At 41.2% G+C, this 103,823-nt stretch overlaps 2 protein-coding genes across 19 annotated transcripts; one reads left to right on the top strand and one right to left on the bottom strand.

The window, feature by feature from the left end:
• Positions 1 to 1,348: 1,348 nt before the first annotated feature.
• MCMBP (minichromosome maintenance complex binding protein) lies at positions 1,349 to 36,721 on the bottom strand. 6 transcript variants are annotated; one of them, XM_084846069.1, is made up of 17 exons: positions 36,255 to 36,721; positions 32,764 to 33,143; positions 25,087 to 25,172; positions 23,333 to 23,473; positions 21,217 to 21,258; positions 19,425 to 19,526; positions 18,416 to 18,545; positions 16,686 to 16,837; positions 15,804 to 15,904; positions 12,647 to 12,822; positions 8,658 to 8,781; positions 6,922 to 7,039; positions 5,886 to 6,051; positions 4,837 to 4,970; positions 4,187 to 4,351; positions 3,295 to 3,383; positions 1,725 to 2,120 (listed from the first exon to the last, which is right to left on the bottom strand). In XM_084846069.1, the coding sequence occupies exons 3-17, from the start codon at positions 25,132 to 25,134 to the stop codon at positions 1,994 to 1,996; spliced, it is 1,815 nt and encodes a 604-aa protein (XP_084702195.1). In that variant the 5' UTR covers positions 25,135 to 25,172; positions 32,764 to 33,143; positions 36,255 to 36,721; the 3' UTR covers positions 1,725 to 1,993. The 6 variants fall into 6 exon arrangements, with proteins under 6 accessions (XP_084702193.1, XP_084702195.1, XP_084702196.1 ...); XM_084846070.1 differs by having other exon boundaries at positions 32,764 to 33,118; XM_084846067.1 differs by lacking the exon at positions 32,764 to 33,143 and having other exon boundaries at positions 1,349 to 2,120; positions 36,482 to 36,721.
• Positions 36,722 to 36,809: 88 nt separating this feature from the next.
• SEC23IP (SEC23 interacting protein) lies at positions 36,810 to 77,949 on the top strand. Of its 13 annotated transcripts, XM_084846064.1 has the most exons (21): positions 36,810 to 37,024; positions 39,769 to 39,879; positions 39,953 to 40,491; positions 41,326 to 41,512; positions 43,973 to 44,166; positions 46,252 to 46,341; positions 46,977 to 47,097; positions 48,864 to 48,953; positions 49,735 to 49,876; positions 51,320 to 51,528; positions 51,845 to 51,963; positions 52,985 to 53,146; positions 55,186 to 55,281; positions 58,316 to 58,531; positions 62,583 to 62,738; positions 64,427 to 64,529; positions 64,738 to 64,881; positions 68,002 to 68,187; positions 69,260 to 69,422; positions 71,858 to 71,966; positions 74,891 to 77,949. In XM_084846064.1, the coding sequence occupies exons 3-20, from the start codon at positions 40,453 to 40,455 to the stop codon at positions 71,937 to 71,939; spliced, it is 2,499 nt and encodes an 832-aa protein (XP_084702190.1). In that variant the 5' UTR covers positions 36,810 to 37,024; positions 39,769 to 39,879; positions 39,953 to 40,452; the 3' UTR covers positions 71,940 to 71,966; positions 74,891 to 77,949. The 13 variants fall into 13 exon arrangements, 12 of the variants coding, with proteins under 12 accessions (XP_084702190.1, XP_084702180.1, XP_084702179.1 ...); XR_014789459.1 differs by lacking the exons at positions 39,769 to 39,879; positions 64,738 to 64,881 and having other exon boundaries at positions 74,891 to 75,137; positions 76,192 to 76,319; XM_084846054.1 differs by lacking the exon at positions 39,769 to 39,879 and having other exon boundaries at positions 69,263 to 69,422.
• Positions 77,950 to 103,823: the final 25,874 nt, after the last annotated feature.

Raw genomic sequence — 103,823 nt, 5'->3', positions numbered from 1 at the left:
CGCTGCAGACCTCCTGCCCGAGCAGTGGCGCTGCTTCACCCATTGACAAGGTACAGGGGCTTAGTTCAGCACTTCCAGCATCACCCCAACAAGGGGGTGGTGGTTCTAAAGCGCTGGGAGTTTGCAGGATTGGGACCAAACTTCATACATAGCCTCTCCTGGTCAGGAGGTACCCACTTCATCAAAAACCCTGCACAATTACACAAAAAGGGGCAACCCCCACCCTTAAAACCCCACATTTTCCCCCATAGACATTGCTAAGATAGACAGCTTTAAGTGCTCTTAATACTGCTATTGCACATTCATCCCCCCCCCGCCCCCGGACATTGCTGGGATAGATGTCTTTAAGTGCTCTCAACTGCACATTTAATCCCACAGAATGCCTGCAAATAGAGCCACAGCAGCTATCTGAAGTGCTCTTGCTGTGTGCCAAACTCTTTAGGTGAGCCAATTAACCCACAGTGCCTGACAGATGACATGAAAACCCACCATGGGTTAAATATACCACTGTGCCTTATTTAACCCATTGTGGGTTATCGTGTCATCCAAACCCAGTATCTAGCCCATGTTAGTGAAGTGCTTGTGTTAAGGGTAACTTTTTGAAAAACTGCCTTTAAAAGTTAAACTGACTAAACAATGAAGTCCTACAGATTACTCAAGATCATTTGCTACCTTGTAGAGAGCCCCAAGACTGAAGAATTCTTCCTTTGGTAAGGATACCAAATACACCTGTTCTTATTTTGGCAGGGAAACATTTGCTCTGGAGTACCTACTCAATGGATGGAGGACTTAATCCATTACATGACAGGACTTAATTGCTCTCTCAACCTCTCTGAAAATCTGTTCTCTGAAGCAGATTTAGGGCATGCAGAGGGGAGGGAGAATTGTACGCTCCCAGTTCTGCTGATGGAAGCAGTCCCATCATGGAAAAACTTCACTAGATTCCACTCAATATTCTTAACGGAGTGATACATTTTGAAAATGTCAATACACAGCTAGTCTAGGACAGTTGTTTTCAAACAGGATTTTCCTTAGAAGCTTGCGCGGGGGGGGGGGGGGTGTTCCTCGGTTAAATCAGCCATAGTATACAGAGTTCCCTGAAAGAAAGCTTATTCACCATACCAGTTTTCCCTGCAATGTACAGCTGCAGGTACATGTTAGGAATGTTCATTCTAAGGCCCATCAGGTCTGGCCAGTATCCTGGCTGTACTCCAGGAATGCCCCACCAGGTCCTGTGCACCACACAGCAGATAAAGTCTGTGCAAAGTACTTCTCTGAAGGTAGAAAGCCTGAGCCATTCTGCTTTAGAAAGACTTGACATTTTCAAAAATCTTTGGTTGTGTTTTCAATAACAAAATCCATCTATTCATTTTAAGACATTTGCACTGGGTCCAGGTCTTGTATAAGGTGTAAGATGGTCCAGCATATTGCCACTTAAACTCAGGTTCATGGGAACTGTGAATCTTGCCTCACCAATTTACGCTATTGATTGGAAACATTTCTCAAAATGTGGCTGCAGTATGTACCTTTGACATTGGTGAACAGCACTAAAGCTTCTACCACTCAAGCTGCTGCCAAATGCATACCAAACATTTGCTCCAAAATACCGCAATGAACTACGGTTTCCCCCGTTGACTCAAGTACATCCCCAGCCCAATGAAGTTAGTGGTCTTAGGCCCACTTACTGTGTTACTGAAGCCACAAAGTATATATTTGTTAAACAATCCCAGCTCTTCAGTAAAGTGAGATAGTATTATATAGTAAATCTTTAATATCAAACAGTTTTCCCATAGTTGCTAGTTCAGTTACAAAACAAGCTCCAAAATTTTCAGTGTATCTATTGAACACCATAAATTGTGTTCAAGTTTGAGAACAGCTATAACTTTGATATAAATTATCTACAAAACCCAATATAAACATATGCTTCCTCATACTAGCTCCACATATATTTGGCAAAGTTTGCAGTTATGTAAGCAAGACAGGCGCTGTAGCTTTAGAGTTCATTTCCATTTACACACTGCTGCTGTTGTAGTCTGGCTTTACGCAATGCCTCCAGTTGCTTTGCTCTTAGCCACCTCTCTCTTGACAGTGTTGTCTGCCCAGCGCTGAGAGAAAGGAACCTGTAGGCAAGAAGCACAGGTGAGTTGTAAAAGCACAGGCTTTAACTCCACTAGCCTGAGTGATAGAAAAGCACTATAGTATAGATGGTACCTTATAGAAATTTCTGCCGTATTCAAATGCAGTTGCTCTAAAGGCAAAATGATAAATGGCCTAAACTGTATATTTTAACATAGCTTATCTAATGCATCCATTTGACTCCTGAGAACCCCAAATTTCAGTTAGCCTGGCTTTGGAAGGTTCTACTTTCACTGATAACAGAAATTATATAAGCTGTCAGATATCTCTATCCCACATTTGCTAGTTGTGCATACCAACATTTAAATATCCCAAAGTACCTTCTCCCTAACTTTAAGGACAATCTACAACTAATGTCACTAAGGAAAAATCCAGTTCTAAACTAAACTGCCACAGAACAAGGCTCCCTGAAATCAAGGACTCAAACAGGTTGAGGGGAGAGGCATTCCCTGAGGTATGATGGGCCCATTTAGGGCTAATTCAGTACCCCAACTTGAATGGGGCAACCATTGCAGCTATGAAAGCTACATGCTCTCTTATATCTGGATAAGCAATTACATCTTCCAGTCAGACTTCAAGGGCAGAAAGTAAATTGAAAGTTAACAGAGCATATAGCACAAGTGGGGAACCAGCAGCCCTCCGGTTATGTACTACAATTCCCATCAGCCCCAGCCACCATGACCAATAGTCAAAGATGATGGGAGCTGTAGCCCAACATCTGGAAGTCCACAGGTTGCCACCCCTGACACAGAAGATTTCTATCTTCCAAGAAGGGAGCAATGGCAGCTAACCAGAAGTAATTTGAAAAGGGGACTCCTCGCTGACTCATTTTTATTTAACAGCTTCTAGGAAAATGGGATTGCGATAATTACAAGATGTGCCTTAAATTTAGCTATGTGTCACAACCTGCTCACCATCTAGCTTACAGAGTACAGCTGCTTGCCAGAGAAAAAACCCTCATACTCAAAAGGTGGAAAAAAGATGAGTGACTACCTAGAAGGAAATGGAGGGTGGTAAATGAGCCATATAAGGAAGAAAGTCCAGGAAGAGACAAACACTTAAAGAGCTGAGCCTAAGTATATTGTCTCTTGGGTAAGTGATACTTCAAGAAACTAAGAAGTGTTTGTCCTGATGCTAAATTGCATTTGGACCTCTTACCTGGCTACAAGCAGAGTTCTATGAAGATCATCAGCTGTGATACTCTCAGGGTCATTTTTACGCATTTCCACAAAATCATCCTCTACTGCCTGTGAAAAAAAATGGATTAAATGCAGGTATCAAGTCTTTATACTATGTAAATATAGGTTTTTAATATACAAGTTTTAAACTAAAGTAACTTCAACTGTATTATTGCACTTTTTTGGAGGCACATCAAATTCTAGGCAGGAATTGCTTACTCGCTACCCAAAGTAGATGTTTCCCGCACTCCATTCTATTTTTAGCCACTTGGGTAGGAATGCAGTGCAGTATTAATGAAATTTTCTACTGAAAAAGGGAATATAGCTCACAGACTATATGATGGCAAAACATTTTCCTTTCCAAATTTCCAAATAAAGAACTTCAGCTATTGGGCGGTATAGAAATGAAATGAATAAATATCCAAAGTTATAACAGCTCTCATAATGGGAGCCTACAATCAGCTTTGCACCGTTAAGGATAATATGTGAACCATGTTCTATCCCCCATATGAGAAGATCAGACCAATGTTAGCTACTTCATTGCTCAAATCACACTACCTGTTCATGTCAAATGAACTTGCTTCCTAATAATGAACTTAACTGGTTCTAGACAAGTACTTCATTTTTTGAGGTTGAACTAGAGGCCCTTTCAAGTTCAATACAAGAGTAAGTGTTTCCAAAGTCTAAACAGAAGTCAATGAGATCCTATTTCATAGTTAGCTGGAGGAGTACTTGTTCAGGCTGATAGAGGTGATGTGCAAGATAACACTGCTTCAGAGAGATACAGCAATCCAGAGAGAATTTTTTAGTCCCAAATTAAATACTCAGTCCCACCATAGATAGATACTGGTAACGCAGAAAGTTCTCTGTACCTTGGTCACTTCATCAGATATGCTGTAGTCCAGCAGTCTCAACAAGCTTAGGTAAATGCGGAACTTGTTGAGAATGGATGGCAGCACTGCTGTGAGAAGGCTGTTCATATACTCCTCCATGTTGGGTGGCAGGAGCTGTGGCTGCAGGTGAACCTGGCAGTCTGACTGTGGAAAGAAGTTGCATACCACCAATTACCAGTCCCATGCACAAGAGATGTATGGCCTTTTTTTGTACCAAAGCAAAAAAATGGTTAAGACTAAACTATTTTCATTTTTTAGCAGCCCTGAAAACTGCATTGGCTACACAGCTCTGTCTGAAACCTCAAATCTCTGTGCAGGAGTAGGGGGAACAGGAATCAAATATTTGGAGCTTAAATCGTCTCTGTTCTCATCTACCTACAAAGCTTAAATGGTATCTGTTCTCATCTACTTCCTATCCCTACATTACTCCAGACTTTTCCCTTCAGTTTAAAGTAAAATGTTAGATCTTAAAAACAAACCAGTTTATTACTGAAGTACAGCATTGAAAGTAGCAACTGATAACAGCCTGTGCATGGTATAAAGGTAGCTGGCCTAGAATAATATGTTCTCTCCATTAAGGGGCTATCACACACACATGGGGCCTTGCTTCTAGTGCAGCATTGCCATACCGGTAGGAGTGATCTGCCCTCTGAAGTGATAAGGACATTAATGTTGCAAGGGAATTCCATCTGGTGGTAACTGAAGTCATAATCCACCTTCTGCCAAGTTATCAGGTGGCCCAGTGCTGTCACATTGTGTACACCTAGGGACACAACAGAAGAAATCCTCTGATGACCAAATGCAAAGTCTTCAGGTTTAAAATAAAACACAATCTTGTGATTTTCAGCTGGCAGGAATAGTTATTCTGCACAGTGTACTAGAATCTAGGCAAAAATCCTCTACAGAGAAAAGAAAAACGTTTAAAAATCTTCTTTAGGCTACTTAATCTAATTAAGAACTTATCCCAATATCACTGTAAATTGAAAAAGGCATTGTACATATTTTTGTAGAGAGACAAAGTATGGAGAGTTACATTATGTACAAGTATATAACAAATGCCAAATATTAATTGGGTACATCCCAGCTGTTCATCAAAACTAAGCCTTTGTTTAAAACACACACCAGTGTTTCAACAACGAAACATCTGTGGAACCTACCAACTAGAAAAATATGCTAGTAGTTTCAACATTCCAACTCCATGAACTGGTCATTTCATTAGGATGAGTGCTAAAATGGAATAAGAACTGAAATATACTGTGGGTTGTGGGTTTAGTTTAATTACAGGATGCTTTTCAACACTGGATTGTGCCCAAACCAGCTCACAACATTAACTTACCAAAATACATCACATTTGAAAACTGCATTACAAATATATCAATAAATGCAAATAAGGCAAACAAATGAATAAACATAGGCTATATTGAGTGTTACAATGAAATAATCCAGACTATACAAAACAAGTACAGAATCTAAAAATTAACAGGCACCCCCCCCAATAAACTGACAGTCTCAGAGATGAGAAAAACATGCCAACCGTGAGATAGCTGTCCATGCACTGTTTAATTATTTTACAGTTATCATCATACTTTCTAAAGGCAATGATCTAATTTCTTATTAACATATTTTAATGCAAATACTTCGTTTTGGCTTTATGCATGATTGATGCTCAAATACCAACCTCTTGTGTCAAGCTGTCCTTGCTCAAGCAGAGTCTCATCTATGACAAGAGAGGTATTGCTTGCCAGCTGTAGGACTCCACTAACCAAGCGATTAGCTGTGTAGTCCTTGTGTGGGTTAAACTGTAAGCAGTTCATGTTCTCTATGGTCATTTGCAGGCGATAGGACTGCCAAGAAAAATGAACATTCTGAGTTGTCAGTTAGAAAGTGTCTCTAATAGACAACTGGGGTCGCTATATTTCACTAAAAAAATAAACAGAAATATAACATGTAGGTGAAGTTAAAAAAAAATCCAAACGAGAGGATTAAAGAGCTCCAACCAGCAATCAAAACACATCACACAGTTGTATAGGGAATACAACTCTTTATGCTCAACACTTAATATTACTAGGAATTGTAATGTATTAAGGTTGTTGCGTACTAGCTTTAAAAGATCGAATCCTATAAATACTTCTGTTATCCCTACTACTTTGTTACAAACAAAGTGACAAAGTGTATTCCAAACTATATAGGATAGAGTAATTCATACATCTGCTTTTTGTCTCTGCACAGAGGTGTAGCCCATTACCTTGACCTACCAGTTCAGTGTACTGGCAAATAAGTTGGGCCACAGGTCAGATTAGTGGAGTGGTGGCAGGTAACTCAAACTGTCTCCTTGAGGCATATGGGAATTAAGATACTCATCTTTATATTCTAGAGTACCAGCAGAAGCTGGCCAGCTGTTACTAATGATTCACACACACACCATTCTGGAAATTCCATACAAATGGTGGGTCGTCAGGCACATATGCCCATGCCATAATGAGTAAAGGAGATGTACACGTATACATCCAGCCATCACGGAGCCACTGCCCAGCCAGTTTTCAGCTACTGGTACAGACATAGTGGGAAGGTATGTACCTGCCTTTTCAAGCATCTTCAGCTGTGCACAAAAGCTGTGCACAAAACCAGAAGCACGCATGGCTACCATATCAACATACCCATACAGTTGAACTACTGCACAGTTATTCCACAAAGCATATAAATGTAATTCTTACTGCAGGAACAAGCTGCTGAATAATACGATATATGTGTTCTGTGAAGACACTATTTCTTGGACAGCCGCTTAAATTGACTGCAAATTTTCCCAGAGGAAGGACATCTCTTCTTGCATAGCTAGATAACACATAAAAGAGAAGTTGAGCATTGGTAGAGTGCTTATTCTATGTTACTGGAAAGTATGTGATGCTCCCATATTTTTGGCCCCTGACCAGAATGTGTGAAAGGTGTTTCCTCTTTTCACAAGCCTGAAACATGGACTTCAGTTTTACACATCTCTGTACCAATAGTGGCCTCAGCTTCATGTACAGATAACCAAGGATTATTGGGGCCAATTATCTCTAGCAATGGTAGAACACTGTAGCTATGGAAACATGTTTCATGAGCTGTTACCACATAGTGAACTATACTTCAAGAGCCTTGCTAGATGATACAGCTGATTCCTGAAGGCCTCCCATCTACAGCTATTTAAACTAGCAGAGAAGGCTGGAGAGGCTTTAACGCAGATGTTTTGGCATATGTGGAGAACCTCCATGAATACAGGAGGATCTCCAGACATCATCCTCCACAAGTAGAGGGCAACAAATGCGATGGAGGGGGCACAGCTGGAGCATTCCCTCTCCTCACATGTTTGTTCTGTCCAGGTACAGAACACCTGAATAGGGATAAAGTTTCATCTCTATACAAGGTAAATTTGAACCAAGTGAGAACAAGAGTGTGCAACATGTAAGACATTCAGCTCCTGATATTAGAGCAGCTTAGATCATGCAATGGACAGACGGGTCCATTTTGGATGATATATGTAGGGCAGAAAATTAAGGGAAGTAAATCTGGACAATTTCTGTCTACAATGCGCTACTCTCGAGCACTTGCTCACTCAATGGTCTTGTTCAGATATTAATGAGAAACCATGATTCAGCATAATGGGAATGAGATGCAGCAAGCCTCAGGTTCACATAACCCTCCCCTCTCCTGTGGTGCAGCTGGGTGGAGTCTGGAAGCTTTTGCTTCCATTTTAGACTAACTGCAGTCAAGTATTATGACAAAAACCAGACAAACTTCATCTAGCCTTAATTACCTTTAGTTGAAACAAGCCAACTTCAAATCATAGTTTATGAAGCTGGCTTGTTTCAACTAACCATGGTTAAGCGTAACCATACAGAAACAAAACCTTCCAATTCCCTTGCAAAGTGGTTGCTTTAGGGCAGAACCATCTTGGGCTTTTGGGACAATGAAATGCCCAAGATTATCCCTGCATATTTTGGTTCAAAACATTAAAACATCTGCCTCACTTATTTGTTCATTTCATTGTTTGGGGATCAAAGAAGAATTCTAAGAACCATTCTGCTGAATGTGAAGGGTTTGTATTAAAAACTTTGGTTAAAAAACAAAAGATTGGATTCAAAGTTTGCTCTGCCAGAAGAAGCACTTCCTGAGCAGAGTTCTGCTTGGGGAAGGGGTGATTTTTCCCAGTCCCCCCTTCTCCCAGTAGCTCCCAGAATCACCTGCCACGCTGTTCCCAAGCCCTACCCTACCCTCTGGAACCTATTTTGGAGGACATGGGGGCTGCAAGGGAAGAGGGGAAATTGGCAAAAATCACATTTTCCCCTGTTCTGCCAGTGGAAATATTCCACTGAATTAAAGGCCTTCCACAGCAGAAGGAGTCTTTCTATTAGCAGAAGGCAAGGTCTTGATCCAAGCCAAAATATTCTCAGTAGGTGACTTTGTTACTTACACTGTGGAGATGAGATGCAATATAAGGTACTCGGCAGCCAGGCTATCTCCTAAGAAAGCATGAGTGAGGAATCCAAGAAGCTCTGCTCTGACTGGTGACAGTTCCATCATAAAACTAGAAATAACTAGCAAAAACAGCAGTAGGTAGTAGTCAGAAATATCATAGCATTCATATCAAATAGGTTCTTTTTATACTAGGTGTAGGCAACTTGTACAGCCCCAAGGGCCATGTTAGGTGTGTGATTAGTGTGTGCGTGCATGCATACACCCCCAGCCACAACAGATGAAGGTGCTTAGAAGATTCCTCATTAATGTATCAAACTTACAGGAACAATCTGTTTATAAATTGAAAAGATTACCACTTATTCAGAATCGCTGACAAAGGGAATTGGGGGAAGAGGTAAAACCCCCCACTACATTGTAACAACCGAAAAAGCCTCCCCTGCCCCCCTCAACGATATTACTCATGATTGCAGGAGCAGCAGCACCATGGCCAGAACACAGACAGCTTTATGGTACAGGATGGTGACAGAGTGTCCTTCTGCACTATTGAGCCCTGAGAGAGCACAGACCAGAATGTCTCACAGGTTTACAGGGAAGGGAGAAGGAGGTAAGCCAGCAGCTTTTCCCCCCTGTGGAAAAGCAGCAGCGATTTCAGCATTTCTGTGGGATAGGTGTGGAGGGTGAGGAAGGGAAGGGAAGGAGAGGTGGGGAAGAGGATGGATGCAGCAATGTTGTTTCTGCTGGAGGTGGTGAGGAAGAGGAAGAGAAGCAAGGAGGAGGGAAAGCATTATAAAACCTTTGCTGCAGTCAGAAAACTAATACCCTTCTGGTGCAGTTCCATATGCAAATCACTGTCCAAACTATGCTAAATATTAGCTGTGCAAAATGAACTTTCACATATGGAACAGATTCTCTAGATGTAGCTTATTTCCTGGCACAGTTTTTACACATGGAAGATAGCTGTCTTGCATGTGAAAGTGCCTCTCTGGATTATAGACCTCATTTCTAAAATGTGGATAAAATTGACTAAGATCCAGCACTGATGACTAATCTTAAGGCTCTAATTAGAGGTGAATATAATCACTTGAACTAAATATCTATTAATCTAAAGTTCAGGACTGTACCCAAAAGAAGGAATGATAGTAAATATCTATGGAACCATTCTTTATTAAATTGGAGTGTTTTTTTTCATACCGAAGAAGAAAATGTTTCTTTTCAAGCAATTACTTTTACAGTTCTCAGAAAAGTTCCAGAAATTACTTCATATGCAATCTAGGCTTCAAAAACAATACATAATTTGAAAGCCAAAATGAGTGCCGATTATTTATGTATATGTGTTTTGACAATTTACAGGTTACACAGAAACACATTATACACACTAGGGAGGAGTTTAACAGCATGAAGGGACTAGAGCTCCACACCATTACCACCATAATGCACAGAAGAATAAGGCTAGACATAGATCTTATGAGATGTGTTCCAGACTTGTTTCCTTCATTGTGCTGTAGCATCCAATGCCATTGCAGAGCAAGCAGGGCACTTTTCTTTGCTCTATAGTCTATGTGTACAGAGGTGTGTCAACAGACAGTGCCATGAGGTGATGGCAGCAACCTCCTCCTTCTGAAAAACCCTGGCCTGCTGTTTTTTCATTGTTTTGCCTCCGATAAGGTAAGCTAAACACAAAAGGAGATGGAAGCTACACCTGGAGAAAAAGGACGCTGCTGCATTGCAGAATAGCCTCCATCATCCAATCCTGCTTCAAGTTTCTGTGAGGTATGCTCTTAGCTTCTGGTGTGCCGGTGACCTCTGCAGGACAGGTCCAATGAACACACTGGCATACATGCAGTAGTAACATGTATATTTTAGGGATGTCACTTAATAAAGCAGGATGTTTTATATGGATTTTATGTTGTTTTAATAATGTCTATTTTTGAATTTTGATTTGTAGGCCATTTGGTGAATTTTACCAATTGGAAGGTAGGATATATGTTCTCTTAAGTAGAAAAAATTAGTATTGATTACCTTTACTCATTACCACCTACTTTCAAACATTGGAAGGATCAATAACTTTTATCAAGCCACAGAACGTGGATAGAATTGAAGCCAATAATGCAATCATTTACCCCCCTCCAGTCTGTTACACAAACAGTTCCCTAAAACAAATCAATTCAATTGCCTAAATTATAGCTAGCATAATCCTCACTTTTAATACTTGTGCTTAAAATTTTTTTAAAGAGAAAATCAATGTTATGAAAAAAAAAAACATTCTATACAGAAAAAGCAGCATCTACTTTTCCGGAAATATAACTGGGGAACGTGCAATAATTAATACAAGATGTAATAAGAACATAAAAAGAGCTGTGCTGGATCAGACCAAGCTCCATCTAGTTCAGCATTCTGTTCATACAGTGGCCAACCAGCTGCCCATGGGAAACCACAAGCAGGACACAAGTGCAATGGCACCCCCTGCCCATCTTTCCCAGCAACTAGTGTACATAGGCATATTGCCTGATACTAGAAGTAGCATATCGCCATCAGGATTAGTAGCCATTGTTAGCCTTATCCTCTATGAATTTGTCCAATCCCCTTTTAAAGCCAACCAAATTGGTGACCATCACTACATGTTGTGGAAGTGAATTCCATAGTTTAACTATGTGCTGTGTGAAGAAGTACTTACTTTTATCTGTCCTGAATCTCTCCCCAGTCAGCCTCATAAGATGACCCTGAGTTCTAGTATTATGAGAGGGAGAAAAATGTCTCCCAATCCACTTTCTCCACAGCATACATAATTTTGAACACCTCTGTCTTGTCTCCTTTTGCCTCTTTTCTAAATTAAACAATCCCACTTGTTGTAACCTTTCCTCATACGGAAGTTGCTCTAGCCCCTTGATCATTTTAGGGTTTTTTTCTGCACTTTGTCCAACTCTACAAAATCCTTTCTTAGGTGTGGTGACCAGAATTGGGCACAGTATTCTAAGTGTTGTCACACCATATATTTGTATAACAGGAGTATGATCTTGGCAGTTTTATTTTCAATTCCTTTCAGTTCCAAAACTTGATGTTTTGGGTGCTGGGAAAGCTACTGTGGCAGAAAAGGAGCTTTTATTTTAATTAAACAATATTTCAATTAAGAGCTATTTCCCCTTCTTTCAATCCTTTGCTGAAACGCAGCTGATTAGATTAGGGATTGTGAATCCTGTCCACAATTAATCTTCATTAAGAAAACTGGATTTGAATGTATACCTTTGGCCCCCAAACCCTTTCCTCTAGTGAGCCATAGCTATGTTTACAAAAGACTTGATAAGCTCTGCTAAGGATTTAACATTAAAATCCTAGCCAAAACGAAACTTATATGACAAGGAACTAGTGAAAGACACAACTACTGACTTGGATTCCTGCACTGAGCAGGGGGTTAGACTCGATGGTGTTATAGGCCCCTTCCAGCCCTACTATTCTATGATTCTACAAGTGCCATGACATCAGATCAAGCTTAAAGTATAAAATCAAAGAGATCAATGTTGATAGCAGCCTACCTTTATAACTCCTTGCAGTATGGTTCTTTGGCACATGTTACTAACACAAATACAAACACGCACACACAAAATATCCTATTTCATGTGCATTTATTCATTTTGACAAAATTATAAAATACAGACCAGAGCCCCAACTGTTGCTACATGGAATCGGCAATGGCTGTTGTCCTAAGGCCAGGGCTTTTTAAGAATAAGCACTTACTTGCAGCTTATTTAAAGGCAGGTTTCTCAAACCATCAAGCTATCACAATATAAATGTGTTTGTGGAAGAAACTGAAAGTCTTCTTCATAAAATAAAAGACTTAATGTTTAAAGGTGTACCTTTGTACTTTAAATATGATGGTCCCTGGGAACAAACTGACTTTTTGTGTATGAGGAAATGGGAACAATAAAGTCCGGTGTAGACATTCAATAGTAATGACGTAATCTTCCTCTTAGTAGCTTAAATACTTACAGCTCTTGCTTTCCTCTTCATTAAGGCAGGCAGGCAACAATGGATTTATGTGTTGAAGTTTCTGTGCTAAAATCACATGGATTCTGGGAACTAACGAGGCTGGAGGACTATGGACTCTCTGTTCTTCCACTGTGTCCATACAATCCATAGACTCCACTGGAGATGAAGAATTCTCCCTAGAAAATAAAAGTAGCTGAACTTAGACATGTGTGCAATTATGCAGCTGCTGTTAATGAATACAGTTACCTGTAGAATCCACAAAGCTGGATTAAACCAAAACACACCATGAAAATCAGGAGGGGGCAGTTAGACTGGGTTTCAACCATACATGGTAAGTCTGGCTGCTTAGAATCAAACCTGTCATCATGTACTTCTGTGGGAGGAAACAAGGGAAAATAGTGTCCCTAATATTATCCCCAACAGCACACCATGCTATAGTACTCGGGGCCAGAATGGAGCAGCCTGTGCTGGAAAGAAAAATGGCAACCTGGCTGGAAATTCTTTCCAGCATGCAGACAAACAACACAGCCAGAAATGTAAGTGAAGATGCAGTCGCTCTTCACTACATCCTATTGGTAAACTGTTGGTATCTTAATGGCATGATTTATGAGATCCAGAATCCACTTCAAGAAATTGGAACAGAAGAAAGCCAGCTTATATTCTCTGATAGCTTATCAAAATGTTACATTCCAAACCCAGAGCATAGGTCTTTAATCATTAAAATAATTTATCTTTTAAAGGGCACTATAAAAATATTCACAACAGAATACATAACTACATATCAGATGGCCAGATTTTTAATGTCCAGTTTCATAGGAGAAACACCAGTTTATACCTGAAGTCTATTCAGCACTGTATCCCCTTATGAATATTTTAAAGAAAAAGACAAAACAAAAAATGAATGTTTTACTTTAAACATAAGTTGTAGATACCAGAATCAAAATAAACCAGACACACCAGGTGACGATAATTTTAATTTAATTCACAACTATGCTGTGTCATAGTAGCCCCATCAGTTATCTTTTTAACAAGTGCTCCTGAACTGGCACTTTTGACTCTGAAAAATAGTGTGCATTACAATCTCAAAATACATATTGTTTACTTGGTAGCATAGTTATCAAGAGTTAAATCCATCTGGGATACAACACATTTTTCCTCTGCTTTAATTGCACCCCTCCCATCAAGATGGTGATAAGCAGAAGCAGATGGGATGGTGCAGGGATACTTTTAGATGTGCGGCTCATATGATGGGATCAGATTGAAATATCAGTGTTGTAAACAAGGGAAAACAAAGACTGTAAAGAAGTGTGTTTGAAGAAGAGAAAGTACAATGAACATGGCTCCTGATGTGGCTTGTACCAGTTATTTCTCCTTAAAGTAGCCAGTAGCCATATGCCAGATAATAGTTTGAGAGGCTGCCATCAAAAAAGCCTCCAAACAACAAAAAACAAAGTGGGGCTAAGATATCGCAGTGGTTCATTTTTCTTCTGGGATTGGTCAGCCATGAAAAGGAGTGCTGGGAATAGGTTCTACAACAGCAAGCACACAGCCACATGCACACAAAGGGCTCCTCTCACTGAGTGGTAAGGCCCAACCTTCTTTGAGAAACAGGGAGGCCTTCATTTTTTCCACTACAGCTTCTGTGCCAGCTAACCTTTTGATGCTGTGGTCAGTATCCAATGAAGTGCTTAAGCCCCACTGATTCCCCTATGCCCTGCCGATTCTGTTGCACAAGCGACCCCATCACTTGCACAACTGCAATTTGGTGCTTCTAGGGGCATTTCCACTCATTTTGGGTCTTCCTCTAGGAAGTGCTAAATAGCCCTTGCGTAAGCAGTGGGTCCCACTTATGCAACAGAATTGGTGGGGCAGAAGGGAATCAGCAGGGGTTTAAGAGCCTTGTTGGATAGTGCCCAAAATGTGTAGGAGACAGAAGGACATATGCAACTGTCCCAAATGTCCTGCCTATATAATAGCAAAAGCTAAGCTTGGTGTGCTGTTGGGAAGCTAAACCATACTTCTGCTTAACTGTATTATATCTTTAGTTTACAAAAAGCTTAATGATCTTTATGGTATCCACTTTTGCCATAATCCTATGAAATAGGTCACCATAATTTCATAAATGGGAAAATGAGGCTGAGAGATACTGATACGCAATACCATATGCAATGGGGTTGTTCGCATGACAGTCCACTGTGGGTTATTTAACCCACGGTGAGGCTGCACCATGTGCGGCTGCCATTCTGAATATGTAACCACCTACTTGGGGTTAGTCATGTTATATGAACCTGGTGAGAGTGGGTTATGAAAGGTTAAACAACCCCTACATACTCCATGGTCTGTTTTAGGGTTATGTGAGAGTTGTTTAACGCTCTCCAGGTTCACATGACATGACAAATCTGGGGCAAAGGTTGCATATTCAACCTGGTGCCCACAGATGGTGCGACTTGTCATGGGTTAAATAACCCACAATGAGCCGCAGCATGTTGTCCAAACCCAGTCAATGAGTCCACGGAAGCACTGGGACTCAAAGCCAGATTCCTCTCATCTACATCCAACTCTACATTCATTAAATCACAGTGGAAACACAGCAGGATCAGTTCACTTGCTGGCTAACACCAGTAGTTTGTGAGCTGGCACCAATCTTCAAAAGTAAGCCATTGACATAAACTTCTCCATTTCAGTTCTGAAGCACATTGACCAAGAGACTAAATACATGAACCCACCCTTGAGAGGGTTCTACCCTTAAAGATGGCCTAAACATAATTTTAAATAAATAAATGCAAAAATATTACAAATAAAACACTTAAAATATTGTTTGTAGATCAAATGTCTATGCCTTTCAGTGTTCAATATAAGAAAAAGATTGCAAATTTGGATCCTATAAGCAGCGCCAGTGCAATGCATTTTGCTGCCTGAGCTAGAGCAGTGAGTAGTGCTCCAAAGTCAAGAAGCATAGTACCCAAGGCTGGTCATGTTATTTTGGCATCTGAGGCAGAAAATCCCATGCTTCTCCCCATCCCTGGCAGTAAAAATACAACAATAACTCACATATCAATTTGATGTATTTTCATTATACCTAAAATCAGTTCCCTGAGGTGGCCGCTTCACTCCACCTAATGCTAGGTCAGCTCTGTCTATAACACCAAAATGTTACCTTTCTTCGTTGTTCGCTATGTTCAGGACAGGATCAACAGACAAAATCCCATACACCTCAAGAACATCATTCACCTTGAAACTATCCCCGTTTTCATATATCTGCCACAAAGAGAGTATTTTTAAGAAAACAGACGGATTGTCGTAATATAATGCAAAACGCAAAAGGCAGCAACTATGTTTGGACACAATTATGAATTATGATTACAGGAATGAGTCACAGCAAGCCACTACATTTTCTATTCACTTTCTTGAATTTCTCAGGAATCACATACAGTATGTCTAATGAACCACAATGTGGCTTCATATTCCATAGTGTGACATGTAAATATCATGCTCCTTCTTCTATGGTAATTCCCAGAAAGTACATGATTCAATGAAGAAGTGTATACATAAGCTAATACCTTAAAATAAGTTTAAATAAATACCTTAACATTAGTTAAAATAAGTTAAAATACTTAGAGAAATAGGATTAAGGAAACATGGCTTTCATTGTCAAGTGTTTTTTTAAACGTGAACACAGTTGCATCCGCACAGAATGATTACTTCTCAGCGTCTAGAATCATAATTATATACCTGGGTCAACATTGCCTTGAATGATTTTAACGATCACATAAAACTGTCAATGTACGATTGTATCTACCAACACTGATGCTAGCATTATATATCATTTAACAGATTCATGCAATGAGCAGGGGGCTGGACTCAATAGTCTTATAGGCCCCTTCCAGCCCTACTGTTCTATAATTTAAGGGATGTAAGATTAGGTTTGATTATGGTGCCTTAGTGTAACTGTCCTAAACGTAGGTTTCTGTTTTCATTCACAGATATAACACTTTCACAAAGCAACCCCACTTTAGATATCACATGGTAGGATTATTACCTTCACAAGACATGCAGGGCCTTTCTCTCCTGGGAGTGGAAAGTTTAAATCTAGTGGAGGTGAGCAGTTTAAAGAGAGCATCTGGTGTCTTGCAGAAGCTTCTGTTTCTAATCGTTTTGGCTCTCCACTACCATGGATATCAGGAACACTTCCTGCAAGTTGAAAGAAACAGGTTCCAACATCTCCAAGCTAAAATATGACACTAAAACTTTGTCTTTCTTTTAAAAGAAGTTCTAAAACATGCTTAACTGCAAGAATTGGAACAACACAAGATGCTGTAGTAAGTGAGCCTTTGGTTTTCTTTTCCTTTTAGAGGGCCAGAAAATAGCTTTACCTCCAAAAACATGTTTCAGTTGTAATATTTAAATAATTTAATACAACAACACACAGCCAATTAATTCTGGGATAGCACTGTAACATACAGAGCAAAGCATCTGTGGTATTTATATCACAACAAAAGACTGAAGGATGACATTTTGACATATATACAAATTCTTGGCAGTCTAATCTTATGGTTTTGCTTCAGCTGCATGTGCACAAACAGGACCATATGCCAGCACTGTTGCACTACCACCCAGTTGATCAGCTCAAGAATTATGCAGTTTACCCCAATGACATACTTCACTAAAATGCAATTTCAACAAATATCTCAAAGCAGCAATGTAATACAGAGAACGGGGTGAGTAGAAGGTGACTTTCTCATCCCCTCCTCTACCCAGCATCCCTGTGAAAAGCCTCTCCTATGGGTTGGGTGGTGGCCCAATTTTTGGGAATCCCCCCCTTCCCCCTCAGCTCCCTGCACCACAGTCCAACCCATTCAGGGGAAGGTCCCCAACCCATCGGAGAGGCTTCTCAGGGTCTGCTGGGAAGAGGAGGGAGTGGGAAAGTCACCTTCTACCACACCCCTTCTGCCAGTGCTTCTCTGGATCCAAGCCTAAATGTACTGTCACAATAAAATACATTTGTCAACTAACCCTCCATTTAGTAAATACACTGATCTTATACTAGTTGTGGAACAAAAGACAGAACTAATTAAACAGTGGACATATACACTATTGCTGCAAACATAAAGAGCTTTGCTGGATCAGACCAAGCATCCACCTCATTCAACACTGCATTTTTACAATGGCCAGCATCCAAGCAGGGTGTGAAGGTGACAGCCCCACTTCATTATTTTTCTGCAACATTTGGCATTCAGTGGTATACTGCATCTATTCAGCTTTCATAGCTAAGAAGTTAATAGATCTACCCTCGATGAATTTAATTCTATTTCCTTCCAATACCCAGAATCTTGCTTGCTTTTACAAAATATCTGTATGCATGCATTTTGTAGGAAAACCAGCCAAATGCTGGCTTTGCAGGAGAAATAAAGCTGTCCAATTATAAATGTGGTGCTGCAGCACATTCCACCAAAGATGGGTGGGTGAATCTTGTGGTTGCTGCTTCAACTTCATTCAAGTACATCACACTCAAGATCTTCAAGCCAATGACACACCCAAATGACTGGGGTCATACTCCTTATATGACACAATATCCCTGGACTGACTCCAATCTGGTTATTCCAACTATCAGGAAAAGGAAATTAACACAGCACATAGATCATAGACTAAAAATACAATTTTCTAAGCTGTCAAAGCATACCGCTTTAGAGCATTTGGGTGTACCATGAAGTACTAATCCTGAAAAATAAGTGACTTTTAAAAGAAAATCATCAGTGTCTCAGCTGATACCCAGATGTTGCTCTCTCAGTTTAGATGGATGCAACTCCATATCTTCATCTTCCTCATAACTCCTCTTATGGCGACTTGGTGTGTAGGATGTTGAAGGGCAAACCCGAGCTTGACTTGCACTGGTGTAGGCGTAAATGTTAGGTTAAGGACAACATCATTCACTAATCTGATAGTTAACCAACACAATGTGATCTGGTATTTTGATTGTATCTAAATATTTAAAACAAAAGTAGGTAGGGCAACACTATCCCTACATGATATGTCTTCTGTGAGGGAAGACATACAAGGTAATAGTACTCTGTCACACACCCTGCAACACAAGTATTCCACACCCTGAATAGTGGATCTGGTTCTGCAGAGATGAGACTCAACTGAAGAAAGAGCGTGGACAAATCAAAGCGGATCCTAAGCAAGTGGCAGCAGGCTGTATTTGAATGGTGTGCCTGATTTGGCTGAGCATCTGAGGTTCTCCACCCTTGAATTAAATCTTCATTGGCTTATGCACATTGTATCATCATCAAAAGTCTAGATCCAAAATGTCAAGTTATCGAACACCCTTCCTAACAGTTACCTCTTTTCCAGAATTCCTTCAGAATTCTCTGATACCCTAAAGCAGGGTATCTAGTTGCATGAGAAACATATTGGGAACAGACACTTTCTATCCCATGTAATGGACTCTAGGAAAAAGTGACAAATATCACCTAATGTCTGAAAATTAAATCTTCACTGTAGGATTCATCCCCCACAAGGCTAATTACTCAACATATGTCCACTGGCATATCTTGCTGAGTAATTTCCCTGGTCTTGCACTCTGTTAAAAATAATCTTCACTTTCTCCCTCAGGAACTTTAATCTACTACAGAATTAAGAAATAATCTCAAATTTTGTTTCTACACCAGTACAGCACATTTTTTCCTTTCAAGCATTCAAGGACTTGCTTCATCACCATCTTCTCCTCCCACATTGTATATGTCTGTATATGACATAATAAAAAAATTACAAAGGATATTTCTTTCACCCATGCCGATTCTCCAGGCACTGGTACACAGTAAAAAGTCTGTCTGTCTGCGGTGACTATTTGTTTAGGGTTTAAGTCTATTTCTTGGTGAGGCTGGAATAGAGTAAGTGATATTACACAATGTTAGAATATTTGCAAAATACATGAAGAGTTATTGTAAAAATGAAATAATCTATGTAAAGTACTTTAAGAACTTAGTAAAAAGTTCTTATAATAAAAGTGCAACTAAATATTTAAGAACACTCGGCCATATTTACCCAAAGCAGTTCTAAGGAAATAATCTCGATCCTATTGAAATATTTTACTCAATTCCCATAGACGTTAATGCATTAAGCTATATTTCAAAGTACCAGAGTATTTTTTGGTTCAGCAAGTGGGGGAAGATGCATTTTTTTTTTTTTGCAATTAAGATACAGTATATTATGTTCTGCCACTAACAGTCTTCATGATAGAGCTGATATCTGTTATCATTTTAAATGCAAGAACAAAAGATGTGCTGCTGGCTTCCCTGTTATAGAGCATGAAATATATAATACTTGATTCTTGGCAATTGGAACAGCTACTTCATTCCAAGCATGGGATTTGCTAGTTACACTGGTATGACACAAACAGCTACAATAATTGGTTTTGTATTAAAATTAGGAGGAGGTGTAGCTCAGTGGTAGAGCACATAGTTTGCATGCAGAAGGTCCCAGGTTCAATCCCCGCTGTCTCCAGGTAGGGCTAGGAAAGAATCCTGCCGGAAGCTCTGGAGAGCTGAGCTAGATGGATCAGTGGTCTGATTCAGTACAAGGCAGCTTCCTATGTTTTATTTCACAACTCCCATTTCAAATTGTATCATTCATTCCATAATGACTGTACTAACACAGAGTGTCTGTTTGAAGGGGGAGGGTGACACAAAAAGGAATTGAGAATCCTGGAAAGGGGCATGGCTGGTGGGCCACCTGCATCCTGTGCAGGAGCAAAATTTTGTTGCAGATCACACTTGTTTATTATTTAACCTCAAATAGCTTCAAAGGACTGAAAATGGCCAAATGACAACCCTAATAAGTAAAACAAAGGTTCTTATGACACCTTATAGAATAACAGAGTCATCGTAGCATGAGCTTTTATAGGCAAAAACTCCGCACAACAGATGAAATAAGCTCTTGTCCATGAAACCTCATGCCACAGGAGTTTATTAGTCTTGAAGATGCCACAATACATTTTATTGTTTTTGTCGCAATGGAGTAACACAGCTATTCTTCTAGAACTTAGGCCTAAATAAGACTATAGCAGCAGTGGATTCAGTATTAGGTGTACCAAGAGGGTATTGCAGTCAAAACCTTTTACAACTTGATAGTGTGTTCTCTCCCTCACATCATTGTCTTGTCCATCTAGTATAGGACAGAGGTAGGGTCAAGTATACTGCTAAATAATGCTTAGCAGTAGTACATTTGACTAAAGGAGATAACCTTGCATATTCTTGTTCAAATGAATGCCTTTCTAATGGTACTGTTTTTTTAGGTAGAAGAGCAGATAAGTGTGGAGAAGGCACACACATGGACTGAACTTGTTCCAGTAGAATTTGAACACTACTAGTTTCAAGTCTATCCCTTTTTGTTGTTGTTGTTCAGTCATTCAGCTAGATAAAAAATTAAAATATAGATCAACAAGTAGCTATATTTTGATTTCCTGCTACACATTTACTCAGAGATCACTGCACAAAAGAATAAAACAATTAATGTTCAATTTGTTTAAATTTATAGCCAATGTGTTTCATATCTACAGTATTTCCACTTACCCCACATTCTGCTACATCTCTGTATTTTCCAAAATGTAAAACCTATTAAAGAAGAAAATGTGAGATAACTGTTGTATCCTGTATCAATTCATACCTATTTCTGTGCTTAACAGGATAGCCTCCTGGACAAAACAGTAACTCTTCGATTGTACACGATGGAGTTTGTATCAGCACTCTGCTAGATCTCTCAAAATCCAAATCAAAATACATTTGTCAAAATATGGGGAAAATGTGCCCTATGCTCCCCTTCTTAAGGCAGTCACAAAATACTCTTTAAGTGCAAAGACCCAGGAGAGCTGCAACTGCCCCGTGTGCAGGTAGTCACATAACTCTGTAATGATGGTTTCTGGCTGTGCTAGCCAAAATCCCAGAGCCTTCAAAATGTGATTAACACAAAAAAGAAAACACTGTTTCAATTACACCAGCTTCATTAGAAGCAAGAGCTTTATGTTATGACCTTGATTCCCAAGAGGCACAGATGAATCTTCTTGCATGGTAATATATAAAGCAGTTCAGTGAGAGCTGGTCCCAGCTAGCCCATCTATGGTCCGGACAGCTCAATTTCTTAAGAAATCAAGAGCTGAAGGATGTGCAGGATCTTCTCAGTCTCAGTATGAAGGACTGTAGGGCTCACCCCTCAAGTGAGCTGTGTCATCACCACAAATGTTAAGAATAAGCAATGCCACCGAACAGGCATTAGAAGGTCTTGATCACTTAGCAGCAAGGAGATGGTTTGACCTGTTTCTGAGTGGCAGTATGGGCAGTAGCAGGGTTCCAATACTTCCCTCACCAATGAAGAGCACCTCTCCTTTGAGTACTCTATTAATAGGAGAAAATGCTGGGGAGTAGAGGGATCCATCTTCCTTAATGTGACTGGAGAAAGAGGAATCTCCATTCACTTTGGACTCTGGGGAGGTGAGTCATCATCATGCCCCAAACACTCTACTAATCCACCAGCCTCACTGGAACAGCAGAAAGGACCTTAGAGCTGTGTGTAAGGAGATTGGGATAGTTCAGATCAAATCCTCCTCTCTATTTGCCCCTGGTGAGACAGAGGAAGCAGTCATGTCACACCCACAGCCCGCTCAGGGATCTGCAACTATGGCAGCACAAGGTCAGTGAAATTTAGCTAGCTTCCCCCACCTCCACTGTAATTTCCTCCATCAGTCCTCATGATACAAATCTTTGCTTCAGTTTCTCTTCCCTTGTGCTAAGTCCTCACACTCCTCTCTTTTTCACCCGAGAGCACAGTGATCATCTTTTGGGCTCAGCATTTTCCCTCTGTCTTTTTAATGTTTTGTTTTAGAAGGGCAGTATATAAATCACTTGAATGTTCTCCTTGTTCCAGACATGGCACTGCATTTCCCTCCCCAGCTCCACTGTGTACTGCCAGGGATTAGTAATATGTAGGGGTAAGCATGGATTGTGTTGATACTGACGGGGTTCAGACAACACACCACTGCTTGTCATAGGTTATTTAACCCATTATGAGCTATGGTGTCCACAAATGCCCAGCTGCATATCCAGCCCCCACTCAGGGGGTTGTCATGTGAATTTGGTGAGCGTGGGTTATGCAAGGGTTCAAGAACGCTTATATAACCCTAAAACAGACCACGACTTATGCGAGGGTTGTTTAACCTTCGTATAACCACACTTGCTGGGTTTGCATGATACAACCCCTGAGCGGGGGTTGCACATTCAAAAAGGAAGCTGCACGCACCTCACATATGCTGCAGCCAAACTGTGGGTTAAATAAATAACCCACAGTGGGCTGTCGTATTGTGCAAACAGCCCTGCTCTGTGCATGCAAGAGGAAGGGGTGGCAGCGGGGGCGGGGGGAGAGAAAGACTGGGTCCTGTTTCATTTCACATGTGGCTTTTGCAGAAGCAGAGCAACTTATGCTGCTTCTGCAAAAGCCCCATATAAAATAGAACAAGCAAGAGACGTAGGAGAGGATGTGGATACTGGCAATCACATATAATGGCTGGCTACTGAAGCAAACAAAAATGTGTGGACACCTGCAGGATGGGGACAGTACGGAACATCATATGTGTGAGTGAATGAGTGAGTGGAGAGAGAAGATAAGTAATGACCACAATAAAAAAGGACCACTTACACGTGATTTTGTATGTGTGTCAATTGTTTCATAGGCATTCATATAAAATTCAGGATCAAACATATCTTGAACCATACAGCGGAACTTCACTAAACTATTGGGCTTCAGATAATGTAGAGGGACATCATTCAATGATGGTACCTGTACAAAAAAAATAAATGAAGGATTATCAATTTCATGTGAGGCAAACAGAATTTCACTCCCTACTTCCCAATCATTAATCTAATGAAAACGTAACATACAGTATTTTTTAAAAAAACAGAGGAAATCTGTAAAAAGGTTTGATAGCTAATTTGCATTAGGTTGGATCCATACTTAGTCATACTTACCATAGTCCAATTGAAATCCATGGGAGTTAACTTAGTTATGACAAATGTATCCTATTGATTTCAATGGGTCTACTCAAGTATGACTAAGTTTAGATCTAACCCATTCTACAGAAATCCAGCAACCTTTTTGTTCATTTACTTAACTCAGAGTAACTATGTTTTTAGGGTTGCAAAACTGTTACTAGATAATACTGAAGTGTTTTATCAAATAGATCCAGTTTTTTAGAAGTAGTTTGCTGCTACCTGTGAAATGCAGTGCTCTGGCAATTTGGGCATGTCACTTCTACTCACTAAGATCCACTTTTCAATCTGTAAAACTGACGTAATCTGAATTACAAAGCGTTGTTATAAAGAATTTGAATTATCATGCTAAACAGTAAAGCTGTATTAATACAATTCCCTCATCACTCAAACCTCCATTTTTTGAATTCAGTGTACGCCCTCCATTATAAGGCCTAATTACCCATTAGGCAAATAGTCTCCCAGCATATCAGGACAAGTGAGGCTGTGTCCTAATCACATTTCAAGTTACTCTTTTGTACTTATAGGATAGGGATTTCCTTATAAGAGAACTTGGATGTTCAAATATGTCATGCCAAGTAAGCCAATATCAAGCGACGTTCAAAAAAGTTGACACACAGAAATATAGTTCTCTGTGGAATATTTCTCTTTCTACTCCTATATGCTCCTGTGGTTTCTCCTCTTTGTTCATGCCTACTTATACCATGCTTTCATCCTGAACATATAATATATTCTCCATAGGAAAAAAATATTCTCCATTCAACTTGGGAAAGATGACGAGATCCACTTGTAATGGATTTCTTACAATACAGTCATAGACGATTGTGTGTACTACCTACACTCCACAGAGCAAGATATCCAATGCCCAAGTCAGGACCTGGCTCAGGAGACATTGCACATATGCAGCTGGCCTCTAGCTCCACTGCAAATGGCTGCAACCAGTTGTCATGGAGGATTAAAAAACACTGCTGCCAGTGCAATTCAAACTACCATTTGACCATTCCTGCCCAAAATTTCTCAAGTGGAATTAACAAAAATGCTGGACATTCAATTTACGTTCAATTCCACTAGCAGTTTCCTGTTTGTATTTCTATACCTATCATTTAGCTAACAAGATCTGCAAGTCCCATTCCTGGTTGACTCCAACTAGAAGCTCATTCAACTTATTCTGGTTTCAGTGAAGTTAAGATACAACTGTTTAGTTCACCGTCTCCTAAGAAATACTTTCAATTCATATTGCAGTCAATCTACCTAGAATCTTACAACCATTTTAGTGGTCTCTTTCAGACCAATTAGCACATTCCTTAAATAAAACGCTACAAGATCTTGCATAAAAATCTACAGTAATGTCCCCAAAGAAAAAGGAAAGGAGTTTAAGGTCTACATAAGCAAGCACACTCTTACCCAGTTAGTTGCATTATTTTCTTTTAGTTTCTCCCTGAAGTATTCCATTACTTTCCTCTCCCATTCAGGATTTGGACTATTTTGAGCTGGAGGAAACACAAACCAAACTGAATTTCAGTACATTCAATACTCCAGTATGTTTTGGCAGCACAATAGAATCCTGTCCAACAATCTGCACATTTCCTTTTTGTCTACTATAAAAAGTGAAAAGCCTGTCCTTCATTCAGCTGTGATATTATAAGACTAGAGCTTGTGAGGGCTCTCTGGGCTAGAATCTGGATTCCTGCAAGATTGGCTTGCATCTTGACAATTATTTTCAGTTTTCAGACAGGTAGATTAGGGGTTATATGGCACACTGTCATCTAGGCCATACTGCGCCCAAAACTGGGAGTACATTTTAAGCAGTTGTTTGCCAACTGGAAATTGTTCAATGATTAGCCTCCTCCACATTTAAAACAATTATCCATGGTCTTTAGTTCAAACCGCCGTATTCTTCATAGTGATCTTTGAATTGTTAGTAGTGGTAAAAACTTTAACAATCTTCCTGCTAAATTGTCTGCTATGTAGCATCCTCTGGTTGACTCACAGCAGTTCTGACATTCTCTATCCTTGTACATCCCCTCTTTCAGTAACAGTTGCTTCCCAGTCAAGGATGCTTTTGCCAAGACAAAACTTTTCTTTTTCAGACCATCAGTGTGCCACAGATGACAAATAGAGGCATCTTTTTGGCCAGCTAGTACACATTTTGTGGTAGTAACTTTTGCAAACTTCCAAGGCTGCAGGACCAAAAATGCCCTAGACACCCCAAAACCCAATCCATGGACATGACCTAAAGAAAAATAAAGAATTTCTAACTCAGGGTAATGGGGCCTGCTTTATTAAACATTTTAGGGAACAAGCTATAGTAGAGAGAGAGATGCAGTAAAATTATCTTTGTCTTTGTTCAGATATTAGAAATCTTTTTGGCTTTTAATATAATCATGTACTCAGTAAAAATCCTTTAAAAAATAAAAATATTCATCGTGTGTGGTCTCTAATCTCTGCTAACCTGAATACACTTGTTGAAGCTATGCTTGACCCCTCAATTCAAAATTTTCTGGAAAACCTATGTCACTAAATATAAGTTGGAGGAAACAGTCTAGAAAGAGTGATGGTTAAGAGACCAGGAACACTCAACCAAAAGTTTTTTTTATAGAATTCCTAGTGGAATTCCTAGAATTATAGAATAATTCTATAATTATATTATATTATAATTATAATATAATATAATAATATTATAATTATAATATAATAATATTATAATTATTAATTATAATTCTAAATCTATAATGGAATTATAGAATTCCTGGTGGGCAATGGGAATTGTAAGCAGCAGTTTCATTTTTGTGTGAGGGATAAGAAAGAAAAAAGAAAATTCTCCTTGTTGAGATCTAGGAATTGTATTCTCCTCATCGGGTAGAACTGGATACACATGACCTGCTTTATAAGGCGCTCTATTGTGTAGTTCCTATGGTACTCCTCTAAAGCTCCTGACAGAGAGATTCCATTTATCAATGCTAAATCTATGGTTCCCTTTCCCATTCCAACTTGCAGCAAGGCAAGGCAAAATTAAAGCCCTGCCAATGTATTATACTTCTGAAAATGGTGTTTTTTTAAACACAGTAGTTTACAAGTCAGGAATGGAAGATTAAGGCTGCAATCTTATATCTACTTCCCTGATAATAAGCCCTCTGAACTCCATGGGATTTACTTCTGAGTAGACATGTCTAGGTTTGCACTGTTAATGTCGTATTGACAGGTCTCTGGGTGACTGCCAGTTACACAGAATGTTAGAATGCACTGTATTTATTGATTCTTAATAGATAAATACTTCATTTTATATAATAAGAATAGATAAATGCCTTAGTTTATGTAATACCAATGTCAGGTTTTATAAAGAGCTGAAGAACAATGCTCTAAACAGGTTCTAGTATAGATGGCAAAGCATGTGTGATTAAAATTTAAAATGCTAATTTAATTTGACATGTTTCATACTGTTTGAAATGTATTAGCTAGAACATATATTCTTTAATTTACTGTGTAGTACTCTGGATATATTCGTTTGGGGTAATTCATGCGGTTAGATTCTTTCCACTCAGTTCCTGCTTGGAAATAAGTTTTCTGTGTAAAAATTTGCTTAGTTATTTTATTACCTAAACCATTTCAGATCCCATTCATGATGCATGTCAATACTGATTTTCCACTGTTCCCTTTAGGGTCCCAGCCCTGATATAAGACACATGAATGAACATTCTGCCCACATGAATGGGCAATCTTCAGGTTTCTTACTTCTTGGTGGCTATCACTTAACAGACATTCAAAATGAATACAGAATGGAGATAGTAGGCCAGTAAAAAATGAATGTGTGAGCATCCTGTATTAATTTTCAGTGACTATTACTCTAATATCATTTGTTAACTTTATCACTTGTCCCACTGTACTACATTATACTGGAGCAGGGGTGGGCAACAGTGGGAGGTCTAGGGGCCATTTTGGCCCACCAGACACAGAACATACTGGGAGGGATTTTTTTAAAAAAATCACTGCTGCTGCACAGCACTAGGTAGCACTAAAAAGGCTAAATTTAGCTTCCTATCAAGCTAAATTTGATTCTTTTAGTACTCTGTAGCAGCAGGTGTGTGACGGGTGCAGCATGCAAGTGTGTGTTACCCATCCCTATACTACAGTATTCCTTTCCTTTATCAAGTGTACTGCCTTGAACTGTGAATTAAAGACTACAAATGTGAACAAGGAACAAGAGTGAATGAGGAACAAGAGAAGTACAAGAATATTTTCAGATAGCACCAGTTCTTGTAAAAATAAGCTTGTTTCAGTTATCTCAAAGTTTAGTTTCTCAATATACACAAAATAAACTTTCTTCACATTTTTGAAGGGCTCAACGTAGACACCAAGCAGCTGAGTTTACAGATTGCAAGTAAGTCTATTTATTCCACGCTTACGATATCTGAAAGATCCTAAGTGAAATCAGTCATTACCCCCAGGGTACGTGACCATGTCAACAAAGTTTGGTGACCAGTAGATTTGTAGATTATCCATCAATAACATCTAGAAGCCTATATGTGACCGTTTTTCTTCATTATATAATAGAGCATGGGTGGGCAACATGGACCTCTCCAGATGTTTTAGTCTACAATTCCCATTCACCCTAACCCACATAGCCAATAGTGAGGGATGATGGAAGTTGTAGGCCAAAACATCTGGAGGGCCACAAGTCCCCACTCCTGTACTCAGAGGATGCACGGTAAACATTGTAAAACCTTGTTTTTTATTCAGAAAGATAAGAATTCTATGACTTCCTGTACATGCAAGGCTCCATTCTTTTGTTCAAACAGAAATGTTAATATAAATGTGAAAAAAACAACTGAAAATACTGCTGCTGCACTATTATGTAACCTACCTTATTCCAAAAAGATAATTACATTGAACAAGGAATACTGGCAATTGTTCCACTTTTTTCCTATAACACTGTTTTTCCATCATCACAGTTCAATCATATATTTTCAGAAATACTATTGTGCCCACAAGTTGTTGATGTAACAGTCATCTTTCCCCTTCTACATTACTCAGATTCCTCTGTGTACTGCAATATTTTATGCATTAAAATATCCAACCAAGCAAAAGAAAGGACAGCTTGACTTGGGACAGGAGTGGGAAACTTGTGCTCTCCAGATGTTTTGACCTACAGCTCCCATCAGCATAGGCAATAGTAAGGATTCATGGTAGTTGTAGGCCAAAGTATCTGGAGGGCCACAAGTTGCCCACCCGTGGCTTAGGAAAAGTTTAGTTATTTCAGTTGTCAAATTCCATGCTCGTGCTCTTAAATTCATAGGAGGAATGTCAGTGATGGATACCCCTTACCCACAATTCTACGCAGAACATACATTCACAAACTTATTAATTTAATTTACATCTGGCCTTTCTTCCAAGGAGTTCAAGGCAGCTTGTTCTCCACCCATTTTGTCCTCACAACCCTGTGAAGTAGGTTATACCAAGAGATAGTGACTTTCCCAAGATCACCCAGGGAGTGTTATGGCTAAATGGGAATTTAAGCGTGGGTCTCCCCAGTCCTAGCCAGACACTGTAAACACTATACCAAACTGGCTCTCACTCTTGGGTCCAAAATCCCAGGACTCAACCTGTTCTTATAATTTCATTTGATACCTTAATAGATACCTTAGCTTTATCTAATTCCAACATTCACATTACATATTTTCAAGTATTCAAACATTTGTTTTACATTATACAAGACAGTAAACTATGTACTTCTATGGGATCTGGTGGCTGCAGCACCTCACTGATGACACTTTAGCCCATTGTGGGTGACAAGCTTCACAATGTGGTTTGTTCTGCGAACAAGCTATAGTGTGTGGTTTGTGCACCCAACAGATGACTGTGCTCACTGAAGCTTCTCCCCCATCCCCCGCCATCCATCTTGGTCCTCCGCCCAGTGTGTCATGGTCCTGCATGGCAGAACTCATCTTGTCTGCCCACTCCCTCCCCACTCTGATAGCTACCCCTTTTCAGTCACTGGCTTTTTCTCTCTATTTTTTCCAGTCTTTCACAATAGTGCTATGTAGGGATGTCAGAGAATTCCGCGATGGATCTCTGTGAGGCCGAATGCAAGTGCATTCGGCCCCCGGAAATCCATCGCGGAACGAAGCCCCCACCCCCCAACCCACGAAAGTCGCGCGAAACGGAGCACTTACCTACTCCCATCGGCGCCGACTTGCGAATGGTGGCTGCCTTTTGCGTCCCTGCGGAGGCCGTGATAGGCTATGTAAGTATTTACGCAGCCTATCATGGCAGGCTTAAAAAAAAAACACGTACGCAAATGGCGGCAGCTACGGCAGCCGCCATTTGCGTTCTGTATTTTTTGCCGTTTTAGCCTACATAAATATTTACGTAGGCTATTACGGCCAAAAAAAGGGGAACACAAATGGTGCCCACTACATCATTTGCATTCTCCTTTATTTCGCCGTAATAAATATTTACGTAGGCTAAAACGGAGAAAAATACAGAACGTAAATGGCAGCCGCCGCCATTTGCGTACGTGGAGTTTTTTTTTAAGCCTGCCGTGATAGGCTACGTAAATACTTACATAGCCTATCACGGCTCACTACAGGGACGCAAGTGGCCGCGGCTATGGCCGCCGCAATTTGCATCCCTGCTGCCCAGCGGCTGGATGTCCGGCCGCGGGCGGAGCCGGCAGCGGAGCGTAGCCAGCCGGGCAGGATTCCGGGGGGGGGCCCACCGGAGCGCCTCCCCCCCGTCGAGGATTCTGGGGGGAGGGACGGAGCGCCCCCCCCCGCAGCGAATGAATCTGCGAAACAGTAAGTGACTTTCGTACATCCCTACTGCTATGGTGTAATAGCACCATAGCACCATGAAGAAATTTAAAAAGGGCAGGGGAAAGTAGGAGGTGAGAGTGGGGATGAAACTGACCAAGGCATTGACAGAATGGGGAAAATAGTGAAAACATCAGATTTGGGAGGTTAAAGTGGGGTGGCGTGCACTTTTCTATGAAGAAGAGGATGCCAACTTGGGAAGCAGTGCACTACAAGGAAGACACCCCCAAGGATCTGATCCACCCTTAAAATCCTGGGATCCCCTTGCGAAGTCAGTAATGTGAAGTGCTTTTCCCTTTTTTCAAAAAAATGTAATTTTGTATTTCTTCATGATGCTATAGCGCTATTCCGATGGAGCGACTGACAGCTGCTAGGGATATCGCTTCCTCCCACATTGTACTGCTCCTAGGTGATATTTTCACTACTTTCCCCATTCTGTCAATGTCTTGGTCAGTTTCATCTCCTCCACCCCTTTTTAATTTTTTCATGGTGCTATAGCATGATTACACTATAGAGAAAGACCGACAAAAGAAAAAAAAAAGTCCATTTGCACAAATGGCCAGAACAAGAAATTTTTTTTAAAGGTGGGGAACCAGTGACAGAGCCTCCAAACTACTGTTTGGGCACCACTGGTGAGGGAGGCTTGAGGAGGCTTGCCGGCGATTGGGAAGAGTGGCATAGGCTTTTACTGCTCTTGCTGAGAGACTCGCTCACCACTTCCCTCAACCCACGATGGATTGGGTGTCCAGGTTCAGATGACACGCCAGCCCATCGTGGGTAAAACAACCCCTAGAACAAGCTATTGTTTGTTGTTGTGGCTTGTTTCAAAAAATCAACCCATCCCGCAGGAAGCTGTCTGGGTTCGGATGAAATGCCAACCCATCATGGGTGGCATGTCATGCAAACCCAGTCAATGTCTGGCACTAGAATTTTGAACAAATCTTTTTACATTTAGATATTAGAAGTCTGTATATTTTTAGTGTATCATACAAATCATACTCCCAAATATCATTTTTAGAGTTACAGAAGTCAGTATTTACTTCCAGTTGTATGTATTCAATGCTAAAGAGTAAAAAAAAACCCAAATCAAATGGTCCAATATACCAGGGTTGTTGAAAATAAATAAATAGATTTAGAAACTAAAAACAGTATATTTTAAAAATTTTATATTAAACGTCCCTTAAAAGTAACATAGCTTTATCTATGTATCTTAAAACTGAATCCATGACCTTCTATTAAACACAATGAATTAAATCCTGATTGTCTATGTAAAAAAAATCCAAACCAGGGTCTCTCTTGAAGCTAACGTTGGGCCACCCCACAGATCACACTTTAACCTCCACCAGTACAGTGGAAAGTCTGAAAGGGGCTTCTATGCATCGGGAATCACAACTGTGCAGGAGGCACTGGATCATGTACCGAGTGTATGGCAGTAAAGCTGTACACATAGAGAGGCCCTTTTCAAGGATCTTCCACTGGATCCTCTGAGTGATATAACATGACACAATGTATCATGACCTGTATTTGTTATTATGCAAACTCAATATTTAGAATGTCAGCTAGAGAGCACTGACATTTACTTTTCAGTTCATGAAGAACCACTGTTTTGCCCAGTAACCAACCAGCCCTCACTCCTGAAAACTGTGGGCACCTGGCCTTCAAATTAGTTTTAGTACCACTACATGTGAAAGCCAAGCAGAAATAGTTAATTTCACAATTCATCCACTGAGTAGATACAGATTCTGTGTCTGATCCAGATATAGTCATACTTTGAGTACACCTATTGGAATTAATGGGTAGAATCCAACTAAAGTCCTACTTAGAGTAGATCCACTGAAATGAATGGGACTTAAGTTAGTCATGACTAATTGAAGTCCAATTCATTTCAATTGGTCTACTCCAAGCAGAACTTTTGTTGGATTCTATCCACAGGGACATAAACTAGTCATGACTAACTTTAAGTCCCATTGGTTTCAATTGGTCTACTTAGAGTATGACCAAACAAGGATCCAACTCTTTGTTGTGGAAAAGGCATGGGGGCTGTATGATCAGAGGATGGGGATTATATTCCTGGTCATATAAAGCCTCTATTTTGTTGCAATCAGATGTGTTTTAATTGTTATAGTAACAAATTAGCATGAACACTTGATAAGAAAATTGGAAAGCAAACTTAGCTCTTTTTCTTGGGGATTTAAGTCAATGGTTTAAAATCGATCCACCCTGTGAGATACAAATACCCTAGCCTAGCAACTTCAGCAAAAGAGATCGTTACCTTGTCGTGGTGCTGGAGCTTGAGCACCTCAGTGACGTCATGAGCTAAACCGTGAAGGGACACCCAAGACGGGAAGGTCATGGCAGAGAGGTCAGACTAAATACGATCCCTGGGGAAGGAAATGGCAACCCACCCCAGTATTCTTGCCATGAAAACTAAATGGATCAGTACAACCAGAGATATGTCGGTATACCATCGGAAGATGGGACTCCCAGGTCGGAAGATGGTCAAAATGTTACTGAGGAGGAACAGAGGATAAGTTCAACTAGCCCCAGATGTGATGACGCAGCTAGCTCAAAGCCGAAAGGACGACTAGCAGCCGATGGTGCTGGTGGTGAACGACGAATCCGATGTTCTAAAGATCAACACACCATAGGAACCTGGAATGTAAGATCTATGAGCCAGGGCAAATTGGGTGTGGTTATTGGGGAGATGTCAAGATTAAATATAGACATTTTGGGTGTCAGTGAACTGAAATGGACTGGAATGGGCCACTTCACATCAAATGACCACCAAATCTACTACTGTGGACAAGAGGACCACAGAAGAAATGGAGTAGCCTTCATAATTAATAATAAAGTGGCTAAAGCAGTGCTTGGATACAATCCAAAAAATGACAGAATGATCTCAATTCAAATTCAGGGTAAGCCATTTAACATCACAGTGATCCAAATATACGCCCCAACCACAGATGCTGAAGAAGCAGAAGTAGATCAGTTCTATGAGGATCTGCAGCACCTACTGGATAGTACGCCAAAAAAAGATGTTATTTTCATTACAGGAGACTGGAATGCTAAGGTGGGTGGTTAAACGACACCTGGAATTACAGGCAAGCATGGTCTGGGAGAACAAAATGAAGCAGGACATAGGCTGATAGAACTTTGCCAAGACAACTCACTGTGCATAACAAACACACTCTTCCAACAACCTAAGAGACGACTTTATACATGGACTTCATCAGACGGTCGACTCCGAAATCAGATTGACTACATCCTTTGTAGCCAAAGGTGGCGGACATCTATGCAGTTGGCAAAAACAAGACCTGGAGCTGACTGTAGTTCAGATCACGAACTTCTTATTGCACAATTTAGAATTTAGAATCTAAAGAGAATAGGGAAGACCCACAGATCAGGTAGATATGAGCTCACTAATATTCCTAATGAATATGCAGTGGAGGTGAAGAATAGATTTAAGGGACTAGATTTAGTAGATAGGGTCCCGGAAGAACTATGGACAGAAGTTCGCAACGTTGTTCAGGAGGCGGCAACAAAAAACGTCCCAAAGAAAAAGAAAACCAAGAAGGCAAGATGGCTGTCTGCTGAGACACTGGAAGCAGCCCAAGAAAGAAGGAAAGCAAAAGGCAACAGTGATAGGGGGAGATATGCCCAATTAAATGCAAAATTCCAGAGGTTAGCCAGAAGAGATAAGGAATTATTTTTAAACAAGCAATGCGCAGATGCGGAAGAAGATAATAGAATAGGAAGGACAAGAGACCTCTGCCAGAAAATTAGAAACGTTGGAGGTAAATTCCAGGCAAAAATGGCTACAATCAAAAACAAAGATGGCAAGGACCTAACAGAAGCAGAAGAGATCAAGAAAAGGTGGCAAGAATATATGGAAGATCTGTATAGGAAGGATAATAATATCGAGGATAGATTTGACGGTGTGGTCAGTGAGCTAGAGCCAGACATCCTGAAGAGTGAGGTTGAATGGGCCTTAAGAAGCACTGCTAATAATAAGGCAGCAGGAGATGACGGTATCCCAGCTGAACTGTTTAAAATCTTGCAAGATGATGCTGTCAAGGTAATGCATGCCATATGCCAGCAAATTTGGAAAACACAAGAATGGCCACCAGATTGGAAAAAATCAACCTATATCCCCATACCAAAAAAGGGAAGCACCAAAGAATGTTCAAACTATCGAACAGTGGCACTTATTTCACATGCCCAAGTAAGGTAAGGTAATGCTCAAGATCTTGCAAGGTAGATTCCAGCAATTCATGGAACGAGAACTGCCAGATGTACAAGCTGGGTTTTGAAAAGGCAGAGAAACTAGAGACCAAATTGTCAATATCCGCTGGATAATGGAGAAAGCCAGGGAGTTTCAGAAAAACATCTATTTCTGTTTTATTGACTATTCTAAATCCTTTGACTGTGTGGATCATAACAAATTGTGGCAAGTTCTTGGTGGGATGGGGATACCAAGCCATCTTGTCTGCCTCCTGAGGAATCTGTATAACACTTTGATGACTGAAAGTGAGGAGGAGCTGAGGAACCTCATGATGAAGGTGAAAGAAGAAAGTGCAAAAGCTGGGTTACAGTTAAACCTAAAAACCCCCAAGATTATGGCAACCAGCTTGATTGATAACTTGCAAACAGAGGGAGAAAACGTGGAGGCAGTGACAGACTTTGTCTTTCTAGGCGCAAAGGTTACTGCAGACGCTGACTGCAGCCAGGAAATCAGAAGACATTTACTTCTTGGGAGGAGAGCAATGACAAATCTTGATAAAATATTTAAGAGCAGATACATCACACTGACAACAAAGGTCCGCATAGTTGAAGCAATGGTATTCCCCGTAGTAACCTATGGCTGCGAGAGCTGGACCATAAGGAAGGCTGAGCAAAGGAAGATAGATGCTTTTGAACGGTGGTGCTGGAGGAAAATTCTGAGAGTGCCTTGGACTGCAAGATCAAACCAGTCCATACTCCAGGAAATGAAGCCAGACTGCTCACTTGAGGCAAAACTGAAGTATTTTGGCCACATCATGAGAAGACAGGATACCCTGGAGAAGATGGTGATGCCAGGGAAAGTGGAAGGCAAAAGGAAGAGGGGCCAACCAAGGGCAAGGTGGATGGATGATATTCTGGAGGTGACGGACTCGACCTTGGGGGAGCTGGGGGTGGCGATGGCTGACAGGAAGCTCTGGTGTGGGCTGGTCCGTGAAGTCACGAAGAGTCGGAAGCGACTGACCGAATAAACAACAGCAACTGATATCCATGGTGAAGAAAAACAGATAAAAGCCCGAATACATCACACTGCCTGACTAGTAAGCACCTAGCTTTGACACACACCACCCTAATACTATGTCCTCACCCTACTTCGACATCTTCAAGTACGCTGATCTAGAGATTCTGCTCTCAAAAGAAGGATGCCGGGGACAGAAGTCTCCTTGGTAGCCACAACCTGGCTCGGAAGATCTATCCTCTCCCCCCACCCCCCGCATCGCAAAGACGGTGGGAGGGAAAGGCACACCGCACACTCTCGGAGACACTCTCTTTTCACCGTCACTCAACTTTCAGGGCTGAGCCCTGGCACTCAAAGCGGGTTCCACAGCCGAGCTCCGCCACGCGGCGAACTCCGGCGTGCAGTTCCGCTCTGCCCACCCCACAGCCTGGCGTTTGGTGCGCTCCTTCCCGACAAGGCCAAACTCCACACAAGCGCCTGGCATCGGCGGCCAGCTCTGCCCGGCTAGGCCCGCTTCTTCTCACCACCTCAAAATCTCTCCGTGACCACAGCCGCCGCCTTCTTCCTGGTCGTCGTCGTCCCCGGCCCAGCGCTACTCTCAGCCGCCGCTATAAGCTCCTTGTCTCTCTTCTCTTCCCCTCACACACTTTCGGTTCTGCTGGGTTCCCCCCTTGCCTGCCTGCGGGCCTCATTCCTACCGGCATAGCTCAGCCCGCCGCCCGCCCTGCCAAGGTGTTTCTTTCTGCCCCCTCACCGAAGATGCCCTGCACGATACTGAGAGGGCAGTTCAGCCAGTCCGCCACACAAGGCATCTCTTCGGTTCTTCAGAGACTCTTTTAAGCCAGGAGGCACGCCGAGGTTTTCAGAGCCGCGTTTACTCGCCGCGCAATGGCGCCAGCGAAAAGCGGGAGCAATGGTGGCGGCGGCGGCGGCGGCGGCGGCGGCGCGACCAGGCCGAGCTGACTCTTCTCCTCACTTCACTTCTCTCTTCTCCGCAGCGCGGGCTCAGGTTGGCGGGAGAAGAGCAGCGACTCCGGCGGCGCCATCTTAGCGCCGGGCGGAAGGGGCAGGGCCAAATCGGAGGGGCACAGAGGTTGCCGGAGACGTGGAAGCACCGCAGTCATGGCTGCCCCTAAAGCCCCTGCGGCCGGTGGCATCTCCTCGGGCAGTAGCGGCACTAACTTGCTCTTCTCGTCGTCAGCCACCGAATTCAATTTCCCCGTCCCTTTCATCCCAGTAAGCCAAGCGCCGGCTGCGCCTCCTCCTGCCGCCTCGGGGCCTGGCCTTCTGCCCGCAGGTAAGTAGCCAGGGGGCTTGGCGGGGTGTGTGTGTTTGATTCTCCCCCCCCCCACCCCAGTTGTTTGATTCTCTCACCCGCCCACCCCGCCTTGTTTATATGTGTAGCCTGCTGTATCCACAGGACTCGAGGCAAGTAATGGCGCTTGCCCATTTGTAGATGGGCAAGCCCCTTCCTCCCCTCCCTCTTGTGGGCTCGCAAATTGCAGAGATACACGATAAGCTGAGGGAGAAGAGGAGGGGTTTGAAATGCTGCTTTGTGAGGGAGGCTTAAGGAAGGTGCTGCCCTTGGTAGACGTGGAGGGAAGTGAGTTGATTAGAAGGGGAACTTTGCGTTGAGGAGCTGTTGGAGCTCGATTTGTGCCGGGGCAACAACTCCAGCAACTATTTCCAGTGCCAGTTGTCAACCCTGTAGTATTTGGCATAAGAATAGATGGAAGCACCATTGAACAAGGGTGGATTATATTTCTCTTATCAGTACTGTTGTTGTGATCACTTCGCGTAACTTAACCTTTACATAGAATTGTTGCGGGCTTTTTTCATTTCGTTGCTATTTCGTCCCATTCCCTCCCCCCTCCCCAACAGCCGTATGTGTATTTATCAGCTGATGACTCTAGTCGACAAAAGTTTATGCTACAATTAATCTGCTTGTATTTAAGGTGCCACAAGAGTTAACACTGAGTATGGATTGGGGGGGGGGGGAAGCCTTCCTAATCAGTGGGTATTTTTTCCAGGCTGACTTGGATCTTGGCATTTCTTTTTCTTGAGATTAAGCATTGGAAGGGGTGTGTGGAGGGAGGTGGCTGTCTGACAGGAGAACTTATCTTTGACGGGGCTCTTCAGATGGGGGCAGGTCATGAAGAGTTGGGAGAGGTAACTAACATTGAGAAATAGGGTATAGGGGAATAGCACTGGGATGTTGATGGGAAACTAGTAGAAGGTAATGATGGCAGTGGGTGTCAGGTGTATAAGACAAAACAGAAAATGTAGCTTCCTCAGGGAAACCAGCTGGGTTGGTGGCTGGTTTATGGTGACCAGGCATTCTCTAGGGACAGTATTTTGAGGTAACGTGCTCTCATCTGTGCTATTGGACTGAACGACTGAACAACAACAACAACAATGGTAAACGAATCCATATGTGATGAAATGAGTGTAGTTTTAGTGCTAATAAAAGACCCACAATGTTCTTGCTCTGTGACATTTTTAATAAATGTGCAGCAGCATAGAGGTTAGGTTTGGAGTTTATTTTCATTTGGCAACACTTGTTGCTTTAAGCAATAGACTGCTCTGTAGGATTCCATGCACAGTGTTCCCGTATGTTTCAGCAAGTGTAGAGGTTGGGCCTGATGACAGTCTCTGTTATTAGGACTGGACTGAGGAGTATCTTCCAAGCTCTCCTGTAATATTAACGACTGGACTATGATTTTTCCTGATAGTAAGTCTTCATCAGTGCAGATACTGAACATGTGTGATAACAGGCAAGTTTGAGCTGAGGCGAGTTCAAGTTTCTGCTTATTTCGTTAAAGAATATATGACTTCCCATGCTGGATTTTGGGACTTCTGTGTTATTAAGTTTATGTATTTCAGACCTTGTAGGAAGCTGCACTTCTCTATGAAAACAATGACAAGCTCTCCACTTGTCATTAAAGCCTAAAACTGGGTTCTTGATTATCTTGGCATTGTGAGAGCCCCAGCAGTAGCACTCCCCCACTATGCTACTGGTTAAAGGGAGGAGCCAGCACTGGCTGCCTTATGCTCCAGCAGCATCAGTACAACTTTCTAGGGTAAATACTTGTGTGCAGTGGAGCCATAATAGCATGGTCTCTTCCTCTATAGTCCTTGGCTTCTCATCTTACCTGGGGTTGCAGGAAGGGGCGATGCTGATGCAATTGCCACACTGCTGAAGTAACATAAGAGTCCAGTCCAATAAAGGTATTATAACATAAGTGGATAACTAATGTTATATAACTTACAACATAAGTTCACACATGGATGTGTGAACTGATTGTAGGTTAAGATCCAGTAGTTCATGCCAGAAGCAGATCTTCACTTTATAAACAACAATAAGCAACTTCATGTGGAGTGGGTGTTGCTGATCTGTATGTCCTGTTCTTTTCTTTACATCCTGCGCGTATTAAAAATGACATGATTTCCTTCTACCAAAACCGTTGATAAAACATTTCCTAATGTGAACTAGATTGTAGTCTTTCCTATTCTGCTCTTCTAGAAGGATAAAAACATAAGTTGTGATTTTTCAAACCTTTTAGGAAAAGCAAAATATTTCATCTTATAAATTAGTATGTGCATTCCTGAGGCTTTTGGAAACTTGGCTTTTGGGAGGTGGGAGAGATTGCAAATGAAGATTACATTACAGTTTGGGAATAATTTATATTTTCATCCAGAATATATTGAGTCAATACCATTGTGTGTTCTCAATATCGTAAAGTATGACTCTCCTACCTGCTGTGGTGCTCCCTGAATCCAGGCCCTGTTGGAATTGTTGCACCGTTGTTGTTTTTATTAAGAGATAAGGACTAAGGACAGTCCAAAATAGCTGCATCGGGAAAATACATCTATGACTGTTCCACACTGAAATGTCTTGTATGGAGGTACAGAGAGAGAGAGCTGTGAGGAGGGGAATTGGGATGGAGCCTAGGGCATCTTTGGGCTATAGGGGAGACACTCCCCCAAGGGTCGTGGGTTGCCCACATGTGCTTTAATCTGTGCTTTTGGAATTGATACCAGAATACCTGTAAACAAGGAAAAGCCTTGATCTCCAAGACAATATGATATAGTGAACAAGAAAGCAACAGGCCTGAATAAGCTGTCTTACTCAAGGAAAAAATGTTTAAAATGGTGAGTACTACTAATGATTTCTCTGTATAGGCTTACCTTTATTTTAATAAACATGCTATATCCTTGGTTGCAGATGATACTACTGATGTTGGTGAAGAAGACAGCTTCCTAGGCCAGAGTTCTGCAAATCCTAATCCTCCACCAACTTTCAGTTATTTCTCCCAAGTTCCCAGCAGCAGTGATCCCTTTGGAAACATTGGGCAGCCACCGTTAGGAGTGACATCCCCACCACAAGCTGGAACATCTGTTTTCTCTAAGCCACCAATTTCTCTTCCAGTTTTGCCTGGATCACAAGATGGGACAAATGCTTTCTCACCACCTCTTTCCAAATCACAGTCTTTTAATACACCACCAACTTCACTACAAGGAATTAGTACTTATCAAACACCCCAGCAGAGTGGTCCTCCAACAACTGGGTTTTCAGCTCCACCTCATGGCACATCACAGCAAGGCTACAACCCATATCGTCATACTACTTTAAGCAGTAGAGCTAATCCTTACATCACTCCACCTCAGCTCCAACAGACACAGACACCTACCCAGAGTGTCCATCCTCCACCCTCTGTACCACCTATGCAGATGTATCCAACTCCTCCAGGGCCACTGCCACTGGTATGAAAATTGTCTTTTCACTTCTTGCAATGACTGTAAAAACTTCAAAGGCTGTGCAGTGTATTGCTTCTCTATTGACACTGGTTGTATTTATTTTTTTCATCTTCCAGCATCTCCATTGGTTCAAAACAGCAATTTCCTATTTTCAGAACATGGCCAATAGGAGAAGCTGGGCCATGTGACTTAATTGGCAATTCAAAGAGTAGAATAAATGGTCTGGAGAAAGTTACTGGGGCAAATATGTCTGCTCCTAAATTAAGGAAATATGCATTTGTGACCTTGATTCCTGCATGGCTCTCATTCCTGCCAGAAATTGTTGGACTGCAATGGTGAAGGATTATGGGGGTTGCAGTCCAACAACATCAGGAGGGCCACAAGTTGCCCAGGCTTGTTCTTGATGTTATGGAATATTTTGTAAGCGAATCAAATAACAGACAATTGACAATATTTGACTAGTTAATTGATTACTGTCCCAATCCAAAGATGCTTACAAAATGTCGAGACTCGTTCTTGCATTTATCTTGATAAACTTGAAAGGTACATTGAATGGCGTCTTGATGCTAGCAGCTCCCAACTTGAATCAAGCTTGGATGTAATTAGTGAACAAGCATACCGAATTAAGTTAACTCAGAACTATATTGCTGAATCTGACCAGAGGCCACTCCCAGAAGTTACTTGAAGAAATGAATGAGAATAATGATCAAGATTACAGTAATCCAGAGGGCAATGGATTTTGTGTGTGTGATAGTCTGGAATTAAAAATAGAGTCATATTTTGAGCAAGGAACTATATATATATTTAAACTGGTTTTATTTTCACTTTTCATCACCACAGTCAGCACTGTCACCTCAGGCTTCTACGTCAGCAGGTGCACTGGTGAAGGCACCTCCCATCTTGTTACATAACCAGTATGAGCCAGTTCAGCCCCACTGGTTTTACTGCAAGGAGGTGGAAAGCAAGGAGCTTTGGATGCCATTCAGTGTCCTAGATTCCACAACTCTAGAGGAAGTTTATAATTCTGGTAAGATTGCAGAATACTTCTGTATCTTTCCTTAGTGTGATGGCCTTTTGGCTTTGCATGTAGAGAGAGAAAACATCTTGAGATTCACAACAAGAGGGCACATCCTGCTTAAAGTTGGACATATTTGCATATTCTTGTTCAGATATTTATTCAGTGGGAATGTGGCACTGGCAGATCCCACATTCAGAGATGAACAAGACTTCTGCTTACAAATTCCATGCTGTGCTTTCGTTTTTACAGCCATTCTTTATCTCATTCTTCCTGACACCTCTCTGTGGGGAGGCAGCAAGGCACAGCTTGTGAGCCAGGGGACTATAGAAAGGACGGAGCATTTTCCCCACACCCCATATACTTCTAAGAAAGTTGGTTTGGCTGTATAGGAAGATCCATTAGAAATTAATGCATAATATATTATATAGTACGTTTCTGGTTGTCATAATATAGAACACTTGTATTAACTTTTTAGCACAATAATTAATGAAGGAATAGATAGTGAGTGAGGAGAGTTAGATGAAATGGGTAGAGATGTGAAGGCCTGGAAAAAAACCATAAAAAGTCAGGAAAAAACAGGGTTTTTCCTCTTTTTTTTTCCTGAGGACCGTTTTTGTTTTTTTCAAAAAGTGGAAAAATTAAACAGCTTTGGATTATGAAATACTTTCTTTTAGAATTTAAGACAAAGTATTTATATATTGTTACCCATCCTTTACTCCCTCCAAAATGATTTCTAAAAACTGTGTAATATGAACAGTTTTATAGAAAGACTGGAGATGTAAAATGTCTGGAAATAAAGAAGCTATGGGGGAAAATATTTCTAACATCCTCTCTAAGATTCCCAGCATAGTTAGTTCTTTCATTCCTTATTAAAATTATTGATCTAAAGTATATTTTACTGATAGACATTTATGCTCAGTTTCTAAACACGTGAGTAGAGTCACCATTGTGCTTTCTTGACAGTAAATGTGTATTCTTGGCAGCTTGAGTTTTGTTCTATAGAGTCCTGTGTTTCTGGTGCTGTAGCAATCATTTAATGTAGTTCTAATCTATTCAGACAATCCCAAATTTACTGAGTTTACTTTTTGGAGGGAGCAATCCTATCAAGATCGATGGTTGCCTCTGACCCCAGGGGTGACCGCCTATCCAGTGCAGGGCGGGAGGAGTGGCGAGGAGCTGATCTTGCTCCCCCAGCCCTACTTCCCGGCTAGACAGCAGAATTTGGCTGTCTAGCTGCGGGACGTCAGAGCATGGGAAGTGGCGGCCAGATGACATAGGATGTGCTGTACCGGATTTCCAACTTCCCTGCCCCAGCCCGCCCCTGGGAATGCGCTGTTTTCATCATTCTGCGCTGGTCTTATGAGCGTGGGGCTGATCCACGCTGCCTATGAGGTGGTGTGGGAGGGGTGGGGATCGGTTCCTGGGAGCCGACCTATCCTATGGCTGTCTAGCTGCTGACTAGCGGCCATAGGATTGTGCCCTAAAAGTTTTAAAATATGATAATTTTATGAGCAAATGAAGCCATATATAAAATAACTTTAGGAACGGGAAGGCTGCTTTATGTTCCTAAAGCAGCCCTCCCTAACCTTGTGCCTTCCAGATGTTTTGGACTACAGTGCCCAGCATTCCTGACCATGTTGCCTGAGGCTGATGGGAACTGAAGTCCAAAATCTGGAGAGCATGAGGTTGGGGAATGGTATCTTAAAGCAACGAAGTGACTTTAGATCTGCAAAGAACGCTACAAAAACAAAGTATTGCTTATTTTTCAGTTTTTCCAAAATTTCCAATTTTTCTGGGGGAAAAAATGGAAAAAACCTGGTTTTTTTCAATGGTCTCATAATTTCTGGAAATTTTACATCTCTAGAAATGGGTGGTGGTTATTGAGCAGGGTACATTTTAGTTAGAATGTAGTGTTACAACATAAGCACTGAATATTGATCTGATTTTTTATATAATCCTTTTGTGTTTTGAATACTTTCCTATGCAATGTTGCAAAGAGCAAATAAGCCCACGAACCACTTGCTTTTCCTAGTTTTCATGTTATTTCTCCTGTTTCTTCTTCCTTCTGTTTGGTATCTATTACACTTTCCTGTCCTGTTCATTTCCCAGTCCTTGTGGTGCTTTCCTACAGACTGCACTCTTTAGAGTAGCCAATTGAAATTGATTGGAATTCGTGTCTTAAAATGCTAATATATTTCATGTATTGTCTGCATTCTGACCACCACCAGTGAACAAAGTGGAACAATTGGGGAAAGAAACATGCAATAGTAAGTCCAGAAATCTTTCCAAAATGCCCCATTTACCAGTAGCATCTTTGGCTGAACTTCAAAATTTCACTGTTCTATATAAAACTTAAAGAGAAGAAAAAGAGAAAACATCCCACTTACTTCTAATATGCCTAGGTTAATCAACTGGAAGAGGAAGAGACATGTTGTAAAGGTAATCAAACAACTATATTTATACTTCTAGTGCAACCCGATCCAGAGAATGTGGTGTTGAGTACTGATGGAGGACGTTATGATATTTACCTGTATGACCGAATAAGGAAAGCTGTATATTGGGAAGAAGAGCAATCTGAAGTGAGACGATGTACTTGGTTTTATAAGGGAGATAAAGATAGCAGGTTTATTCCTTACACAGAGGATTTCAGTGAAAAGCTAGAGGTGAGTGTTCTTAAATTGGCAGAATAATAAATAACTTGTTGTGATAGCTCATTGAAAATTTGGACTTTAATGGTGCAACCCTCTTGGGTTGCTACCTGCTAGACAAAAGCCTCCGATCTCAGAGCCTTCTGAGCAGCCCTGGCCCAAACCATGTTGCCGCCTCAAGCGAGGTGGCACCGCTGCCCCGGTGCTGGCGGTGGCAGTGCTACCGCAGCCCCGCCCTGCTTTTTCTGGGCGGCTGGCAGTGGCTCCCTCCCTCCCTGCTTGCTGGCTGGCTGGTTACTCCCACCTCCTGCCCCAGCTGGGAGTTGGCCGAAATACTGCGAGAGATCCCGACTGCTCCTGCAGCAGTTCAGACCTTCTTGCGATGTCCCTGCTGCTCTTGCCAGAGTTTAGGACGGCTCATGATATTTCACCTGACTCTCCCAGGAGCCCCATGGCTGGGGCAGAAGGTTGGAGTGGCTGGCTGGTGGGCCAGCAAGCAGGGAGGGAGGAGAAAGAGCTGCCACCACCACCTCTGCTGTTGCCGGGCAGGCAGGCGCAAACTGTTGGTTGGTCAGCCTGGCCAGCAAAGCAGGGAGGGAGGCGGCAGTGGTGGTGGTGCAGCCGGGCAGGTGGTGGACCCTTTTTTGGGGGGAGCAGTGCAGTTTGCCACTCTTCCCATTCCATGGTGCCTGATGTGCCTGCATCAGGTTGCCTTATTATAGGGCTGGCCCTGCTTCTGATTATCCTGTGCCCTGTTGGGCTGCTGCCAGCAGGGCAGGGAAGAACGACAGAGGCGGCTTTGCATCTCGGTCCTCTATGTAATTTTTTCCCACTAAGGCCTCTGAGCCGATCTACTGGAGTCATGCTGGCAGGGGCGGGCCAAGTTGGAGAGGCCACAGGATACAGCGTATCCTGGCCTCTCCTCCTCCCTCACTGCCCACCAGCATGCCTCTTTTTTCCTCTCCGTTTTCATCTATTGTGAACTGCCCAGAGAGCTTCGGCTATTGAGCGGTATAGAAATGAAATCAATCAATCTAAGGTCGTGACACTGACCTCAGAAGAGGAGCTGCCTCAGAGTTTTCTGAGGTGGCTGGGAGAGGGGGCGGGGGTTAAGATCCATAGCTCTGCTACGGTCTCAGAGGTGAAAATCCCTAATATCCTATGGTACCTCAGACAATGTCTAGGGGCCATAGGATTGTGACCTAAAAGAGCCAGCGTGGTGTAGTGGTGAGAGTGTTGCTCTGGGTGTCGGGAGATACGGGTTCTAGTCCCCACTCTGCCATAGAAGCTCACTGGGTGAGTTTGGGCCAGTCACAGACTCTCAGCCCAACCTAACTCACAGGGTTGTTGTGAGGATAAAATGGAGGGGAGGAGGAGGATAATGTAAGCCGCCTTGGGTTCCTTGCAAGAGGAAAAAAGGCAGAATATAAATGCAATAAATAAATAAATAAATAAATAAATTTATGAGAAAATAAAGATGCAAGATACTCCACCATGGGCTGAATATTGTGACACAACCTGGTAACAAACCACCATATGTAAGGGTGACAAACGTTACTGCTTTCAGCATTGCACAGTGACCAAAATGAATTCTTTCTGTTTCTGAAATGCTCGTTCTGTGAAGATCAGTGATGTGTGCTTCATATATACAGCCCTGATTATTGTTCATATTTACAATAAACATATAAGAGGCTAGGGTATTCTGCACTACCCCATTTGCCATTAGTCCTAAATAGAACTTCATTTTGTTGATGCCTGCTGTGGCCCAGAGATCCAGCAGCTGAGTGGTAATTAAAACATCTGAGATCTCGGGGTAAACTCTTATATACCTTTGCCCCTCCCTGGTAATTCTTGTCATTTTAAAAATTGTATTTTAAATAGTAAGCCACCTCTAGAAATTTGTTCGGTAGTCAAATTTCACTGGAGTCAGAAAATAATCCAAATACATAGAAACACATATGGTACATAAAATACCTAAGGTTTGATACTGTGGAATTATCAATAAATGAAACTTGTATAAGATTCTTAAAACATTGTCCTTTAACATGCCATCTTGATGCTTAAGAAAGTTTGATTTCCATCACTGGTCTTCCTTTGCAGGGAGAATATAAGAAAGCTGTTACCACAAATCAGTGGCATCGACGACTGGAATTTCCAGGTGGAGAAACGATTGTCATGCATAATCCTAAGGTAATGAGAATTCCCATTGCAAAATATTATATGTTTGGATACAGACATATTTAAAAGTCAGCTTTGTTCATAAACATACCTTTCCTTGATTAGATCCTAAAAATGGCTTTACTAATGGTCCTTCTACATAGGAAGTAAGAGAGGTTAATCCAATGATTTATACATCCTCTGTACTCCACATGCAATTCTTCATTTTAAAGACTAGCTGCTTCACTGGAGTTTGTTTTTAGTGAAAAGGAAAGTTTTGTTAAATACAGTGCTTTTCATTTAAAAGTCCATCAGTTACTTTCAGATTTTAGTACTGATGTTAACTCCAGTGAATGACTGCATTTTGCCAATAGTGCCGTTTCAGATTTAAGCTGCATAATTGAATGTTGCTGTCACAATTCATTAGCTCAAGCTTTGAAGGGTCTTCTGGATCAGTTACATTACAGTTGTCAAAATTGTATTTTCCAAGTCAGTGCAGGGCAGTCCTATTGATGCTGACTTCCATCTAAGCACGATTGTGTTTTGTGGTGCTTGGTCCAGGTAAATGTGCGTAGGATTGCAACCTTAATTGCATTCCCCTAAATCCATCTTGGATTATAACATTAAATGTGTATAAATGTGGTGTGTTGTCTGTGTTGATTTTTCAGGTTATAGTTCAGTTCCATGCTTCTGCAATACCAGATGAATGGGGTACCACACAAGATGGTCAGACCAGACCAAGAGTGGTGAAACGTGGGATTGATGATGATCATGAAGAAATTCCAGATGGTAAGTGAACCAGGATTTGGGACAATGGACTTACATCCCAGCCCCTTTCTTTTGTTAATATGCCTTCATAGGCCATGAGATAGAGTACAGCCGTACCTCTTTCATTCCCTAACATATATGTTTCTTTTCTTGTTGGGTTGAAAAATGGTTCTGGGGAGGAGGGGCCTAATGCAATAGTTCTTCTTTGTGGTGTCTGCCCATCACACATATAGGCTCTGTGCCTGTGCGGAGCTTTGTTCAGGAACTTTCTGTGGCTGAGGCATTTTCGGCGGGAACCCTCCCCCACTCTCTGCTTTTCACACTGGTGGATGGTGTTTCTGTGTTTTCACACCCAACAGCCAAATAATTTCTTTGTGGAGTGTGTAATCTTGCTCCTCCAGTTCATCATGTAGTACTGGGTTGGAGCTTATCTTTTGTTCTCCAGGCCTTCACTGCCAAACCATTTAAGCTGCTCACTGCAGTGGACTTATGCTGGCTGTCCTGGAAAGCAACATTCCTAGCAGTGATAACATCTGCTAGACAGTCTAGTGAATTGTGTGCCGTGAGGGCAGACCCACCCTACATGACCTTCCAGCATGACAAAAAAGTACTCTGTCCTGATGTAGCCGCTTTGCCCAAGGTGGTCTCTGAATTCCATCTTAATTGGGACATAGTGCTGCCTGCCTTCTTCTCTGCCTCTTCTACAGTATTCAAATCTACTCTTCGTCTGTTGGATGTTAGGCATGTATTCGCCTTTTACAGGCGAGGACCGAAGCTTTTTGTCAATAACTGTGCTTGTTTTTATGCTTTGGGGGCAAGCGGTGATGATTGCTGGTGTCAGGACAGAGACTCTTATTGTGGGTGGTCCATGCCATGAAGGATCTTACACTTCCAGAGCTGATCAGAGCAGATTCCACCCAATCTCCCAGGCCATTTCGGTGGCATTCAGTAGAGGTGTCTCCATCCTGGAACTGTGTAAAGTGACTACATGGCCAAAACCCTCTATGTTCGTTACCCATTTCCCATCAGGCCCGAGCTGAATGTGCTTTTGGGCAAGCAGTGCTTTTGGATGTTTTGCAATAGGACACCAACCCTACCTCTGGTAAATCAGCTTGTTACTTGCCCGTATGTGTGATGCACAGAGGCTATGAAGAAGAAAGGCAAGTTGTTTACCTGTAACTGAAGTTCTTCAAGTTGTCATCTGTGCATTCACACAACCACACAACCCACCCTCTGCCTCCACTTTGGTGTCATTGTCAATTTTGATGTTGGTACCTTCATTTCTCTCAGTTCTGAGGTTGCATTTGCAGTCTCAAGGAACTGAGGGGATAGGCAGGAACCTTCTAGGGACATGCACACTGGGACGGGGGGGTGGGGGGAATTCTGCTGAAAATTCCTCAGCTACAGAAGGTTCCTGAATGAGGCTCCATGCAGGCAGAGAGACCATATTTGTGAATGCACAGATGACCACACAAAGAACTTCAGTTACAGGTAAGCAGCCTGTCTTTCCCCCCTCTTTCCAGGGGCACCCTACCAGGGGCACCCTACCATGTATTTTATGTCTGTCAGTCTATCTCAAATGTATAAGCTGCTTTTCTGACACAGGGCCCTCAAAGCAGCATACAAAAAAACAATAAACTTTCAGAAAAATAAAAAAGACACACATGCCTTTAGACGTATGATATAATCTGATGGCAATAAATATTTTTGAAAAGGTGTGTCACTTTCCTAAACCATTTCTGTTCTGAATTTATTTGATATTGCTATTTTTTCTCTCAAATTTATAGGTGAGGTATCTCAAATTGATCATTTGGTATTCATGGTCCATGGGATTGGCCCAGTCTGTGATCTACGATTCAGGAGCATTGTTGAATGCGGTATGTTTTTAAACCTGTGTGTGCGTGTTGAGAGACAGAGAGAGAGAGAGAGAGAGAACTTTATTATTAACTTCTACAATTGATATTTATTGCTTGTGTCCTTACTTACTACTCTCAAAGCTTTATATATAGCTAAGACACATAATTGCTGATAGTTCTGTTCCCTAGTGGCATATTGTCATGTGTACATAAGCCTTTAGGTAAGCCTGCACATTAGATGTCATGTGGAGACAGCTTTAAATCACTCCAGCAGGTGGTGCATTCAAAATGATCATTTTTAAACTGAATTAAAAATCTACGTAGGTGAGAGAGGAAAGGAATGGGTGAACTGTTCTTGGAAAATAATGAATCCTATATTGATTGAAAAGCTGTCAGTGAGGGAAAGTGGAATTAATACTGTTGATGAAATTACTTTGTACATAGAAGCCATGCTGACTGCCCCAATAGTCAGGAAGAGAGGAGAGAAGGATGGTCAAGGTGAACTACTGTTGAAGCCTTTTCCCAGTGAACGACTAATGTTTTGGATGGGAAGTCATCAAAATATGATTGAATAAATGCAAAACATCAATCCTGTCTAGTTAATGGCTTAAAGGTTTTTGTGGTATTTTTGCAAATCCATATTTTTGGGTACATTTTATGGATTGGAAAATACTGGTTAAATTGATCTGACTTTGGAAATGTGAAATACTGTTGGAAAATGTACTTGAATGCACATAATGGCTATAAACTTGTTTGGTTAATATTAACCTCTGCTACTCCTGCTTTTCTCCTCTTTTAAAAGTTGATGATTTTCGGACCGTTTCTCTGAAGCTGTTGCAGACACATTTCAGGAAGTCAGTAGAAGAGCTTAAAGTGAGCAGGGTTGAGTTCCTGCCAGTTCATTGGCATACTGCTTTGCACGGAGATGCAACAGGGGTGGATAGGTAGGTTTATTATACAAAACTTACATACCAAAACGCTATTCTCATCTAAGCCAGTTCTGATATGTTTTAGCAGGGCCGATTTGTTAGTTGATAACTGGTGACTGTCCCAGAGATGAGCAGCTGAAAGTGTAAATGTGCTGCGATGCCAGTAATTAGCCTTTTTTTGGTTAATTATGTTGCTAACTTTTCTTGTTTCATTAAAGTAAAAGAAAGCATTGAATCTGCTTTAGCCAATGCTGTTAAAAGTAAATCAATTGCTTTAAGAGTTATTGGCTATGTTCAGATGTCATGCTAAACCATGGTCCATCATGATGGGAATAGGCTTCAGCAGCTCATGTGATCCTGCAAATACTTGTATTTGCCTCCCTAAAGAAGACAGGTTTTACATTGCTGCTAGACCAGCTGGGTACTTCTGAGCAATTCACTGTCTTTTGGCCTCAGTTCTTCATTGGTAAAATGCAGATAATAATTACCTACCTAAAGCTGTGTTGAGGCTGAATTTGATAAAATTGGTAAAGCAGCCTTCTTTAGCGCTTGTTTACTATATTCATACATAACTGAAATTGTGGATAGTTCATGTACAGTGAGGAAGCGATACTGATGTTGGGAATGCTTCATAACATGAAATCTACATGAACTGTTACATCTCTAACCTTTGATTTTGTGGGGCAAGGATTGAGTGGAACAGATCTGTGTATGTATGATTCTATGCAAGTAGACCCTATTTATGTACATATTCAGCTGGTTCATGCATAATGGCAAATTGTGGGTTGATTAACACATGATTTGCCATGCTTGGCAAAGAGAGAGTGGGTGTGCTGCTGCAGTGCATCAGCCACTTCCGCTTTAATCAACCTTCTGCGATCGACTGGGTTGCAGGTTGTTGAGTGTGACATGCAGACCCAGAGTGCTGGGCTGTTTAGGGGCTAAATAACGCAGTGGTTAACCCATGGTTTGTTGGGTTAACCACTGAGTTGTTTAGCCCATAAACAACCCAGAACTCTGGGTCTGCATGTCACACTCAGCTATCTACAATCTGGCCAATCGTAGGTTGTTGATTAAAAGGGAAGGTGAGAAGTGCATGGGAGGCAGTGCGCTCACTCACTCTCACTTGTACATGGCAAATTGTGGATTAATTAATCCACGATTTGACATTGCGTGCAAACCGGGTTATAATGGCTAATGAACAGACATGAGATGGGCTTCTCGAAGTGAGTCTTGGAGTCAGTTGGTATCATCCGGCAGTTATTTAAACAAATAGGCAGTTGCAGAGGGTGTGAGGAAAACAATGAAATATTGCACTTGGTTGAGGTTGCTTTGAAATCTTGAAAGGTGGTCTGTGAAAACATCCTTGCAATCCCTAATTGCTATTGGGATCCTCCTGTTCTATCAAAGGTTATTAAAAAGTACTCTGCTTCTAATCTATTGATTTTCTGTTCCTAGGAATATTAAAAAAATAACTTTACCAACCATAGGACGTCTGCGTCACTTCACCAATGAGACTCTACTTGATATTCTGTTTTACAATAGCCCCACCTACTGCCAAACAATTGTGGATAAAGTAGGATTGGAGATGAATCGTCTGTATACACTTTTCATGAGCAGAAACCCTGACTTTAAAGGAGGAATCTCTGTTGCAGGTCATAGTTTAGGTAATTCTATAATTTTAAAACAAAAGAAAAAAATTAGTTCTTTCAACTGAAATTTAATTTTTAATTACACAACTGTTGACAGATGTAGTCTAAATGACTTGATTTCTGAGTCATTGGGCACACCACTGCTGTAACTTGATTTTAATGCAGGGAACATCTCTGGGCATTCAGAAATTGTAAATATGTTTCCTTTTTGTCAGGCAAATGGGAGGTTGAGAAAGCCTATCCAAGAGGTCAGCATATAAATCCCTGTTTAAAGCTGGATAATCAGAGGTCCTGGAAGGTCATCTTGTAACAATTTCTTTTGTCTCTCCAGGTTCTTTAGTATTATTTGACATATTGTCCAACCAAAAAGATTGGACTTCCACAGCCAATTCTGTGACTCCAGTGGCTGCCAATGGTATTGTGAAGGATGTGGCTGAATATGACCAGCAGGTATTTGTGCTAATAAGCATTTAAAAAACCCACAACTTGTGTGATTGTTCAAACACGTTAAATAGTTATTATAGTCTTCAAAAGCCTTGTCAGACTGCATTGTCCTCGTACTTTACAGAAAGAGTGACAAAGCATTTGACATTGGGAAGCTGAATTGCCCCTCCCAAGGCCCTTCATGGGCTGGCTGACATCAGTGGGCATGGCCACAGCCAGTGATGTCCTCATTCTGCTGATTTTGCTTTTTTCCATGCTGAGAGGAGTTCTGTGCCTCTCTCAGCAAGGAGAGAGGGACACCTGGTGCTGGGAGAGGCAGCATTGGGTCAAGGCCTGGGCTTTGTGCGGCACATTCCTTGTCCCTATGGGGGTGGTGTTCGTAAGAACATAAAAGCCATGCTGGCTCAGACCAAGGGCCAATCTAGTCCAGTGTTCTGTTCACACAGTGGCCAATCAGCTGTCGACCAAGAAACCACAAGCAGGACACAAGTGCAACATATAAACCTAATGTACCAGATTGCTGGAAGTTCCTCCCCACCTCAACATTTTCATTTATCTCCTTAACTTTTGAAAAACAGAATCCTCTCATGAGCATCAGAACTTCCATCAAAGGCTAATGAGGTGGACATTCTCTGCATCCTATAGTGTTCTGTATCACTGTAGGGCTCCCTGCAATGCCATCTCTCAGGTGCAAGGGCTATCTTCTATCTTCTCTCATGGCCCAAGAGGTATTCCCATTTCTTTCAGGTCATTAGCTGTACACCAGCTTTAAAAAACAAAACCTGGGGGCTTCTGCATGCTTCTGCACGCAAAGCATGTGCTGTTTGGCATCTCTTTGATGCATGGTGTATTGATGTTAGTGCCAAAGTTCATACTCGCACTACTACATTTGACTTTTGAGCTATCCGCAAAATAGGATGATTTATAGTCCACTGATAGTTCAGTTAAGTTGACCTGGATATACTTTGACTTCCATATATTGTTAGGAATTAGCTTACATCCTAATGTGTATTTTCTTTCTTTCAAGGTGACAGTGGATTCTAATTCAGCTAGTTCCTTGCTTTCTCTTTCAAGTGATGATCGTGATGTGGAGGATGATATTCCAACCTTGGAAAGAACTCTGGAAATGCTTAGCTTATCTGAATACACCAGCACATTTGAGAAGGAGAAGATTGACACAGAATCTCTGGTACAGCAAACACATTAAATTAGCATGGAGAGATAGCAAGTTAATATGGTTGATTGATTTGGGGCATCTAGGGTTGAGATGGAAGTACCTAATGGTTTAGGTGTACCTCCCCTCAGCCCCAATATATGAACATAAGACTATATTGTGATAGGAGAAGTTCAGATCACACACATGTTCATTCTGAAAGTACAGATGAGAGGATTATTTATTTATTGTTAACATTTATGTAATACCTTATCTGCCAAAAAGCCACCAAGGCAGTGCACAACAATTTAAAACAATAAAAACTTTCAACAATAAAACAAGAACATTAAAAACAGTAAAAACGTGAAATCATTAACAACTACACATTTTAAAAGACTAAATTGAAAAGTTGCATCTCTACACCCTTTCTAAAGGCCAAGAGAGTAGGAGCCAATTGTAGCTCTTCAGGGAGTGCGTTCCATAATTTGGGGGCAACACAGGCTCGCACCTAGAACTCCATGTGAGGGAGATCCTGATTGGGCCAGGACCCCCCCCCCTTTTGTGTTGAGAAGCTCTATATGCATTCAGTGATGTGTTACTGCTGAGCTTGGCGGGGGGCGGGGGCTAGCCTACATGGCCCCCAAACCCCTTCTTTCAATGAATGGAGGGAGGGTGAGCCCCCTAGGGCCTTCAGCCAATGCCTGAAATTGTGTTGATCCTTGAGCAGGATGTGTACAAATGCAGTGCCCTGCACTGGGGTTATCAAACTGTCATAATTCTTAGTTTTTTTACCCCGAGTGCTGCTGGAGCTTTGCAAATAACTTGCTTTAGTATAACAAGATAAAAAATTACTTTCAACGCAGTGTGAAACAAACAATCTGAATGATCTATATGAACACACAGGTGATTGTATCCAAGCCTGTGGGTCATAAATTAATAGTTCCGTCAGCATTGCACTTGATACTGAAAGATCTCTGCTGAGTATTTCCAATGACATTCCTATACTTTCATAAGGGTTTCATTTGTTCTTTCCTGAAGTTTTTTTCACCTTGTATCTTTCTTCTGCTCTCTTTCTGCCTTCATTCTCTACCTCTGCTTACACTTCTCCCAACCATTGTCCAATACCTCGATAGAGAAGACTGCTTTACATGAGGAACATGGTGTCAGGAAATGCATCCCTTCTCATAGAGTCTTATTTCTAGGAACTGGATGGAAGTCATTATATTTTATATAGTGCCATCCATGTATATCAGGGGGAGGGCAACCTCTGGCTCATGCTGGGGCCCAGTCCACCACCCAATCCAGCTCCCTTCCTGCGCAACGTACATACTGATTAGAGATCAGAGATAAGCTGGGGATTTCCCTGCACCACTTCCTGTGCTTCCCGTGCCATGATCAGAGCATGAGCAGTGCAGGAAGGATCAGCATGACTCAGCCAGGGCTTGCAGGATCTGGCTCCCTTCCCACACCACTTGTGCCCTGATTGGGGAGGGAGTGGCATGGGAAGGAGCAGCTTTACTTGACTAGCACATGCAGTCCCATTCTCCATGCAGAGAGAGGCACGGAGCTCCATGCCTCTCTCAGCATGGGGAAAGGTTTTTTTTTTTTTAAATAAGTGAGCAGAGGAGGATGACATCATGGGAGAGGATGGGTTCAGGGGTGAGGTCGTACCATCTTGATGGCATCTGGCCCACCGGCTTGGCAGGGTGTGTGTGTAATTCAGCTCCTGGATCAAAAGTGGTTGCCCTCCCCTGATATATATGGTGCTTTACAAAGAATGAGAGGATAAATCTCTTCCCCCAAGCAGCTTTTAATTTAGAAATTGACTCAAGGGAGTGAAACGGAGAAAGGATAAATGGAATAATTTTCTATCATTTTTGTTACATATACTAGGTTTAATTATACCGGATTCTCACATGTTTTGTATGTCTTGAGACTGACATTGTCACAGTTGTGATTCCATAATACTGTTGAAATATGTCTGTACATCTCTTTGTAACTAAAATGAGTAACGGGAAATTGTCTCATGTACTCCTTTAAAGAGAATAAAGTATTATTTTTGCTTTTGTTTAAAGCTGATGTGTACAATTGATGACCTGAAGGAAATGGGAATACCTCTTGGGCCACGAAAGAAGATAGCAAACTTTGTAAAAGACAGAGCAGCCAAACAGGTAAGGAATAATTGCTTTGCAATTCCAAAGCCTCTGTTTTCTAATAATAATATTTTATTGCCACAAAAAGGCTCAAAGAAATACAAATTAGGCATGGTAATACATATTAGTCTTTCCTATCTTTGGGAGGAGCAACTTTCTATCAAATTGTTTTGGACCATATCTAGGTTTCAGCTCCTGATATAAACTTATTTGTATCCCAGCCATCTGAAATAAAAATACATCTGTTCAATGTTCTAAATGTCAGACTTTACCTTTAATCAATCATGTCCCCAGGAGTTCAGTTAGGGTGTTGGAAAGAGCAAGCACTGTTGAAATTGTGCATGACTGACAATGAAGCCTCTGTTACAGCATGCAGCTAACAAAAAACCGTTGTGTCAGGAATGAATTATAGCTAGCAGCTCAGATTCAGAATGGGAGCACCCAGAATAGGGGGAGGCTCCCTCTCTAGTGAGCTCAGATACAGCAAGGCCTTCTTCTCAAGACCTTGGCACACAGATGGCTCGGCCTGAAGGGCCCCCCTCTTTCTTCCTCCATGAGAACTCAGGTCTCAGGGGAGGAGGAGAGTGAGGGGCATGACCTGAGGGATGCTAGGGTCTGTTGCAGAGCGAAGCGGGAAATGTTAGAGGCGGAGTTCAGATGCTCCACCAGGTTGGCTATGTGTGATAGCCTACATAGGAGGAAGCAACTGTAAGGGAGGCGCATCTCCCCTAAGCTAGTCTGGCCGGGAAGTTCTTGTTCAAACTGCCAGCAACTTCTCTAACTTTCACTTGGTTCCTTTATTGGTATTCGTAATTGTGTGGAGTAGCTTTCCTTTGTAGCCTGAGAGTTTCCTAGAATTTGCATTTGTAAAGAACCTAGTTGTTAACTAATAAAGTAATGAGCCTGAAGCCTGGTATCTTAAGAGTCTGTTGATTGAGAAGGGGGAGAACAAAGGAGTGTGACATGTTGCTCAGAGTAGACTAGAAACTAGAATGAACAATATATTATATTTCGGAGAAATCTTAAAAGCTAATGTGTGCAAGGTAAAACAAACTAGATGACAATTGAAAATGAAGAAAAGCAGTCTTCTGTGAAGGAAGTGTACAACTAGAACTATTATTTTTAGAAATTACAGTGATATGTTTAAATTGTAGTGGCCATGTTTGCACGACATGACAACCCACCCTGAGAATAAGCCATGTGGTGTGGTTTATTTTTGGAACAACCAACAGTATGCCTAACAGACAATCAGGCTCCTGTGGGTTGTTTTCCCCCTCCTTCCCCCTCTGTCCTCCACCTTGTATCCCATGGTCCTGCATGGCAGAACCCATCAAGTCAGCCCAGCCCCCTCTCCGCTCTGATCATGGCCACTTTTCATTCCCTGATTTAAAAAAAACAAATTTGGCCCGTGAGATTTGTGCAGGTGGGACTGCAATATTTTTATTTTTTCAGCCCTAGGAATTTGTGCAAATGTTTTCATAATTTATTTTTCTTTTTGTCGGTTTTTCACAGTTGCACAAGTGCTGTCAATGCCCTTGTTTGTTTCAACTGTCAAAGGGAACAAAGCCTACTAGGAAACATACAAAATAATTGACAAGCCGAGACTGCATGTAAGCTAATTTAACAGCCATGGACAGTGACAGGTCAGGAAAAGGGGACCACATTGCAAACTTAGCAAGGTGCTCCCTGGGGTTTTAAGTGTTAGGCTGACACATATGGGTAGGGCTTCCATTCCACACTTTCCTGCATCTTTTATTTATTATTTATTGCTTTTATGTCCCACTTTTTTTCCTCTTGCAAAGAATCCAAGGTGGCTTACATTCTCCTCCTCCTCCTCCTCTCCATTTTATCCTCACAACAACAACCCTGTGAGGTGGGTTGGGCTGAGAGTCTGTGACTGGCCCAAAGTCACTCAGTGAGCTTCCATGGCCGAGTGGGGACTAGAACCCAGATCTCCCGGCTCCCAGTCCAACACTCTCACCACTACACCACACTGGCATCTCCAGCAAGACCGTTAAAGAGAGATCTAGGGTCCACCCCCTTTTTGCAGCTCCTATTCAGATCAGTTACTGCTACAGTGACTGTGAATTGAACAACCCCTACAACAAGCCATGGGTTGTCAGGGTGGCTTGTTGCCCCCAAACAAGCCACCCTGCAGGAAGGGTCTAGGCTTGGATGACACAACAACCCATCATGACTTGTTTCAAACGACAACCCACGATGGGTTGTTGTGCCATGCGAACCCACATGTCTCTTCAAAATACCCCTTGAAATAAGTACCTGGTTCACAAGTGAAACATTTTCACTGAAATGTTTTAATATTATAGTTACAAATTAGATACAATTTTAAATGATTACTTTCAGCTGAATACAGACTTAAACAGATGTCCTACAGTTTACCTAAGAACTTGGAAGGAGTGAAGCATCTGGGAAGTCCTTGAGATGTGTACCAGTGAAGAATGGCTCAGATATAGGGCATGAATCACAGTCTCACTACTTGTCCTTCCTGCTATCAATTTATGAATATATATATAGAGTGTGTGTGTGTGAGAGAGAGAGCGCAAGAGAGCGCGCGCGATGGGTAGCTGTGAAGGACAGGGCCTTCTTGGTGGCAGTACCAAGATTGTGGTGCTCCTCATGCAGGGATATTCATTAGGCATCTTCTTTGGTTTCCTTTAGGCACCTATAGAAAACTATGATGTTTGCTGAAGTTTTTAGTGCAGGTGTGAGGAACTTGTTGCCCTCCAGATGCTGTTGGCTACAACTTCCTTCATCCCTGACAATTGGACATGCTGGCTGGGGTTGGTAGAAGTTGGGAGTCCAACAACATCAGAAGGGACACAGGTTCCCCATCTTTGTTAAATGATCGTAAGATGCCTTGGGAACTAGTTTCATTGAAAGATGGGCGCACAAGCACACACGCATGCTTGAAATAAATAATAAAAGCTGATTTGAATTAAGTACTGGTTGAGGCTAATACTTTAAATAGGATAGAGTAAGGGTTGGCAGTTTTGCCTTCTTTCCTGAGCTTTTAAAATCTTTGTTTCAACAGGAAAAAAGAAAAGCAGCACTGGAGAAAAAGGCAGCAATGGATGCCTTGATACGGAGCCAGGAGGAAGCTGCTGAGACAGTAAAGAAGGTGGCTAATTTGGCTAAATCTTCAGAATCTGGTATACCTCAGGATACGGCCAAGCGAAGACTTCCAGTTGGAGCCTCCGTTTCATCTGCACGCATAGACTATGAATATTTTGAAGTTGGTACTGGTCAGGTATGTTTTATGCAAATTAAAATGATCTACTTCATTCCTAACTCATGGAACTGCCTCTTCTTGGTACATGGCCCTGTCCGCAATAGCTGATGCCATGGCAATGGGGGCTGCACGTTGCGTAAGGGATGGGATATTGGCCCAGAGAATAGTGTAAAAGCACATGCTGCACTTCAGTGGTAGAAGTACAAGTGGGTATGCCATTATGAACCCACCCACTGATTAGCACCCATTCCAGAATAACACTGTTTTAATGAAAGATGTTGTTGTTAGACTTGTCTCATTGTGCTCAGAGGAGCCCTGCAATATCCATTTTGTGGAACACACCTATAGATTTAAAATGGATTGGCTGACATATGTGGGAGGGAGGTATTTTTTTATTTACAGTAGTTATATACTGCCCCACATCAAAGATTTCAGAGCGGTGAACAGCAAGATAAAAGAATAAAACCCCATAATTAAAACAATTAAAACATTTTAAAAGGACAGATTCTGAACGTAATAAACTGTTGCTGGTCACTCAGGGAAGGCCTCTCGAAATAACTTGTTCAGGAGGAAGGGGGCCACTATGGTGAAGGCTGTCTTCCTGGTGAACTCCAACCGGGCCATAGGTCCATGTGGAACCACCAGGAGCAAGCCCTTCAATGATCTCAGTGACCGGGCAGGTTGATAAGGGAGAAGGCGCTCTTTCAGGTCCCAAGTTGTTCAGGGCTTTGTGCGCTAGTACTAATACCTTAAACCTGGCCTGGTAGCGAATAGGCAGCCAGTGCCCTTCCCTCAGCAAAGGAGTTACATGCTGAACAGGGGCAGCTCCTGACAGCAGCTGAGCTGCTGCATTCTGCTCTAGCTCCAGCTTCCAGACCAGCCTCAAGGGCAGCCCCACATAGAGCGCGTTGCAGTGATCCAGTCTTGAGGTTACTAGTGCCTGTACCACTGTGGCCAAGCTATCCCTGTCAGGAGAGGCCGTATGATGAACCAGCCGAAGCTGGTAAAAGGTACTCAGAGCTGCAGTGGCCACTTGGGCCTCCATCGACAATGGTAGATCTAGCAGTACCCCCAGACTACAAATCTGATGTTTCAGAGGAGTGCAACCCCATCCAGAACAGGCAATGTGCCTACCTCCTGGACTCGGGAACCACTCACCCACAGGGCTTCCGTCTTGCCAGGATTCAGCTTCAGTTTATTGGCCCTCATCCAGCCCATTACTGATTTTAGACACTGATCAGATGTCACAGGGAGACAGAGCTGCATGTCATCAGCATACTGATGGCATTTAGCTCCAAATCCCCTAATGACCACTCCCAGCAGCTTCATATAAATGTTAAACAACACTGGGGACAAGATGGTGCTCTGCGGCACTCAGTAGCTCAATTGCCAAGGGGCCGAGGAGTAGTCACCCAGGGTTACTCTCTGAAATCAGCCCCGTAGGTAACACAGTGCCTCCAATGCCCATCCCACAGAGTGAATCCAGGAGGATACCATGGTCAATGGTATTGAAAGCCAATGAGAGATCGAGCAGAATTAACAGGGTTGCACTTCCCCTGTCTCTCTCTCAATAAAGGTCATCCATCCATCCATCCATCAAGGCTGATTCATTCCCGTAACTAGATCGAAACCCAGACTGGAGTGGGTCTAGATAATCAGTATCCTCCAAGAGTGCCTGCAGTTGCTCTGTCACAACCCTCTCAAGTACCTTCCTTAGGGATATTTGCGACTGGGCGGTAATTGTCTAATACTGTTGGATCCAGAGTGGCCTTCTTCAGGAGTGGCCACATTACTGCCTCCTTAAGGACAGCAGGGGCCACCCCTTCCTGCAGGGAAGCATTTATCACTCCCTGAACCCACCCAGTCTTACCTAGCTAGCTTTTATTAGCCAAGCGGGATAGGGATCAAGAGGGTATGTGGTTGGTTGCATTACTGCAAGCACCTTGTCCACATCATCAGGCCACAGGAACTGGAACTGATCCCACAAAACCAGGCAAATGGTGGCATCAGACGTCTCGACTGGAACTGTGATAACAACTGCCTCAAGTTCGATGTGGAGACAAGCGATTTTGTCCTCAAAGTGTGATGCAAAAAGGTCACAGCGGGTCCTCAATGAGGCCAGGGCCCATTTGCTGGGGAGGTATTAACAACCCCTGGACCACCTGGAAGTGTTCCGCTGGAAGGCTACTCAAGGATGCAATGGAGGCAGCAAAATAAGCCTCCTTTGCTGCCTGCATCTCCACACAATTATGTGCTCTAGACCGTGTTCAGTCATCTTTGTTTTGGCTCTTACACCATTTGCACTCCAGCTGATGTCCAGCCTGTTTTATTGACTGCAGCTCCCCAGTATACCAAGGAGCTGAGTGGGCTCTACAGTGCTGGAGAGGGCACTCAGGTGCAATCAAGTCGATGGCCCTCCGCATCTCACCGTTCCACAGTGAGACTAGGACCTCGGCTGGATTACCAGCTCTCTCCACTGGAAAATCCCTAAGAGCATTCAGAAATCCATTGGATTCCATCAGTCTCCTGGGGCAGACCATCCGAATGGGTCCCCCACCCCTGCAGGAAGGAAGCAACACCGTGAGTTCAAACATCACCAGGACATAGTCTGACCATGACAATGTGGTTACATGCCCCCCTCCCCCCAGTCTTCAGACCACCCAACTCACAACTTGGAGCAAAAGCCAAATCAAGGGTATGCCTCGCTTCATGTGTTGAGCTGATGACAAACTGAGACAGCCCCTTGGTTGTCGTGGAGGCCATGAAGTCCTGAGCTGGACCTCCAGAGACAGGCTCAATATGGAAGTTGAAGTCACCCAGAACCACCGTCCTGGGTTCCTCCAGCACCACACTCAGGACTGCCTCTGCCAGCTCAGTCAGGGAGGATACTGGGCAACAGGATGGGCGGTACACCAGCAGCATCCCAATCTGTCTCTATGGCCCAACAGCAGGTGCAGCCCCTCAAGGCCTGCTCCAAGGAGGAGTGGTTTCCTGGTGATGGAGATGGAGGTTCTATGAACCACAGCGACTCCCCCCGCCTCGGCCCTCCAGCCTATGTTGGTGCTTCACTGAGTACCCAGGTGGGCAGAGCTGAATCAGGTCAACCCCTGCCCCCCCAGCTCACCCACCCAAGTCTCAATAATACATGCCAGGTTGGCCTTCTCATCCATGATTCAGTCATGAATGAGTGCGGTCTTATTGCGGACTGACCTGACATTAAATAGCACCACAGGATGGGAGGGCTCAGTGGATGAGCTACCAGGCACATGAGAGCTAGAGGAAGGAAGTAGAAGGGGAACAGTGTGTAGACATCTGTGGCTCATCCTACTTTGATGAGAACAACCCCCTTCTCCTGCCATATTTCCTTCTGCCCCAAGTCACTGGAATAGTGGTACCCCCTCCTTGGGTCTCTGTATCAGAGTTTCCCAAGCACATCCTTCCCACACCAGAACTGTCCACACGCTCTCAGCACCCACCCACCATTCAAACGTACACTCAACCATTCAACACATACACTCTGCTCATCCAACAGTCACTCCCAACCAAACAACACAATCACAGTTTGTAGCTTGTGGTTATAACCAGCCACTGGTCACATCTAGCCATCAGGCTTGCCAATCAACCAAGCAATATAAAGAACAAGAAGGTGCTTACTTCCTAGCCATTCAACCTACTTCCACTAGTTCATGCTCATTCCATCTGTCTCCTGGAGTGTGGCAAACAGTTCTTCCCCTTGGCTCTCACCCAGGGGAGGCCCTGCTTCTAACTACCACAGGCTCACCCTGGGCAGAAGAAGCAACTCTTGTACATGAAGCTCCGATCCCCAGTCTCTCACCCAGGGTGGGCAAACAATGAAATGTAAATACAACTGTTGTCAGGGGATCCCTGCTCTCATTCAGGGACACCCCACTCACACAAAACAGGTAGTCAATGGACAAGCAGAGAGTAAAAAGAAAATTAAGGAAGAAGAAGAAAGTAAGAGGCACCCTTGCCCTTGTGGCATCCCGAAGGGGCAAACCAATATAAGTCATAGGTATAAATAATCTTCTGATTATTCTTTTCCTTCTAGGTGTCTGTCGTGTACAGTACGCTTGACTTTGAGCCAGAGATTTTCTTTGCTTTGGGTTCTCCAGTTGGTGCATTTCTCACTGTAAGAGGAGTGGACAAAATTGATGAAAACTACAGGCTCCCTACGTGCAAGGGATTTTTCAACATTTATCATCCGGTTAGTGAAAGCACAGGGTTTCCATCACCAATGAAAGGACCATAGACTGTCTACCTATTTAACTCCTAATTGCACCTTTTTAAAAGCTCAGGAGAATAATTTGTTAGACTGAAACTGATTTCTGGTACTTTTTCAAGTGCTGCTGCAAGAATGTATATCTGTTTAGGAGAATTCTAAGATGGCTATTAGATACCCTCACATACAATGGCTGTGATGCAAATCACTGGGACTTGGATGTGTTGCATCACTGCACTGGATTACAGTCACTCTTTTTATTTTGGTAGTTGTTAGATATTATATAAGTATTTGTTTTAGGTGTAGGTTTCCGGTCATCTTGGGCCTTCTCTATTGTCCTTTCGCTCGCAGGCAAAAACATTTCTTATCTAGTTAGTCTTTTGGCACATATGCTGGTCCTCCACTGAAGGTTTTTTTAAAAAAAAATTGGTCAGTGCTGCTTATCTTTTATTATTATGTCTTTAATTGTCTTTTTAATTTACGTTTTAATTAAGATTTTGTTTTTAATCTGGATTTTACTGTAGCCACCCTGAGCTAACAGTAAAATCCTGTCAGTAAAATTCTGTCTTTGGCAGAAATGTGGGCTATAAATTAAACAAAAAATTAACATCTCTGCATATTTTATGTTTGCTTCCTACTTGTTGCTAGGCAGTGGCAGTGATTTCTCCCTGGTTTTCAGTTTTTAAATCTATCCAATCATATTAACATTATCTTCCTGTTCACACCTAAACTGTGTGCTAGTTGTATGTTTTAACATAAGTATCCTGTTCCCATACTCCATGATGCCCCATGTGCGTGCAGAACTTTTGTCAACTGTTGGATGAAATTTGAAGACATTCCTTACATATTGAAGAGAGCGAAGCCTCCTCCTGCTTGTGCCATGCTCAGTTTGCACATTGGAGCCGTTGTATGTATAGCGGACCCAGTGAATCCACAGCCTGAGTAATGAATGTTTAATAGGGATGGATGGATTTTGTAAAATCCTTTCCGTCAGGGTTTCATGGATTGTCAGGTGCCTTTTGTTTTGTTGGCTGCTCATTGGTGGAATTGGATTTTTTTTCCAATTTCCTGAATTTGCACAAATCTGCATTTGTGCAAGTCCTCCCCCAAATGTGCTTTTCATGCTTTAGCCTATGGGGGAAATGTGCATTTTAAGCCGGTGTTGTTGGGTTTTTTTACATATTTTTCTATGACTAAATTTTCATAAAATTCTGGAAAGTAAAAAAAAAAATCTGGTCTGCAGGTCAGATTTATAGAAATCTGAACTCATTTGATTCTGTTGCGGATTTCTCCGACATCCCTAGTGTTTAATATTTGATTTGTATCTTTCTTGGTTACTACTATGGTAATTGCTGGATGTCTGGGCGTACTGCAGTATGTTTGCAGAGCTATAGACACATCTGTCAGTTAAAATATAATTTGGGCAAATAGAAGAACTTGGGAATGCTTTAGCTTTAGTAGAGTGTTTGATTTTGAATAGCAGACCCATTTCCCTCCTCCAGTATTACAGTTTTCTGAAGTTCTTTCCATTACAAAACTGTTTGACATATGACACTGGTTACTTATGTTGGAAAAATGGAAGCCCTAAAGAGTTGTGCAGTTTTTTTAGATAACAACTATGAGTATTTTACATTTAGAGTTTACAGTTACTGTTTTTTCTTTTTTGTTTCCAGCTTGATCCAGTGGCTTATAGACTAGAACCTATGATTATTCATGACTTGAACATAAAGCCAGTTCTCATTCCACATCACAAAGGCAGAAAAAGACTTCACCTTGGTAAACAAAGTGCATTCAAATATTTTCAGATATATTGCTTGAGCACAGCACTAGCATGTAGACTGTACATGTACAAACAGAAGAAGTTGATTGAGAGAGGGTCAAGCGGACAGCGTGTGTGCTCAAAAAAGAAAGGATTAAAGAGAGAAAGGATTGAAACTGGTTTTCGTTCATCATAACTCTTGCACGTTATTCTGAAATTTTGCAGGTTACTTATCTAGAGGCACCTCTGCAATGTATGCCAAGTGGGGGAGGGGGGAAGCAACCCCCCCCAACATTAAAAACTGCCATTGCACACAAAACTGTGCACCTATATGTCTGAAGTTTGACAGGCTTCACCTGCAGAGGAAGGGTAATTATATCTGCAGATTTCATCCAGTTGTGCTAAGAAATTAGAAAAATTATAGGCCTCCCCTTTAAAGGTGCCTAGCACAAATACCCCGGTACTGATTTGGCAGGTGTCATTCATTCAGAAGGGGCTACCATGGCTGTGAATTTCATTCAGTTCAGTCAAAATAAACAAGTTATGGCCATTTCTTCACTTCCCCATGATAGCCAGTGGGGAAGCATAAGAACCTTTGGACACAACGTGAAGCAAGTTGTGCTCGAAGCAGTTCGAGGCAAAGTGAACTGCTATCTGACGTTCTGCAGCAGGGTGTTAATCAGGGTGTGAATCAAGTAATGACCTAGTTTGCATGATCACCCTGGGTTAAACAATGGCTTAATTACATTATGAACCTGGCAGAGAATAAGACATTTGCATATTTTCAGACTCGGAAAATGCTTATTGCACAAAAGATGGGAATTCTTACTTTTTTATGGGCTAAAGTGGTTTGTTGCCGAATGATTCTTTGCATTCCTTTCTTGGACAAAATTAAGATAAGAGCCAATGCTAAGGAAGCAAGGTGAAGCCTCATGGTAACAGGAGACAGGGTGTGGTATCCTATTTGTGAATGCTTTTTGCATAGTTGTATGTGCTGGCAACCATATAATCCCTGTTGTTGGTAGTGAAATATTCTTTGTTACTACTTACAGGTAGGGATGTGTGATGCTGGGAAATCTGCTCCGTTTAAGCCCGAAGGATTTCTGGATTCCAGGAAAAATTCTATTTTTTTAATTGCTGCAATTTACACTTAAAAAAACAACAACAGGTTTTGCCATTTGCGCAAATTGTAATTTGTGCATTTTTGTAAAAAAGTTAGGATCTTTAAATGTGCGCAGATGTTGCTGTAATTTTGTTTAAATTTTTATTGCTGCTTTTACACTACTGGACACAATCGCAGGTCTGCCTGCCCACTATGTAGCCCCACAGAGGTGTATTCCCCTCTTGTCAGTGCCTTTTTCACTTTCATCGACTCCACACATTAATTCATTAGTCCAGAAGAGCAATATTCCATACTTGTCAAAGAACTTGTCAATTCCACCCACCCCCACCCCTGCCATTCGCTTGGGAAGTGCTGCCATGGTTACGGCAAATGGGAGCCAGGAAAAGGGAGAGGAAGCTACATCTCTGTTAAAAGCACTTTCTTGAGATGCAGGCAAGTGTGCAATGGAAGCGGGGTATGCCCAAGAGTCAGCTCAACACTTCATACCCTAAGGATCAGGTTTCTAATTGGGCAATCTGGTCCCCTTTTCTCGACCTGTCAGTGGGTGATTTGTGTACGCTTTGACACTAAACAAAGTAATGTATGGGAAAGATGAAACTGAGAAGGATATTGACAAGAGAGGAATATGTCTCTGTGGCGCTACATAGTGGACAGGCAGACCTGTGATAGTGCATAGTTGTGCAAGAGCAGTAATTAAAAAAAATGGCAACATTTGTGCACATTTCAAGATCCCCCAAACTAAAAAAAAAAGTGAAAATTGCAGCCGTTAAGAAAACCCACGTATTGATCCAACTCGCTACAGAGTGAGTCAACGCCAGGAGAGGGAAACAGAACAGAATCCGCAGGGCCAAATCGGGAAAAAATCTGTCAAGCTTCACCTCCAAATGGAATCTTCCAACATCCCTACCTACAGGAAGGTTCTCCTTACAGTTATATGTGTGGACATTGCAAAGACAAGCAACTGATAGCTGAATTACATTGAATGTATTGCATCTATTGTGATAACATGAGATGCAAAATCAATGTCATTGCCTCTTTGAACATACTTTCATTTGTAGGTATCATTTGCCAAAGTATTAGCTGCCATTGTATATCCCAACAGTTATGTTCTATAAATCCAGTACTGACTGAAGTTTGTCAAGCTGCTTCTATATGTGTGGGAAAATATTTTAAACTCTTCATCTGATAGCCTAAAGTGGATTTTAGATATAGCTGTGCACAAATGACCTCTCTAAATCATCCATCCTATTTGCGGGCAGAGAAAATGGGATTGTTTCAATGAATTTTGCCAGGGGGACGAGAAATTCTCCAACAGTTGCTCAGAGGTGGGGCTCACTATTAGCAGCAGTTGTAGCACAGCTTCTTTCTTTTCTTCCTGAGGGTTTTGGGTTTTTTTTCCCCACTGCCACTATAAGTGGCAACAGCTGCAACTGTGTTGGCAGCCTGGCCACTATTCTGCATTCTCCACAATGCCCCATGCCTAGTGTTGTTCCAGGGCATGGGGTTGGGGAAGGCAGGCACCACCAACAATTGAGAAAATTGGGAGAAAATTCTGCAAAGCAACTTTCTATTTCTAGGGGGAATAAGAAAAATCTCAGAACGTCTCTCTCTCTCTCTCTCTCTCTCTGTCTCTCTCTGTTTTTTTTTACCCAGAAAACATTTTTCTGAGAAAAGAACATCTTCTGAGAAATTCTGGCTCAGCATTACTTGTCAGTCTTCAGGGTTCAGCACCTTCACTAGGGTTTTCCAAATGTTAAAGTTTTGATTGTGGATACATCTTGTCTCTAATGGATATGCTTATAATGCCACTACCACTCCTTCTTAGCAAACTCTGGGAAGGGTGCTGTAATGCATCTTACCATCATTCTGCAGTCTTCCTGGCTGCCCACACTTCCTGATCTGAAAAAGCCCTGTAGAGGAAGAATTGCCTTATGATGTCTTCCCCTGGGCTTTACTTGAAGTGTGGGAAGCTGGGGAGGCTACCAGCTGCCGAAAAGATGATTGTGCAAGACAGGATGCTCACATACACTCCTTGGCCACCTCATAAGCAAGGCAAGCACCAGAACCCTGAACCCCACCCATGAGAATTTATCTGAAATTTTCTATTCCTTTGAACATTTTTGAAAAGAAATTTTCTTTCAAACTGAATTAGAATGGTCAAAAAATGTGGAAGAAATTCTCAACACAGCACTAATGTTAGAACTTAGAAAATAGTGTTGCAGTCTTTCCTGAAGGTGGCAGAATAGCTCATTTCTTAGTACAAGTTATGCTTTGTAAATGCTGTCTAAAGCTCATCACTCAACAAATTGGTGCCTCTTGAATAACTTTTATTTCTTACAATGGTTTGGGCATGTTTCTCTTTTTAGAATTGAAAGATTCTCTGTCTCGTATGGGATCAGATCTGAAGCAGGGTTTTATCAGCTCATTGAAAAGTGCTTGGCAAACTCTTAATGAATTTGCACGTGCTCACACCTCCTCTACTCAGCTTCAAGCAGAATTGGAGAAAGTGGCTCATCAGATCAAAGAGGAAGAAGAAAAAGATGAGGCAGAAGGTTAGTTGGTGCATGGCTGTTGTCCTTTTCAGTACTGTGGTCAGTGTTAAAACTGGAAGTTTGCCTTCAGAATGTAAGCCTGACCACTTTTAGACTGGCTATAGATACTCACCTGTCTGTCCTGATTCTGCTAATCTAATCCTAAAGCCTCTAGATAACTCCCCAACACATAGCATCATATCACTTTTAAATGTTTCTATTTAGAGCATTTTGCCAGAAGGAGAATTATATGTATTAGTTATCACTTCATACAGTTTGAACTTTTGTTAGTCAAATCAGATGTATCACTTTGCTAGCTCTCTAAGTTTCATGTAATGATAGGGTATCTCCATTGAAATGAATTACCTTGTCACAGGCTGGACTGTAATACCTTCTGCAGATATTAGTCTCTTAGGCAGCAAGGAATTTGCCTGCTTCATCCTGTCTATGGTAGATATTGTTTACCACTGTTTTCCTTGCTTTTGGGAAATTACCAAAATCTTTCAATCTCTCAGTTTTAAAATTCTCTCAAAATCTGTGTTACAGTAATCAAATGGAAATAACGTACTTGTATTGGCAAGGTCCGAAGACCTATATTGCGCATGCCTGATGAGAGCTTTACCTTCTTTCTTTGAATAGCAGCCCCCTCCGTGCCTCATCATAAATTGCTTTTGAGTCTCGCTTCAGTTTTTAAAAGTGGCTTGCCATATAGTATGAGAGGCTGCAGTTTGAGAAACACAGGTCCAGAGCCCCTTGGGTACTTGGAGCAAGTTCTGCAGTTTAATTTGGATTTGTGTGTGAGATACTGACCATTACTTTATTTGTGGCATAATAAAATGTAATCCAACTCAAATATTTGTTTTGGTTTCTGTTCCTAAATACCTCCAAACTTTGAACTCTATAACCTACACTTCAGTTTTACTATTGCATGCAATTAGAAGAAGAGAAACCCACAGCTGTAATAAAACAGACCATATTCCATCAATCTTAGTACAGAGAAGTTGTAATAAAAAGATCAGAAAGGTAGAACCAAGTATTGATCAAGGATTCAACTTGTAATGAACTTATCATGCTTGCTTGCTTTCTACTGTAGCAGAAAAGATTGTTGAAAGTCCAGATCTTTCAAAAGATGAAGACTTGAGTATAAAAGTTGGCTTGCTAAATGGAGGCCGCCGTATTGATTATGTTCTGCAAGAAAAGCCCATCGAAAGTTTTAATGAATACCTGTTTGCTCTACAGAGTCACTTGTGCTATTGGTAAGATTTTTCCCCTTGATACAACACACAGTAGCGCAACTTTGGGTTTCCTTCCTTGTATTATTTCAGTTTTTCTTTGCTGGCCTTTTTGGACTTGTACATTTTTTCAGCTTCATTTTGCCTTTCGCAGAATGTTACAGCAAAATATATACCACCGCACTACACAGTTTGCTAAATATGCAACCACTGACCTTTTAAAACCCATATATCAATAGTGCCTTCTTTTGTTCATAACAAAATCAGGTTTTGTCACTTTCTAAAAAATCATATAACGTTGTTAATTGTAACTTTTTAGTCTGGCTTGGGTTTTTCTTCTGAATGGCAGAAAGTAGATAGGTTTAGATTAAGAGCCCTTGTACCAATGTGGTTTTATGAGTAGTGATATAAACCACTCAGGATGCTATGTTGCTGCACTGATTAAAGACCAAGGAAGTATCTTCTTACACCAGTTTAGTCTCGGCAACCACAAAACCTAAATGCGAAGTGCCAAGTGCTGCAGTCCAGACAGACCACTAGACAGTGCAAACTCAAGTGCAGTGCAGCCTTTTGCAGTCATTCACAGGATTGACCTGTCTATAGGAGTGTGGTTTAGTGATAAAATTGGGACTTGGAGTTAGGTCTGTGACTGTGCTAATCTTTTGCTGAAAGCCTTAGGGGGGAGGGTGAGCTGTATCTGATGTATACTAGTAAAAAGTTATTTCTTCTGTGTGACTTGCTCAAGAGCAAACAAACTTGGTTGTTGCTTGGGTGTTATATAGCGTGTATATGTGCGTGTTTATGTGTGCCTTTATTTTTCTTGAGAAACAGCAAATGAGAATAATTCTTATTGACCAGGTATGTCTTCAAAACACTGGAAACAGTGTTTCAGAGAACACTTTTAATTTGAAAGTTTGCTTCCAGTATTTTTAAATAACTAATTGGTATAATAGAAGGTATTGTTAAACTCTCACTCTCTCTCTCTCTCTCTCTCTCGATGTGCGTGTGTGCGTTTCCTGTGGGTCTAATGTTCCAGTCTGTTTTGCTTATCTGTGTTTAAAGGTATCTGTATATTTTTCACCCTAAGGTGGCACTGTTGAGGGGTTTTTTGGAGAAAAAAAATCTATTGGGCAATAAGACTGACAGGCTTCTTAAAAGTACTTTCTAATCTTATTAGCAGGCTGAACCCAAATGACTGACTGCTTAAGTTTTTGCTGATAATATTTACAGTTGTTTTTTGTGCTTGGCAGTATAAGCTTGAACACATGCAAGGATTCATCTAGCAGATATTCAGTTTTCCTGTTTGCCTCTATTACTTTTCGTACAGTGGCTGCTATTAGATTGTAAGCCTGTGGGCAGGGAGTGCATTGTTTTCTTAGGTGGCATGCAGGCAACCCCTCCTGCTGAAGGGACTAGGGACCCACCAGAACAGATTTTGAGGGGCTTTAGGGGGGAGGAAGGGAAAGCTGACTTTTGCTCATGCAGTGTTAGATTTCACAATTTCTGTACAGTTCTAGAAAACCTTAAGCACATTACAAATAAATAGCAGTAGATGATGATGTTGATGATGATTAAATGAGCCAAACTTTTATGAAGAGAGAATCCGGCATTAAATGCATTGCCTAAAGTTTACTGTTGAGTATGTTGGGGGATGGTGTTGATTTAAATGAACAAATTTTATTTGAACATTTTTAGTAACTTGTAAAAACAATATAGAGTTTACATTTTGTAATATAGCTGTCAGATACTGAAATCAAAGATGGTATATATAAATACAAACTAGATTGTGTATATTGATTTATGGTGCCAGGATAGGGGGGATGTGGATGGTTCTGCCTTGCAGGATAAGGTTAAAGTATTTGGATCCTTGATATCAATGCAGATTTGTAGCATTATTGTGGAAATCCACATATTGAAGATGGAATAAAGAGATAGCAATGAAGATCAGTGGCAGAGTCTGGCCCCCTTTAAACCAGAACCGCTGGGCTGCCTGGGGAATGCTGGGAGTTGTAGGACTTATTTCTGTCTAAACATGCATAGGATTGTGCCCACAGAGTCTTAAAAGGAATGAGCAGAGTATGCAGTAGAATGAGATACAGGAACCTGAGGGAAATACAGGTGGAAAACACAGGGAGTAGAAGAAAGGAGAGGTTAATGAAAGTTACGTTGATGGGATTGGAGTGCTGAATTTCACACACTAATGTTAACGTTTTGGCTATAAGTTTTCAGTTTAAGTATACTAGCTTAAGTAACCTGATGAGACTGAAGGAGAAATAAACACTTAAGGTGCATAGGAAGAATGGATTGAAAAGTAATAAAAGAAGCATCAAGGTGGCAACCTTTCAATTAGCAATATTGCATAGTTAAGTATTTGTCTCAGCTGCACTTGGAAAAAGGAATGCAGAATAGGTTGCTCAAAGTAGACAATTCCTTGGCAAATTAAGTATTTTTATCTGCAGGGAATCTGAAGACACTGCTTTGCTTCTCCTGAAAGAAATATATAGAACTATGAATGTTTATCCTGAACAGCCGCAACATTGATGTACGGATACCTATCATTCTGAATGTGTAAGTAGTCCTCAATGTAAATGCAGCACAAAGTCGTGTCGACTTGAGAGTACAGAATTCCTTGTAGGACAGGGAAGTCATGAAACGTTTTTAAAATCAGTGTTTCTCTTGGTGAAGAGTTGCCAGCATGCTTGAAATGTATTGGGACCCATTATATGCCTTTCCATTTAAAAAACTGTTTCCTACACATGCTTGAGCTGCTTTCTGACCTCAGTGTAAGTAAACTCTACGTGGAGTTTAACATTTATCCCTTCCTAGGTGAGTTCATTGGGCATGATAGCATAAGCCATTTTTTTCCCTTTCTCCATGACTGTGGCTTGAAATATAAAGCAAACAGACTCCCGCTTACCTTGAAAATTCTGAGTGGCTTTGGACATTTAGATACAGAGGGAAGCAAGAAGCAGAAATTACTCCTGCTTCCATTTCTCTGTGCTTCTTTGTAATATCCAAATCAGACCTTTCACATCTCCTTGTGGTTAGCTACATAAGCTGGTCCTGCATTGAAGGAACAACTGAAGCCATTGTTAAAGTAAGCTTTATGCAAACTTCATAAAATCCCTCTTCCAGTTACATGTAAGCTTGGCATTGTTAAAATCTCTCCAGTTTGATATAGAAGCACGGGGATTTTTTTAAGTGACTGTAAGAGCAGGAGCAAATCTATTCACTAACATAAATTATAACTTATTACAGTGCAGTGGTAAAAGTAAATTTGTGTTCATCATCTTTAGAGACTTGGAAGTGCATTTGTGTTAGCATGTGTGCATATATACTAGGAATGGAGTAGATTAGCTTCCCTTCTCTTTTTTTAAATGGTTCTTCTACCTGGTATCTGCGGAGGGAGGGAAATGCAACAGAAAACAAATCGTAAATGCGTACATATCCTTGCAGCATTACATTCCAAAATACTGAACTTGTTTTTAATTTTTATTCAGTGGATTACCAAGTATTTCAGTTCATCTACCTCCAGTCTACTATGCTCAGTTGTCATAGTAACGTTATTTAGCTAGAGAACTGTGTACTACAACGAGTTGAACTGAAGCGTGTGTATGTGTAGGCTTAAAGGATTTGAACTTGTACCAGGTATTTGTTTTGTAGTTCTTAATTAGGTGCCCTTGCCAGTTTCCCTAAACTCACTGTTTTCTTACTTGAATCACCTGTTGCAGTTATAGTACACAAATAAAACACAGCTCTAGAAATTAGTGTAATTACTCCCAAGGCTCAGTGAAATATACAGTTAGGCTTCTACCATGCTGCTTCATGACATATTCATGCTTTGATTGTTAAGCAAGGCTTCATTTAATAATATGCCAATAAATGTCTGTAATCTTATGCACTACATGGTTTCTAACTTAAATGTAGACTCCCCAAATGAGCTCACAGATTACAATGTGGGAGGGAGTCCTGCACCCACAGCTTGCATTGATATCAGGACTGCTCATAGGTAACAATATAGATGCCAAGATGTGAGGAAACATTTCATCCCCCAAATTATTGCACTATTTCTATCATAGTAGCACTTTTTGCTTAAATGTTTTATGATTGAGTAGCTTCTGTAAATGTACTGTGCTCTAAGCTACTTTTGCTGAAATACCCTTTCTGATTGACTGTATTCTTTAAACAGTGCCCCAGAATGAAATATACAGCGAGGGCATGTTCCAGTCCATCTGATGGACACAGTTAAGAATTCTCAGAGTCAGCTAATTATACCCTGTTTTCACATGCAGTGCAATTGGCCATTAGAAGGACCAAGAGACTTGTGTACCCTTCCATTCTCCCAACCAGCCTTCCTTTCTTGCCTCAATAAATATTACTTATACAATCCAGAAACCCAAGTGTGTTTAGTTAGTGAATGCTTAACTAAAAGCACTTACTATGTTCACTGGTGTTTTATTGAGGAAATGTTCCTGCTTACATTTTGCATAAAAAGGCCCAGCAATCTGAGACAAATCCACAGATTTCCTAGGCAAGTAGTCTTCAGTGGATTGCTAATTGACACACCATGTGTTTTTTCACACACAATAAACTTGTAGCTACAGAAGGAAAATAAAGTGCAAGACTTGTATTGGTTCCTGTACTGGGGTTGGTGGGAAGGCACAGTTGCCTCTAGATCTCTTTAAATATTCCCGGTAGAGGACCTAATCCAGCTTTAGGTTTCTGGGCTCATTTTTAAGGGGAGCAAGGAATAGCCACTAGATCCCCTTTGATGTGAGCTGACCCACAGTGCCAAGTGGTTGCAAAACTTGTCTGTGGGATGTATGTGCAGACTTCATCAGGAAAGTATATTTTATAGTATTTCAGTTACCAGTATATATTTTCTTTGGGAAGCTTTAGCTGTCTGTCTTTGTCTGTTTTATGCACCCGTGTGTTTAACTTTTACTTATTTATTTTGGATTATGAACTTTTATAGTATATTTATTTGGCTGAAAATTCTTTTTTATGTGGGCCACCTCGTCAATTTTAACTTGTCCAGTGGAGTGCATGCAAACTCCCACATTTTATCAATTTATATACCACCTTGTAGAAAATCTTCTGGTAAGGCAACTTACAAAGATATAAACAACAAAAATATCAATAACAAAACAATATCATAACAATAAAATACAAATAATTTTAAAAACCACAGATAAGCAATTATAAAAGCAAGTCAGCATGCACAGGTAAAAATCATGCATATGATCTTACTTACATGCACTAGTATTCTATCTTGGCCTTGTCTGTCAACACTGGCTTGGGCAGAGAAAGTCATAGTGGGAATGGAAAGGATGCAGGCATTCCTATTCATCATCTGGCTGATGGGCTTTGTAAACTGGGGCCAAATGTAGTGGGGGCATTAGAGGAACCACAGGGGGAAGAGGTTTAGTTTTGTAGTTGCAGCCTCTGGCACAGATTGTGAAAGTTGTATTTTTCTTCTTTTTCTTTTGCAGCATTTCCAATCTTCCTTCAGACTTGCCAGCAGTCTTTTGAGAAGGCAGCACCAATTCCCACAGATGACAGAAGTGTTCTCGGTCTACAGCCATCAGATTCTATACTGCTTTTTTGTTTCATTTTGAAAAACATGGGTAGGGAAAAAGAAAATCAGGTCTGCTCTTCAGTGTGCACACAACTTTTTCCCAGCTTTGAATCATTTGTGGAATAGTTGCCAAACATAAATGACCTTTCAAGAAATACATGGTATGCAAATTACTCTGTTTTGGTCATTAGATTATCAGACCTATGCTTTTAATCAGGGCTGTATGTTTTGTTTTATTTTTTAAAGGACATATTGTTGGTAAACAGCAATAATCTTCTGATTTAAGAAAAATACAACTTTGCCCCATTTCTTTAAAAATGTGAACTTAATTTGTATTAAAGTACTTTAAAGTTTACATTGAACCATTTATACTTGCTGAAATGAACAACTGAAGTCAATGTCTTACAGTTAGTAAGTATACTATTAAGATTTTATAAAAGCTTGAAACTCTGAGAGAGTTTTTTTTGGGGGGGCAGGTTATTCTTGTGACGTGAACTTTTACTCTAGGTAGTGTAGATTGCTGGTACAAATTGATTCAGCACTTGCTCATCTTGCTGTGTGTCATTCAGCATAAGGAGTGGGAGGATGAGCCAAATAAAATCTTGGCTTGACAGTGGAAATCAGGTGGAGATGCATGAGTCTACATATGATTTGAGTTACAGAAATGTATGGTTTTGCAACAGAAGAAGAGTCTTTTGAGGATGAGATTCATGGAGAGCCTTGGCTTTGCCAAGAACACTTCCTACTTTCTCCTCGTGAAATATGTGATTGTTTAACAGATACATTTCTAAACACTGGACTTATATAGCTTCTTTGTTTCTGATTTTCTCAACTGCATTTTTTTCAAAAATAATATTGTGATAGCTTTTATTTGCTTTTGCTATACAAATAGTGGATTCTCCTGTATCAGTAGCTTTCTTTAAAGTATATGATTTTTGAGGGGTGTATCTATGTTATTTTTTGATATAGGCACCATTGCAGTGTTGTCTTGGAGGAGGAGATGCAAAATATGATGTGATGGAGTAACTAGATCCACTTCTATCTCTGTAGGATCTATGCAATTTAAAATCTTGCATATTCTTAGATTACAAAAAATGGTTCATTGCAGTATATTACCTTTAGTTATTTTATAACTCTCTATAAATATTGCAACTAATATTAAAAGATACTGTCATACCAGTGGGCCTTTCTAGCAAACATTTATTCTCCTTTCAGCAACAATTCTCACTTCATCACTGAAAGCCACAGGATGTTATCTGTGTTCCGTTTTTTCATTCTGAATATTTGGTGCACCATTCATCACAATGATATTTCCCTTCAGTCATTTGTTAAACTAGAACAAATTCTGTCAGAAAAATGGTGGATGAAGCAGCTTCTTGTCAGATGGAATAACAAGTGGGAAAGCCCTTCAATAAATCCTGGATTAAAGTTGTCTCCAAAAGGTTTCAGAATTGTATGATTGGTATTCAGATCACATTCCCAGTCATCCTGCGTAAAATACCAAAGAATGAAAGATGTGCAAAGATTTTCAAGAATCAACAACAGTATTGAGAGTGTGGAATTTGCTGAAGTGAATGTGTAAAGGCAGACCAAATAAATATAATGTTTGCAACAATGAAAAATACAAAGGTGTTATAACTTACCACTTTTAATTTAAAGAAATTTGCTTTGTGTTTCATTTGTTCAATATTGTTTAGTGCTCAGAAAGGAAATAGCTATGGAAAACTGCTTAAGGGTGCAATCCTGTTGAGATAGATGGTCACCTATCCAATACAGGGTAGCTGAAGCACGGAGGAGAGGATTCCTTTCATGCTTTGGCTGTCTTGCAGTTTGTCTTATACACCCAATTTTCGGTGTCTAAGTGCGGCTTTGGGGAGAGGGCGAAAACGGGGCTGGAGACCGCATAGGAGGCCGTCTAAAACAGGTTCTGCCATCTCCTCCCGTCCCCGGAACGCCACCTTTTCGCCCTGTCCATGCTCCACATTACGAGCATGGACAGGAATGGAGGGGCAGCCACCATGGTTCTCTCCTTCCTGGTTGCAAGGGGGAGGGGGCGGGGAGTATGGTTTCCCAGCTACAAGCTTGGAGCTGGAAAACTAAAAAATCCTATCTCCCCCAGACACTGTCTAGGGCATATAGGATTGCTCTCTAAACTGCTTTAATGGGTTGCATAGTACTTAGAAGTTGTGTTTGGTTTTGAATATTTTAAGTTTATGAAGTAATTCTAATTTCAGCAAACATGTACTATTCTTTACTCCTCTGAACAGATGGAGAAATAATTTTAAACTTCCGATTTATGATTTTGGTCTGGGTGCTGACAGTGCAGTTACTGAAAACGTAGTAGAAACATTGACATCTGTCCTCTGTGTACATTATCAGCTTATTTCTTTTCCTGCCTTTTAATCCTGTGGGCTCTGTGCAGCAGCTGGATTCTATTCCATTGTAGAACTATTCAAGGCTCCAGTGATGGGAGCATACAGACATATACTGGATTTCCATAAAAATAGTATGGAAGTATAACCTCAGTCCCACATTGGGGTAGCAATTTGGAATAAGATTCCTCTTCCACTAGGGGAGGGAAAGCACATGCATACAAGAGGACCCATTGCTCTGCTATGTTTCACCAGCCAGGGAAACGTAGTGGCACTGTTGCAGTTATAAGCACTCTTCTTTTCCTCCTCTTCACTTGGTGAGAGACAAGACTGAAAACAGCAGTAAGGCTGCTGTGTTTGCGCTGTTGTGTGTTAGATTCTCTGTACATGCCCCTCTATTAGCAGAAAAAGAGAAGGAGTAGACACTGGGTAAGAACAATAAACCCAGATCCATCATCAGTACTTGGTACCCGTAGGCAGCTAGCTGTCGGTGCTCCAGGGCCCACTGGAGTGCAGCCTTACCTGGCAAGAGCAGCAACGGATGGCCATTTGAATATACCACATGGCACTGTGGTACACCACAGAGCAATACTATATTGGGGCATTGTGGGAAAATGAAATGATTGCTTGCTGCTGTTAGACAAGCCTATGGCTGTGGGTCTACCACATGGGCTTTGCTACAGGCCCTCTCAAATCTGGAACTAGCCCTAACAATCTCTGAAACCTTATTTGCAATTATGATTTCTTTAATTTTTTCTTGTTTTATATTGAGCTTCATCAAGTCAACAGTAGGAGGAATACTGAGCTATTTTGATGGTCCTCTCCTTTGTCAGCCCTAATGTCAACAATCCTTGCTTTTGTTGGTTAGCATCTAAAAGCATAATCCATATTGCCTTCTCTGATCAATTCTACTTAATGTAGTGATAATGGAACCATGTCAAGTTCTTTATAGGCCTGTTTCTATGACTTGACTTTGTTCTCTGCTGCCTACCATGTTTATGCCTTTTTTGTTGCTCCTGGCAACAGCTAAATTATTTGCATTTCAGTAAAGTTTCCTGTCACTGAAGCAACTGAATGTTTTATTGAGTACTTCACTAGTTTGTAATAAGAGTGTCTCTTGTTAAGACGGTGAAACTTTAATATCGAGATTAACAATTTCCCATGTTCTTTAGTTTTTGCTGTCTTTCCTGTGACTCTGTGATGTGTATCAATATGATTATGAAGAGGCTGTAGATAGCAATTCTATGGAGCCCAGTAACAAGACTCTTATTAAATGGATGTGGAAGACATTTATTTATTTTTATTTATTTAAAAACATTCTTGGCCGCCTTTCAAGGCAGAAGCCCTCCCAACGAGGCTCACAGCAATAACATACATAAAAACAGTTAAAATATTAACAGTGATAAAAACAAACACAATAAAATAGCAATAAAAGCAACAGTAAAAGCTGATGATAAAACCAACAACAGTAGCAACAACAGCAATCGTATTAAGAGAAGGTCACGGTAAAATAATGCATTTTCAAGGCCTTCTTAAAAGCAATGACGGAGTATGGGAGACCTCCAATGGCAACTTGTTCCAAAGGTGGGCTACTGCAGAGAAGGCCCTCTCACATGTGGTCACCCACCTAACTGCTCTCATGGGTGGGCAGATGAGAAGAGCTTCTCTTTCTGGTCGTAAGGTGCAGGCAGGCTGATAAGGGTGAAGGCGATCCTTCAAGTAACTTGGTCTCAAACTGTTTAAGGCTTTAAAGGTCAAAACCAGCACTTCAAATTGGGCTCAGAAACACACTGCTAACTAGTACAGCTGGTGCAGTATAGGCATTATGTGATCAAATCGCCTTGCCCTCACCAATACTTGGGTGGCCACATTCTGCACCAGCTGAAGTTTCCAAACAGTCTTCAAAGGCAGCCCCATGTACAGTGCATTACAGTACTCCAGCCTGGATATGACTAGTGTGTGGATAACTGAGGCAAGGTCTGTCCCGTCCAGGTAGGGCCACGGTTGGCATACCAGCCTAAGCTGGTAAAGTGTACTCCTGGACACTGCAGCCACCTGGACTTCCCCAGTTAGCTCAGAGTCCAGAACTCCCCCCAGACCGTGCACTTGGCCTTTTAGGGGGAGTACAACCCCATCCATCTAAGACCAGTTGTAAACCTCCATCCAAAGTAGTTGGTTTCCCTACCCACAATACCTCTGTGTTGTCTGGATTAAGTTTCAGTTTATTCACCCTCATCCATCCCAAAACCGTCTCCAGACACTGGTTCAGTAGTTCCATAGCCTCCCTGGGATGTGCAGATAGAAATGAGAGATAGAGCTGAATATCATACACATACTCAACCTCTTGATGACGTCCCCCAGTAGTTTCATGTAGATGTTAAAAAGCATGGGGCACAAGATAGAACCTTGTGGCACCCCACAGGATAATGGCCATAGGGTGGAACAGAAGTCCCCTAGCACCACCTTCTGAGAGCGCTCCTCCAGAAAGGACCGGAACCACTTTAAAGCTATGCCTCCCAAGTCCAATCCAGATAAATGATCCAGAAGGATACCATGGCCGATAGTATCAAAAGATGCTGAGAGGTACAGAAGAACCAACAGGGTTGCACTCCATCTATTCCCCAGAGTAAGTCAACCAGGGTAACCAAGGCTGTTTCTATAACCAGGCCTGAAACCTGATTGGAATTGATCTAAGTAATCAGTTTAATCCAAAATAGCTTGGGAGTTGTGAGGCCACCACATGCTCCAACATCTTACCCAAGAATGGCAAATTTGACACAGGGCGATAGTTATCCAAAACCATAGGATCTAAATTTGGTTTCTTCAACAAGGATCTCGCCACAGCTTCTTTCAAAGCTGTAGGGACCTCACCATCCCTCAAGGAGGCATTTACTCCCTTGGAGGTCCAGACATCCACCCCAGCTCGGGCAGATTTCATAAGCCAGGATGGGCATGGATCTAAAGGGCAAGTAGTAAGCCTCGGTCCTCCAAGCAGTTTGTCCACATCCTCAGGTTGCAGAAGCTGAAAGGTAACTAACATGACTAGATGGTGCACCAGCGCCATCCATATCAGACTGTCAAAGCAATGGCATCCAAGTCAGCACAAATACGAGCGATTTCATCTGTAAAGTATCTGGCAAGTTGTTCACAGTGGGCCTTTGGGGGTTCAAGTTGTTGTGTTCCAGGGCCCTTAACTACATTAAAGAGTGCCGCTGGACGACACTGAGCAGATGCAATGGTGGTGGAGAAGTAGGATTTCTTCGCCGCCATCACTGCCACAGAATAAGATCGCAGGTGGATTCTTACCTGTGTTCGATCATACTCACTCCAAGTCTTCCACCATTTGTGCTCTTGAGACTTAGTGGTACTTTCTTGTAGCCATTCTTGGAGCTATATATTACATTCCAATCGAGAAATGTGGCTTTTACCAAAAAGGATACGTTGTGAGATTGTTTATGCTATCTGCTATCATGTTGAGGAATGTTTTTTAGACATATTGCAAATGCAAACCTGTTTTTCCAGTATCTTTAGGATAGCTTACATATGCAGCAGTACGGTTTGAAATACATGTATGCACTTGTGCACGCGCAAGCACACACCACGGATGTTGATGACCAAATGTGATACTGCATTTTTTTTTCCAATTTTATCCTCAATAGATTTGGGCTGTCAAAATGTGTTGGTGAATAGACCAGTCAAGTAATGGTCAGGTATTTTAAAAACATTAATTTTATTAGAACAAAAAAGATACAAATCTTTTAGAACAAAAAAGGTAAGATTTCTGTATATGTGAATAGTTCACTAAACTGGTCTATTCTTTGGCTTTTCCCCTGAAACACCAGGATCACTGCACTTGAAATATTAAAAAACCAGAAATTAAAACAGAAATTAGTAACGAAGTACTAAAAACAAAAGTAACTGTTTAAAAACCTTCAATTGATTTTCCCCCCCATATCCATCTGAAAAATCAAATATGTCATCAGTATGACACTGACTCCTGTAGGCTAGGGGGTAAGCAGCCTTCCTTCCTGCTCTTTTCAACAAACAGCACCATAATGAAATTAAAATGGTAAACTGTTACCTACACAGTGGCAGCCTTGGCTCAATAGAATATTTGATTATAGTCAACTAGGCAGTCAATTGAGGGTGGCCAACCCTCAACTTCTTGGACTGGTCTTGTCCTATGCCTACCTAACTATTTAGTCCAAATATCTATCTTCTGTGTTAGTAATTCCAATCTCTTGTGTTAGATGTGTGATTATGCAGAAGCCGTAGGGCGCAATTCTATGCCTGTTTAGATAGAAAAAAATCCTACAACTCCCAGCATGCCCCAGCCAGCATGGTAGGCTGAGGAATGCTGGAACTTGTAGGACTTTTTCTGTCTAAACATGCATAGGATTGTGCCCTTAGTGTGCCTTTCCATGCTTCTTTTGGTCAGCTGTAGCAAAAGTATCCACTGGGCCTGAAAGTGCGTATACTTACTAGTCCAAGGGTACTATAGATGTAGATGGAGGAGCTAATCAATGCTATTCTGCATGTTTGCTGGGAAGTAGCAGGTTGTGATATCAAGTAGAGGACTATTTGCTATTGTTAATGTCCTGTCACTTGAAAAATTGCTGACCTATGAACTGAGTCTCAATTGCACATGTTCTGTCATCTGCCTGGATTATATTGATATTCTTTGTGTCTGTTCATTGCAACCTATATTTTCAACCTATTGATGCTATTCGTACTATAATATCTTAGATCCTAGTATGGTGCTCTTTAGGGATATGATACCTCTGATTGGACCATCTGACCTATTTGGGGGAGGGTAGTATTATGTGACCTAATTTAAGACTTTTACAAACTATAAACTGGGTCTTTTTCATCATCCCCCCCCCCTTATTTTGTTTAACAGGTAGTACTAAGAAGTGTTCAGATGAACTCTAAGGTTGCTCACTACTTTGATGTTTAAGTTGATCATAATAAAGGTATTTTGTTATTACTTTTTGGATTTTTTTCTCTCTAACGAACCAATATGGTGAATTGCAAATTTTTGTATGTCTCATAGCATTTTAAGTTCTCCCTGACGTGTCAACATATCTTTCAATTATCTGGAAAAGGTACCTTTTAAATCCAGCAGCAATCTTTCCTGTGTGTTGACGAGTTTTGATAGCTTATTGACTTCTAACTTTCTTTTATTCCCACTGCACAGTACTAATAAATCTCTCCTATTTACACTTTGAAACAGAAGCAGATATTCTTAGCCGTATATGCACACTCTTGTTTTTTTTTAAATTGACCATGAGATTGCTTTTCTGAATGAACACATGTGGGCTTAGAGAAAAATGTTTCTTAAAATGCTCCGGCCTGTGTGAGTTTTGCAATTACGAGAGAATATTCTCATGCACACAACAGTCCAGAACTTTGAACTCTGAGTTTCACTTCAAAGTTTTGGAAAAATACATTCTTAAATGATTTAATTTTGCATCATATAATTAACTTGTTTCTTCTCGTATACTCCCTTGTGAGGCAGAAGTTCCAAAAACAAGTTAATTTCCGTAGACATTGTTGGTGCTAGATAAATGAATTATAACACAAATGCTTATGTCCCATGGGCTATAGTGAGAATTCAACATGAGTAACTTTATCTAGTACATTCATTGGTAATCTTATACAACTAAGCAAAACACCAGCCACTATTTCTTTTGCACCATATTTCCAAATATAATTTTAATGGCCCATTTTTTTTAAATGATAACATTAACATTTTGAACAAAATGACTTTATCTTGATTAGATTGCTGATGCAAACAATTCTGAAATATGATGTCAAATATTTCTGAAACTGAAGTCAAATAGCTGGAAATAAGAATTTGTAATATTTGAAAAAGGAACCCAAATATTAGATACTTTAGGGTGCAATCCTATGCATGTTTAGACAGAGAAAAGGCCTATAACTTCCAGCATGCCCTAGCCAGCAATGCTGGCTGGAGCATGCTGGGAGTTGTAGGCCTTTTCTCTGTCTAAACATGCATAGGACTGTGCCCTTAGCATCCAATTCACAATTTCTATTGTAGATATAGAGGGGGACTTTTGAATGAATAATATTTTAGCCTTACTAGTGAGATTTAGGTGTACGTTCAAGTCTCTATCCACCTGCTTTATTCTTACAATGAAGACCATATTTTGTATACCTCCCCACATCCACCCATTTGTCTCCTTCAACTTTGCATTATAGATCTAGTGCTATTAAGCCATCCCTTCTGTGGCATTTCTCTTCTTTCCCTGCTTCTTCCACCTAACTTTTATCTTGTTATTAAAGAGTAGGAGGATTCAAGTTCACAAATATTTAGGAAAACAATATTTGCTGATAGACCTACTTTTTACAAGATACTTAAGTTTCCAGTGAGTTTGACCAATTTGTAAATAAATTGGCCCTTGATAAATTGAATTTAGCAGCCAAAGGGAACACAGGGTATGAAGAACCATTGCTACCTGCTGAGTGCTCTCTAATTATCATTGCCTGAAGTGCTGAATCTCAGCGTTTCAAGATGAGCACCTTCTTAAAGGATGGTACTTTTAACAAGTTTAAAAGTATAAACCATGTAGGAAAAGTATATTTAAATGCACTATGAATGTAGACACTACTATGAACCACAGGGAAGATGATCCTTGGGTGGCATGACTGGACATGGTCCTATCATAGCAGCTCAGCTAATCAGTCTATACCAGCAGAGTGCCTAGAATCACAAAATAGTAGGGTTGGAAGACCATCGAGTCCAACCCCCTGCTCAATACAGGAATCCAAGTCTGAGGATCCCTGACAGATGGCTGTCCAGCCTACTGGCCCTTTAAAGAAACTTTGATAGGCATCAAATAAAACTTGGGAAGATAAAAGTTGAAAAATAATTTTCAATCAATGAGAATCCTCCTGGGCTGAGAAGATCGGTGGTGTCATGGGGTTTTAACTACAAACATCCTAAGATGAGGGAAGTGTAAGGAGAAGAAATTGGAAAGGGGGCAGATGGGGAAGTTGGTAGCTTAATGTAGCAGGATCTGCCTGACAGAGCTGAAAAGCTCTGCATGTTAAAAAGCCAATTAGTGTTTCCACTGTGGAATGCCAAGAGCTAGAATAAAAAGGTGGTAATCTGAGACAATTGAGATATGGGTGGCACTGGTGTGCAGAAATAACAAAAGCATTAAGGTGTGGGCAAGCAAGATCAGTTTTGTTTATGGGAAGTGAAGTGTAGAAGATGAGCAAGCCCAGTAAGACCATGCATACAGCTGTAAGGTAGAATGTGCGGAATCCAGTAGCAACGTATGGTTGTGAGAGCTGGACTATAAGGAAGGCTGAGCGCCGAAGAATTGATGCTTTCGAACTGTGGTGCTGGAGAAGACTCTTACGAGTCCCCTGGACTGCAAGGAGGTCAAATCAGTCAATCCCAAAGGAAATCAATCCTGACTGCTCATTGGAAGGACAGATAGTGAAGCTGAAGCTCAAATATTTTGGCCACCTAATGCGAAGAGAAAACTCCCTGGAAAAGACCCTGATGCTGGGAAAGATCAAAGGCAATAGGAGAAGGGGATGGCAGAGGATGAGATGGCTAGATAGCATCACCGATACAATGAATATGAACTTGAGCACACTCCGGGAGAGAGCGGAGGACAGGAAGGCCTGGCGTGCTATGGTCCATGGGGTCACGAAGAGTTGGACACGACTTAACGACTGAACAACAAGAAGAATGTGTGGAAAGCAGTCACCTCCACTGTATCTTACTATGTTTCTTGTGATGGGTGCTTAAGTTGTAGGAAGCTGTGCTGCAACCAAAAGAATAAAGAGCAAATGGTTATGCCAAAAGTGAAGGAGTTGGGAGAGGGACAGAATGTGATGGATCTGGAGCAGTTAGTGGCTTACATAGTCTTAAAGGTTGTATGCTACTATACAGAGAGTTTTTTCAGTTCAAATGTTCACACGAAAGCACATTCTAAATCGTTTGGGAACAGGAACGCTGCCTTTAGGGTTAGGAATTTTTAAATCTCATTTTATTATTCAGTTATTACATGTGTTTAGTTGTGTTGGATCCAGCCTCATGGGGTGTGACTGTTAGACTGGATGACTCTTTTGAGGTTATGTTGTCAGAACGTAAGAGCCTCCCTGGATCAGACCGAAAGCCTATCTAGTCCAGCATCCTGTTTCCAACCAGATGCCCATGGGAAGTCCACAAGCAGGACATAAGGTCAATAGCCTTCTCCCTTGTTGTTCCTCTACAATTGGTAGTCAGAGAAATACTGCCTCAATTGCTAAAGGCAGGGCTCCTGCTGAGATGGTAGAAACTGCTCCTGCTCAAATCCTCCTGTTTGTACCACTGAAAGGCATACAAGCCTGTTGTTTAATCAGTTTGGTGACCCTACATCAAACCTACACAACATTTCCAAGATCAAACAAACTGGGCTAAAGTTACGTTCAGAAAAGTGCAGTCATGGGAATACTATCAACATTGTACCTATCTGATATGCAATTTCTCTATTACAATAGTAATGTTAGAGACCCATTTTAAAACTGACAATATTGAGCCATCAATTTGAAACTTATGGTTTTTAATGTACTATACCTCTGACCCTATTGTTTTACAAGGGAATGAAATCAGACTATTCAGAGAGAAAGAAAATCTACTGGAAATAGCAGTGATGGTTTCTTAATTGGCACAAAAGCATTTTTCTCAAGCCATCTTGGGAGGCTTTGATAATCCCCTTTGCATTTTTGTCTATCATATTTTTCCTTCCTATATCAGCAAAACATTGTTAGAAATCAACATACTTTAGTAATCAGGAAGGATAAGCAGCTAAAAATTGGAAATTGCCTTGGGAAAGTCAAAATATTGTTTATGCCAGTGATTTCTGCCTTATACTGTTCTGTATTCCAACAACTTCCATCAGTGTGAACATCTTATCAGTGCCACAAGTCAGTATTGTTAGAATAAGCATCCATGGGTATCTGAGTACAATATAAAGTTTAAGGTTGTCTGTAAGCTTTCTTTTTTTCTTTTACTGTAGAGAATGTTAGGAGAATCCCATCTAATCCCCCACCCTTCTGGATTACAATTGTCATTTCTCTTAGCAGAGACCAGATGTGTAAATATTTGATCACATTTGGGAGCCTTCTATAGTGAACTTTTGGTGCACAGAAATACAGGCCTCACATGAACTATGATTTATCATGAAATTGGAGTCTCTTGGAGGGTATCAGTTCAGGTATAATGGCCTCTCTTTCTGGTGGCGTTTAAGAGAAGGCTAGTTTAATGTCATTTACCAGTGAATGTGGCGAGTAAAGGGGATTCCATATTAGATTTGCTTCAGTTGCAATACTATGTTTTGCATTTAAAGACATTGGATAGTATCAAGTGTTAGTCCTACATACAGTAGACCCATTGAAATGACTGGGACTTAAGTTGGTTATGACTCTGCATAGGACTAACACTGGATACTACCCTTGGATCCTAACATAAATTCATGGGATTAAAGTTTCCCATCCACTTCTCCCCACCTGCAACCCATGAAAAGGCTAGGAGGGCTGGGAGGGACAATCATAAACAATGTGGGATGGAGTGCCTGGGAAGGGACAGAAAACTTGCCTTCAGTGAACTTCCTTAGTGTAACCTACCTTAGTTTCCAAGCCCATGAATGTATAGCTTAATTCTGAAAAAAAAACTTATGTTAAAACCTTAAATGTTTGACACAATATTTCCTTGCCCTTAAAATCAAATCCTAAAAAGTAATGTATGAATCTGCCATTTCAGCACACATGTACACCTGAATACGTTTATCATGGAGATGGTTACTAGCATGTAGCTACCACTGGGGCATGCAAGATATGTGTTCAGCTGCAAGCACAATGTGAACTTGCTATTTATGTAGTGTAGTCTTTCAGGACATTCATGATTTTCCCTTTTAGGAAGACTGTTTCTGCCTAGACTTCCAGATAGCATAATTTTTGCTCTCACTGGTATTAAAGTTTCTATAATTTATAGAACAAATAAAATGCTTAACAGAGGGCTTCTCAGAAGCGGTTGTATATGATTTTTAGCTTATATTAGAATTTTTTCCTCCCAGAAAGCTTGGTGTAACCCATATATTTTTCTTGTATTCATATTTTCAGAAAGCAGATGATACCTAGTTACTTTTCATCAGTCTGTCAGAGTTGTATCCATAATATGCTGACATCCAATTGTCCCTGCACTCGACAATCTGAAAAGGCCATTTATAATCAAGTAAAATATGTGCACTTGATATTTCAAACTTGTACCAAAACTGCAGGTCACAGAATAAATAGAATTAAACACAGTTTTATTCAGCTTTCAAATGTATTTAATGTTCCTCAGACATATCAGGTTCTTAGTGTCTTACTTGGCTTTCTCTATGACCTAGATGGCTTTGCCTCTTAAGCAGAGAGCAGGAGTGACTGTTGATAGAGCTCCTAATTGCTTTTATCCAGTCGTTCACAAAAGAAAATCACACAACTTGCTATGCATCTCCTTTCCTTAAAAAGGGACTTGCAGAATGTCTAAGCCCTGGCTGAAACAAATTCAATGTATTTTTAAAAAAACCTCAACATGTTGTTGGAAGTGTAGTGACATACTTCTGGATGGTTTCATTATTCCAGGTATCTGGTGAGCTGTGTACAACATTTCGCTTTCTATCTGTTTGGTAGATAAAAGTGGTTGGAAGGCCAGCATAATAAATGGACTCAAGGACATGTCAGTATCTTTTTTAAGGGCTGGGAAATATTGTGTCAAACATTCAGGGTTCTAACATAGTTTTTCAAAATTAAGCTATAAATACAGAAAAATTAAAATACATCCACAATTGCCATTGTGCATTATGTACATCCATCACTATGATTTGTCTTTAGAGCAAATATTGCAGCTTTAGCTTTCAGTGATAGGCTATACATTCTCTCATGATTTTTTCCTCAGCATTAAATAGCACAGTCTTTGTCCTATAATGGCCTTCAGCCACATGGCAATTGAAATTAAAGTTACACTATATAAAGAACACAGTTTGTTCATTTCTGTCTAATGATTTTGCAAAGCCCCTTGCTCTGAAGAAGTGACTTCTGCTAATGTACCAAGTGAGCTTCAAGGTACCTAGAAATCCTTATGGCTCTATGATGCAAAACAGTTTTGTTGAGTGGAATGTTACAGCTGCTCCATGTGTTACGTGAGGCTGGTATGAATCGCTCTGGATGGCAGCTGTCTTCATGAAGTAGATATTTCCAAATGGTAAGACATTTGTATCAAACAACTTTCCCCTGTAGAGCAGGCAACCTTCTTCATACCACCATTTAAAATGTTATTTTATTTATTTTAGATGGCTTTTATATTGTGCTTCATCATAGATTCCAGGGTAGTTTACAACATTTTTTTAAAAATATATCGTACAGTGAGTTTTGTATATGAAAAGCCTAGAAGAGTGATTCTTAAAAAAAAGAAAAAAAGAAATATGTAAAACAGCTGGCAGCTGTAACTGTCACTAGTCCTTACTTGCTTAGAATGTTCATAGTCTGGTTGTGTGCAAGAGATGTGAGCAGTCCACAGCGGCCACCAACTCCTTTTGAGTGTACACAGTGGGGAGGACAGGAGAGGCAGAGAAGGGAGCAATTGCATATGTGATGCAGCCATTCTGGTAGAAAGGCTAAAAGTGAGTGGGTTTCCTCTACCCTTAGGAACCTAGGTCTTTTCATGTGGATTGATAATCTGCCAAGAGGGCTTCCTTTTCTGCAGTGGTTTTTTTGTGTACTGTTGTCTTGATACATCTGCACTTTCAGTTATAGATTAATCATCCCCTGTATCTCTCTTCATAGAAGAGGGAGAGATTGGTTTTGCTGCAGAACACTGAAGCATTTAATTTAAAAATAATGGCAACTTAATTATGATCACGTGGTATTTTAGTTTCTCTTTTCCCCTCTAGTTGGGGCCTTGATACAGTGTATTTGTTGTACACTTCTCCCTCTCCTGCCAATACCAGCGCTGCAAAATACTTTCCTTGATATTAGCTTTATAAATAAATAAATGGCTTTATCTTCCACTCCCCATACAGTCAACAACAATGCTTCCAACCATGATGGAGTGCTGGCACACATCAGCCACACTGGAGATGGAGTTTCTGTCCACAGAGAAAAGCCTGCACTATCATGTTGGCTTTCTGAATACTCATAGTTGCAAAGAGAGGCTTGAAAAAGTGAAAAGGAAGACTTGCTGGTTGGGTAGCAAAACATCAGTACCATACTCATGTTACCAATGTAGGGTAGGGAGAGCTATTGTAGCAGCCATATCAGGGGTCAGACTAAGTAGCCTCATGCAGTCTCATGCTTCATGTTCTTGCTGAGCTCTTTCTCCCTTGAATATATTGTTGTAAGCTGACGAGACACAGGAATTCCTTATCTTGTCAAAGGTCATACAATTGTATATCTTGTTCTCTGCTGTTCTCTTCTGTTCTCTCCTTATCATGGCTACCTTATAACCCAGTTCTTGTATTATAAACAATAGTGCTAGGAAAAGAAATGTTGAGGACTGCAACCCCACACGGGAGAGAGAGGAGGAGCCGTTTCATATGTGTCACAAGGTCTATAAAAACAATGTGCTAATATAAATCGGGGCTTCTGGCTCTTTGGAAATGATTCCAGCCTTAAGCCCGCGCGTTAAATAAAGAATCTCTTTTTCCTTCACTCCGTGGTCTCTCTGACTCTGGGTTCTGCAACACTGTAATTGACCTACAGAGACATAGCTTAAAATGTATCTAGCAGAACAAACTAAGTTATTGAGAGAGTTTACAAAGATTCCGTTTTCACTGTAGCTGATGAGTCATCCAGAAGTCTTCCTTGCCATCCAAGGACCCTCTGAGACGTTTATTGACTCTTGTGCTGTCTTTGAAAGATGGTGCAAATACAGGGTGCTAATAGTCCCGGTAATCCTTATATTGATCATAGCGTGTATATCATTCCACAATAATTAACATACTAATGTGGCCATATCTAATCAGAAAATTAGAGGCAGGGCACATACAGAATTATATTTCTAGCGAGCTAGGTTTTAGGGGTAATTATGGGATGCTACATCACATCTAAACAAATGCTATAGTAAGCATTATTATTCAATGGGTGCAACTCCCACTCTAGCAGTGAAAAAGTTTTATGAGTTATTAATCAGGTCATTAAGCTACCATACCTAATAACTCATTTTAAAAAAGAACAAATAGCATGTGTCAGGGTTCCACCCTTGACCTGGATCCCCTGAGCAACTGCTTAAGGGTCTGTTGCTTGCTCAAGAGTTCCACCGTCCTTCTTTTAAACTTCCCCTTCCCAATAATGTGGAGTTTAGGCTGCAGGCATGTGGTAATTGACACTCTAGACACAGGGCTTAACCACAACTGTTTACTGGTAAATTTAAGCAAGCAATCACAACTAAAGATATTTACACAATAGAGCTGAGTGATACAAAAGGCATTAAGAGAAAGTAAAAGTTGCAAAATGTAAGTTTCTTTACCCTACCTGTACTTATACTTCTCCAGGCTGTTTCTTCCAGCTCCCTGTACAGGCTTTGGTCTCCCTGACTCTGCTCTTACCTTCTGGGCTTTCTGACTCTCTCTTTATATATCCGCTTCTCCCCAAACTGAAAATACTGCTTCAGACCTGAAGAAATGAAACTTGACTGGGGAAATGAAACTGAAACTTAACCTGGGAAATGAAACTACTCCTCTCAGGGATACTCCCTTCCAACAACAACAAAGAAGCTCCAAGCCTCTAGGCCTGACCTTTTTCCTTGCCTCTGTAGGCCTCAAACCTTCACAGCATGCTTTTGTCCATGGATCCGTCTGAGGTCAATTTTCCCTTTGGAGAGTTTTAGCTGACCTCGGAACATGGAGGTTCCATAAGCAAAGATTAAGAAAGAGGGTAGAAGGTACAGTTGGTGAAAACAGACGATAGGTAATACATCAGTTCCTTATCTTTCACTTTAGCTCCTCCTGGACCTAATGTTGCCCATTGTTCCTTCCTTTCTATTCACTACCATTCACCATGCAAAATTATATTACGTTATATTTGTGCTAAATTGTCTGATTTGCATTGAGTTGGTATTGAATTTGAATTTTCTGATTGGTGTATATGACTTCTAAAATGTAACACAGTGGGATGGATATAGATAAATGAGTGTTGAAAGGGGTGGCATAACATGATTTCCCCACCCACTCTTCTCCTCAGAAAAGTTGCCTCAATTCAATTTTCAGGGATACCCTTTCCACCCAACACCACAGCCCACACCATTCAATAGCCCTCCCCCCTTTCCTTGAAAGATGTTTCTTGCTGGGCTCAAGGGGCTGCTGAGGTGAGGCGAGTCTGTGGAAGTCACATTCCACTACCCACTTTCCACATGCATTTCTCTGGATCCAACACATTGACCCGGTTTGCTTGTGATGCCTATCTATGGGTTGTTTATTCCATAGTTAGTTATGACTGTGCAGCAGCAAGTGAGTGTGCTGCCTCTCATGTGCTCATCACTTCTGCTTCCAATCCCATTCCTGAGATCATTACGTCCGAACCTGGAACTCTGGGTTGTTTAGGGGTTAAGCAACCCAGAGTTAACCCAACAACAAACCATGAGTGATTGTTGGGTTAACTCTGGTTGTTTTACCCCTAAACAACCCAGAGTTCTGGGTTTGGATGTAACGATAACAACCCAGGAATGGGGTGTTCCTGGACTGATGCTTGAAAGCAGAAATGGCAAGCACACAGGAGGCAGCGTCTCAACAATTCCTGGGTTAAACAACCCAGGAATTGTCATTACATGTGAACCAGGTCAGTGTTTTAGATCATCTCACAGATATATTGGGTAGTGTCAAGGATTGTGACTTAGGCTTACTGTTGTGCCACTGAACTGTGGAAGAACAGGGAATCATATCCCACAAAGGTAATCAAAAACAGAAGTTCTGCCTCAGTCCGGCCATATAAAATATTTCATAAATATTATCCCTTAAATTTCCATTGTTACCAAAAAATGTCTAATAAAACCTTATCTCCTTAGCACACCATCAATTATACTGTAGCTGGAGTATAGGCTATAGGCATGGGATTTCTTTAGAAGTTAACACAAATATACGTATATTTAAAACTTCATCACATATAATGGAGGTTAATAATATATTACAAAAATATCAATATACTTGATTAGTTCCTTACTTAGATTGATACTGTTTTTAAAGGAAGCTGCTATAACCTTATCCAAGTTGTAATAACTTCTCACAATTAGGCTGCCATCATTAAACCTCACATATAAAGTAACAGGACTTCAGTTAGAAATCACCCTTTAACCTCTCAGTTGTTAAGTACTTGCAATCACAACAATATTACATTCCTTAACACATCCTACTTTTCATGTTTACATTAACACTTAAGCAATATTTTACCTCAAGCTTCTTGATTCTCCACAGGCAGTAATTAAGAGCAAATAACCTGGCGATTGCACTCTCTACCCTCCAACAAGGCTACTTTCCACATCAGAGGAAGAATTAAACATAAAACTACCCTGTCCACTAATACCAATTAAATCCTGAAATTTAATTATGGTGTTCGACACTACCTGGCCTTTTCCTTGTTAACCTTATTTTCATCATCTCTTTTCCTAAGTAAATTATTTTTAAACCATGCAAAGCTACTTTTGGGACCTCAGGCAAGACATCCTTGCAAGGCAACTACTCAGGTTGCCCCCCCCCATCGTCTTTTGGAGTGGGCTTTGCAGAGGAATCTTCCACTTCCAAAGAGGAGAAGGTTATCAATGGCTACTAGTCCTGATGGCGATATGCTACCTCCAGTACCAGAGGCACTATGCCCATGTGCACCAGTTGCTGGGGGACATGGGTGGGAGGATGCTGATGTACTCATGTCCTGCTTGTGGGTTTCCAGTGGTTAGTTAGTTGGCACCGTGTGAACAGAATACTGGACTAGATGGACCCTTGGTCTGATCCAGCACGGCTCTTCTTATGTTCTTATGTCTCTCCTGGGCTTGGTTGGCCAGGAACCTGACATGCAGATTCCAAATCCTGCCCCTCCTGAAATCAATAGAAGGACATCGACTTGTGTGCTTATTGAATACAGTCCTAAGAGGACATGTTGCTACTAGATGTTTAAAATCTTTCCCTCCATTTATCCTGCCTCAGACAGAGGTTTTGCCCATAATATTAATAAGCAAATGATGTATATTAACCATCAGGGAACAGTCTCTTCAATATGTATCCAGTGACAGTCACAGCAGAACCAAATGTGGCAACAGAAAACAAGTGATCTACGTTCTTGTCTAGAAGGATACAAAACCAAACAAGAATGCTCTTAATGGAACAAACACAAGAATTATATGAGTTGGACAAAGAAAGCCAAGCAGTTCCGTGCAGACAATAGAAGTATTTAGTCTTTATTATGAGGAAAACACACCATGTCAAATGAAGGACACTTTTTCAAAATTACATTGATAGGATATAAAGCCTTGAGAATTCATGGCCTCCCTTTTTATTATTGCTGTTGGCCACCATGAGACCCTTTCATGGACAGGTGGAATACACATTTAACAAATAAATACATTTCAATAATTACTGAATAAATGTTGATTTCCACGTCTCTCATCCAAGTCCAGCACAGTAAGAACTGGAAAGGAACTGAAGGCATAGTCTCCGGTGCTATGGCATAGGTGAACTATAGGATATCCCTGCTCTTCAGCAGTGCTTAGAATGGAGATTTAGGATGCAATCCTATGCACATTTACCAGGGAGTAAGTCTTATTGAGTTCAATGGGACATACTTCTGAGTAGTCATGTATAGAATTGCACGGCTAGTTCCACAAGAGACTCACTTTCTACTCCCAACTCTGCTGTTCTTTCATTTTATTAGTAGGTTTGACTGCTGTGCCTTCAAAAATGAGTTGGAGCTGATAGAGAAATGAAGTTCTCTTGATCTCCTTTTCTCCAGAGCGGTAAAGTGGAATAAATGTTTCTCTGTACCCAGTTTACAACGCTGCAAAATGCTGCCAAAAGTCTGATTTCAGTGGTATTAGATGATGCATACAGCTTCCTACAAAGCATGGCGGTAATCGTCCATGGGTACTTTAATTTCTTCAACGTAAGACTTAATTAGGGAATCAAGATTTCTTAAATAGATCAGTTATATGTAAGCCACATCTTTCTACTTGTAATCCAGATAGCTGAACAAGGTTTCAAGGATAGTTTTTGCCTTTTGCTTTCAGGGCTGATTCACATGTTACAAAAGGACTCTGTATGATGCTCCCCGAGGGACTGTTTCTGGAGATGCATTCATGTGGAGAACAGCAGGCTGTAACCTGAGACTTCCACAGATGTAGTGGTGATTCCAATTATTGTGGCAGCTGAAAGATGGGCTGCAATGATCATGGGGATTGCCACTGGGAAGCTGCGATTTATTATATCTGTGAAGGGTTCCATTTACATGCTGTTGTTCTCCAAACAAATGTATCCCTGTAGGCATTTCAGGTGCATCATAGGGAGCTCTTCAGTAACATGTGACAAATCCTTTGTATTTAGATAGATGTTATTGATTGTCCACTGCATGCTCTGGTGAGCCAAAACAACACAAAGCAAAACAATACACAAAAAAGTGTTATTAGCAATGTCTCTCCCAAGCCCAACTAATTAGAGAATTACTATACCAGTACGGTGCAGTTCAATAGATCAAACAAGTATAGGTGAAGAAAAAATTCTGATCTGCATTAGTTTCATGAAGACAAAACTAGGATGAGGCATTGTGTTCAGTTCTACCACTGGGATTGGAGTGTTGCAGTATTTTATGACAATGCTATCTATATTCAGGTAAAAGTCTATATTCTATGGCACTTTGGGCAATGAAGCCTCTGATGCTAACTGGTCCAAGAAATCCAATATCCAGAGAACAAAGCTGTCAGCAACAAAATGTTCACAGTTTGGCCAGTGAGAGCAGATGGTTGTTGGCTTGACTGAGGGTTACAACTTCACATGGGTGAAATGTAGAAAGGGACTGGATGGGAAAGGTTAAAGACTGGAAAGCAGGGTAGAGGTCCCAGAAAAAAAGGGAACTGAAGGTGCAGAAAGCCCTGAGGGAAGGGTGGTTGAAGGAACAGAGCAGAATACACAAGGAAGTAAGATACAGGAGCCTGAGGGAGGCTCAAGAGAAAAATATTTTTCTGAAAAGCATGGGATTGCTAAGAGAGAGCTCCTGTGTCTATAAACCTTGGTTCTAAAAACTTCTCACGGTCTTATATTCATTGCCACAAGATGTGTTGTGATGGCCACTTGCTTGGATGACTTTAAAAGGGGATTAGACAAATTCATGGAGGAAAGTCTATCAGTACCTACTAGACATGGCTAATGGAACCTCCTGGTTTCAGAAGCCAGTATGCCTCTGGGAACCTGTTGCTGGAGAGCAACAGTTGGAGAGGGCTATTGCCTTCATGCTTGTGAGCTTCCCAGGAGTCATCTGGTTGGCTGCTGTGGGAAACCAGATACATTGGCTTTGTATTCGCTACTGGGCTCAGTTTTAAGTGCTGGTTTTGATATTTAAAGCCCTGAATGGTTTGGGACCAGGATATGTGAAAGGCCACCTGCACCCAAGTGAACCTGCCTGTCCTCTGAGACTAGCCTTGGCGGTCCTGTCTGGTCTGCCATTAAGAACCATCAGATTGGTGGGTACCAGAGACAAGGCCTCCTTTGTGGTGGCCCCACATCTTTCGAACTCCCTTCCCTGGGGTGGGTAAGTTGCCCCTCACCATTAAGCAACTTTTAAAAAGTTTTTTTAAAAAAAATTCTGCTCAGTTTTTATGATTTTAGGCTGGCATCATATTTTAGCTGCTGTTTAGTTGTCAGTTTTATGTGTTTGTTTTTAATCTTTTTATTGTTTGATACATTGTGTTTATTGTTGTAAGCCACTCTGGCCAGTTCTACCTCTCATGTCATATTGATAGGATTCCATCATGTTGACACTATATCCCTCTTGTGCATTTACGCCTCGTAGCATGCTCAGTGACATCTGTTGCAGGTTTTTGGATAATACAGAATAAAAACCAGGCAATAACTCTAGAAAAACAGTCTACGGAATGCATAACATTTCCCAACAGTTATCAGTGCATTTCAATACCGAAAAAAAGCAGTAGTGTAATCTAGCCTTTGTCAGGGTTATACCCTAAAAGGTGGGATAGAAATACATCTAGTAAATAAACAAGTAAAATAAATACAATAAATACAATAAAATGGGATGCTGGAGTTAGTGAACATTTGGTCTGATCTTATAATATGGTTAGTTCTCACAAACAGCAGCTGAAGTGATAAAGCTGTGTCAGTACAATTGCATGAGATTGCAGCTGAGGTCTCACATTAGGGTGGCCATCTGTCCTACCTTACAGAGGATAGTCCTTCTATGGAATTTTATTTTATGTTGAAACAAGATTAACAAAATAAAGGCAACAAAAAGAAGAACATGCATAATAATAAATCACAATCTCTAAAGAAACAGGAATTTACTAATTATAAATCTAAATAGGAGCTCAATTTCTATGCAAGTTCTACAACATATGACAGGAACGTGTGCAGGTATATGTCATTTTGTGTGTTTGTGCATAGTAATCAGAAAAAATATAGGCAACTGTATTCTGTTGGAACTTTATGAAAAGTTTGACGTGCCTCAGTATAGGAAATGAAGGGAAACCATGGTGTCATAATATCATTCTTCAAATTAGGATTTCTTGCTCACTGCATTTGCTGAGTAAGTTTATAATACTCAGTCTCCCAAATTTTATTAATCCACTGCTCTTTAGTTGGTTGCTTTGGAGTCTTCCAGTTATTAGCTATACATAGCTTTGCAGCTGTACACAATTGCCTAAGAAGGTCTTTATACAGGAATCCAGGATCTTTGGGTTCAAAAAGATGAAGCTTTAGCATAGCTTTAGGTGCTACCAATGGTCTAACATGAATAAATTCCTGACAGTGATCAGCAACCATGTTCTGAAATGTCCACACTGTAGAGAAGAGCTGTCAGATGATAGGACTCTGTTTGAAGAACTATCCCATTCAAGTCTGATTTAAAGAAAAAGAACCTTAGGAAGGGAAAGCAGGAGGAACTCTATAGTTGCCCCTTAACAGTTAACTCCTGGATAGCCAGACTGAGCAGGAACACGTCCCCTCCTACCTTATCGAGAGATGCGTTTCTGTTGAAAGGAATTATTTCTACATTTGCGTCTATACATATAAATCAGCATAAGAAAATGTTATGCAAACCTGTACCCTGCTTTGTCTTTTTGAGAGGGTGGCAGTGATGCATTTCCTCTGTTATGGCAATGCGTTAATGGCCACCGCGCTCACATTATGGTACACATCCCCATTAACAAATATTCCTACACATAGGAAACTAGTTGTCTGAGACAAGGCTACGCCTTTTAACAGCCAAATACTTTTTGTAAGTTTTAGTATATGGAGCCTAGGAGGCCAATGATAGGAATTTAATGAAGATCTTGGTGAATGACAATGAAAATGAAGAGATCCTGACCTCCCTTATGCTAGTGCAGCCTTTCCAACCAAGTGCCCTCCTAGATGTTTCAGACTACAGCTCCCAGCATTCCTCACCTTTGGCCATGCTTGCTGGAATTGATGGGAGTTTAAGTCCAAAACATCTCGAGGGCATGAGGTTGGGGAAGGCTGCACTAGTGTAAAGCTGCAACAACATCTTGTTCTCTAATACTGATGATCAGGATCTAGGATAACTGCAACAAACTCAAATGACAGGATAATGATGGCACCTGCAGCATTCATATTCAAGCTAACTGAAGACAGTTATTTATATGCAATTCAGAAATAATTTTTAAATGCCTTTTGGCTCACTTCCCAGATTAACAAAAAAAAGAAGAAGCTCATGATTGTTTGCAAATACAATCTGCAAGTACAGGGTCTGCTTGCTTTGCAGGATGTAATATTTGCTCAGAAGAAAACAGTAGTGTAAAATAGATTCATTTAATTCGGAATTCAGGGCTGGATCGCTTGTAGCCTATTTCTCGGGTGACACTCTTGAGCTCATTGCATTTTCTCTATTTATCCTTTATGTTGGCCATTGCATGCAAGTCCTACAGAAGATTACAACTTCATACTTCGGCTGCCTACTGTATATCAAATCTGCTTCCACAGTCCATGGTATTTAATTATTTGCCTGTCAGAAAGGCTTTTTTTAAAAAAAAAACAGGAAAAAAAAAAGAAGTAAAGACTTTTAAAGATCATGTCATGAATAGCTATAATAGCAGCCCTTTTCTGATGATATAATCATGCTATGGGGGGTGGTAGTAGGATTGTTAGCCTACCCCCCAGCCCCCATTGTCCTATCCCCAGGGAAGCTTGCCAAATGTCTGTGTTGATGTCATTTCAGGAGCATGTGAAGATTTTTTTCTTTTCCAAGGCCTTTTCATCTAAATTGTTTTATCTCGGTGAGATTCCTCTATTGCTCTCTTTAGATTTGGATCCTGCTGCTTTTCGTTATGTTTATGTTTTAAAATGCATTTTGCAGTAAATCTGATTTTTATATTGCAAAAGCTGCCCTGGGAATTCATTTGAAGGGCTGGATATCAATTCCAATCATAAATATAGGGCACTCTCTGCATGATTGGGCACCCTGTTTTTCAAGGTTCCTGATCATGTGGTGAGAGTTCTAGGTGCATTTGGTTGTACATGTGTACAACCTTCAGGTGAATACATGATAGTGTGGCCACATGTCCTACTTTAGAGATGACTGTCCACTGTTTTGGAGAGCTGGCAGAGGACAGTCCTCTAGCTGAAGGTGTCTACTATTTGATGGGCTGCCCAGTCCCAGTCTGGGTTAAAGTCAAATAACCAGAAGAAGGGAGAGCAGGGGCCTTGAAGCTGTCAATCAACAATTAGCACCTAGATAGCAGACTGAACAGACACATGGGTCACCTAGTCTTCTCTGCTATGGTGGGATGCCTTGTATTTCTATTTAAATTGTAGTTATTTCTAAGTTTGTACCTACACATATAAATGTGCATATGCAAATGTTATACAAACTGATGTCTTCTTTGGTCCAATTTTTGGTGATGCATTTCCTGCCCTTTGGCACTTCGTAAGTGGCCACCCTACACCTGGAGCAGGGTCTACTGCCACAATGTACATACATTGGATACCTGAAATGCCATATTGCTTTTAAGTTGGAGGTCAATACACATTTCTACTGGAGGTCAGATCTATTTGGAGGGTACAAGGGTTCCATTCTCAAGATGATTCCAGGGTATATTTATGTGAACAAGTAGTACAAATGAACCACCCCATAATGTTCTTTAACTTTTGTTCTCATGGAAGACCTAATCATGTGTGCTTGTAAGCAGTCCTGGCTCCAGGTTTTGGAGGGCCCTTGGGCAAGACACCTTCAATGGGCCCCCTCCATCAATGAGTCTGCCTTTTTGCTGCCATTGTCATCAGCTGCTATTAGTCCTCCTCTTCTTTCTCATTATTGCTACCACGTGCTTGCTTGACAGGCAGAAAGCCAGTGAGCAAGTAGGCAGTGACATCTACTGCTTCTCCTTCTCACCACCACCATTGTCTGGGCCAGAGTGAGAGGCAGGTGAAGAAGCAGGTTGCCATGCTGAAGAGGAGGAGCAAGTCCTGTGGTCCCCTGCTGGGGTGTGGGCCCTTGGCAGGTGCCCAGTTATGCCTATGCTTGATGCTGGCCCTGGTTGTAAGGGACATTCCATGCACTACATGGCAGCAAACCCAGGTTTGTGACTGAGGGATATACCTGATGTTATGGCCAACTGTAATAGACCAGAGTGAAGCCATATTGAGGCCCAGCGAAGGCTGGGCCTGGATATCTTCACTGTGGAATTTTTGAATGTGTACATGACCACCACCACCTTCTCCCTCCGAAAAATGCAACATTTACAAAGTTTTGAAAAGCAGTTTGCCTAACCAGCAAAAGTTTCTATATGTGAACAAGTCAAATAGGGAACTGCCTGTATGTCACCATTCTTCAGACAGGCCAGCCAACGGTTTAAGAACTTGTGGTTAAACTTGTCTTCCTTTTTAGTCAACAAGCGTTCTGCACATGATCAGGTGGCTGTGTAATCAATTTCCTATTAAAAAGCTAGTGGTATCTAGCATGCAGCGGGGAGTTTATTTCACTGCGCAGAGAGTGAACTCCTTATGCTGCAGTGTTTTCTCGCTATCAAATAAAGGTGTGTTGTTACCTGAAAGTGTCTTCAACTGTTGGGCCGGACACTGACAAGCAGCTGCAAGCAACACTACCTCCAATACACACATTTATCTCATTTCCATGTTAAGAGTACACTTAAAACTTAGATGTATACCTAAATACCTAATATGTGAAGCCCCAAGAGTTATTGTTTGTTCCTCTCTTTCACATATGCTTTGAAGTGTGCAGAGTCTTTGTGGTGGGAAGGAATTCCTACATTCCCCACCTGTACCCTAACCTGACAAGCTGATGCCTCGACATCCACCACACATCCATAAAATGGACACAGGTACATGCAATCTACATGTCTAGAGTCCAGTGTGTTGGGAGGTAGGGCAGGACACAATGGTGCAATCTTTCTCTTACCATGCATACAGGTCTACATTCATACATATGAGTTGTTTGTTCATGGTAACATTACTAGACATTTACGTGACCAATTGTACTGTATTAATTCAAACCGAGAAGACCCCTCTCCAAAACCAAAAATTCAGTGTGGGCTCCCCCCACAACTCATGTGATTGCATCTAAGGTTGTGAACTCTGAACCTCTTCAAATGTAAAAGTTGTTGTATTGTTTTAATCTTGTGAGCCACCTTGAGAGAGTTGTACCCTAAAAAGCAGCCTAAAAATATTTTCAATAAATTAAAAATAAATAAAAGATGACTCCATATTGGGTTTTTAGGCTTTCCAGTGACTATACCTTGAGACAACCCTCCTTGTGAATACGTAGTTCAACTTTTATTATTGAATACAAATTCTCCTTTCAAAGCAGTGTTGCTTGTTTTTCCACATTTATAGAAGCTGGTGCAAGAAATGTGTACGATCTCTAACTCATTAGTATGCTATTCTGCTTTAAATGACTACAGCAGAGTATGCCGAATATGATGAGTTTAAATGGAATTGCAGAGATTGAGTTTAAAATGAGCTATCATTGATGGGCTGGGCATTCACTGCAAATATGGCAAACATGCATTAGGAGGGAGAGTTTACAGCAATCCCTTACTGGATTTTGTGTGTGTAAGGGATGTCATCAACACAATGACCCAGACATGAGTCTCTCCTTTGGCAACTTTTTGCTTTTAATCTTCTCTGTCACTCAGGCAGAAGAGTTGTTCTGTGTTGCTCTATAGATACAGATATAGATAGAACAGGCCCAAAGAAATAAGCTGGTTCAGGTGTTTATTTCAAAGGCTAAAAAAAGACCTCATGACTTTACAGTTTTGTTGGAAACTGCTTCTATGTGAACATTACTGAAGTTACTATGCCAAAATAACCCTTAGTGGCAAATGACTTGCTATAGGAAACTGGGGTGGTAAAGTCATTACATGAACATTTCCCCACAGAAATAAATATCTGAATTTGACCCAAACTCTTTGAAGCCTCCTCAGCATAAAAGTGTACTCAAAGAGTACAACCTACACTGCCACGTAAGAATGGTAAAAGCAGAATAATAAGGCTGCTTCGGACTCAATCCTATGCATGTTTAGACAAAAAAAAGCCCTACAACTGCCAGCATTCCCCAGCTGTGCTGGCAGTAGGCCTTTTTTCTGTCTAAACATACATAGGATTGTACCCTTAGAGAGCAATCTTATGCTCTCTGAGCACAGCCTCTAATATCTTCCTATGCCAAGTTGGATCTTGCTGATAGGGTGTAAGTCAGGAGGAGGGATTTCCTGTATTTTTTCTCCATTCGTAGAAGAAGAAAAAATCATGGAGACATTTAGACCGGGTCTGGTGGGAGACACAGCAAACATGTGGGAAAAGGTTCTCTGGTCTGATGAGACCAAAATTGAAATTTTTGGCCTTACCTCAAAGTACTATGTGTGTAGGGTACCTGGGGGCTGAGAGAGTATTGGATCCATGGCATTGGATCCTACCCACATGCAGTCAACACCCATTGCCCCCTCTCTATGAGGTCAGTGTTCTGACCTCTTAGAGGAAGCCATCATGAAAACCTCCATGGTGGTTGGGGAGAGCCAGGAGGGAGGCTCCAAAATAAATAAAAATCCTCTGAGGTTGGAACTTCATCTAAGAATTCACCGGGGGAGTGGGGGAATGTCCAGTCAATCCTATGGCCTCTGGGATGTTGTCTAGGGACCCTAAGATTGCAGTCTTCTACACAAGAAATATACAGAATTCCTAATATTCTGGTATCACTGAAGGATGGCCCCTAGAACCAGTAACAGGCTTCTTTGGGTTAGTTTAAACAGTGGAGAGAAATCACTTGCTCAAAGACTAAATATGCATATGGATGTCCTGTAAAATTGAAAAAAAATCCTTAAAACTAGCCCCAGAAATTGTGAATAACTTTGATCATACCTTTAAAACCTAGCATCTAAAATATCAAAATATTTTCCAAATACATACCTCAGAAATAATTGCATTTGGCATTTTAAATCTAATCAGTTACTTTTTTTTTTGACAGAGTTGCTTGGCTAAAGTTTACTTTAATTGCATTTTCCTGTGATAAGTTGCAAAAACTCCTCAAACCTTGTAAGATAATAGAAATGTCACAATTTTCATTTTTTCTCTCTTTTTTGGCATCAGATATAAATGAAACTGTTGTGCAATATTCCATATCCAACAAGAAACATGTAACACTGGAGAACATGAAAGGAAATCAAGAAATGAAGAAAGGATGATTGATGGAAATAATTGAACTTATTGAATAATGTTATTTTCAGGATATGATGAAAGATGGGTCAGATTTCAAAGTTAGAACTTTGAGACTAACTGAAAACTTTATAATCAGGACTGGAATATATATTCTCTGAGTGTTTCTACATTAAGCAAACCCCCCACAAAAACTCACATTCTTTCCAAAGCTTCCTGTTTTCGGTTTCTTTGTGGGATTAGGAAGGGCTTCTTTACACGGCAGCCACGTGGTCTGAACTGAGGGAGTGCCTCCCTCCCTCCCTGGCAGGTGTGTGTGTGGGGGGAGTCTTGTTTTCGTAGCTTAACTTCTGCTGTATGCTTTCTCGTAGCCCCCAGGAAACCTCTGACTTACTTCTGAGTAGACATAAAATGTAAGATTGTGCTGTAAGTCTGCAACCCTTACCCTCTTCTCCCTTCAACTGAGAAATGCAGAGGCAGGAGACGCAATAGGCAGGCGATTCTTGCCCTCGCTCCTGTCAAATCTCATCCTGACTGCACCCTCAACAACTGAAAACAAACGCCCACAGCAGGCAGACACAGTGGTTTCTTC

Source organism: Heloderma suspectum, chromosome 3 (assembly GCF_057233095.1).
Source record: "Heloderma suspectum isolate Gila_16-S chromosome 3, 16-S_ref, whole genome shotgun sequence".
Lineage (NCBI taxonomy): Eukaryota > Metazoa > Chordata > Lepidosauria > Squamata > Helodermatidae > Heloderma > Heloderma suspectum.
Note: the sequence above shows the minus strand (reverse complement) of the source record. Positions and strands in the feature narration are given on the sequence as shown.

Bases quoted from the DNA above. Each gene is read 5' to 3' on its own strand.
- MCMBP (XM_084846067.1), bottom strand. From the start codon at position 36,539: ATGCCTTGTGTGGCGGACTGGCTGAACTGCCCTCTCAGTATCGTGCAG. The intron at 16,838-18,415 runs GTATCAGCTGAG...TTCAACTTGCAG, and splicing joins ACTGAGAGAGCAACATCTGG to GAAGTGTTCCTGATATCCAT. The intron at 8,782-12,646 runs GTAAGTATTTAA...TGTTTTTGCTAG, and splicing joins TGAAGAGGAAAGCAAGAGCT to TTATTTCTAGTTTTATGATG.
- SEC23IP (XM_084846053.1), top strand. From the start codon at position 36,850: ATGGCTGCCCCTAAAGCCCCTGCGGCCGGTGGCATCTCCTCGGGCAGT. The intron at 53,147-55,185 runs GTACAGCAAACA...TTTTGTTTAAAG, and splicing joins AGATTGACACAGAATCTCTG to CTGATGTGTACAATTGATGA. The intron at 58,532-62,582 runs GTATGTTTTATG...TTTTCCTTCTAG, and splicing joins TTGAAGTTGGTACTGGTCAG to GTGTCTGTCGTGTACAGTAC.